Here is a 144,179-nt window from a genome sequence, read left to right on the forward strand (position 1 = left end):
ACACCTGAAGGCATTCCAAAATCTCCTAAGCAAAACAGTTTTGGTTCTATCATATGGAAAATGTAGTTTTGCGCAAGAAGAAGTTTATTTTCTAGGAATCACCATCTACAATGTATATATAAAGTTATAGGAGCATGATTTGTCATAAATAACCCATTTCTATTAATAAGCAGCTTAGTTCATTTCTATGATCACATAATGTGACTCACCCGTAGGATTACTCCTGGAAATGTAGCAATTATTGGTTGTCTGGACAACCAATGACAATAGATGGAGTGAAAATCCACCGGATGAAGTTTCTACGATTCTAGAGTATCAAAATAAAATATTAAGTAGTATTGTATGTTGAGTTTTTCTTAGGAAAAATGATCTTGGTGTCGACTTTTATTGCTGCGAAGGGCTGTTTTAACGAACATGTGACAATAACCATATAATTTTTTTGTGTGTTGTGGACAACAAAGTGGCAGTAATTAGGAAACAAACTCAAAGTATGAGTGTGGAGGTCAACTCGCTTACCAGCTAGTGTCACTCAGCTTCAATAATTTCTGGTGTGCTGAAATTGGATCAACATGAATGTCCCATATTTAGCTACCCTAACAAAGAAGATAAGGACATTACTTCAAAAGAATAGCCCCAAGAAATGGGAACACTCCCATAGCAAAACAATGGAATTAATCAAAATGATTTGTAGGCAATCACCTCCACTAAAACTTCCAAGAATCAATAAATTAATCCTCTACACCGATGCATCTCTTGAGGCATGGGAATCAGTTTTACGCGAAGCTACTAAAGAAAATAAAATACCGGTATGCAGGTTTTCCAGTGGTTTCTTTTCTTAGGCAGAACAAAATTACCCTTCTACACAACGAGAAATCCTTACGGCTAAACTCCGTATCAAGAAATTTTGGCTATTTCTATTAGGAGGAATTTTTATTCTTTGTATGGACCTCAATAATTTCTCGGGAGTTCTCACTTCCAAGAATGCCAATGAAGACAGACGCCTCATCCGATGGGCATCTTGGTTCGTACAATGAGACTACCAGTATGAACATATCAAAGGATCCAAGAATATCCTCGTTGATATTTTAAACCGTCTCATTCCCAGAGAAGAATGGAATAATATCATCAATGCATATGTGGCCAATCAAATTGAAGCTGAAAACCACACCCAAATAGACATCTCTCTGCCTGATGGATGCAAATTCTTCAAAAATAAAAAATATAAAAATCCAAAGGAGAAGCCGCCAGACCGAAGAAAATAAAGATCCCAACTTTCAATGACCCAACACATCGATCCATCTCAAGAAAAATGTGTGTGATAAGATTTTCCACTGTGACACCCACTAGTGTAAAGTGATACCCACTCATGAAAAGTGACATGCACTACCTTATCCACCAAGGTGTTACCTTGAGCCTCAAGCCAAGCATTCCCTATATAAAGGAGTCCACGCCTCATTGTAAATCCATCTTGGAATGAGTCTTGTCTCTCTCTCTCTCTCTCTCTCTCTCTCTCTCTCTCTCTCTCTCTCTCTCTCTCTCTCTCTCCTAACATCTCGAGACGAGTCCTCCCACATCATATAGTAAGCTTAGCCTATCCATTGTACAAAACTTTATTAATATAAGCTTTCTCCTTTGTAGAACGATCCACTGCACACTTATGTATTTACCATTTTCTTTACTAATATAAATACACTCCTTTCGCCTACAAATTCATCGTGTGCGTATCTTGGTAAGTCGAGATTTTTGTTGGCTTTGGTCCGGCGGTTTCTCCTTTCAACTTTTATATTTTTCTTTGTTAAAAAATGTGTTTCCTTTAGCTGGATATGTGTCTACTTGGATTAGGTTTGCAACTTGATTTTGGATGGCCACATTGGGTAGGTTGAATTCTTCAAGATAGATATTTGGCCATTCATGTGAAGATGGTATATTGGATTTGATGTAAGATGGCAGCAAAGCAATCCATTTCCTTCTATCTGAATTTGAAGTATCCCTTGTCAAATGTGATAGGCTGCAATCTGTCGAGAATATCATCGCCGATGATCATATCATAGCTTGGTTGAGAAGAGAGATAGGCAAAGATAGGTATTTTGGCTGCTCCAAGTAGTAGCCACAATTTAGCCCGATATTTTATTGGTTCTTCTGATTTGTTAGCACATTAAAAAAAGGGTTCTTCTAGCTTTTCCCAATAATTTTCAAGAACAAACCTTCCATTAAGGAGTGTCAAGCTGGCTCATGTATCCATGATAGCATTGAGGGAATTCTTAAATTTAGTATTCAAGATTATAGTAATGGAGACTCCTTTTAATGGTGAAAGATTATTATCTTCATTAATTGGTTCCTATATTTCATCCTTTGTGATATGATGATTTTTCAAAAACTTGGTTTGCAATCTTTGCAAGACATTGTCGATTTTCTTTAATTAGCTTTGTGTTATGACATACTCTGGATTGGATGTCATCGAATCTTCTAAAAGCCTGTTAAGTTTGGTAAGGACCACACTTGTATTGGTGGAGGTTTGTAATTGAGTGATCATTGGGTAGAACCTTTCTTCCTATGGTTGCTATTGCTTTGTGTAGATGATCCTTCTGGGATTTGATCTTGGGACTGCTCATCATCTATTATTTGAGTAAGGGCTTGAAGCTCTATAGGGTCATCAATCCATTGTTGAATCTATCTGTCGATAGGATTGATCCATGCTTTATTTACAATTTCAAAGTTAATTGTCTTGATTTGTTCAACATCCAATTGCTTAGTAGGGTTAGCTTCTTTAGAAATTTTTGAATCTGAATCAGAGTCTATATAGTTATATAGAACCTTCTCTAGTCATTATACTTTGATGCTCTTTGCATGGCCACATTGGTATTAATCCATTTGGCTTTATCCTCATCAGATTTTCTTTTGAGCGAGCATACTGGATCCAAAATGGTTTCTTCTTTCTTATAAGAATAGTGGATATAAGAGTTTACCTTTTACTTAGAAGTAAGAAATGGTAGATCTTCTGCAGGAATACCATCAACACTGATAGCTGGAGATTCTAGGATATTTTGTCTCTCTGCTTCACTTATTTCTTTGTGTGATGGAGGCATAATCTTTAGCTTGAGACTCTTTATATTTCTTGTTGGTTGAAGAGGTTGGATATGACTCTTCTTTTGTAGAGGTTCCACCAAGTACTGCAATATCTAACTTTGGTGCTAGGATATCTTTGTTGCCAATTTGGCATTCGTTGGCCATTTGGAACTTTGTGGATTCTTCGTTATTTAATGGTATTGGTGCACATATAGGAAAAGAACTTGCAAGATTTGTTGCTTGAACATAGTTTTTTGCCTTTGAATTTTATCAAAGGTAAAAGGGTTACCTTTTGGTGTAGTTGTACTAGTTGTTGGTGTAGTCGTACCTATTGTAGGCACATTTTTTGTTGAGGTTGTTGGTGCCGTTTTCGTTGTAGAGGTTAGGAGTTTGTTTCTTGTTGTAGGCAGTATTTCTCTTACTTCACCCCGCCGTAAAGAGTGAAGAGTGTGCTCTTTAACCTAGAGATATGCTTCCCATTTGAGCAATGCTTCTTGTTCGGCAAGATGTTTTTCTCTTTGTTAAAGCTCTTTTTCTTTTTGAAGTAGTGCATCATAAGAGAAAGGAATGGGTTGCTTGGATGTTGATGCCATGGCTGAGAGCTCTTCCTAATCTAAACTTGATGAAGAGGAGGATTCTCTTCTTGGTGGTAGATCATAGATAGATTTAGCTTTGACTTTTTCACTTGCCAGATTACTGATGAATCTACTATCAAAGAAAGGTTTACTTTATTTAACTTTAATTATCTTCCACTAGGGAATTTTGGAGGTCATTTGGAGGGCCTTTTAAGAACATACAATTTTTTGCCTTCTCTCTCTAGAAAATTGGTGTGGTAAAAAAAAAGGTGTCCTCATCAACTGTTGAAAAATTGTAGTTCAAAGTGGATTCTTTTGACAGAGTCAAAACGATCGTAATGATTGATGGAATGTCCCTTTCAATTATATTGAATGCACCTCATCATATAAGAGGGAAGTTTCTTCTCCATACGATGTATGCAGTAGGGACTAATGGCATTCTCCTCTTTCATTCCTTGATTTTTTTGAACTTTGTATTCATGGCTTCTTCATCCACCCCCTCAAACCTCCTCACTAAACAACATAAATATCATCGACACGTTGATTTGAATCCTGAAATGAGCTATGCAAGCGAAGTGAAACAAACACAATAGTAACACCCACCGAGAAAGAAAGACTCAAAGTAGAGTGAGAAAAACACATAGATTTATGGACAAATGACTCACTTTATCCTTTGAATCCTATGACCAATGCCTCCCCTGCATTTGCAAATACCAATACTATATTGACCTTTGCAAGTGACGGACATAATGGTTTACTTGGCTACTGCAAAGCTATAACTGGGAAATTTGAAATTTAGAAAAGCATGGTTCACCATCAAGCAAATGAGATTCTATGACTTTCTAATTTGCATTGTGAGGACCAAAAAATCCTTTTGCAGCGCACACAAGAAATACAAGCCTTGCAAGAAAAAGTGCGGAACTTACAAAGGAAAGATACAAGCTGAGGTGCTCGTGTGCAAAAGAAGAGACTACGGAATCTTGAAACCTTGAAGATTGGCTATGGCAGTCTCAAGAAAAGAATCCAATCATTGAGGTCAGGATTGTGAACCTTATAGTTTATTTCATTTATACATAGTTTTTTCCTTATGTGTATTATATTTTCTTTGTAGACATGCTATATATCCAAAAAAAGAAAACATAGATCCAAAGGCCACTGTAGAAAAGCTATTGAAGCCTTTGATAACAAGTGGTCTTGCAAAGGATATAATCCATGACAAAAAGTATAAGGTTTTGCAACGAGATGTTTTTGACCATTTTATTACAAAGAGTGTAGTGCCTGCCAATGAAATACAGGGCACACTTGACTCCCTTGGCGTGAGTAAGAGAGGGTACTCAGCTATTCAACAGTCTATCTCCTTCATTTTTGCAAAGAATGGAATAAAGTCTAAACTTCTACCAACAACAGCAAGTGTCTAGAAAGAGAGACTTCACCTCAACCATGCATATGCATACTTCATTGTGGATGTCCATTTCATATTGATGGTATTTATAGATCTCAATGAACAAGTGTAACCTACGACGAGTACAACAATATCTTCATGGACCTCACTTTGTTGCAAACAAGAATGGTTGAGTTCTATAATGTAACATTTGAAGAGACATATGGCGTTTGGCATTTATTTTTGAAGCTAGATGAGTGTGAGATTCTCAAAGACAAGAAGCTAGAACGAGTCACAATAACATTGATGAATAGGGCTTTTTCAAAATGCCCCTCTGACGAAACTTCATACTTTAGTGTTCAGTCAGAAACAAACATATGGTGGCTTGGTGCTTTTCAAGTATTCCATTTCCATTTTCTCTTCATCTCTGTGGTGAGCCCTATTTTGATATAATTTTAGATTTAATTTTACCTCTCATAAGGATTTAATCGTGAAGGTAAAGAAAGAAGACCATGAAATTTTATATTGGGTGTTCCATAAAACCCCTATCCCTGATATCATTGATAAACAAATGAATCAAGGAAAGGTGTTGGTTGTAGATGGGAGGGGAGACTTTCAAGTACAATGACATCTTGCAGGTGACGTTAAAACACTGAAGTGTATGTATAATTGTGGAATGGGTGCCATGGTAAAGTCTCCATGCTTGTATTCCATGGAGAATGCAAAGATGATGGACCCAAAATGGTGGAGAAAGGCTCCTACTCAACACAATCAGGATCCTAATTTCCACCCAATTCTGGATATTCCACTTGTCAATCTTTGCAAAATTGTGGAGAATTTGGTGTATCTATAAATTGGGTTTTCTTGGAAAATCAAGAACTCAAAAGAATAAAAGGTCGTGGTAGAGGCGCTTGAACTGGTTTTGTCAGAGATGGGTCTCCATGGGGGCAATATGAAAATCCAGCGGGACGAGAAAAGTTCAACCAATGATAAAGATGTACCTTGTAAACCATCTATTGGTGGGGTCGAGGCACACCATCTTTTATCTAAACCAACATGTGTGAAAGATAAGAAGCTAACCAAGCGTGGATATCAATCCACCTATGCCAACAAAATTTGAGTTTCAACAATGGAAAAATCTGCATATGGTAGTGAAGGGCCATGAACCCACAACTCGCAATGCCAAGGGTGAAGTGTGGCATTCCATCGATGTGTTATTTTAGATGTGTGACAAAGATGAGTGTTCACAAAATGATCTCAACAAGTTTAAGGAGAACCTTCAGCTATACTAAAGAAATTATTTAAGACAACATGGATTGAAACTCAGATTACTCATTACATGGTATTGTTGAAGCACCCTTTTAAATGAAAAGGGCTAAAAGGATGTTTAAAATGCTCAACAACTTGTTTTATTTGCAACACATCATTTTCAATCACTTACCATACTTCATTCAAAAGTATGGAATCCCAAGCATATGGAACACCCAAGGCTTGGAAAAGTCTCATTACATGGCCATGAATGCATATTTCAGACACACACAACATGGTGGATCTTGAGATAAGGCAAACAGTTTGAAAGAGTTGTTTCAGTGGTTTTATCGCAGAATCTTCACTAGCCTGCAACAAAAACATGTATTGACTGTTCGGCAACAGCACAAGTAATTAGGCATTTGCAACAAAAGAAAAGGAAACGAGTAGAGGTATTCAAAAACTTCAGATCTCGCGAAGGCCAAAGAAAGTGGAGAGAGAAAATGCAATATATTAACCATAGGTGGATCAAGAGAATTTGATTTTAGGTCACAACATGTACAAGAGATTCCTAATGAGTTAACATTATCCTGTACAAGACAAGTCTCTCAACTTGATGAAAGATAATGGATATCTTTTGGCACATTACCCTTGTATTGGATCATTTAGCTTTTGCTATAATCCAAGAGTTCATTTGGGTTTTGTTTCCCTAAAGTGAGTGCCATTGTTGTGTATGTGTAATAATAAACTGCACGACCACCAGTGTACCCCGACCAGACAGTATCCAAAACATTTTGTCGCAAAAACTTTGTCGATGAGGTTAACTTTGTATGCATTTTGTGGTAGCATTGGTCCACCTAGGAAATGTGAGAGCATCTTGAGGGCGAACGTTGCAATACTTCCCTCTTGGGACATTCCATTGTGAAAGGGTAGTATGGGTGTCTCACAGAGTCTGGCAAGGTATTGTGCTAGAGCTGCATCCCTTCCACGATACTCTCTTGTCCAACAACAAAGGAATTCATCCTTTTCAGTAATTCATGACTATACACAGAAGGATGAGTTAGAGAAAGACAGTGACAATGAGATTTTGGTTGGGGGGGGGGGCTTACCACGAAGCTCTCATCTTGTATATGTAAGTTATCCTTCCATAAGTCAACTGACCTCGTCAACCATTGTGCAGGATGCATAAACCAATCCTCTACTTCTTGATTACTTGATGGATCGAGGTTGTTTTTGATAAATTGGAAGTTAGCCTCATCTAGGAGTGTCTCTCTATGTTTTTTTGCCTTATCAAGGTAGGGTTTGAGGCACTCCAATGGGTTACTGGAGGTTTCCATTGCCTCGTCGTCACTACTGTCATTAGATACAAATCCATTCCTCTTCTTGAAATTTAAAGATCGTGGCAAAGTGCAAAGTCCTCTCTTAAAGATAATATACTTTGAATGTCATGGAGGAAAATGTATGATCTCTCACCAAATTTAAACTCTGGTAGTCCACGTAGTATAAATGTGGCTTGCTTCTCATTGAAGCCAGACACATCTAAAGGTAGTTTGATTTTAGATGTTTTAACTGAGAGTATTTTGCTTTGTCCCACCTCTTTAGCCTCCACCTCAAGATTAATATCCTCCTCAATCTCGGGCACCTCGTTGGATTCCATGTCCTGGACTCCTCTTGTTCATTGGGTGGTAGCCATAGATCCTCCCTAAGAAGGGACCCCATGTCATATAGTGACGAGTGCAGGCATGGCATGTTTCACACCCACCCTTCATGGACATGCACTTCTTGCTTATACCCATGGAGATCGCAATACACATGAGTGACACAGTGATGGCAGTAGACATGGTTGACTTGAGAGAAGATATGACAAAAAAAGAGACAATGAGAGATGACGTTAACCTCTGTCTATTGCTAAAATGGTAGAGAGAGAGAGAGAGAGAGAGAGAGAGAGAGAGAGAGAGAGAGAGAGAGAGAGAGAGAGAGAGGGAGATTGATTGTTTTCTGCATAGCAGCTAGTGATAAAAAATCGTAGAGATTGATAGCTATACCATTTGTGTCAGTGATGGCTCACAATTGTGTTGTTGATGGTGCTATATGAGTTTTTATATTGCTCTTGGCGAGGCTCCCCTTTGCACAACATACATCACCATTCGCTAGCTTTGGTACAACGTCCATCTCTATATTGTTTTTGCAACCTTTTCCCCTCTGCATGCCACTGTAGGGATTGGCCTTCTGTTCATTCCATGCTATCAAATATGCCTCTACTCCAAACAACACCTCACCTTGCTTGTGCATGGTAAACCAGGCACCTGCCAGCTCCAAAAAACCTAACGTGATGGTCATGTGAGGCTCAATTATTCGGTACTTTTTAGGATAACTAAGCCTTGTTCATGGTCACATGCATAACACTAAGCCAGGTCAGTTGTACTAGGCACATCGAAGCATTTGTAATTATGCCAGAAATGGCATAGTTGCAAAAGGCACCGGCTCAATTTTGTATGAAGGCGGACACACTCACATGAGTGCATAGCTAAGCTTTTGCTTATATGGTCACACACTTATATGGTCACACAAGAGGCTAAGCTTTTGCTTATATTGTCACACGCTACCAACCTAGCCGGCACAGTCCTTTACAATAAGGTGGTGGTCAAGCGAAGCTTAGTTTCCCATGCAAAGGAAGCCTTTGCTATGGTCACACACGAGGCTAAGCTTTTGCTTATGTGGTCAAGAAAGGCATAAGCATAAAAAGCATAGGCCTAGTAGCAAAAAAAAGGCATAGGCCTAGTAGCTGTGTATCCCAAGTCAAACTCTGCCCGATTGGGCCCCTACATATATTATGTTGCGGGTGTGTTGGGCATCTAGGTTTTCTCGACGTGCCCGTAGGGAAAATGCTAATTCTTGGGAAAAGCTGCATTGCCCGACAGGCTTTTTGTGGGTTTCCAGGTTGCTCTCAACCGGCCTGTTTGTGATCATGTAAAATGTCAATAAGACCTTGTGATCACACAATTTTTTTGTAATTATGTAAATATTAACTCCCTAAAGATGAACATATAGGGTACCTCTCTCCATTCCCTATGAAGGATCCTTTGAGAGTAGCAAAAAGAGAATTTAAGAATAGAAGGAACCCAAAGGATTCTTTGATTAACTTGCAATCTCGTTCGTGCATAGGACTCCATGAGGGTCTATAAATGATAGGCAGCTGATGGTACTTCTTGTATGACCATCTTGTGGAATCACAATCTTTTAAGTGCACCATGTCAACAAGAACCACCCTGCCCCTTTGGACCTCAAGCTCAAACCTGTCTCTTTCAGACTTGAGGAAATCACTATGCTGAGCTATAAGGTCATCAAGAATGAATGGGGCATTAAAGATAGAAGAGACATTGTCAAACATTTCAAAAGCTCCTGCAGATACTGCAAAATCAAACCGTCTTTCATCCACAACTGTAGGATCTTCAACACCGTCTACCCCTTCCTCCTTACATTTTGTAGCTTGCTCACTGGCAGAAGAAAGACCAATGTCTCTCTTTTTGGTGCTAGTCACTTGAAGCTTCAGGATTATAGGCACTTCTTCATGTTCTGATGCTTCTGAGTCATTGGGGGGTTCCTTAGTCCCCATAACATCCTCTCCAAGAAATATATCTTTGGCCTCCGCAAAGTCCACGTCTCTCTTTAAGGAGTCTCTCAGCAACTGAGGTGGTCTACCTTCTGCTTCCTGTTCACCAAAGACAATTTTTAAATTGACCCTCTGCCTCTTCATTCTGTGAGATCTTAATCCTAACAAAAACATAATACATGCACTAATAGGTAAGTATTGGGACTAAGAAGCTTCAGCAACATACCATAGACACACCAGCATTTGACTTTTTTATTAAATATTATAACAATTTTCTCAAAAATTGCAAGGTGTTGGTCTCTTGTTTGTCTCTCTCTCTCTCTCTCTCTCTCTCTCTCTCCATGTTGAAACATTGCCTTCCCCCCTACATGTTGAAACATTGAAAGACCTTGTAGATATAAGGTTTCTGAGACAATTCAAGAATACTCTGTTTTCTACCTCTCTTCATATGTATACCAAGAAAATGAGCCGCTTCTTCTAAATCCTTCATAGTAAAGGTTTTGCTCAACATTTTCCTTAATTGGGCAATCTCCTCAATTGACTTTCCTATAATTAGCATGTTTTCTATGTATAAGATGGGAATGAGCATTGAATGGTCACTCACTTTCTGTGTATATAAGCAGTGATCTTCTTGACTCCTTCCAAATCTTCGAGGCCTCATAAAAGCATCAAACTTTTGATATCATTTCTTTGAACCGTGCTTTAAATCATAAAGCACTTCCTTGAGTTTACATATAAGCTCCTTTCTTCTCAAAACCTTCAGGTTGCTTCATGTACACATCCTCTTCGAGATCCCCATGAAGAAAGGCAATGTTCACGTCCATTTGGATAAGCTCCATGTTCTCAATGGCTACGAGTTCAAGCATTGTATGCATTGTATTCATCTTGACTACAGACAAAGATTTCATCAAAATCAACTCTCTTCTAATGTGCTTGAATCTCTTAGCAACCAATTTTGCCTTGTACTTAGTCTTAGGACCTTTATTTTTTTCTTGTAAACCCATCTACAAGGTAAGGTCTACTTGCCTTTACTATGATTGTTTAGCCTACTCCCATTTGACCTTGGCATCTATATGCATGGCTTCAATGTAACAAGATGGCTCACCACAATCAGTCAGCATGAACTCTGACTGAAACAACTCAGATGGATGCGAGAATCTACGAGATTGTTTCAACGACTAACTATTGATCTTTGCTTTGTCAATTGGGTGTATCACTTGTCTTTTAAGTTTTTATTAATTCTAACGCGACGTCTTCGAATGTGACTTTTCTATACTCAACACCTTTGATAGATTTTTTGTGTATTACTAGTCTTCTAAGTTTGTCATTGTTGTTGGCCGAAGTGCAATCATTGATAGCTTTTACGTGACATCTAAGACCCTTGACACTAGTTGCTTCTTAGCTTCCCATCTCTCAAGTGAAACCATTCTCTCTAGTGGTTATCTAGAAGAGCCATTTTCATCCTCCTCTATGGTGATAATCTTAGAAAGCCCTTTGCAATCTGTCGAAGGCTGATTCATATTAGAGGGATTAGAGTCTTCATTCAAAGAGCTTTTCCTCGGTAGAAGATCTTGCCCTATCTTTTGGTTCATATCCTCGTAGAAAGGCTAAATTTTTTTCCTGTTGATCTCTCTTCACACGTGTGGCAATTTGTGACACATGCACAATCCCTTCCGTTCGATCACGAAAGTCTGCAATCTATACAAAGCAGCCATGATCCATGACATACGAAAACGTACCTCGGTAAACCGTCAACGGCTCAAGCTCTTGTGCTCAAACAACCCAAGAAAGGCTGAATCTGTTTACTTGCATTTTCGTTTCTCCTTGTCTGCAATCTTGCTTCTCCTGCAATATGTAGGTGATGCAAACACCTAGGTGCCATAGAAGCAGGTGCTGGAGTCTTGACTTCTCACCATCGCACAAAAGAGCGACCACTTGGTAGCCATTGGAGCTCACATTCATCCTGCTTCTATGCAAGGTTGAAACTTGAAACACCTACAACTCTATTTATAAAGCATATGCAAGAGGAGCACATGCAAGGGATCAAAAAAGCAGGCGCATGATAAGCCCTAACACCATTAATAGCCTCTAGCTATTGACAATCAACGTAGGCGATCGAGAAGAAAAAGGCTAAGGTGGTGATTGATCCATGTGGCCCACTCTTTTGGCAAAAGCACCTTAGGCTTACCAAGGAACAAAGGGGAGAGCAAGTTCATGCCATGTGAAATAGATAATCAAAGGACGTAGAAGACATTGAGAAAGGTAGGGATGCCTTAGCTACATGGAATTGGTATACAACACTTCTTGGTCGTCCTATGCCTCGACAATCCGGTACAAATCTTGAATTCTTATGTTCCATCATTACTCAACAAGTGCTCAAACTTGCACACTACAAGCATTCACGAAAATCTTTAGTTGTCTATGGAAACTGCATCGTCTATTGTTTCGACACAAAACTCATGCATAGCTTCAAGAAAAATGGTTAAGCTCATGATATCGACCAAGAAGAGTAGTGTTGGCAACTTCCATAAGATCAGTGAGGGTACCATCAATAATGCCTTTCTCTTGAACCCACATCCATGACTCGTCGTCAACTTTGAGATTAACACTCTATAGCTTTCGTTGTCATACTTCAGGTCAAAATGATGTATCACATAAATAAATGGATTGTATGTGCAAGTGTTCCCTAAATAAATATCAAAGTAAGTATGTGATTATGCATATTTTGCGAGTCATACAGCTTGAATGCACAAGTTTCGATAGCCTAAAAGATTTGTCTGCCAAAGCTGAAGGGGCATAACTTATAACCAGAGGTTACATTTGTTCCTCTTATCTGCAAGAAACAATCAATTGCATCTTCATAAACACATTCAAACAAGAGCGTGTTGTACGGAGGGAGAGAAACGAAGCTTGCTAGATGAAAAACATCTAGTAGGTAAACTAACAACAAAAACATCACAAGAGAGACAATCGTAGAGCATGATATGTTTGGTGAGGAAAAATATATAGTGATTGATTACAAGCTGCCTTTGTGGCAAGCCACATTGTTGTGCAACCTACACACCTTAGTTCAAAATAATTCCAACAGCCCTGCTAAGCAGCAGTTACCTGATGTGGAATTTAATTCGATTGTTCAGAGAATCAATTCGCGTGACTTATGATCAAAACCTTTGAATGCAAACCTGCATGATTTGCACATTGTAAAAGCTAAATCTTGTATGTATAATGAAGAAAGGCTATCGATCCTCAGTCATGCATATCAAAGAGAGGCTGAACTTCTAATGTGAGCATCATCAGCATTATTTTATGACAAATAATACACCAAGCTGTCTTTCTATGTGTAAGCCAAACCAAACCTATCGGGGCTATTTTGTCAAAGTTTTTTAAACAACCCAATTGTAAATTTCCATCCTGTGGCTCATCTGCTTCAAAGTTACAGAATTAATAGAAAAAATTATGTACGCTTGCAGAAGAATGATGAATGAAATTTACGCTTGCAGAAGAATAAATATCAGCATTCTCCTGCCTTGAGTTTCCTTCTCTCAACTCACTTTCGAGTTTTCATCTCCATTTTCCCCCAGATTCAGTTCTTTCATTTGCTGGTCCACACTCACAAAACCCGTCTCGGCAACAAACCTACAACAAGGCACATCAAGTTTACAACCAAGTAACGTACCCCAGACTACAAGGAAGTGCCAAATGCAAGGTAACTTGCTAGAACTGACAAGCTTACCAGCTTAGCAAAGCAAATAGTGTCCCCGCGAGACCAATCAAAAGAACAACATGTGTGAGAAGTACAAAACTGGTTGATCCCATCGCAACCCACAAAAGAGCAAACAGGGATATGGCTAGACCTAGCATTACTGCGTTCCACACCACCCAAGTCGGGGCCTGTCACATTAAAGACAAGACTACATTCTCAGCAAGTGACCATTGAGAACTTGAAGAGTAATAAGCAGATTTCCTTAGAAGTTAATGTGTTTATATATAGCTAGATGAATCCATGATAAGCCCGAATTCACCTTTACAGGAAAGTGCAAGATATAGACTCATGGTAGCCCATAAGACAATATAACATCAGCTCCATCGAGCATAGTATTGACTAAATACAATGACATCCTGCACCAGTGCCCAATAGTGGGTGTAGAAATAGTTTGTCACACGCGTGCGCATACACAAAAGACCATACATCAATACGAATCTCGGTATGGAAGGAGAAACAAGATTAAACATCTGCTCAATAAGACTGCATGACTAGTCATGATGTCCAAAATGCCGCACCTCACAAACACATGTCAAGGGATTGTTGGAGCCTGTCATCATCAGATGATTGCACCTCAGCCGCTTCATGTCAGAGTTGTATGGCTACTACAGCCATGCATAAGCACTTTAGCCTATTTTAAAACCTTTATGACTTTGGCCAATGTATTGGTTGGGCACCCTTTCATCAGTTGGGGAGGGCACCTATAGGGTATTTTAAATGGCCATCCAACTTATTGTGTCCAGCGGGACCCATATTTGGTCTAATTGCCATTTTTTGGCACCATCTAGATCTTTGCATCCCACATCATAAGTGACCCTTTGGGCTCATTTTGCATCGTATCTCATTATCAATCTTGAGTTCGAGTTAGGCTCAGGTTATTGCTCTAGCATTATTCAAGACTTGCCGAATAGATCTTTAAAAGCTCTCTTAGCGTGTTTATACGTCGTTTAAAATATACTCTTCTTAATACACTCTTCCTGTGTGCACACGCCTCTATGCCGTGTGTTGTGAGAGAGAATTAAGTAAAGGAAAAAGGGATAACCTTTGAAAATAAGCAACGGAAAAAGGTCACCTTTCCATCACCCAAGTATGGTTGATGGTTTGAGTCAAAACTTGTCAAACATCTTTCAAGTCGTCCCCTAGGATGTTACAATCCCAGAGACAGATACCAATTTCTTCACACCAAACAATCGACAGATAGAGGGGCAGCCACCACCGCAAAGCTCAGCTCATACTCACACTTGGAATACTCTCATTAACCAAGCATTGGAGCTAGGGAGATCGAGGCGCCGGCGACTAAGGAGAGGAGCTTCACAGCATCGACACAGACTGCAGCAGAGGATTCGAGCCATACTATCTCGGCATCTAGAGTACAGATGAGGATAGACTCATGACCCATTATATCACCCTCTTGTACTGGGCACCCATTGTATCAGTGATCACACATACCCCACATAGTTCCAGCTAGTAGCACTCGTAGATTCATTTTAGCATCTCTTTTTGGTACCCAAACATGGTATCAGATTCACCAGTTTGTAACGGTTTGGTCTCAAAGGTCATTTTGGCCATTTGAAGACGTTAATATATTGTTTCATCTCTCTCTCTCTCTCTCTCTCTCTCTCTCTCTCTCTCTCTCTCTCTCTACTTGTTGTTGTATGACGGCAAGGTGAGGCTGTAGGAGTTTCAGGTGCTCGACGACGCTCAGGTCAGGCAGCAAAAGCAAAACAGATGCTGACAATTTCGTGCTGGTTGCTAAGATGCGTTTCGCGCGCACAGGCCAGAGGCTTGGTGGCAGCTGCAGGTAGATAGAGCACTTAGGGTCCACGCCTGAGTCACGCCTGGACATTTAGGGTTCACACTGCTGTGTTTCGCCAGTGAAAAGCTCTCTCTCTCTCTCTCTCTCTCTCTCTCTCTCTCTCTCTGCCCCCAGCCCTCCCCCTCTCGTGCTCAAAACCCCCCCTCCCCCCCTAATACAAACTTGAACACCCCAAGTCAAGATTCTACCGCGACACAACAGAGATTCACTTCAAACTTATTCACAATTCACCATAAAGTCGACAAGGCCCGGAGTAGTTCCATGCCAAGAGGTATTGGCCCCAAAGACTGGCGCCCCTTTCAGTATTTATTTTTATATTAATCTTTGAGCAAAGCACAATGAGTCCATGGGTGCTCAGTCTCAGACTCTGCATCCAGATACCCTGAGAAGGCCCTTGGGCGTATTTATTCTTACAAGGAATGCCCAAAAGCAAAGCCCCAAAAGCAAAGCCTCAAAAGCTTTCAAACTCAAAAGCAACTGATCTCCAAAAGCTTTAAACTTAAGAGCAAAAGTTCCAAAAGCAACTGGTTCCCAAAATCTACCAACTAAGCAGTCAATGCAAATTACGGAAATTCCATACAACTGCCACGTCATCAGCCAGCCACGTCAGCTTGCTGCGATGCCTTTTCCTAGGCATCTGCCACGTCAGCGGAGTCACTCTGCTCCTTTGTCAACAGATGCCTTAGTCAGTGTCTGCTAAGACGGTTTATGGCCTCTGTCTGTTTTGCAGGCGTAATCGAGAGCGATTACAATGCTTTCAAGAGGGGGGTATGCCACAAAGTGATGACGTGTCTGCCCGAGAGCCGAAACCATGACTGTTGCTGAAAACCCTACATCTGCAAACCTTAACCCTAAAACTTGCAAACCCTAACAACAACAAAAACCCTAACCCTAAAAAGGGCAGCAAACAGATTTCCGTGATGATGACGATACAGAATCCCGTAAATTGCGGCGGATTTTGCCCTAGGCTGCTTGTTGCTCTACGCAAATTGCAAGGAAGAGAGAGAGAATACTTTGCTTTATTTTCCAAAAAGCTCAAGAGAATTGAGAGAGAAAAGAGTCATTGCTTTTATTTTAGGCTTTTGATTTGAAGCTTTTGGGGCTCTGCTTTTGGCAACCCTTGTAAACAATAAATAAGTGATGAGGGCTCCCACTCTGCAGAGCATATGGACACAGAGTCTGAGAGTGAGAACCCGATCCACTCTTGTACTTTGAACACTGATTAATACATAAAGAAATACCGAAAGGGGCACCAATCTTTGGGGCCAATATCTCTAGGTACGGAACTCCGCCGGGCCAGTGCAAATCTATTGTGAGCTGTGAACTGTTTTGAAGTGGTTATTTGGTACTGTTGTGATTGATTCTTGACTTGGAGTGTCCAAGTCTGTTACAACGAAAGCCTCAATGGTTGCCTCGGGCAAATCCACGTGCTGTCAGCGAGTCTTTACCCCTTTCGAAACATCAGTCGTGGGTGTGGCAATGCGTGCAAAATTCTCTATGTGCGAACTATATGCTTGACATAAACCAAGAAAAGAACGCACGTCATATGCAGTTTTGGGCAAATCCCAATTACGTACCTGTTCCACCTTCGCGGGATCTAGTTTGACGCCTTTTGCAGAAATGATATAACCCAGATCAGTAACCTCAGTGAGAAAAAAATCAGATTTCATAGCTGCAATGTACAGCTGACACTCATCCAAACGGATTAATACCCTTTCTACATCTTTTTCATGTTGTTTCCACAATGCAGAAAAAATAAGAATATCATCAAGAAAGATGAACACACATATACCAACCATATCGCCAAAACAACCTACCATGAGACGGTTAAATGTACCCACGGCACCTGTAACAGACTTGGACACTCCAAGTCAAGAATCAATCGCGACAGCACCAAATAACCACTTCAAACAATTCACAGATCACAATAGATTTGCACTGGCCCAGCGAAGTCCCGTGCCTAGAGATATTGGCCCCAAAGACTGGCGCCCCTTTCGGTATTTCTTTTTATATTAATCAATTCAAAGTACAAGAGAGTGGGTCGGGATTCACTCTCAGGCTTTGCGTCTAGATGCCCTGAGAAGTGAGGCCCTCACCACTAATTTAAAGGTTACAAGGGATGCCCAAAAGCAGAGCCCCAAAAGCTTCAAATCAAAAGCAACTGCTTTCTCTCTCTCTCTCACAGAGTCAAAACTTGAAAGCAAAAGCATGCTCTCTCTCTTTCTCATTGCGTAGAGAAAAAGCAAGATTTGTCATCGCTTATCATTTAAACAAAAAAAAAATCAGCCTCCACGATTTCCGGTAATTAGGGTTTTTGGCAAAAATTAGGGTTTGCAGGAACTTTAGGGTTTTTGGCAAAAATTAGGTTTCTGCTGTCCGTAGCCACGTCATCACTTTGTGACATACCCCCCTCTTGAAAGCATTGTAATCGACCGCGATTACGCCTGCAAAACCGACAAAAGCCATAAACCGTCTTAGCAGACACTAACTGTTAGTACCTACGTACTAGGAACACACTTCTAGCACATGTACAAAATCGACAGTCACATCACATGACATCACTAGACATCACAGGACATCACATGACATTCAACATTCATTCGGATCTTAGACCATGATTTATCGGCAATGTAGCTAGCAATCACATCTAGGTCCAATCGGGACCTCATCGATGTCCGATTGACTAACCCCTATTGCAACCATGTCTATTCGAGATCAATCACACCAAAATGCTGCAGTCATTTCGTCTATCAATTCCTGTACTCAAAAGAAGTCAAGAACAAATCAGTATCATTATCAGGAATTCCATTTCATAAAGTCATCCAGCAGAATACAGTCAGCTCTCAATATCCCTGAAGCTCAACGAGACATCAGTGACTTTAGTATCAAAATCAAGGCATTTGTTGACAAAGGAGCGGAGTAACTCCCCTCTTGTGCATCCCATTGCACCAGATCTTCGGCCAAGCTGAATTTCTGGGTTCCGTTTGGAGTAGACTATGCTAAACCAAAACATCGAGGTAAGTTTCACAATCCGAGGAGTATCTGCTAGGTCCTCCTTCTCCATCCACTTCGCATCAAATGCAGGAAAGTTCTTGGACTTAACCAAGAACCGCCTTCAGACTTTACCTTTAGTCTTCGTATCCTTATGTGCCAAATCTGTTCAGGAACAAGGATCTCCTCGTTTTCTTCCACTTCGGGTTGCTCATCAGGCACATCACCCTTAACAGGTTTCAAGATACTCACATGCAATGCATTGTGAATCCTCCAAGTATCTGGCAGTTTCAATTGGAAGGAGACATCATTTATCTTTTCAGTTATCTGAAAAGGTCTGTAGTATCGCATACTAAGCTTTGGAAAAAGCCTCTCCTTTCCCTTTTTCTTTCGTAGGCGTGCCTTGTCAAAACGTAAGAGCACCCAATCATCCTCCTTCAGTTTCAAGTCGCGACGATGGCGATCCGCTTTCTTTTTCTGTCGTTTTTGAGACTTCTGCAAAATCTCACGAACCTTGGCAAAAGCCGTATCCAAATCTCGCGAATATTCATCCGCTTCAAATATCTAATCTTTCGTGCTCACGAAGGATTGAACCTTCGCAGCACTTTCAACAATCTCAAATGGCGTCTTCCCCGTCGAAGAGTGTATCGTGTTATTGTAGGCAAATTCCACCAAAGGTAAGTTCTTTTCCCATTGAGTCTTCTGATCCAAGATATAAGACTTCAATAAATCTAAAACCACTTAATTGGCAATCTCAGATTGCCTGTCAGTCTGCAAGTGCAACGATGATGAGAACTGCAACCACGTGCCAATGTTCTCCCAAATTGCCTTCCAAAACAAACTCATAAATCTGGGGTCTCTGTCGGAGACAATCGTCTCAGACGTGCTGTGTAATCGGAAAATCATCGTGATCATTCTGTGTTCTCGGGAGATCAAAAATGAAATCCATTTCAATACTTTCCCACGGGCGGGTGGTTATGGGTAAAGGCTATAACAATCCCTGTGCCTTATGCCTGTCAAAGTTGACCTTCTGGCATACCGCGCACAACTCTTCCACATCCTTTTTGAGTCTCAACCAAAAGAAGTATCTCTCTACCCCCTTCATGGTGGTAGCAATGCCGCAGTGACCTGTAAAAGGTGGACAGTGGCATTCAGTTATAACCTTTTACCTCAATGGCTATGTAACGCACAACATAGTTTTTCTCATCAAGTAGCCTTCCCGAAGGGAGTATCCAGCTACTGTCTCCCCATCCCGTATCCGTGTGAAAATATCTGCAAAATCTGTATCTGTGGCATAATAATCAACCATATCCTCGAAGCTCCTATGATGTATTGCGGAAATAGGCAGAACCAACGGCTTCAGAGACAAAGCATCTGCCACCACATTCTTCTGTCCCTGCACATGGACAATCTGGAAGTGAAACTGTGACAAGATGTTCGGGCACCGCATCTGATTTTTTGGAAGCTGCTTCTGTGACAAGAAGTAGCGCAAACTCTAATGGTCTGTAAAGACAGTAAAATTCGCTCCGAGTAGGTAATGCCGCCACTGAGTAAGAGCATGGATAACTGCCAAAAGCTCTTTCTCATAAATCTGTGCTGTCATCTCCGGCCTAGAGAACAATCGGCTCTCGTAAGCAATGACATGGCCTTATTGCATTAAGACCGCACCCAAACTCTGTGGATCCCCACGAGAAAATGGACTCCTTTCTGTATCAAGTTATTGAAAGGGGAAGCAATCTCTGCAAACTTTCGAATGAACCGTCTTTAGTACGAACACAGTTCCAAGAAGCTTTCAACTTCATGGACATTCTTCAAATCGGGCCAATCACGGATGGTGTCTATCTTGGCTGGATCCATTTGCACTCCTGCTGCTGAGACAAAGTGTCCCAAAAAACAAATGTATCTCTGAAGCATATGATCTCTGTGTTCTGCTTCATTCTTGGAGAAAACAATGATATCATAAGAAAGTGCCAACAAATAGCATGTACTCTCAAAAAAAATCATGTCCATCATCCGGCTAAATGTCGCAAGAGCATTGGTTAAGCCAAAAGGCATCACCAAAAACTCAAATAATCCAAAAAGTAGTCTAGAAGGCTGTCTTGTAGACGTCTCCCGTCGCGATTCGGATCTGATGATATCCACTCTTCAGATCAATCCTGCTAAAGCACAAGGATCCCTGTAACCTGTCGAGTATATCATCGATCCTAGGAATCGGAAATCTATTCTTGATGGTGATTTCGTTGAGAGTGCTATAATCGATGCACATTCTCCAAGATCCGTCTTTCTTCAAATCCAACAACAGTGGAGAGCAATACGGTGAAGTACTATGCTGGACAAGACCCTTTTCCAAGAGGTCTTTCACTGGGTTCATAATCTTTTTATTCTGTACTCGGCTCACACAATAAGGTGGCCGGTTCGGTGGCGTGCTTCCAGGTATCAGGTCAATGGTATGATCTTCAGGCCCTCTGAAAAGCAATCGGCATGAGTGTGGAGAAAAAAAAATCTTGGCGTTCTTTTGATCAGGTCAAAACATATTCAACCTTTATCCATCGTTCAGTTCTCTCCCAGAAGAATGAGTAAAGAAATTGAAGTTCATCAAGTACAATCTCTGAGCCCTTCATATATCAAAGTCGCTTTCTCGGCCCGGTAGTCAACCACGGCGTAGTTCTTGTGGTACCAAGGGATCCTGAGTAGAACGTCACTCGCGTGCCCTGAACACCCCTGTCATTGCAAACGAAGTTTGCTAATGCTCGGTGTAATGGCAACATCCCATCCGGGTGCCAGTCGCGAACCACCTCCGCCTGTGGCGTCACTCTGTCGGACGTAATTCCAAATCGAGCCGCCAATTCCAAGGAGAAAGAAGGTGGCCTTGGCTCCTTCAAAAGAGCTTCCTGATCCTTCACTTTGCCCCAAAAACGGCAAAGTTTGTACTTTCAGTCATTTGATTCGGTGCAGGTCCCACGCCATGTGGTACCCGTTATGCTTTTCTATCTGCCTTTTCTGCCACGTTCCTCAGCTGCTCTCGAACTCTCAGGCTTGTCATCGTCTTTATCATTCTATTCTTTCTGTGCCTTTTTAGGGCACTTCGCGGAGATATGTCCATGCTCTCCGCATCCAAAGCACTTCCCCTCTCTAATGAAGCGAGCTCGCTCCTCAGGAGTAAGCTTGGGTCATGCATCCTTTTTCTCTGGGTTGCTCTTTTTCTTTCTACTTTCATTCCAAGAAGTTTGTTCGGCTCGTTGTGTCATGGCCTCATCTGTGGGGTAGGTCAGACTGCCAGAGTGAATGGCAAAGCCCCGCTTCGCATGACTCATCAACTCCTGAATAGAAGCTGACTTCTGTTCCAAGCAATGATCTCGGATCTTTGTAGGTAGACCCAAGGTAAACCGCTCAATCTGTTCTCTGAACGAGATCTTCTTGAATGAAGAGGCGGGTAGAAAAGAGCTCCAGTAACTTTCACAGTAAGCATTGGTTGTATCTTGCTTGGTCATCCGAAGATGGTTCCAAGCAGCTCGTACATCTCGTTCATATTCTTGCGTCAACCGAGAAGAAATAAAAAGCTTCTTAAATTTCAGCCATTTAACTGGCGAAGTCTTGTTTAAAAGAAGCGTGGACCACCAAGCACGAGCATTCCCCTTAAAGTAAGAGGTAGCTCTCCGAATCTTGGAGTGCTCTGAATAGAGTCCTGCGAAAGCGATGTCAAACTGCTGTATAAGAGACAAAGCCTTTGAAGCATCTGAGTATCCTGAAAAAGTATCAAACTTGATCGAGTGGCCACCTTCCTTAAACTCTCAAACTTTCTTGCTTTTATCGTCGAGAAAGTCATACTGGTTGGCTTTGTAAAAATTCTTCTTGTTCGCATAAAAGTTTCCGTCATCGGAATCTGAGTTGTCTGTATATGAGTCCTCAGTAGAACTGTTAGTCTCTGGGCGAGATTTAGCCTTCTTTGCCTTTTTCTTGCCCTTTCCGAAGCTTTGGTTTCTTGCTTCGCTTTCTACCTTTTCTGTCTTCTTCGCTCGAATCTGAAGAGCTAGAAGAACTGTCAGAAGAAGAAGAAGAAGAACTAGGTACTCCTTCAAATCGAACACGTTTCTTCTGTTTCTTTGCCTTGTCAAAAGTCGACTCACGACCCAAATATCCCGAGAAGTCAGTGCTTTTCTTCTGCTTTTTGCCGAGCTTTTTAGCTTTCTTTTGCGCGTCAAAAAGCTGAGCAATCTGTGCATCAACCACCTCTTGTAATTCCTTCTTTGAATACTGTTTGTAATCAGAAGGTTTCTTGAGAGCGGGTTTCAGAGGTGGTGTAGTGGTTTTCTGCCACTACGCATGCACTTCCTGAAAAGAAGTCTCGCTTATATATTTTGCCAATTTCGGATCCTTCGCAAAACTGAGCATCATCTTTGTTGCATCGCTGATCAATTGACGACGCTTCATCTCTCTTTGCTCCGCCTGAGTAGGCCAAGGCGGGCCATACTCTGTCGGAATCTTCGTTGTGATCCCTACCCGCACCTCAAGATGCAGAGGGAGTCGATTGATCCTTGCGTGAAGCCATAGGTGCCGCGGAAAAACATTTGGGGATCGGATTTCCCGTAGAAGAGAAATTGGCCGTGCTCTGATACCACTGTAACAGACTTGGACACTCCAAGTCAAGAATCAATCGCGACAACACCAAATAACCACTTCAAACAATTCACACATCACAATAGATTTGCACTGGCCCGGCGAAGTTCCGTGCCTAGAGATATTGGCCCCAAAGACTGGCGCCCCTTTCGGTATTTCTTTTTATATTAATCAATTCAAAGTACAAGAGAGTGGGTCGAGATTCACTCTCAGACTCTACGTCCAGATGCCCTGAGAAGTGAGGCCCTCACCACTAATTTAAAGGTTACAAGGGATGCCCAAAAGCAGAGCCCCAAATGCTTCAAATCAAAAGCAACTGCTCTCTCTCTCTCTCTCTCTCTCACAGAGAGTCAAAACTTGAAAGCAAAAGCATTCTCTCTCTCTTTCTCATTGCGTAGAGAAAAAGCAAGATTTGTCATCGCTCATCATTAAAAAAAAAAAATCAGCCTCCACGATTTTCGAAAATTAGGGTTTTTTGCAAAAATTAGGGTTTGCAAGAATTTTAGGGTTTCTAGCAAAAATTAGGGTTTCTGTTGTCCGTAGCCACGTCATCACTTTGTGACAGCACCTGTCAATCCAAAAGGCATGACGACATACTCCCATTGCCCTCGCTCTATGCGGAAAGCGGTCTTGAAGATGTCGCCTTTGAATACCCTTACCTGATGGTATCCACTCTTGAGATCGACCTTCCTGAAAACCTTTGCCCCATTGAGCCTATCGAGGATATACTCAATGCAAGGCATCGGAAACTTGTTCTTGACGGTCATCTTGTTCAATGTCCTGTAATCAACACACAAACGAGACGAACCATCTTTCTTGCGGACAAACAAAATAGAAGCAGCAAAAGGACTTACACTTGGATGTATGAATCCTCGGGCCACCAACTCCGTGAGTTGCCGCTCTAACTCTTCTACCTGAGTCTTGTTCAAATGGTAGGGAGCCTTACTGACAGGCTGTGCCCCCTCTGGGAGACAGGGTGGAAGATCATCCTACAAAAAAAGATGCTTAAACTTGGTAAACAAAGCTGAATACCTGTCTGGAGCCTAAATGCTCTGGGTAACTAGAGCGGCATAGATGAACGCCGCTTGTGCTCCTCGTCGTAATTCACGCTTTGCCTGCACATGAGAGATGAGAGGCAAAGAATGCAAACACTCCTCAACACGAATGATCATGGGAGAGTCACTTTTGGCATTTAATATGAAAGTATTGTCCTCCCAATCAATGTGAGGGTTATGCTCATGAAACCATCTAATGCCCAAAAGCATATCACATCTTGAAAGAGGAAACACGAAAAATTTCCTTCGGAAGGCAGCTTGTTGAGCTGAAAACAACACATCATGGCACTCTTGTGTGATGAGAGAGTCCATACTGAGAGCGAAGCCAGACACCTCCAGAGGAGATGTCTGTCACGTGACACATCCAACCCTATGTGTCTGTGGACAAGCTACAGCATGACCAGGGTTCAGTTGAGTCAAGTTAGTCTAAAATAGGAAGTGATCTGGCACTTTTGTGAGTCTGTTCGCAGACCGTGCATGACCAGACACTTAGATTAGATGCATATCCTCCGGTTCCACACAACATGATCATCAGCATTCCCATCAGAATTCATCAGGGGAATTTTCCAGTGCATTAAACCTATTTTTCCTATTTTTGACATTTTTCACTTATTTATTAAGTGACTTTTGTTGGGAACTAGGTAGGGCAATTTTGCTAAGATAATATATAAGCAAACGAGAGCTAGCACTTTCTGGCAGTAGAAGAAGGAGAGCATCAGGCACTCAGTGTAGCAGGCCTCTGGAGAACCTTCTCGGCAAGACGACTCCCCCTTCAACCTGGCGTTTTTGGAGCCTAAAACCAACGTTTTTGGAGCCTAAAGCCAGCGTTTCCAGCCCATTCCATCTGGCATTTTCAACCCTAGAGCATAGCGACTTCCACCAGCATCCCAATACCAGCATCATAGTGTTTTTGCAGCCCATGAACCTGCGTTTTTGCATCAGCCATTTCAGCCAGCAAAGAGACAGGGCAGCAGCGTTTTTACAGCAGCCATACTAGCGTTTTCAACAAGGAGTTTTCAGCAAGAAATTGACCAACAAGACAACGTTTTTGGACACCCATCAGCAACGAAAGAAGCCTGCAGTCAACGTTTTTCATAAGCTAGTAAGTCAGCACTTCAAGCATTCAATTTTCAGCCATAGTCTCGCCATCGTCGTCCACACCGTCGACATCGACATAGCAAGCATTTAGATTTGCATCAGTTGTAACAGACTTGGACACTCCAAGTCAAGAATCTACCGCGACAGCACCAAATAGCCACTTCAAAACAGTTCACAGTTCACAATTTATTTACACTGGCCCGACGAAGTTCCGTGCCAATAGATATTGGCCCCAAAGACTGGCGCCCCTTTCGGTATTTCTTTTTGTATTAATCTGAGTACAAAGTACAAGAGTGGTTGGGTCTCACTCTCAGACTCTGCATCCAGATGCCCTGCAGAGTAAGCACCCAAACCACTTATTTATTTGTTTACAAGGGATGCCAAAAGCAGAGCCCAAAAAGCTGAAAATCAAAAGCCTAAAAATAAAGCAAAGGCTCTTTCTCTCACAAGCTCTCTTGAGCCAATCAAAAATAAAGCAGAAGCTTCTCTCTCTCTCTCTCTCTCTCTCTCTCTCTCTCTCTCTCTCTCTCTCTCTCTCTCTCTTACTGCTGTCTTAAGGGCCGAAAATGATGACTTGTTCGGGGTTCCTGCTGAGGGTAAAAACGCTGATGTGCTTGCACCATAAAGCTGCGTCTTCAGGCTGATTTGTACCTGCTGAAAAAAACGCTAGCATATGCTGCGTTTTCCTTGCTGAAAACTGATGTAAAAAACGCTGAGTTTCTAGGTCAGAATCTGCGTTTTAATGGGCTGAACATCTGCTGCCAAAAACGCTACCATGGCTGAAATCACTGGGTTATGCTGCTGGTTTGCAATCCCAAAAACGCTGGTCCTTTGGGGCTGCTGCTGCAGGTCAAAAACGCTAAGGCCTGAGGCCTGGAGGTCGCGGGAAAACACCAAGGATGGGGCTGATCTATAAGGGACACAAGCGCCGGGAAGTGGAGGTTGTGGGCGATGACTGCAAAGAGGGAAAAACGCCAAAGATGGGGACTTGCCTGGCGAGGATGGGGATCCAAACGCTGGGGGGTACTGCTGAGAAGTTGCCTGTTGAGCGGGAAGCTCTTGCTGCCTCTTCTACCAGAAAGTGCTAACTTGGGTTTGCTTATATATTAACTTAGCAAAATTGCCCTACCTACAAAAGTTGGAAAGTCACTTAAAAATAATAAGTGAAAATAACCAAAAATAGGAAAATAGGCTAAATGCACTGGAGAATTCCCCTAACTGATGCTAATGGATTCTGATGGGAATTCCGATGATCATGCTGTGTGCAACCGGAGGATATGCATTTATGCTAAGTGACTGGGCATGCACGGTCTACGAATAGACTCACAAAAGTGCCAGATCACTGCTAATCTAGACTTGACTGAACTGACTGACCCCTGCTGTGGTGTAGCTTGTCCACGGACACATAGGGTTGGGATGTGTCACGTGACATCCCCTCCTTTTCAAAGTGAGGTACTGGTACCGAATTGTATGGCGTCGAGGGAGATCGCCAATAGCATTCGGAATCGTGGAAGGGACTCTTCGTCGGCCCACTCTGATGTGTGAGTCGTACGGTACTTGAACTTCATAAAGGTCTGCAACGCTTGCTTCTTTGGGCCGCGCCGAAAGCAACACAAAGTCTTTTGTGGCTCCTTCAATGCTTCAACTTCGTCTAGATGTTGACTATAATACAGGAAACCTTCACGAATGAAACACTCGAACCATGCGTGCATATCAATCATGCGAACACATAATACTTCCTGTAATGGTTCTTTGGACCAAGGCTTGAGAGCCAAAATCGCTTCTTCGGGATCTATCGAATCTTCTTGTGGGGGATCTGTGGACCTCGACTCGAAAGCCAAGATCAATTCTTTGTACTTGATATACTCGTCCAATCCAAAGAGAAAAGCCTCTTTGCGTTCATTGTAACAGACTTGGACACTCCAAGTCAAGAATCAACCGCGACAGCACCAAATAACCACTTCAAAACAATTCACAGATCACAATATATTTGCACTGGCCCGGCGGAGTTCCGTGCCTAGAGATATTGGCCCCAAAGACTGACGCCCCTTTCGGTATTTCTTTTTTTATTAATCAATCATCAAAGTACAAGAGAGCGGTAGGGTTTCACTCTCAGACTCTGCATCCAGATGCTCTGAGAAGTGAGGCCCTCACCACTAATTTAAAGGTTACAAGGGATGCCCAAAAGCAAAGCCCCAAAAGCTTCAAATCAAAAGCAATTGCTCTCTCTCTCTCTCACAGAGTCAAAACATGAAAGCAAAAGCATTCTCTCTCTCTTTCTCATTTAAGTAGAGAAAAAGCGAAATTTGCGTCGCTCATCATTTTCCAAATAAAAAAATTAAAAAAAAATCCGCCTCCGCGATTTCCAGAAATTAGGGTTTCTAGCAAAAATTAGGGTTTGCAAGAATTTTAGGATTTTTGGCAAAAATTAGGGTTTTTGCTGTCCGCCACGTCATCACTTTGTGACATACCCCCCTCTTGAAAGCATTGTAATCGACCGCGATTACGCCTGCAAAACCGACAAAAGCCATAAACCGTCTTAGCAGACACTAACTGTTAGTACCTACGTACTAGGAACACACATCTAGCACATGTACAAAATCGACAATCACATCACAGGACATCACCATACATCACATGACATTCAACATTCATTCGGATCTTAGACCATGATTTATCGGCAATGTAGCTAGCAATCACATCTAGGTCCAATCGGGACCTCAACGATGTCCGATTGTCTAACCCCTATTGCAACCATGTCTATTCGAGATCAATCAAACCAAAATGCTGTAGTCATTTCGGCTATCAATTCATGCAGTCACAAGAAGTCAAGAACAAATCAGTATCATAATCAGGAATTCCATTTCATAAAGTCATCCAGCAGAATACTGTCAGCTCTCAGTATCCCTGAAGCTCAAAGAGACATCAGTGACTTTAGTATCAAAATCGAGGCATCTGTTGACAAAGGAGTGGAGTGACTCCCCTCTTGTGCAGCCCAATGCACCAGATCTCCGGCCAAGCTGAATTCTGGGTTCCGTTTGGAGTAGACTATGCTAAACCAAAACATCGAGGTAAAGTTTCACAATCCGAGGAGTATTTGCTAGGTCCTCCTCCTCCATCCACTTCGCATCAAATGCAGGAAAGTTCTTGAACTTAACCAATAACCGCCTTCGGACTTTACCTTTCTTCGTATCATTATGTGCCAAAATCTGTTCAGGAACAAGGATCTCCTCGTTTTCTTCCACTTTGAGTTGCTCATCAGGCTCCCCATCATCAGGCACATCACCCTTAACAGGTTTCAAGAGACTCACATGCAATGCATTGTGAATCCTCCAAGTATCTGGCAGTTTCAATCGGAAGGAGACATCATTTATCTTGTCAGTAATCTGGAAAGGTCCGTAGTATCACATACTAAGCTTTGGAAAAAGCCTCTCCTTTCCCTTTTTCTTTCTTAGGCGTGCCTTCTCAAAAGTAAGAGCACCCAATCATCCTCCTTCAGTTTCCAGTCGCGACGATGGCGATCCGCTGCCTTTTTCTGTCGTTCTTGAGACTCCTGCAAAGTCTCACGAACCTTGGCAAAAGCCGTATCCAAATCTCGCGAATATTCATCCGCTTCAAATTTCTAATCTTTCGTGCTCAGGAAGGATGGAACCTTCACAGCAGGTTCAACAATCTCACATGGCGTCTTCCCCGTCAAAGAGTGTATCGTGTTATTGTAGGCAAATTCCACCAAAGGTAAGTTCTTTTCCCATTGAGTCTTCTGATGCGAGATACAAGACTTCAATAAATCTAAGATCACTGAATTGGCAATCTCAAATTGCCCGTCAGTCTGCAAGTGGAACGATGACAAGAATTGCAACCGCGTGCCAATGTTCTCCCAAATTGCCTTTCAAAACAAACTCATAAATCTAGGGTCTCTGTCGGAGACAATCGTCTCAGGCGTGCCATGTAATCGGAAAATCATCGTGATCATTCTGTATTCTCGGGAGATCAAAAAAAAATGAAATCCATTTCAATATTTTCCCAGGGGCGGGTGGGTATGGGTAAAGGCTGTAACAATCCCTATGCCTTATGCCTGTCAAACTTGACCTTCTGGCATACCAAGCAACTGCGCACAAACTCTTCCACATCCTTCTTCAGTCTCCGCCAAAAGAAATCTCTCTCTACCCCTTTCATGGTGGTAGCAATGCCGTGGTGACCCGTAAAAGGTGGACAGTGGCAATCAGTCATAACCTTTTCCCTCAACGGCTGTGTAACGCGCAACATAGTCTTTTTCATCAAGTAGCCTTCCCGAAGGGAGTATCCAGCTACTGTCTCCCCATCCCGTATCAGTGTGAAAATATCTGCAAAATCTGTATCTGTGGCATACTGATCGACCATATCCTCGAAGCTCCTATGATGTATCGCGGAAATAGGCAGAACCAACGGTTTTCGAGACAAAGCATCTGCCACCACATTCTTCTGTCCCTGCACATGGACAATCTGGAAGTGGAACTGTGACAAGATGTTCACCCACCGCATCTGCTTTTCCGAAAGCTGCTTCTGTGACAAGAAGTAGCGCAAACTCTGATGGTCTGTAAAGACAGTAAAATCCGCTCCGAGTAGGTAATGCCGCCACTAAGTAAGAGCGTGGATAACCGCCAAAAGCTCTTTCCCATAGATCTGTGCTGTCATCTCCGGCCTAGAGAACAAACGGCTCTCGTAAGCTATGACATGGCCTTCTTGCATCAAGACCGTACCCAGACTACGACCACAAGCATCACAATATACTTCAAATGACTTCTGCAAGTCCGGCAAAGTCAAAATAGGTCCCGTAGTCAATTTCTCTTTCAATGTCCGAAAGGCAGTCACCTCTGTGGGTCCCCACGAAAAAGGTACTCCTTTCTGTGTCAAGGTATGCAAAGGGGAAGCAACCTCTGCAAACTTTCGTATGAACCGCCTGTAGTACGAACACAGTCCCAAGAAGCTTCTAGCTTCATGGACATTCCTCAAATCGGGCCAATCACGGATAGTCTCTATCTTGGCCGGGTTCATTTGCACTCCTGCTGTTGACACAATGTGTCCCAAAAAATGTATCTCTGGTAGGAAAAATTCACTTTTCTTAGCATTAATCACTAATGTGTGATCTCGTAATGCCTGAGAGACTTGAAGCAGATGATCTCTATGTTCTGCCTCATTCTTGGAGAAAACAATGATGTCGTCAAAGAAAGTGCCAACAAATAGCCTGTACTCTCGAAAAATCCTATCCATCATCCGGTTAAATGTCGTAGGAGCATTGGTTAAGCCAAAAGGCATCACCAAAAACTCAAATAATCCAAAAAGTAGTCCAGAAGGCTGTCTTGTAGACGTCTCCCGTTGCGATTCGGATCTAATGATATCCACTCTTCAGATCAATCTTGCTAAAGCACAACCTGTCGAGTATATCATCGATCCTAGGAATCGGAAATCTGTTCTTGATGGTGATTTCGTTGAGAGTGCTATAATCGATGCACATTCTCCAAGATTCGTCTTTCTTCAAAACCAACAACACTGGAGAGCAATACGGTGAAGTACTAGGCTGGACAAGACCCTTTTCCAAGAGGTCTTTCACTGAGTTCATAATCTTTTCATTCTGTACTCGGCTCACACAATAAGGTGGCCGATTCGGTGGCGTGCTTCCAGATATCAGATCCATGGTATGATCTTCAGGCCCTCTCAAAAGCAATCGGCATGAGCGTGGAGAAAAAAATCTTGGCGTTCTTTTCTTCAGGTCAAAACATATTCAACTTTTATCCATCGTTCAGTTCTCCCAAAAGAATGAGTAAGAAAACTGAAGTTCATCAAGTACAATCTCTAAGCCCTTCATTTATCAAAGTCGCTTTCTCGGCCCGGTAGTCAACCACGGCGTAGTTCTTGTGGTACCAAGGGATCCCGAGTAGAACGTCACTCGCGTGCCCTGAACACCCCTGTCATTGCAAACGAAGTTTGCCAATGCTCGGTGTAATGGCAACATCCCATCCGGGTGCCAGTCGAACTACCTCCGCCTGTAGCGTCAGTCTGTCGGGCGTAGTTCCAAATCGAGCCGCCAATTCCAAGTGAAAAGAAGTTGGCCTCGGCTCCTTCAAAAGAGCTTCCTGATCCTTCACTTTGCCTCGAAAGCGGCAAAGTTTGTACTTTCATTCATTAGATTCGGTGCAGGTCCCACGCCATGTGGTACCAGTTCTGCTTTTCTATCTGCCTTTTCTGCCACATTCCTCAGCTGCTCTCGAACTCTCAGACCTGTCGTCGTCTTTATCATTCTGTTCTTTCTGTGCCTTATCAGGGCACTTTGCGGAAATATGTCCATGTTCCCCGCATCCAAAGCACTTCCCCTCTCTGATGAAGCGAGCTCTCTCCTCAGGAGTAAGCTTGGGTCATGCATCCTTTTTTTTCTCTGGGTTGCTCTTTTTCATTCTACTTTCATTCCCAGAAGTCTGTTCGGCTCGTTGTGTCATGGCCTCATCTGTGGGGTAGGTCAGACTGCCAGAGTGAATGGCAAAGCCCCGCTTCGCATGACTCATCAACTCCTGAATAGAAGCTGACTTCTCTTCCAAGCAGTGATCTCGAATCTCTGTAGGTAGACCCAAGGTAAACCGCTCAATCTGTTCTCTGAATGAGACCTTGAATGAAGAGGCGGGTAGAAAAGAGCTCCAGAATCTTTCACAATAAGCATTGATTGTATCTTTCTTGGTCATCCGAAGATGGTTCCAAGCAGCTCGTACATCTCGTTCATATTCTTGAGTCAACCAAGAAGAAATAAAAAGCCTCTTAAATTTCAGCCATTTAACTGGCGCAGTCTTGTTTAAAAGAAGCGTGGACCACCAAGTACGAGTATTCCCCTTAAAGTAAGAGGCAGCTCTCCAAATCTTGGAGTGCTCTGAATAGCGTCCTCCCGCGAAAGCGATGTCAAACTGCTGTATAAAAGACAAAGCCTTCGAAGCATCTGAGTATCTTGAAAAAGTACCAAACTTGATCGAGTGGCCACCTTCCTTAAACTCTCAAACTTTCTTGCTTTTATCTTCGAGAAAGTCATACTGGTTGGCTTTGTAAAAATTCTTCTTGTTCGCATAAAACTTTCCGTCATCGGAATCTGAGCTGTCTATAGACGAGTCCTCAGTAGAACTGTCAGTCTCTGGGCGAGATGTAGCCTTCTTTGCCTTTTTCTTGCCCTTTCCGAAGCTTTGTGTCTTGCTTCGCTTTTTGCTTTTTCTGTCTTCTTCGCTCTAATCCGAGGAGCTAGAAGAACTGTCAGAAGAAGAAGAAGAAGAACTAGGTAGGTCTTCAAACTTGACGCGCTTCTTCAATTTCTTTGCCTTGTCAAATGTCGACCGACGACCCAAATATCCCGGGAAGTCAGTGCCTTTCTTCTGCTTTTTGCCGTGGTTTTTGGCTTTCTTTTGCGTGTCAAAAAGCTGTGAGCAATCCGTGCATCAACCACGTTCTCCAGTTCCTTCTCCGTATATTTCTTAGAGGCAGAAGGTTTCTTGAGAGCGGGTTTCGGGAGTGGGTGTTGTGGTTCTCTGCCACTCCATCTGTACCTCTTGCAAAGAGGTCTGGTTCATATATTTTGCCATCTTCGGATCCTCGGCAAAATTGAGCATCATCTTTGTTGCATCGCCAATCAATTGACGACGCTCCATCTCTCTTTGCTCCGCCTGAGTAGGCCAAGGCGGCCCATGCTCTCTGTCTGAATCTTCGTTGTGATCCCAGCCCGCATCTCCAAATGCAAAGGGAGTCGACTGATCATTGCCTGAAGCCATAGGTGCCGCGGAAAAAAAATATCGGGGATCGGATTTCCCGTAGAAGAGAAATCGGTCGTGCTCTAATACCACTGTAACAAACTTGGACACTCCAAGTCAAGAATCAACCGCGACAGCACCAAATAACCACTTCAAAACAATTCACAGATCACAATAGATTTGCACTGGCACGGCGGAGTTCTGTGCCTAGAGATATTGGCCCCAAAGACTGGCGCCCCTTTCGGTATTTCTTTTTATATTAATCAATCATCAAAGTACAAGAGAGCGGTAGGGTTTCACTCTCAGACTCTGCATCCAGATGCTCTGAGAAGTGAGGCCCTCACCACTAATTTAAAGGTTACAAGGGATGCCCAAAAGCAGAGCCCCAAAAGCTTCAAATCAAAAGCAATTGCTCTCTCTCTCTCTCACAGAGAGTCAAAACATGAAAGCAAAAGCATTCTCTCTCTCTTTCTCATTTAAGTAGAGAAAAAGCGAAATTTGCGTCGCTCATCATTTTTCAAAAAAAAAAAAACCGCCTTCGCGATTTCCGGAAATTAGGGTTTCTGGCAAAAATTAGGGTTTGCAAGAATTTTAGGGTTTCTGGCAGAAATTAGGGTTTCTGCTGTCCGCCACATCATCACTTTGTGACATTCATCATCCGACATGCATAGTTGGGTACCTAGCTACAAAACACGATTAGAAAAAGACATAACCAGCATACCATTTTGCTTAAGAGCGCGCCAATCGTCCTTCAATCGTGCGAGGTACTGAGGTGGCATAAACTGCGCCTTGAGCTTGTCTTGGAAATGAGCCCAACTAAAAGGGAGGGGCGTGAAATCGTCGGCTGCCTCTAGGTGCGCGGCTAGCTGTGCCTCTCGCCATGCATGGTACCAATTGATGGCATCACCGGCAAGGTACATAGCTGTCGCAAAATAAGCATTAAATTGATGCAACCAAGAATGAATAACTATAGCATCTATCTTAACGTCATACTTACCGAAAGTCAACTTTTCTGTAACTAGATGGTTGGAATCCGCGTCGTGGCTTGCGCCACTTGACGAACTCCCACGATCTTTGGGTGGTTCGGTCTTCGAGGCTAGCAATTGGGAAATAAATTCTTGATTGCGAATCTCCCTTTGAGCTTCTCGCTCGGCGTCCCTTTCTGCTTTGCGTTCATTTCGTTCATCGCGCTCGCGTTCGAGAGCAAGTCGATTTTCTTCTTGTTGTGCGGCAAATCTTGCATTTCTTTCGTCGCGCTCGCGGTCCTTGGCTGCTTGGTCTGCGGCCATTCTTGCAATTCTGTCGTCGCGCTCACGGTCCTTGGCTGCTTTGTCTACGGCCATTCTTGCAATTCTGTCGTCGCGCTCACGGTCTTGAGCAAGGCGCTCGCGTTCTAAAGCAAGGCGCTTGTCTTCCTGTCTATCCATCATGGCCATCATCTGCTTGACCATTGCCTCCATAAGGTCTGGTGCACTTGGTGACGTAGATAGCGAAGGGGGAGGGTTGAAGAAATCATCTCCGGGTGGGGACGAGTCTTCGTCGCCTCTCTCATACTCATCACCTGTATGCGAAGTATCCATTCCGCTTAGGGTGACGACCATGCACTATGATCTTGGGGTCTTAAGCTCGCGAGGAACTTGGGTTCTTGAGGGTCTTGAGGTCCTTGAGGTCCTTGATTCGTGAGAATCTTGGGGTCTTGAAGTTCTTGAGATTCTTGAGTCTTGAGGATCTTGGGTTCTTGAGGTTTTCTTTCGCTTGCAAATCGCGTTGGAGAAGGATCTTCTCTTCACCCGAGTTCTACTCCTTTTGCGGGCGCACCCCTTGGCGGCCTTGCGCTCACACCAAGGTTGCTTTTTCCCACCTCACGTTGATTGGCTGGCCGCTAAGTGCACAGTCCGCTCTCAATGAGTGAAAAGAGACACAAGGGGAGGCTGGACAAGCCCTTCTTTCTTTGGATTCCTGTCACTCTTCAACAAAACATAATTGATTAGGAATCGCCACGCCCAAGTAAACTTGGGTTCGTGCGATCGCAACAAGCAAAAAAAATTCTTGTGGTTCTTTCCTTGAGTAATGCAGAACACTTCCAAAGCTTTGATACCAATGTTAGGTGCAGCGGAATGAATGTTGAATTTTCTCAAGATTAGTGATCTTTATTGCTCAAGGTTCCTTTTAGTTCTTGGGGAAAGATAGAGCTTTCCGTCTTGTGGAGAATGCTATGATCACGAACAAAGTGAGTGGATATTGTGCGTGCAAGTGAAATGAGATTGAGAGAAGGAGAGAGAAGAGATACGACACCCGAGAGGTTGTAAAACCCTCCTCCGAAGGCCCCACTCTCGTCGGCGAGAGTGGTCCAACTTTGATTGCACAAAGGTGTACAATGCGAATGCAATGGACTGATGCAATGGGACTATGCCGATGACGACGACAACGACTTAGGGCTGGAAAACTGTGGTCTTCTATCTGCTGAATTTCTTGGACTGTTTCGGGGCTGAAATGGATTGCTTTACTGCTGTCTTAAGGGCTGAAATGATGACTTGTTCGGGGTTCCTGCTGAGGGTAAAAACGCTGATGTGCTTGCACCATAAAGCTGCGTCTTCAGGCTGATTTGTACCTGCTGAAAAAAACGCTAGCATATGCTGCGTTTTCCTTGCTGAAAACTGATGTAAAAAACGTTGAGTTTCTAGGTCAGAATCTGCGTTTTAATGGGCTGAACATCTGCTGCCAAAAACGCTACCATGGCTGAAATCGCTGGGTTATGCTGCTGGTCTGCAATCCCAAAAACGCTGGTCCTTTGGGGCTGCTGCTGCAGGTCAAAAACGCTAAGGCCTGAGGCCTGGGGGTCGCGGGAAAACACCAAGGATGGGGCTGATCTGTAAGGGACACAAACGCCGGGAAGTGGAGGTTGTGGGCGATGACTGCAAAGAGGGAAAAACGCCAGAGACGGGGACTTGCCCGACGAGGATGGGGATCCAAACGCTGGGGGTGCTGGGGGGTACTCCTAAGAAGTTGCCTGTTGAGCGGGAAGCTCCTGTTGCCTCTTCTGCCAGAAAGTGCTAACTTGGATTTGCTTATATATTAACTTAGCAAAATTGCCCTACCTACTTTTGTTGGAAAGTCACTTAAAAATAATAAGTGAAAATAACCAAAAATAGGAAAATAGGCTAAATGCACTTGAAAATTCCCCTAACTGATGCTAATGGGAATTCATGAACCAGAGGATATGCATTTATGCTAAGTGGCTGGGCATGCACGGTCTACGAATAGACTCACAAAAGTGCCAGATCACTGCTAATCTAGACTTGACTAAACTGACTGAACCTTGCTGTGGTGTAGCTTGTCCACGGACACATAGGGTTGGGATGTGTCACGTGACACTCTCTCTCTCTCTCTCTCTCTCTCTCTCTCTCTCTCTCTCTCTCTCCATCCTTTGCGTAGGAAAAAGCAGGATCCAAAAACTGTCAAAAGCAAAACTGCCGCAGAAAATCAGCCTTCGCAAATTCCGCCGCAATATGCGGACGTCCGTACTGCTGCCACGTGTCATGCCCAAAATTAGGGTTAGGGTTTCTGCCAGCATTTAGGGTTTTTGTAAATTAGGATTATTGGCAAAAATTAGGATTTCTGCAAATTAAGGTTTCTGACAGCCACGTCATCACTTTGTGACATACCTCCCTCTTGACAGCATTATAATTGCCCTCGATTACGCCTGCAAAATAGACAGAGACCATAAACCGTCTTAGTAAACACTGACTGTTAGTACCTATGTACTAGGAACACACATCTAGCACATGTACCGATTGACAGTCACATCGCTAGACATCACATGACATACAACATTCATTCGGATCTTAGACCATGATTTATCGGCAATGTAGCTAGCAATCGCATCTAGATCCGATCGAAACCTCATCGATGCCCGATTGACTAACCCCTATTGCAACCATGTCTATTCGAGATCAATTAGACCAAAATGCTGCAGTCATTACGTCTATCAGTTCCTGCACTTAAAAACAAGTCAAGAACAAATCAGTTTTATATTCAGGAATTCCATTTCTTAAAGTCATACAACAGAATACTGTCAGCTCTGGCTACTGCTGCTCGCCCCCCCCTTGCTGCGCCATCGCTACCCTCTCCCCCCCCCCCCCCCCCCCCCCCCGCGCTGCTGCCCCCGCGCTAACCCTGCCCCCCCCCCCCCCCCCCCCCCCCCCCCCGCTGCCCCTGCGCGCTGCCGCCCGCCCGCTGCCCCCCCCTGCTTTCGCGCTGCCCCAAAGGCTGCCCGCTGCCCTCCTCTCGCGTTGCCATCCCCACCCCATCCCCCCGCTCGCTGCCGCTTGTGCACCCGCACATTACCTGGCTGCCCACTTCGCCCTCGCAGTCCCCCCATCCCCCCCCCGTCCTCTTTGCTCCCGAAGGTCTTCTGCACCTGGCTCGGCAACGCTTTCTCTTCGGACAAGTGCTTGGCGTACTCATTCGTAGATTTTCTTCACCGCCCGCTTCTTCGACTCAGCAGTAGACACAGATGGAGGCTCCAGCTCCACCTCAGAGGGACTCGCCTGAAGCCCCCTCGCCCGACCCCGCTGAGCCCACCATTCGACTTGCTCTTACGCCGGCAGAGCAAGCGAGCCTTGCCACAGAGGTAGAACGCTTGCAGGCGACTTCTGTCATCTGCAAGATTCTCGGTACTCGTCCCAGCAGAGGAGAGCTGCGAGACCTTCTCCAGGCCCGCCTCCTCGCAGAGATGGGCAAGATCTTGGATGTCCAGATTCTCGGACGGGGGTACTACCAGATTGAGTTCGAGACTTCCGAGATGGCCTCCAAGGTCATAGCTATGAGTCCATTGGCCATCCGAGCAGCACGCGCCCACTTTCGACAATGGCGACATGGTTTTGACCCGTCTTCGGATGTGCTAGTAGAGGAGGCGGACATCCCCATCTCAGTCTGCTTTCCGGGTTTACGGAGGGAGTACCTTCCACTTCTCTCCAGGATTGGCTCCGCCATCGGAACTGTCCTGGAGACACCTCGTACGGCAGCATCAGTAGCTGCCAAGGCAGCTGGCATCCCTTCAGTTCGAGTTTTGGTCAGAGATACCCACACGCTCCCGAAGGTCATCCTTCTGCCTCGGGTGAGTGGGGGTTGGTTTAGACAGAGTGTGGAGTACTCGGGTCTCCCGAACCAGTGTTTCATTTGCAGACAGATGGGCCACCTAGAGAAGGCCTGTCCACGGAGGAGACCACGACCCGCACCCCAGCCTCAGCCCCAGCCTGCCAAGGCTGGGCCGCAGCCACAGCCAGTGACACAGAGCACAGATTCAGTGCCACCCTCCGAGCCTGGGGCTCCAGCGGAGGAGGGGTGGCAGCAGGCCCGTGGCCGTCGACGCCAGGGGCCACAGCGACAGCTTGGCACTCAGAGTGGCCCCCAGGTGCCTACTCAGCAGCAGTGGGTTCCCACGGGGAACCGCTTTGGTCCTCTTGAGCAGGAGGAGCCCCCTACGCCAGCCTCCACCTCCGCTTCACCCTCGCCAGCCGCTCCGCCTTCTGATCTCCCCTCCTCCTCCTCATGCCCTCCCCCGCCCTCTGCTACCGCTCACTCCCCACCTCGCCCCCCCCATGTCTCTGCCGCCCCACCCCGCTTCTCCTCTCTCCCGCCCCCCCCCCAGCCCCTTCTCCCCCTCCTCCTGCTTCAGTACCACAGTCGGCTCAGGAGACTGGACCCTTGCCGGCGGCCAGGAGATCTCTTGGCAGCGCCTTCGCCACGAGTCGCCTAGCGAGAGAGGGTCAGCCCTTCATGCGGCCCCCACTGCAGATTCAGACATCTCCTCTTGCAGCTATCCCTCGTGGTTTGACGAGCTTTGACCTCCGACACCGCTGGGATTTCTTCGATTACGGGTTTACTCGTTTTCTTGGCGATTCCGCAGCAGACCACGAGGCAGCCTGCTTCAGAGTCCACGCTTTGTTCCTCGCCGCTAGGGGGACAGAGGCCTTGGACTCAGCAGTTGGTTTCTCCTTCCCCCTCTGTGGCAGGACTGAGACAGAGTGGTCCCTCGACTCAGTGGTGGGATGGTTGCATACACAGGTTCTCGAGTTCTCTCACCACATGGGAGAACTTGGCGTTACAGATTTGCTGCAGACTTTGTGGCCACTGGCCAAGTTTGCGGTGACACCCCCAGACTCAGCAGGATGTAGACACATTGTGGTGTACTTTTTTGCTGATACGCAGTGTTTGCCTTGCTATGTATTCATTCATGAGGACTCCTGGACAGAGGAGGTTGCTTTACGCACGGCTCGCTCTACTTGGGCTTGGACCAGGCACTCACTGCAGTCTCGCCTATCTAGAGGACGCTCGGATGCGGATTACTCCCCATCCAAGCCTGCTTCGAAGATAGCTCGTCTTGCTGCTGCGGCAGCATCTGTTCTCTCTCGCTCCCCATGAGGATCGTCTCGTGGAACGTGCAGGGACTCGGTGGGCCCCAGTTTCAACGACAGCGGGGCCGATTGCGTCAGGAGCTTCAGCGATGCCTTGTGGGAGGAGAGATTGATCTCCTTATGCTTCAGGAGCACCATTTGTCTGAGAGCCGCATTCGGCGATGTGGTCAGATTTTGCATGGACGCTATGATACCTTTTGGTCAGCTGCTTTTGGACCTGGAGGCATCCAGGGTGGGGTATGTATGACTATTGCGGACTCATTACAGCAGGCCATTGTGGGCAGAGGGATTATTGTACCAGGCAGGGCTCAGTGGATTACTATGCAGGTTCAGGGTAGCCTTGTGGGTTTCCTGAACATCTATGCGCCCAATGTGGCGAGTGCTCGTGCAGAGTTTTGGTCACAGATTGTTGAGTCTTTGCCACAGGTTGACCAGTGGTGTGTAGGAGGGGACTTCAACATGTTGGAGGACCCTCCTGACAGAATCGGAGGCAACCATGCTACTTTGCATGGAGTCGAGTTAGCAGCTTGGGAGAGGTTTTGTATGACGTTGAGGGTCTCGGATACATGGCAGCATTCTGGCTTTGTGAGGCCTCCAGAGAGTCTTGCCTTCTCTAGATCGGACCGCAGAGTGGGAGGAGTGAATCTATCGCGCATAGATCGCTTCTACACTAGTGACCACTTCAGTGACTTGGGGGGATCAGTGGGCATCCTGGCAGGGACATCCTTCTCGGACCATGCACCAGTGATCCTCACAGTGGCAGACAGGCAGAGGAGTGGGAGCACGATGCTTCGCATCCCAGAGCGGGTCTTGTTGGACTCAGCACTCAAAGAGAGGGTCGAGGCTCTATGGACAGAGGGCATGGACAGCCAGGCTCCACCTGCAGACAGAGTGGCCTCAGGCCTAGCTCAGCTCAGCCACTTCTTTCTCCAGGAGTCTTTGGCTCGACGGGTTGCAGCGAGAGAGGAGGAGCAGCGTCTCAGACAAGGCATTGCTTCACTACAGAGGATGCAGGAGCACCATCCAGACAGTCCATGGTTGGAGGAGCAGCTACAGCAGGCTCGTCAGGAGCTTGCTTGCACAGAGGAGAGGCGCCATGAGTTTGCCTTCCACCGACAGGCATCTCAGTGGACTCAGGTGGGTGACAGAGTGATAGGTGTTTTTTTTGAGACAATGGGACCTCGGCACTCGCATGCCAAGGTCAATCAGTTGAGGAGACCCGATGGGTCAGTTGTTTGCGAGCCAGAGGATATGCGTGCAGTTGCTATTGACTTTTACCGTGAGCTACTGTCGGCTGAGCCCGAGTCAGAGAGACAGGATGCATGCAGGGAGCAGGTTTGGGCACAGATGCCTTGTCTTGTGACTGAGGAGATGCGGCAGAGTCTTGAGTTACCTCTTCAGCTTGAGGAGCTGCACACGGCTCTTAGGGCCCTCCCTCGTGGTAGCTGTCCAGGTGAGGATGGGCTGACTTTCAGCTTCTTCTTGGAGTACTGGGACCTGCTTGGCCCAGATCTTTGTAGTGCCTTTCAGTACATTCTGCACACAGGAGTGATGCCGGATAGCATGAGTGAGGGCCTGATTTACCTCATTCCAAAGGAGGGTGGCTCCTTGGATGAGATTCGACAGTGGCCTCCCATCACCATTCTCAACTCAGCCTACAAAATTCTTGCCAAGGCTCTGAGTTTGAGGATTCAGCCACTTTTGGAGAGCCTTATACATGGGACTCAGACAGGTTTTGTCAAGGAACACAGTATCCTTGACAACATCTTCACTTTTTGGGAGGCTTCTGCCCTTGCACGGCTCCGTGGGGAGGACCTTGTGATTCTTCTTCTCGATTTTGAGAAGGCATACGACAGAGTTGACTGGGACTTTCTAGAGGGCACGCTACGCAGGATGGGCTTCTCAGAGGCTTGGATCAGAGGGGTGTCAGCTTTGTACAGACAGGCCCACAGTCAGGTGCTTTTGGCAGGAGGTAGGGGTGAGCGCTTCATGCTCACACGATCGGTCAGACAGGGTTGTCCTCTTGCCCCCTTTCTCTTTCTGTTCTATGCGGAGGCGATGAGCAGATTTTTGGTGTCACAGCAGGTTGGTTTGAGGGGCTTAGCACTCCCTATACGGGGAGATGAGCTTCTGGACGCTGAGTTTGCCGACGACTCAGCCTTGTACTTAGAGGGCCAGGAGGCCAATTTACACAGATGTGGGCAGGCTTTGGAGACCTTCTGCTATGCATCGGGCGCACTGATCGTCTGGAGAAAGACAGTGGCTTTCTCAGTTGGTAGTGCTCCTGTGCCAGATTGGATGCCAGGAGAGGGTTTCAGGTGGATTCCTCCAGGGACTGCAGTTCGGTACTTGGGTTGTCAGGTTGGTTTGGATTTGTCCCCCGAGCAGCAGATTGCTCCTCTTCTCCTGTCCATCAGGAGAAAGCTGTTACATTGGAGCTCAGCACGACTTTCGCTGGCTGGTAGAGTAGTAGTTGCCAACCAGGTGTTGTTGGCGACTATGTGGTACATCACTTCTTGCTAGATCTTCTCGAGTTCTTGCATCAGCCAGGTAGAGAGGCTGAACAGGAACTTCCTTTGGTCTGGTCGCGACACTCAGATTGCCCGAGCCAAGGTGACTTGGTCGGTCATCACACTTCCTTGTTCTCAGGGAGGGCTTGGGATCATTGATCCAGCACAGCAGAGCAGAGCCCTTCTTGGGAAGTTCGTCGTCAGAGGACTTCTTCCAAGCGAGGAGCCCTGGAAGGAGTTCTTGTTGCAGAGGCTTCGTGCCAGGGTGCCTCAAGCAGGAGGCCCTTGGCTACCTTCGACCAGATGGATCTTTACAGAGCTGCGCCGAGTTGGTTTGAGCAGGAGACTGGAGGACCGATTCGCTATGAGTTTGCTTCGGTCTTGGGAGCTATTGCGGCGTGGCCTAGAGCAGCGGCAGCCGACGTGCACGGAGGAGCGCCTACGGCAGCCCCTCGTCTGGAACCCCATGGTTAGCACTCAGAGAGGCCACTTGGTTGGGAGTAGGCCTCATGTTTCTCGGGGTCCCATGGCAGCAGGTCCAGCGCGCTCTCTAGGTGACTGGCTAGAGTTCACAGGTTTGTCAGAGGAGGTGCAGGTTGTCCAGCTACAGGGCATGAGAGGGGTTCAGAGCATGTGTCAGGACATCTCACCAGCTGATTGGCTCACGCCTCTCGAGCAAGTAGCACCCCGGTGGATGGGAGCCTTCACACGACTGGAGGTTCTCATTTCAGTCAGGGCTTGCTCAGAGACTGTCCCAGCCCTGTTCTTCGAGCTTCAGGGTGGGGGACGATTTCAGAGAGTTGCAGTAGAGGCCCCGCAGGTAGCAGAGTGTTGTTTCCAGAGGATCCGAGTTGTGGGCATCTGTGGGAGGACTTGCGTCATAGACCCTGACCCAACAGCTCTTGAGACAGGACACTGGAGGCTATGGGCTTGGGAGTGCTGTCCACTGGCACGAGTACAGTGGGATCCTGGTGAGTGGCTATGGAGGGACCCATTCTCTTCTGCAGACCGCCCAGGAGTCCCTTTCTTTCAGTACATTGTTCGGCTTGGACGTCATATACTTGCAGCACAGAGAGAGGCCCGCCCCGCTGCAGCACGTCATTGGCAGGAGGAGGGTCTCACAGTTGAGTTCTTGGCAGCTTTTTGGCAGAGGCTGTGGGACTCCAGACAGCCGAGGCGCGTCACCTTGTTCCAGTGGTTGGTTGCACACAGAGCCACAACAGTAGGGAGCTGGCTTGTACATAGTGGTCTCTCGGCCGCATGCACAGCCTGTGACCAGTTGGTGGAGAGTCAGCGACACTGTCTTTGGGACTGTCCCTCGGCCCAGCAGGTGTGGCTACGAGTTCTTCGGCTGATGCCTGCCCTCTCCACGGCTCGACAGTACACTTGGGGGGCGGCGGCTTGGTCCACCCTCACGGGCCCGACACTTCACTTTGAGCTATCTTCCACCAGCAGGATGATAGTGATACGAGGGGGTCGACCTACACTCCAGCCTGCTGCAGACCTTACTCCACAGGAGTGGAGCAGTGAGAGAGCGGAGTGTTGGGAGCTCATCAGCGGCCTAGCTCTCTGGTTCATCTGGCGGGCCCGTTGTTTCCGCATCTTTGAGGCTCGCCTTGTACCACCAGATGAGACTGTTCGTGACTTTTGGCTAGAGCTGATCCATACTCTCAGAGGACAGCTTGAGGGACTACAGGGCAGCTCCGACCGCATGCGAGAGCGCCGCGAGGCTTTCCTTCGTCTCTGGCGCCCTGGGCCGTTTTACTCCATGGTCCAGGGGGTGCTCAGATGGCACTACTGTCCACCTGTGTGGCTTTTCCCTCCTCCCATCTCTTGATTTAGCCCCATTGTATATATGCTGTTTTTTCATTGGGAGAGTCTCCCCATCATGTTTGTTGTAGCCCTCTCTTGCAGAGGTGGATGTAGCCCTATGGGCAACTTTCATTAACTAATAGAAGGATCTTTTTCTCGGAAAAAAAATAAATACTGTCAGCTCTCAGTATCCCTGAAGCTCAAAGAGACATCAGTGACTCTAGTATCAAAATCGAGGCATCTGTTGACAAAGGAGCGGAGTAACTCCCCTCTTGTGTATCCCATTGCACCAGATCTCCGGCCAAGTTGAATTCTGGGTTCCATTTGGAGTAGACTATGCTAAACCAAAAGCTTCAAGGTAAAGTTTCACAATCTGAGGAGTATCTGCTAGGTCCTCCTCCTCCATCCACTTCGCATCCAATGCAGGATAGTTCTTGAACTTAACCAAGAACCGCCTTCGGACTTTACCTTTATTCTTCGTATCCTTATGTGCCAAAATCTATTCAGGAACAAGGATCTCCTCATTTTCTTCCACTTCGGGTTGCTCATCAGGATCCCCATCATCAGGCACATCACCTATAAAAGGTTTCTAGAGACTCACATGGAATGCATTGTGAATCCTCCAAGTGTCAAGCAGTTTCAGTCGAAAAGAGACATCATTAATCTTTTCAGAGATCTGGAAAGGTCCGTAGTATCGCATACTAAGCTTTGGAAAAAGCCTCTCCTTTCCCTTCTTCTTCCTTAGGCGTGCCTTCTCAAAACGTAAGAGCACCCAATCATCCTCCTTCAATTTCAAATCGCGACGATGGCGATCCGCTGCCTTCTTCTGGCGTTCTTGAGATTTCTGCAAAGCCTCACGGACCTTGGCAAAAGCCGTGTCTAAGTCGCACGTATATTCATCAGCTTCAAAAATCTTATCTTTCGTGCTTAGGAAGGGTGGAACCTTTGCAGCACCTTCAACAATTTCAAATGCCGCCTTCCCCGTCGAAGAGTGTATCGTGTTATTGTAGGCAAATTTCACCAAAGGTAGATACTTTTCCCATTGAGTCTTCTGATCCGAGATATAAGACTTCAATAAATCTAAAACCATTGAATTGGCAATCTCAGATTGCCCGTCAGTCTGCGGGTGGAACGATGACAGGAACTGCAACCGCGTGCCAATGTTCTCCCAAATTGCCTTCCAAAACAAACTCGCAAATCTGGGATCTCTGTCGGAGACAATCGTCTCAGGCATGCCATGTAATCTGAAGATCTAGGCCACAAACAGTCTCGCTAAGTGATCCGGCTTGACTGTTTTCTTCACTGGACTGAAATGAGCCTGCTTGCTAAATCTGTCAATAACAATCCCGATTCCATTGTGACCACTCTGTGTTCTCAGGAGATCAAAAATGAGATCCATTGCAATACTTTCCAAGGGACGGGTGGGTATAGACAAAGGCTCTAACAATCCCTGTGCTTTATGCCTGTCAAATTTGACCTTCTGGGATACCAAGCAACTGCCCACAAATTCTTCCACATCCTTCTTGACTCTTGGCCAAAAGAAGTATCTCTCTACCCCTTTCATGGTGGTAGCAATGCCGCGGTGACCCATAAAAGGTGGACAGTGGCATTCAGTCATAACCTTTTCCCTCAACGGTTGTGTAACGCACAACATGGTTTTTCTCATCAAGTAGCCATTGTCACGAGGCGGGTACCACGTGCCAATAGAAAAGAACAGATTGAACAGACTTTTAGCACTTCAATAACAACTGAACTGAAAGAGAGAGAGAGACGACACGCGACACGGAGTGGCGGAATTCCACCCCAGAGAGTATTGGCCCAAACCTTGGCGCCCCTTTCGGTATTTCTTTATATTGCATCATCAAAGTACAAGCCGGTACTCCAGACTCTGCACCTTCTCCAGGAAGCATGCCAGAGAATGAGCCCTAGCTTCATATTGAAAGGCCCTTGGCCTGAAAAGCAATTTACATGAAAAGCTTTCAAAATCAAAAGCTTCTGGTCCAAAAAGCAGTTTACATGAAAAGCTTTCAAACTCAAAAGCTTCTGGCCAAAAAGCAATGCCAAAAGCTGCCAGCGTAAATCACGGAAATCCGTACAACCTGCCATGTCATCATGCCAACGCAATTTTCGGAAATCAGCCACGCTGTTGCAGTTTTAGGGTTAGGGTTTCCAGAATTAGGGTTTGCAGGTTTTAGGGTTAGGGTTTCCAGAATTAGGGTTTGCAGGTTTTAGGGTTAGGGTTAAGCTGCAAGCGCAATTTGCGGAAATCCGTACAGCCTGCCACGTCATCATGTCAGCGCAATTTTCGGAATTTGTCTGCTGCCTTCGGGTTAGGGTTAGGGTTAGGGTTTTTGGCAGAAATTAGGGTTGCAGGTTTTAGGGTTAGGGTTTCCAGAATTAGGGTTTCAGCAGTTACGGTTTTAGGCAGAAATTAGGGTTTGCAGGTTTTAGGGTTAGGATTTCCAGAATTAGGGTTTCAGCAGTTAGGGTTTCTGGCAGAAATTAGGGTTTGCAGGTTTTAGGGTTAGGGTTTCCAGAATTAGGGTTTCTGCAATTAGGGTTTTCAGAATTAGGGTTTCTGGCAGAAATTAGGGTTAGGGTTTTCTGCACTCGGGCAACCACGTCCTCACTCTCTGACACTTCTTCTACTGCTTGTTCTTCTTAGGGTTTAGGCCCCTCGGCCAGCATCTGTAAGTTGGCTCCATTCTTTAGGCTTTGACACGTCAGAATTACATCTCCCCTTCTTGAAAGAGAGTAATCGTCCGCGATTACAACATATCTGCAAAAAACCTTTAGTTATCTCAAAAATTTCCGAGGGACATTCCGAGGGACAATCAGTTTGCTCTTTTTATTAAGGAGTTAGCTTCTCCTTTCTGCTCTTTTGATCAAGGAGTTAGCTGCTCCTATCGACTGTTTTGATCAAGGAGTTAGCTTCTCCTTTCGGCTGTTTTGATCAAGGAGTTAGCTTCTCCTTTCTTCCAGATCGGAACTCTTGATATTCCGGCGTAGTAAAATTAGCCATCACACCCAAACCGTATACTGATCGTCCTCGGGTGTCTTGATGTACTAAAATTACATACCCAGGCAATCTCATCCAATTAGGAATATTCACTGTTTGGCACATCACAATGCAACACAAATGCTCACATATGCATGTTACAAGACATAGAAACATAAAGCCGCCCATGAACACTCCTCCCGCATAACCTAACAAGGTCCGGGCCGGGAGATATTCTACGACTCCCTCATCACTCCTCCCGCATAACCTAACAAGGTCCGGGCCGGGATATAGAGGCCTTTTACAACCAAACACCCCCCAAACCGCAGCCTGCGTCATTTGGAGGTGCTGAGAGTAACCACTGCTCAGACTTCTTAATACTCCTCCCGCATAACCATCCAGGTCCGGGCCGGGAGTCACAACAACAATTATTTTACAAGCATACAACCAAACACTCCCCAGGCATCGGCCTGCGTCGTTCGGAGGTTTAAACAATACCAAAACAGTATTTACCACTTCTCCACCCGGGAGTAAAATCACCAATCATTGAAACCAGTATCAAACCAGACTCAAACAATTCAAATCGGCACCAAAACAGGTTCAAAACAGATACCATCCATTTCAAACAAATTCCAAACAGGATCACCAAACAAGCTCAAACAGAACTCAAACTTAAAAAGCAATCTCGACATCAGTCGAGCTCGAAAAGTCGACTGACTTTCCATCTTGAAACCTGCACCAAAAATTAGGGTTAGGTTTCTTCCATAAGGTGGTAGCCGAGCACAGCATGGTCCATCAGCTCTTGGACAAACAGTGTTTCTTTGGCGGCGATGGTAGTCCCAAGATAGCAATCGCACTCGGTCTCCAAGTTCATCTGCTCGTGAAGAGACATCTATTGGGAGATGTCGAGAAACTTCAAGTTATAACCTGCTAGGGTTTCCATGGCAAGCATTTCAGGATACCCCACTCTGCCAGAAGTTGCACTCTGAAGGAAGATGTCAGAAACCATATAACTTCGGGCAAAAAATTTTCTTGAAAGCTTGCCAAGTACTTGGAGTATGCTGCTTGGTAGCTGTAGAAATCAACATCTGCATAGCACTGCTTCTAAGAAAAACAGTGACTTGAAACAAATCTGGATCCTTCTCTTGCAAGTGATCTTGATTGGCCTATGCCCTGTAAGACACTGCGGTGAAGACGGGAGCGCGCCCGATGCGCGATGAAGTAAGGGTGGGGGTGGCTAATAAGTCCGGGTTGGAGGGCGAAGATACCTCGAATCAAATTCCAATAGCTCTGTCTGCTCTTTTGTAGGACCGGTATGCTTTTAGAAAAGCACACGCCTGATGCTCTGATACCACTGTCACGAGGCGGGTACCACGTGCAAATAGAAAAGAACAGATTGAACAGACTTTTGGCACTTCAATAACAACTAAACTGAAAGAGAGAGAGAGACGACACGCGACACGGAGTGGCGGAATTCCACCCCAGAGAGTATTGGCCCCAAACCTTGGCGCCCCTTTCGGTATTTCTTTATAATGCATCATCGAAGTACAAGCCGGTACTCTAGACTCTGCACCTTCTCCAGGAAGCATGCCAGAGAATGAGCCCTAGCCTCATATTTAAAGGCCCTTGGTCTGAAAAGCAATTTACATGAAAAGCTTTCAAAATCAAAAGCTTCTGGTCCAAAAAGCAGTTTACATGAAAAGCTTTCAAACTCAAAAGCTTCTGGCCAAAAAGCAATGCCAAAAGCTGCCAGCGTAAATCACGGAAATCCGTACAGCCTGCCACGTCATCATGCCAGCGCAATTTTCGGAAATCAGCCACGCTGTTGCAGTTTTAGGGTTAGGGTTTCCAGAATTAGGGTTTGCAGGTTTTAGGGTTAGGGTTTTCAGAATTAGGGTTTGCAGGTTTCAGAATCAGGGTTTCTGGAATTAGGGTTTCAGCAGTTAGGGTTTTTGGCAGAAATTAGGGTTTTAGGGTTTCTGGCAGAAATTAAGGTTTAGGCCCCTATAAGTTGACTCCATTCTTTAGGCTTTGACACGTAAATTGCTTTTCAGGCCAAGGGCCTTTAAATATGAGGCTAGCGCTCATTCTCTGGCATGCTTCCTGGGGAAGGTGCAGAGTCTGGAGTACCGGCTTGTATTTTGATGATGCAATATAAAGAAATACCGAAAGGGGCGCCAAGGTTTGGGGCCAATACTCTCTGGGGTGGAATTCCGCCACTCCGTGTCGCATGTCGTCTCTCCCTCTCTCTCTCTCTCAGTTCAGTTGTTATTCAAGTGCTAAAAGTATGTTCAGTCTGTTCTTTTCTATTGGCACGTGGTGCCTGTCACCAGCGTGTGACTACTATCTATCCTTTTTGTTGATTTCTTTCTTATTATCTATTTACTTTCACTTTTTGGAAACACCCCTCGGGAAATCTAACTGCCCTGCATTGCATAGCTAGTGTGGAACTGTCCAGAGGGAGTCCAGGCCTGAGGGCAAGAGAGCACTAAGGTTGGACAAGGACTATGGTTAGCCAAGTGGGGTCATTGACTAGCCAAAGTGGAATCCTTTGCTACAGAGGCTACATTTCAATTCTGGATGCGGCCGCAGTGTAGAAAGAGGGTCGGATGACCTAGATAGATACAATGGCAGCATCTCCTAAAATTTAGGGAATTGCTATTTTGGGACCTGAAAATGTGTTGACGTCATTACCTCCGGAATGACAAAGGGAACATTTTCTTACTCTGCCGTGAAGTCAACTGGGCAACCGGTTGGGATATTTTTAGACGGCAACCCCGAAATGGGAAAATGCTTGTAAATGTGCCAAGTGGCACATTCTGGTGCAGTTTCTAATGCAAGAGAGAGTTGGCCCTGAATTTTAAGCTAGGAGAGGCTCATTTGCAGCTTTTGTCACAGGTTAAGAGCTATGGAGTGCTTGCTTTCCCTCTTATGCACAGTGCGGTGCCAGGAGTGATGCCTTGCACGCTACGCACTGCCCTCTCTCTCCCCTTTGGCAGTATGTTATGCCCCTCTAGTGGGCTCTTCATTTGACCAATGTACAGTTGTGTGGGTTCATGCGCGATTGCCGAGGCAAGAGCCTCTTGTACAGGTACTGGATTAGCTAGCGGCTAATCCCCCCGCAGGTACAGGTGAATTCGGAGAGGTTTCATGCCAGAAATCTCGTCCAATTCAAAGGGCAAGTAGCCCTACAGGTGCGGGAGCTCGAGGACTTGCTACGGATGCAACCGGCACGCGAAACGGAGCCCGAAACAGTGAATTACAGCCTGCTGTGTATTTTTGAAGGTTTAGGGTTTTGGCCCTAAACGGACCCTAATACCCCTAGGAGGTTGGGGGACGCAAGGGGACCGCTGTACAGGTGATCTAGCGCATTTTCAGGGCCAAAAACAGAGAATTCAGCATGCTGCAGATTCTCGCCAGGTTTTGCAAAGTGCCCGCATGCGTCGGGAAAGTCATTCAATGCGTGGGAATACTGGCTGTGATGGGTCCTAGTACAGTTATGCTGCCGAAATCAGGCCGGAACAGTTGAAATTCAGCCAAGTTTGTGCGGGGCAGCTTGTAGGGATCCACCACATTTATTCCCTCTATTAAAGAATAAAGAAATACCGAAAGGGGCGCCTAAGTTAGGGGCCAATCTGGTGTCGGTCTTCTCATACAGGTGCATTCTAGCATCTATATCCCATCCCCCTCTCTTGTGTCTTGAAAGTACAGGTAAAATAGACGACTAATAATGGGTGAAAGCTAAATCAAGGTTTAAATTAAAGTCTACCGCCCTTTTTGGATTGAACAGGCCGGTTTCATGGTTCCATCGACGGGATTAAATCACTTTTTCCCATAGAAGTGAGCCTTGGTCAGTTTTGGGCTTGAAGACACAGGGAATTGCAATTATGGCTGACAGACCAGATGATGTGACTGAAGAGGTTTCCTCTTCACAGGGTCAACAGACACATGAAGTGGGTGAGTCCTCAAGACCACCACAGACAAATGACGATATATTCAGGACCCAGTTGGCTAGTGCTGTAGCTATGTTCACACAAGTAATGCAGAACCCAAGGTTTTTAGCCTTTCTGCAACCTCCTGTTCCGTCTCAGCAAGTTGGGTCACTGGATCATATTCAAAAGCCTGTTAAGGCTCGAGCACAGGTGATTCATACCGCACAGTCAATGGAAACACCTGTACACTTGACGGAGAACATGCAGTCTCCACAACCTATGCCTAAGGTGCAAGAACAGGTGGCTGAGATGCCAGTCTTTCAAGCTGTACCACTTCAGCCTGCCCGCCACCTTTCAGCAGCCTATAGCTGGTTCTAATGGGCAGGGAAGCAACCTACAGGCTATGCAACAGGTCTTCCCACCACCTTCAGTACACCCTGGCTATTTTGGAGGTGGATCGGTATTCTAGAGCATGGCTGGTCATGCACCTGGAAATCACTTTTACACGCCAGGAACAGTGTTTGGGGGTGCTCAAACGATGATGCCTAACCCCATGTATGGTGTCACGGGCATGCTACCAGGGTTTGAGAGCACTCAGGGCCAATTTGGGATGCCACAGGCAAATTTTGGTATGGCTGGAATTACAAATCAGCAGCCAAATATGGCATTTTCAGGTCAAGTTAATAGCGGCCAAGGAACACAGATGAACCCTAATAGTGTTCCCATGTTTCAGTCACTTCCATATGACAATTTAACGCCTCTGGAGAGGCCAACTCCGTACAAAGAAGGTGGCAAAGGTGTGTCTTTCACGACCATTACAGGGTTTGATGACAGGAAGAAGGCTCTCTCATTCCTCCAACAGTTTGACAAGGCCTATGCAGGGGGAAACTTTACAGAGGCTTCAAAGGTCCGCAAAGCAGCCACTTTCTTGACAGGGAATGCGGGACAATGGTGGACAACTTTATTGCTTCAAGGGCAAGCTCCGTCCACATGGATTTACTTCAAGCAGATTTTTGCAGCAGCATGGTTATCTGATGACTTTGAAGCAGATGTCATGACAGAATGGCACCAGCTTAATGCTGCCACTTGCAAGAATCTGGATGATTACAATCGGAAGTTTTGGAAAGCTCTACTTCCAGTAACTTCCTATAGGTTTGTGCCATTGACAGAACAGATTGAAAAATACTGTTGTGGCCTACCCAAAGGATTGAGAAAATACTGCACGAAGACCAAAGTCACTACTTTGACGTAGCTCATCGAGGTAGCAAACATCGGCAATGGTTTGCTCAAGGGAGAAGATTGTGAATTTAACACTAGCGTCAAGGCAGGATGAGGCAAGAAAAATTCAGCCAAGAAGCACATTCCCAATGAGGCTCCGAAAGTGACTCAGGAGCCAGCCAACACAGGGAAAGATAAAGCTACGGCTGAATCAGAAAAGGGACCAGCGAAGAAATGGAAAAGACGTTTTCCTCGCAAGTCGGAAGAGCAAAAGAAGGTCCTGAGGTCAGAGAACAAATGCTTCATCTGTGAGCAGCCTGGCCACATTGCTTACAATTGTCCTACAAAGAAAAGGCCAGCTGATTCTAAAGACAAGGAAGACAAGAAAGGAAAGAAGCCCATGGCTGGTCTAGTGCCAGATATGGTGGGCGACAAGCCAAATTCAGATGCAAGTGAGCTTTGCAGAGCATGGGGAAAGGTTAGGGATCAAACAGTGCTTATCTTCTTTGATCCAGGTGCCAAAGCCAACTTTATTTCCCCAGAATTGTCTTCAAAGTTGGGAATCAGACCTGAAGAGATGGGGTATACAGCAGAGGCAGGTTTGGCATGTCCTGGCCATACAGAGGCTGTGACACCCATCATTGGAAAGTTGCGTCTACATATCCAGTCCTATGTAGATGCTGAAGAATTTTACATCATGCCACTGGACGGATGTGATGTGTTGTTAGGTATTCCTTGGTTGTTTCGTGTACAGGGAATCATGGATGCCTACAACAAAAAGATCACTGTACAGAGCAGGGGAAAGACTCACATTCTGGATGTAAAGCTTAAAGGGGAGTCTATTCCTACTGTATCAGCTTCTGCTATTACTTCTGTAATGAAAAAGCATCTTTCTGCATACTTGGTTTTTGCACGTGAAGTGTCAGATTGTGATGAATCAAATTTATCTATGCTAGATAAAGAAAGGTCAATGTTTTTACAACAGTATAGTGACTGTTTTTCCGATTCATTACCGTCTCAATTACCGCCAGAGAGACCCGAGGACCATGCGATAGATTTGGTGCCAGGCAGTAGCCCACCAAATAAGCCTCCGTACAGGGTTAGTGCGGCTCAGCAGAAAGAGATAAAGGGCCAAGTACAGGAGCTATTAGAAAAGGGGCTGATTCAGCCCAGTTCATCTCCATTCTGTTCTCCAGTGTTGTTGGTGCAGAAAAAGGATGGCTCATGGCGTATGTGCATCGACTACCGTGCATTGAACAAGAATACCATCAAGAATAGGTTCCCTATACCTAGAATTGATGATATTATGGACAAAATAGAAGGAGCAACTATGTTTAGCAAGATAGATCTAAAGAGTGGGTACCATCAGATCCGCATTAGATCAGAGGATGTGCACAAGACTGCTTTTAGAACGACGTTTGGCCTTTACGCATTTTTAGTGATGCCCTTTGGTCTCACAAATGCTCCTGCTACGTTCAATAGGATGATGGACAGAATTTTTCGTCCACACTAGCAGTTTGTTGGTACATTCTTTGATGACATGATAGTCTACTCAAAGAATGAAGAGGAGCATAGGCATCACTTGGCCATTGTGTTCAAAGAGCTACGCAGTCATAGGTTGCTCATCAATGCAAAGAAAAGTGAGTTTTTTTTGGAAGAGATTCACTTTCTGGGACACATTGTCTCAAAGGATGGTGTCAGAATGGATCCTGCAAAAGTTGAAGCGATCAAGTCATGGCCAAATTTGAAGACGGTGCATGATGTCCGAAGTTTCTTGGGACTGTGCTCCTATTACAGAAGGTTTATCCGAAATTTCGCTGAGATTGCTTCACCTTTACATGCTCTTCAAAAGAAAGCAGTCCCCTTTAGATGGACACAAAAAGAGATTTCAGCTTTTAATCTCTTAAAGGAAAAGATGACTTCAGATCCAGTCATTGTGTTGCCAGATCTTAGGAAGTCATTTGTGGTCCAGTGTGACGCCTGCGGTAGTAGCATTGGTGCAGTGCTAATGCAAGGTGGCAAGGTAGTAGCCTATGAGAGCAGAATTTTGCAAGGGCCAGAGATGACCATGCAGGTCTATGAGAAAGAGTTACTGGCTGTGATTCATGCGCTCTTAAGTTGGAAACAGTACCTGCTAGGTGCAGACTTTGTTGTCCAAACGGACCATCAGACCTTGCGATACTTCTTGACACAGACAAAGTTATCTGAGAAGCATATGCGATGGGCAAATATCTTGTCCATGTTCCATTTTCAGATTATGCATGTGGAAGGCAAGAAGAACGTTGTGGCTGATGCTTTGTCAAGGAAGCCACAAATTTCAGCTGTGTCGATTCCTTATCATCATGAACTTGATGATATGAGGGAACAGTATGCAAATGATGAAGATTTTGCAAGGGTCTTCGAGCAACTAATGGATGGACAACGTCATGAACACTATCTTCTTAAAGACGGGTTCATGATGATGCATGGCAGATTGTGTGTCACAAAGCCATTGCGACGCAAAGTTATGGAAGAGAGTCATGTCCCACCGTATGCAGGGCATCGTGGTATCGATGCTACAGTTAAAGCGGTTGAGACATTCTTCTATTGGCCTACATTGAGAAGGGATGTGGATGCCTTTGTGCGAGAATGCCTAATATGCCAAAAGGTCAAGTTTGACAGGCAAAAGGCACCAGGGTTATTGCAACCACTACCTATTCCAGATAAACCATGGGAAAGTATTGCTATGGATTTTATCTTTGATCTTCCGAGAACGCAGACAGGAAATGATGGTATTTGGACCATTATTTGCAGATTCAGCAAACAGGCTCATTTTATTCCTGTCAGGAAGAAGATAAAGCCAGATCAGATGGCACGCTTGTTTATGAGCAATATTTTCAAGTATCATGGCATGCCACAGTCGATTGTTAGCGGCCGTGATCCACGCATGACAAGTTTGTTCTGGAGAGGCTTGTTTGAGAATATGGGCACCACGCTCAAATTCTCTTCGTCATTTCATCCTCAAACAGATGGGCAATCAGAAGAGGCAAATTCTACTGTCCTAGATCTGCTGAAGTGCTATGTGTCAGAGCATAAAGGAAAGTGGGAGCAGTATTTGCCATTGGTGGAGTATGCATACAATAATACAGTGCATTCATCAACTGGCAAGGCACCCTTTGAGATAGTTGAAGGTGGCAAGAAAGTTCCTTCCATACTGCATACAAAGGACAAGATATTTGAAGCAGATAAGTATGTTCAGGACATGGATGAAATGTACAAGAAGGTCAAAGTGGCCTTAGAAAGGACTCAGGCAAAGCAAAAGAACGCAGCTGATCGTCACCGTCGTGAAGTGGTATATTCACTTGGTGATTGGGTGCTTTTACGCTTTGAAAAGGCAAGGTTAAAGAAGATGAAGGGCAAGGAAAGACTGTTTCCAAAGCTCAGCATGCGCTACTATGGGCCTTTTCAAGTGTGCGATATAATCAGTGATGTTGCATATAGGCTGAAATTGCCTGACAGTTGGAAGATTCACAAAGCGTTTCATGTGAGTCTTCTCAGACCCTATGTGGGTGATGTGCCAGAAGATATGCCAGCTGAAGATCAGCCGGAAGTCGAGGAACTTGACGAGATCTTGGTCCCTGAACAGATTTTGGCACACAAAGAAAGGAAAGTGAAAGGCAAGGTTGCTAGGCGTTACTTGGTAAAGTTCAGAAACTATCCACCAATGGATGCTAAGTGGATGGAAGAAGGTGAACTTGCAGAGTCACCAACTGTGTTATCACTTTACCTGGAAGCCTTCGATTTGCAACCTACCTTGACCCCTTGAGTTTCAAAGCTAAATGGATTGTCAGTGTGACAATGGCTTCTGAAACAAATGATGTACATGGTATTTAAAGTGAGCTCAAATCAAATACCTGTTACATGAATGTTAGAGCTGTACAGATTGTCAGTTTGGCAATTGCTCTTATGGAATGTCCAAAAGTTTGATTAGTGCTATAGAAGTGAGTATTTCTTGTCAGTTTGTCAAGGATACAGTGATTGCTTCTATTCAAGAGTACATGTGTAACTGCATTCTTAAACTGTCGGTTTGGGTATGCTGGAAAGTGTTACGGGATCCAACGTGTACTATAAGACAGTGGCAAAATGTGCAGCTACCATTTTGTCATTGGAAAGTTAGTGACTCAAAGCAATGGCAGAGTGCGCAGCTACCACTATGTCATTGGGACAGGGTTCACACGCAGGCAATACATGAGTCGACAAGGTGTTGAATACACCAGGGTTGACAATGAGCACGTATGTATCGTATATGTGTCGACAAGTGTTGAATACATCAGTGTTGACAGTGAGCATGTACGACATAGATGCAAACGAGGACGTTTGAGATTTCAAGAGGGGGGTATGTCACCAGCGTGTGACTACTATCTATCCTTTTTGTTGATTTCTTTCTTATTATCTATTTACTTTCACTTTTTGGAAACACCCCTCGGGAAATCTAACTGCCCTGCATTGCATAGCTAGTGTGGAACTGTCCGGAGGGAGTCGAGGCCTGAGGGCAAGAGAGCACTAAGGTTGGACAAGGACTATGGTTAGCCAAGTGGGGTCATTGACTAGCCAAAGTGGAATCCTTTGCTACAGAGGCTACATTTCAGTTCTGGATGCAGCCGCAGTGTACAAAGAGGGTCGGATGACCTAGATAGATACAATGGCAGCATCTCCTAAAATTTAGGGAACTGCTATTTTGGGACCTGAAAATGTGTTGACGTCATTACCTCCGGAATGACAAAGGGAACATTTTCTTACTCTGCCGTGAAGTCAACTGGGCAACCGGTTGGGATATTTTTAGACGGCAACCCCGAAACGGGAAAATGCTTGTAAATGTGCCAAGTGGCACATTCTGGTGCAGTTTCTAATGCAAGAGAGAGTTGGCCCTGAATTTTAAGCTAGGAGAGGCTCATTTGCAGCTTTTGTCACAAGTTAAGAGCTATGGAGTGCTTGCTTTCCCTCTTATGCACAGTGCGGTGCCAGGAGTGATGCCCTGCACGCTACGCACTGCCCTCTCTCCCCCCTTTGGCAGTATGTTATGCCCCTCTAGTGGGCTCTTCATTTGACCAATGTTCAGTTGTGTGGGTTCATGCGCGATTGCCGAGGCAAGAGCCTCTTGTACAGGTACTGGATTAGCTAGCGGCTAATCCCCCCGTAGGTACAGGTGAATTCAAAGAGGTTTCACGCCAGAAATCTCGTCCGATTCAAAGGGCAAGTAGCCCTACAGGTGCGGGAGCTCGAGGACTTGCTACGGATGCGACCGGCACGCGAAACGGAGCCCGAAACAGTGAATTACAGCCTGCTGTGTATTTTTGCAGGTTTAGGGTTTTGGCCCTAAACGGACCCTAATACCCCCAGGAGGTTCAGGGACGCAAGGGGACCGCTGTACATGTGATCTAGCGCATTTTCAGGGCCGAAAACAGAGAATTCAGCGTGCTGCAGATTCTCGCCAGGTTTTGCAAAGTGCCCGTATGCGTTGGGAAAGTCAGTCAATGCGTGGGAATACTGACTGTGATGGGTCCTAGCACAATTATGCTGCCGAAATCAGGCCGGAACAGTTGAAATTCAGCCAAGTTTGTGCGGGGCAGCTTGTAGGGATCCACCACATTTATTCCCTCTATTAAAGAATAAAGAAATACCGAAAGGGGCGCCTAAGTTAGGGGCCAATCTGGTGTCGGTCTTCTCATACAGGTGCATTCTAGCATCTATATCCCATCCCCCTCTCTTGTGTCTTGAAAGTACAGGTAAAATAGACGACTAATAATGGGTGAAAGCTAAATCAAGGTTTAAAGTAAAGTCTACCGCCCTTTTTGGATTGAACAGGCCGGTTTCAGTGCCCGCCTTGTGACAGTGGTATCAGAGCTGTCACGAGGCGGGTACCACGTGCCAATAGAAAAGAACAGATTGAACAGACTTTTAGCACTTCAATAACAACTGAACTGAAAGAGAGAGAGAGAGAGAGACGACACGCGACACGGAGTGGCGGAATTCCACCCCAGAGAGTATTGGCCCCAAACCTTGGCGCCCCTTTCGGTATTTCTTTATATTGCATCATCAAAGTACAAGCCGGTACTCCAGACTCTGCACCTTCTCCAGGAAGCATGCCAGAGAATGAGCCCTAGCCTCATATTTAAAGGCCCTTGGCCTGAAAAGCAATTTACATGAAAAGCTTTCAAAATCAAAAGCTTCTGGTCCAAAAAGCAGTTGACATGAAAAGCTTTCAAACTCAAAAGCTTCTGGCCAAAAAGCAATGCCAAAAGCTGTCAACGTAAATCACGGAAATCCGTACAGCCTGCCACGTCATCATGCCAACGCAATTTTCGGAAATCAGCCACGTTTTTGCAGTTTTAGGGTTAGGGTTTCCAGAATTAGGGTTTGCAGGTTTTAGGGTTAGGGTTTTCAGAATCAGGGTTTCTGGAATTAGGGTTTCAGCAGTTAGGGTTTTTGGCAGAAATTAGGGTTTTAGGGTTTCTGGCAAAAATTAAGGTTTAGGCCCCTATAAGTTGACTCCATTCTTTAGGCTTTGACACGTCAGCAGTTTGTTACATCTCCCCTTCTTGAAAGAGAGTAATCGTCCCCGATTACAACATATCTGCAAAACAACTCAAGTTAGCTCAAAAATTTCCGAGGGACATTCCGAGGGACAATCAGTTTGCTTTTTTTATTAAGGAGTTAGCTTCTCCTTTCTGCTCTTTTGATCAAGGAGTTAGCTGCTCCTATCGGCTGTTTTGATCAAGGAGTTAGCTTCTCCTTTCGTCCAGATCAGAACTCTTGATATTCCGGCGTAGTAAAATTAGCCATCACACCCAGACCGTACTGATCTTCCACGGGTGTCTTGATGCACTAAAATTACATACCCAGGCAATCTCATCCAATTAGGAATATTCAGTGGTTGGCACATCACAATGCAACACAAATGCTCACATATGAATGTTACAAGACATAGAAACATAAAGCTGCCGATGAACACTCCTCCCGCATAACCTAACAAGGTCCGGGCCGGGAGATATTCAACGACTCCCTCATCACTCCTCCCGCATAACCTAAAAAGGTCCCGGCCGGGAGATATAGAGGCCTTTTACAACCAAACGCCCCCCAGACCGCAGCCTGCGTCGTTTGGAGGTGCTGAGAGTAACCACTGCTCAGACTTCTTAATACTCCTCCCGCATAACCATCCAGGTCCGGGCCGAGAGTCACAACAACAATTATTTTACAAGCATACAACCAAACGCTCCCCAGGCATCGGCCTGCGTCGTTCCGAGGTTCAAACAATACCAAAACAGTATTTACCACTTCTCCACCCGGGAGTAAAATCACCAATCATTGAAACCAGTATCAAACCAGACTCAAACAATTCAAATCGGCACCAAAACAGGTTCAAAACAGATACCATCCATTTCAAACAAATTCCAAACAGGATCACCAAACAAGCTCAAACAGAACTCAAACTTAAAAAGCAATCTCGACATCAGTCGAGCTCGAAAAGTCGACTGACTTTCCATCTTGAAACCTGCACCAAAAATTAGCGTTAGGTTTCTTCCATAAGGTGGTAGCCGAGCACAGCATGATCCATCAGCTCTTGGACAAACAGTGTTTCTTTGGCGGCGATGGTAGTCCCAAGATAGCAATCGCACTCGGTCTCCAAGTTCATATGCTCGTGAAGAGACATCTACTGGGAGATGTCGAGAAACTTCAAGTTATAATCTGCTAGGGTTTCCATGGCAAGCATTTCAGGATACCCCACTCTGCCAGAAGTTGCACTCTGAAGGAAGATGTCAGAAACCATATAACTTCGGGCAAAAAAATTTCTTGAAAGCTTGCCAAGTACTTGGAGTATGCTGCTTGGTAGTTGTAGAAATCAACATCTGCATAGCACTGCTTTTGAGAAAAACAGTGACTTGAAACAAATCTGGATCCTTCTCTTGCAAGTGATCTTGATTGGCCTATGCCCTGTAAGACACTGCGGTGAAGACGGGAGCGCGCCCGATGCGCGATGAAGTAAGGGTGGGGGTGGCTAATAAGTCCGGGTTGGAGGGCGAAGATACCTCGAATCAAATTCCAATAGCTCTGTCTGCTCTTTTGTAGGACCGGTATGCTTTTAGAAAAGCACACGCCTGATGCTCTGATACCACTGTCACGAGGCGGGTACCACGTGCAAATAGAAAAGAACAGATTGAACAGACTTTTGGCACTTCAATAACAACTAAACTGAAAGAGAGAGAGAGACGACACGCGACACGGAGTGGCGGAATTCCACCCCAGAGAGTATTGGCCCCAAACCTTGGCGCCCCTTTCGATATTTCTTTATAATGCATCATCGAAGTACAAGCCGGTACTCCAGACTCTGCACCTTCTCCAGGAAGCATGCCAGAGAATGAGCCCTAGCCTCATATTTAAAGGCCCTCGGTCTGAAAAGCAATTTACATGAAAAGCTTTCAAAATCAAAAGCTTCTGGTCCAAAAAGCAGTTCACATGAAAAGCTTTCAAACTCAAAAGCTTCTGGCCAAAAAGCAATGCCAAAAGCTGCCAGCGTAAATCACGGAAATCCGTACAGCCTGCCACGTCATCATGCCAGCGCAATTTTCGGAAATCAGCCACGCTGTTGCAGTTTTAGGGTTAGGGTTTCCAGAATTAGGGTTTGCAGGTTTTAGGGTTAGGGTTTTCAGAATTAGGGTTTGCAGGTTTTAGGGTTAGGGTTTTCAGAATCAGGGTTTCTGGAATTAGGGTTTCAGCAGTTAGGGTTTTTGGCAGAAATTAGGGTTTTAGAGTTTCTGGCAGAAATTAAGGTTTAGGCCCCTATAAGTTGACTCCATTCTTTAGGCTTTGACACGTCAGCAGTTTGTTACAGCCATCCCGAATGGAATATCCCGCTACTGTCTCCCAATCCCATATCCGTGTGAAAACGTTTGCAAAATCTGTATCTGTGGCATACTGGTCGACCATATCCTCGAAGCTCCTATGATGTATCGCGGAAATAGCCAGAACTAACGGCTTCTGAGACAAAGCATCTACCACCACATTCTTCTGTCCCTGAACATGGACAATCTGGAAGTGAAACTGTGACAAGATGTTCGCCCACCGCATCTGCTTTTCCGATAGTTGCTTCTGTGACAAGAAGTAGCGCAAACTCTTATGGTCTGTAAAGACAGTAAAATCCGCTCCGAGTAGGTAATGTCGCCACTGAGTAAGAGCATGGATAACCGCCAAAAGCTCCTTCTCATAAATCTGTGCTATCATTTCCGGGCTTGAGAACAGTCGGCTCTCGTAAGCACTGACATGGCCTTCTTGCATTAAGACCGCACCCAGACTACGACCACAAGCATCACAATATACTTCAAATGACTTCTACAAGTCCGGCAAAGTCAAAACTGGTCCCGTAGTCAATTTCTCTTTCAATGTCTGAAAGGCAGTCACCTCTGTGGGTCCCCACGAGAACGGGATTCCTTTCTGTGTCAAGATATTCAAAGGGGAAGCAACCTCTGCAAACTTTCGAATGAACCGCCTGTAGTACGAACACAATCCCAAGAAGCTTCCAACTCCATGGACATTCTTCAAATCGGGCCGATCACGGATAGTCTCTATCTTGGCCGGATCCATTTGCACTCCCGCTGCTGCGACAATGTGTCCCAAAAAGTGTATCTCTGGTAGGAAAAATTCACTTTTCTTTGCATTAATCACTAACTTGTGATCTCGTAATGCCTAAAAGACCTGAAGCAGATGATCTCTATGTTCTGCCTCATTCTTGGAGAAGACAATGATATCGTCAAAGAAAGTGCCAACAAATAGCCTGTACTCTCCAAGAATCTTGTCCGTCATCCGATTAAAAGTCGCAAGAGCATTGCTTAAGCCAAAAGGCATCACCAAAAACTCAAATAATCCAAAAGTCGTCCGAAAAGCTGTCTTGTAGACGTCTCCCAGCGCAATTCTGATCTAATGATATCCACTCTTCAAATCAACCCTGCTAAAGCATGAGGATCCCTGTAATCTGTCGAGTATATCATCGATCCTAGTAATCGGAAATCTGTTCTTGATGGTGTTTTTCTTGAGAGCTATATAATCGATGCACATTCTCCAAGATCCGTCTTTCTTCAAAACCAACAACATTGGACAGCAATACGGTGAAGTACTAGTCTGGACAAGACCCTTTTCCAAGAGGTCTTTCACTTGGTTCATAATCTCTTCATTCTGTGCTCGGCTCACACGGTAAGGTGGCTGGTTCGGTGGTGTGCTTCCAGCTATCAGATCAATGGTATGATCTTCAGGACGAGCAAGTGGTAACTAGCCTGGTAGGCCCTCTGAGAAGCAATCGGCGTGAGGGTGGAGAAAATCTTGGCATTCTTTATCAAGTTTAGACATATTTGTCCTATCCTCATCACTCAACTCTTTCATAAAGATCGTATAAACAAACAGACTGGAGAAATGGCCAAAGTCGATACAATAGTTGATACAATAGGGACAGACTCGCCCTTCAGTTTAATGTCAAGTACAATGGTTCTGCCCTTCTCTGTGTCAATGTCGCTTTCCTCACCCGATAATCGACCACACGTTCTTGCGGTACCAGGGAATTCCCAAGAGAACATCACAACCTTCCAAAGGCATTATGTAAAAGTCCTCATGCCCCAAATACCCTTGACAATGCAACCAAAGTTTGCCAATGACAGGTGTAATGGCTACATCCCTGGTGGGTGCCGCTAGAACTGCCTCCGCAAGTGGTCCCATCCGATCGGGAGTGATCTTGAGCCGCGCCGCAATTCCGGTGAAATGAAGTTGGCCTTGGCTCCTCCATCAAAGAAGATCAAGGCCTCTTGGTCTTTCACTTTGCCCCAAGCTCGGCAAAGTTCTGTACTCTCATCCATGGTGTTGGGATCGGTACCCACACAATCTGGAACCAGTCCTGTTTTCATCTTGCCTTTTCTTCCACGTTCCTCAGCTGCTCTCGAACTCTCAGGCCTTTCGTCGTCCTTGTCAATCTGTTCTTTCTGTGCCTTTTCAGGGCACTTCGCGCAGATATGTCCATGTACCCCGCATCCAAAGCACTTCCCCTCCCTGATGAAGCGAGCTCTCTCCTGAGGAGTAAGCTTGGGTCGTGCATCCTTCTTTTCTGGGTTGCTCTTTCTCTTTCTACTTTCATTCACTGAAGTCTGTTCGGCTCGTTGTGTCATGACCTCATCGGTGGAGTAGGTCAGACTGCCAGAGTGAATGGCAAAACCCCGTTTCGCATGACTCATCAACTCCTGAATAGAAGCTGACTTCTGTTCCAAGCAGTGATCTCGGATCTCTGTAGGTAGACCCAAGGTAAACCGCTCAATCTGTACTCTGAACGAGATCTTCTTGAATGAAGAGGCGGGTAGAAAAGAGCTCCGGAATCTCTCACAATAAGCGTCCACTGTATCTTTCTTGGTCATCCGAAGATGGTTCCAAGCAGCTCATATATCACGTTCATACTCTTGAGTCAACCAAGAAGAAATAAAAAGCTTCTTAAATTTCACCCATTTAACTGGCGCTTTCTTGTTTAAAAGAATCGTGGACCACCAAGTTCGAACATTCCCCTTAAAGTAAGAGGCAACTCTCCGAATCTTAGAGTGCTCTGAGTAGCGTCCTCCCGCGAAAGCGATGTCAAACTATTGTATAAAAGACAAAGCCTTCGAAGCATCTCTATATCCTGAAAACATTTAATTGATTGTCCACCTTCCTTAAACTCTCGGACTTTCTTGCTTTTGTCTTCCAGAAAGTCATACTAGTTGGCTTTATAAAAATTCTTCTTGTTTGCATAAAAGTTGCCGTCGTCAGAGTTTGAACTGTCTGTAGACGAGTCCTCTGTAGAACTGTCATTCACTGGGCAAGATTTAGACTTCTTTGCCTTTTTCTTGCCCTTTCCGAAGCGTTGTTTCTTGCTTCGCTTTTTGCCTTTTCTGTCTTCTTCGCTCGAGTCAAAAGAGCTAGAAGGACTATCAAAAGAAGAAGAAGAAGAAGAATTGGGTACTTCTTCAAATCGAACACGCTTCTTCTCTTTCTTTGCCTTATCAAATGGCGACTAACTACCCAAATAACCCGGGGAGTCAGTGCCTTTCTTCTGCTTTTTGCCGTGCTGTTTAGCTTTGTTTTGCGCGTCAAAAAGCTGAGCAATCCGTGCATCAACCACCTCTTCTAATTCCTTCTCTAAATATTTCTTAAGAGCGGGTTTCGGGGGTGGTTCTGTGGTTTTCTGCCACTTGTGCACTTCCTGAAAAGAAGTCTCGCTCATATATTTTGCAAATTTTGGGTCCTTCGCAAAATTGAGCATCATCTTTGTTGCATCGCCGCTCAATTAACGACGCTCCATCTCTCGTCGCTCCGCCTGAGTAGGCCGAGGCGGGCCATACTCCTTGCCGGAATCTTCGTTGTGATCCCTTCCCGCATCTCCGGATGCAGAGGAAGTCGATTGATCCTTGCGTGAAGCCATAGGTGCCACTGAAAAAAAATTGGGATCGGATTTCCCGTAGAAGAGAAATTGACCGTGCTCTGATACCACTGTAACAGACCTAGACACTCCAAGTCAAGAATCTACCACGACAACACCAAATAACCACTTCAAAACAGTTCACAGTTACAATTGATTTACACTGGCCCTGCGGAGTTCCGTGCCTAGAGATATTGGCCCCAAAGACTGGCGCTCCTTTCGGTATTTCTTTTTGTATTAATCTGAGTTCAAAGTACAAGAGTGGTTAGGTCTCACTCTCAGACTCTATGTCCAGATGCCCTGCAGAGTGGGCATCCCAACCACTTATTTATTTGTTTACAAGGAAGGCTCTTTCTCTCACAAGCTCTCTTGAGCCAATAAAAAATAAAGCAGAAGCTTCTCTCTCTCTCTCTCTCTCTCTCTCTCTCTCTCTCTCTCTCTCTCTCTCTCTCTCTCTCTCTCTCTCTCTCATATCCTTTGCGTAGGAAAAAGCGGGATCAAAAAACTGTCAAAAGCAAAACTGCCACAAAAAATCAGCCTCCGCAAATTCCGCCACAATCTGCGGGCGTCCGTACTGCTACCACGTGTCATGCTCAAAATGAGGGTTAGGGTTTCTACAGATTAGGGTTTTTGGCAGCCACGTCATCACTTTGTGACATCAGCCATTGTACCAAATTGTGCAATCAATAGTAGACCACTCTCGCCATCGAGAGTGGGGCCCTTGGAGGAGGGGTTTACAACTCCCTGGTGTCGTATTCTCTTCTCTCTATCTCTCAGTCTCATGCACCTTCACGCACAGTGTCTATTCACTTTGTTTGTGATCACTTGCAGTCTCTCATTAAAGCACGGAAGGCTCTCCCTTCCCCAAGAACAAGGAACCTTGAGCATAGTTCGGAACACTCATCTTGAGCAAAGTTCAACATTCATTCCGCTGCACCTAACATTGGTATCAAAGCTTTGGCAGTGTTCTGTATCACTCAAGGAAAGAACCACAAGAACCATAGAATTTTTTTTGCTTGTTGAGGTCGCACGAACCCAAGTTTACTTGAGCGTGTCGATTCCTAATCGTGTTTTTGAAGAGTGATAGGAAACCCAAGAAAGAAGGGCTTGTCCAGCCTCCCCTTGTGCCTCTTTTCACTCATTAAGAGCGGACCGTGCACTTAGCAGCCATCCAATCGACGTGAGGTGGGAAAAAGCAACCTTGGTGTGAGCGCAAGGCCGCCAAGGGGTGCGCCCGCGGAAAAGAGACGAACTCGGGTGAAGAGAAGATCCTTCTCTAACACAGATTGCAAGCGAAAGAAGAACCTCAAGAACCCAAAAATCTCAAGACCCCCAAGAACCTCAAAGACCCCCAAAAACCCAAGACCCACAAGAACCCAAGTTCCTCGTGAACTTAAGAACCAAAGATCACAGTGTATGGTCATCACCCGAAGCGGAATGGATACTTCGCATGGAGGTGATGGGCATGAAAGTAGTGAAGAAGAATTTCCTCACCATGGAGGTTTTCCTGACCCTCCCCCTTCACCATCTACGCCAGGGATTGCACCAAATCCTATGGAGGCTTTGGTCAAGTCGATGATGGACATGATGGCACAACAACAAGAAGCGAATCGCATTGCGCTGGCACAACAAGAAGCGACTCGCATTACTTTGGAACGTGAGCACGATGCACGAAAAGAAAGAAAAGCACAAAGAAAGGAGGCAGTCGAAGAAAGACGAGCGGCCTTGGAGGCAGATCGTGAGGTTTAGAGAGACCTACGCACCCAAGAATTGGTTCGATAGGTTCTTGCCTCGAAGTCCGAACCAGCCAAAGATGTTGGTAGTTCCTCAAGTGGCGCAAGCCAAGATTCGGACTCCAACAACCCAGTCACAGAGAAGTTGACTTTCAGTAAGTATGATGGTAAGATGGACGCCACGGTTATTCATTCTTGGTTGCATCAATTTAATGCTTATTTTGCGACAACTAAGAAGACAGGAAACAACAAGTTTTTGACGACAGCTATGTACCTTGCCGGTGATGCCATCAATTAGTACCACGCATGGCAAGAGGCACAGTTAGCCGCGCACTTAGAGGAAGCCGACGAATTCGTGCCCCTTTTCTTCAATTGAGCTGATTTCCAAGACAAGCTCAAGGCGCGGTTTATGCCACCTCAGTATCTAACACGATTGAAGGACGATTGGCACGGTCTCAAGCAAAATGGTATGCCAGTTATGTCTTTCTCTAATCGTGTTTTGCAGCTCGGCACTCAATTAACCTAAGCTCACTCCAAATGAAAAGGTAGCAAAAGGAATTTTAGGAGGATACATCACGTCGGAAGAGCAAAGCACTTGTTCTAAGGAAGGTCGTTGTTTTCATTGTCACATTAAGGGTCACATAAAAAGAACATGTCCTAAGCTTGACTCTAATGAATCTAAAGAATCCACAGAACCCACTTCCTCTGTCAATGCAATAAATGACAACACGAGTGTGCCCCAAGTTTCTCGTGACCCTCCCATTGATGAGTCTCTCATTAAATGTTATGGTCATATGACGGGGCAGTGCTTTGTCATATTGTTTGACCCAGGCAGTATGCATGATGTGATTAGTCCCTCTCTTGTTGAGAAAGTCCGCCTAGAGGTTAGTCAGAAATCTCCTCTCGAGGTCTCTGGCTTCGCTCCAAGTATGGACTCTCTCATCACAAAAGAGTGCCTTGATGTGTTGTTTACAGTTCAATAAGTTGCTTTCCGTAGAAAATTCTTTCTCTCTCCTCTCTCAGGATGTGATGATTTTGGGCATTCGATGGTTAGCATAACCCTCTCATTGATTGGGCGGAATATACGTTCACTTTCAATGCCAAAAGTGACTCTCCCATTGTCATTCGTGGAGAGCAAGTTGGTCATTCTCCATCTCTCATTTCTAATGTGCAGGCGAAGATTGAAAGGATTCAGGAGAAGGAGACTCTCTCAGTCTCTTCTTTGCAGGATTTGCATGATGATAAGCATGAATTGCATGATAATGATGAGCATGATGATTTGGATGATAAGGACAAGCATGATGATTTGCATGATGATCAAGATGTCATTATTCACGAGCATGATGATTTGCAAGAAGAAACTGTGATTGTTCACAAGGGTGATGGTTTAGTTGATACTTTTTCTAGTGAAGCTAACCTCATTGCAGATTCGATCAATCAGAAAGAACCGATCTTGGCTTTTGAGTCGAGGTCTACAGAACCCCCTCAGAAAGAACCGATCTTGGCTCTCGCGCCTAGGTCCAGAGAACCCCCACAGGAACTATTATGTGTTCGAATGATTAGTCAGCAACAACCATTGTTCGAGTGTTTCATTCGTGATGCTTTCCTGTATTTTAATCACCGTCCTTATGTGATCCCTTTTCACAGGCATGACATATTGTTCGCTGAGCACGATTCACTCATGAATGAGTACGGATGTATGCGGATTATTCATGAAAAGCTGAAAAGTATGCACTCAAGGAAGTCACATTCCATGTCTCTTCCTTGGCACGACACAGTCGTAGAAAGAGCACAAGCAAGTATGAGCACCAAGCATGGGCATTTCCGTTGTGAATTGCCACAGTTGATTGATTTAGATCAGCAAGACAAGAGTCGATCTCATTGTTTGCGTGTGTGTGGTGAACGGTTTGGCACTCCGACTATTTGTTCATCTACATTGTATGCACACTCTTTTAGGAAGACAAGATTTTTTCCAGTCACTTTACATGGAATAGGCATGTTCATGTTTTTGTGTTGGAAGTGGTTTCAGGAATTGTCAGCCATGACGATTCTTGAAGAAGGAAGAAGCATGACTCTAGACGAAGTTGAAGCATTGAAGGAGCCACAAATGACTTTGTGTCGCTTTTGGCGCGGCTCAAAGAAGCAAGCTTTGCAGACCTTTATGAAGTTCAAGTATCGCACGAGCCACACGTCAGAGTGGGCCAGCGAAGAGTCCTTTCGAGGATTCCGGATGTTGTTGGTGATCTCCCTCGATGTCATACAGTTCGGTACCAGTACCTCACTTTGAAAAGGAGGGGATGTCACGTGACACATCCAAACCCTGTGTGTCCGTGGACAAGCTACAGCAGGACCAGGGTTCAATTCAGTCAAGTCAGTCTAGAATAGGAAGTGATCTGGCACTTTTGTGAGTCTATTCGCAGACCGTGCATGACTAGACACTTAGATTAGATGCATATCCTCCGGTTGCACACAGCATGATCATCAGCATTCCCATCAAAATTCATCAGAATCCATCAGTGCATTAAACCTATTTTCCTATTTTTGACATTTTTTACTTATTTATTGAGTGACTTTTGTTGGGAACTAGGTAGGGCAATTTTGCTATGCTAATATATAAGCAAACCAGAGCTAGCACTTTCTGGCAGAAGAAGAAGGAGAGCATCAGGCACTCAGTGCAGTAGACCTCTGGAGAACCTTCTCAGCAAGACGACTCTCCCTTCAACCTGGCGTTTTTAGAGCCTAAAACCAGCGTTTTCAGCCCCTTACAACCAGCGCTTTTGGAGCCTAAAGCCAGCGTTTTCAGCCCTAGAGCATAGCGACTTCCACCAGCATCCCAGTACCAGCATCATAGCGTTTTTGCAACCCATGAACCTGCGGTTTTGCATCAGCCATTTCAGCCAGCAAAGGGACAGGACAGTAGCGTTTTTACAGCAACCATACTAGCGTTTTCAACAAGGAGTTTTCAGCAAGAAATTGACCAGCAAGACAGCGTTTTCTGTAGCGTTTTTGGACAACCCATCAGCAACGGAAGAAGCCTGCAATCAGCGTTTTTCATAAGCTATTAAGTCAGCACTTCAAGCATTCAATTTTCAGCCATAGTCTCGTCATCGTCGTCCACACCGTCGACATCGACATAGCAAGCATTTAGATTTGCATCAGCCATTGTACAGACTACTATCGCGATCGAGAGTGGGGCCCTTGGAGGAGCGGTTTACAACTCCCTAGTGTCGTATTCTCTTCTCTCTCTATCTCTCAGTCTCATGCACCTTCACGCACAGTGTCTATTCACTTTGTTTGTGATCACTTGCACTCTCTCATTAAAGCACGGAAGGCTCTCCCTTCCCTAAGAACAAGGAACCTTGACCACAGTTCGGAACACTCATCTTGAGCAAAGTTCAACATTCATTCCGCTGCACCTTACAATGTCGGACTAACCTCTAGGCGGGCTCTCTCTACAAAAGAGGCACTAATCACATCATGCATACTACCTGGATCAAACAATATGACAAAACGTTGACCCTTCACATGACCGTAATACTTCATGAGAGACTCATCAATGTGTGTGTCAGAAACATGTGATGACGCAGATTGATTCATTAAAGTGCTTGTGGTAGCTATGGGTTCCTTGGGTTCTTTAGGTGGGGCTGTTTTAGGACAAGCCTTCTTAATGTGAACCTTGACGTAACATTGATAACATCTACCTTCCTTAGCATAAATCACTTGTTCTTCAGCCGTTATATATCCTCCTATAATTCCTTGTGCGGCTTTTTCATCCGGGGTTAGCTTAGGTTTTGCAGGTGCTTTAGCTTTATCCTTAAATTCAATTTGAGAGTTAGAGGACAATTGGCTAGAAGAGTTACCATTCTTACCATTTTTACCGCTCTTACCGTTCTGTGAGTTCTGAGAAGTCTGATTGGCACTTTGAGAAGTCTTGTTTTCCTTAGTTTTTCCTTTATTGTGCTTCATCTCCTGGGCGAGAGCAATCGCTACCGCCTTGTTGAGATCGACGGGATCGAAGACTTCCACATTAAACCTAATATAGTCGTCCAACCCGAAAATCAAACCCTCTTTGCGCTTCGCATCCGATTTGCGTAATTGGGTGCCAAGCTGCAAAACACGGTTAGAAAAAGATATGACTGGAGTACCATTTTGCTTGAGATTGCGCCAATCTTCCTTTAATTGCGCTAGGTACTGAGGTGGCAAGAACCGCGCCTTGAGCTTGTCTTGGAAATCGACCCAACTGAAAGAAAGGGGCACACCTATCTCGGCTTCCTCTAGGTGCACGGCCAATTGTTCCTCTTGCCACACTTGATACCAATTAATGGCATCACCGGCAAGATACATAGCTGCCGTCAAAACTTTGCTATTCCCTGTCTTCTTAGTTGTCGCAAAATAAGCATTAAATTGATACAACCAAGAATGAATAACATTAGCATCCATCTTACCGTCATACTTACTGAAAGTCAACTTCTCCGTGACGGGGTTGATGGAATCCGCTTCTCGATTACCTGATGATTCACCCACGTCCTTGAGTGGCTCGAGCTTCGAAGTGAGAACCTGTAAGACCAACTCTTGCATGCGTTGGTCTCTCTGCGCCTCACGTCTTTCTTCGGCCGCCAAGCGCGCTTGCTCACGCTCCATGGCTGCCCTTCTTTCATCGGTCGCCAAGCGCGCTTGCTCGTGCTCGCGGTCAACGGTGGCACAGTGCGCCTCCTGTTGTAACATCATATCCATCATTGACTTGACCAAAGCCTCCATCGGATTTCGTGCAAACCATGGCGTAGATGGGGAAGGGTATGAAAAACCTCCTAGTGGAAAAAATTCTTCTTCACCTCCTTCATGCTCATCACCTTCATGCAAAGTATCCATTCCGCTTCGAGTGATGACCACACACTGAGATCTTGGGTTCTGAAGTTCACGAGGAACTTGTGGTTCTTGGGGGTCTTGAGGTTCTTGAGGTTCTTCCTTTAGCTTGCAATCTGTGTTAGAAAAGGATCTTCTCTTACCCAAGCTCTTCTCTTTCTCGTGGACGCACCCCTTGGCGGCCTTGCGCTCACACCAAGGTTGCTTTTTCCCACCTCACATCGATTGGCCGGCCGCGAAGTGCACGGTCCGCTCTCAATGAGAGCAACAAGAGGAGTTTAGACAAGCCCTTCTTTCTTGGGTTTCCTGTCACTCTTCAAAAACACAACTAGGAATCGACACGCCCAAGAGGTCTTGGGTTACGTGCGACCGCAACAAGCCAAAAAAAAATATTGTGGTTCTTTCCTCGAGTGATACAGAACACTGCCAAAGCTCTCATACCAATGTAAGGTGCAACAGAAGTGATTGTTGAACTTTGCTCAAGATGAGTGCTCCGAACTGTGCTCAAGGGTTCCTTTTACTAATGGAAGGGAAAGCCTTCCGTTCCTTTAGTGAGAGAGTGCAAATGATCACAAACAAAGTGGGTAAACACTGTGCATGAAAGTACTGAGACTGAGAGATAGAGAGAGAAGAATACGACACCAGACAAGTTGTCAAACCCTCCTCCAAGGGCCCCTCTCTCGATTGCGAGAGAAGTCTATGCTATTGATTGCACAAATCTGTTACAAGATGCTAATGCAAGTTCTTGACGCTACAATGCAATGAGGTTCTAAGTCGGAGACGACGGCGACGACGAGGACGACGGCTGGCTGAAAATGCTAACTTCCTCCGGCTGGACAACGCTGCCTTTGTCTACTGAAACGCTGGACAGCAGGGGCTGAAATCACTGGTTTTGACCTGCTGAAAAATGTTGGACTGTCTGCTACAAAATGCTGGACAGCAGGGGCTGAAATCGCTGGTTTTGACCTGCTGAAAAACGTTGGACTGTCTGCTACAAAACGCTGATGTGGCAGGGCAGGAAACGCTGATTTGCTCGGGCAGAAAACGCTGATGCTTGCTTGCTGAAAACGCTGTCTACTGCAGGCTGAAAACGCTGGTGTGTAGCTGTTGAAAAACGCCAAGTTGTGGAGGTTCTTGCTTGAGAAGGGAGGTTGGAGAGCTTGCTGCAAGTGATTGCATGTGCTCTCCTTTCTTCTTCTGCTGCCACTAAGTGATTGCCAGTTTCCTTATATATTAACTTAGCAAAATTGCCCTACCCAGTTTCCCAACAAAGTCACTTATTAATAATAAGTGAAAAAATGGCTAAAATAGGGAAAATGGGTTCTGTGTCCTGTAAAATGCTCATGATGGCTACTAATTGTAATGCTGATGATCATGCTGTGTGCAACCAAAAGATATGCAACTACTCTAAGTGCTTGGACATGCACGATCTGCGAACAAACTCACAAAGGTGCCAAAACACTTCTTAAGACGACATGAACCCTTGACTTGAAGTAGGGTGTCCACATGAACATAGGGTTAGATGTGCACGTGACATTTCCCCCAAAGTTAACCCACTAAGGTTATTCACCCCTTATTTGATCCCTATTCCCGCCTCTAAGCTCATGAAGACCACTACCCAGCATTTGTGAAGGGATTCTAAACAGCGAAGGGTTCGTTCTTACGATTCTTCAAAACAAGATGCAACGAGGGAGGTCGTCCAAACCAATCAAGCCGACAAGCCTCTCCGTGCCCACCACGGGTGGACCCGACAGATCTTCTACGAGCGCAAATCCGAGAACTCAAAGAAGAAAACATGGAACTCAAGGTGCACCTTACGACCTTAGAGACCCGTCTCACCCTCTTACACTCACAACAGCAAGTCGACATCGACCATATTCTTGTCAAAGCAAAGGAAGTTTAGCACACCCTCACTGCAAGCGTGGCAAACCTTGCCACTCAAGTCAACGAAGCAACCGCCGCCGTCTCCACCAAGGTAGAAGAATGCATGCAAGAACGTCGCCGATGGGAAGAATTGGTGCTATCCCTCCACATCGGTGGCTTGCCCTCTATCTGGTGGGCGGAGAACGACGATTACACCTCGACCTTGGCCAAGCTCAACCAAGCCATTCATTCGAGCGAGTTTGATTCCAACACAATCGAGAAGGTCCATCATGACAACCGCACCAACCAAGGCACCCTTGTCTTCAAAAACAAAGAGGTGCACATAGCACTTCTACAGCAAGCTCGACTACTCAAGGGCACCAAAACTTGGATAAACGAGGCCTTGAAGCCCGCTCGACTCAAAGTCAAGAAACAAGAACTTCAAAAGGTGTGAGATGCTCGAGCAACACGTAAATGGGCCGTTTGTCAAGGCGGCAAGGCCATTATTGAAAAGTTTCGAGTTCCACAAACTCCCAGACCACCCTCCCCTACCCAATCTCCCCCCACTCCTAAGTGACAAATGTCGCAATATTGTTGTATCCGCATCTAGTCATGTTTCCAATGTATACTCTTGATAAGAAGCACCATGTATGTTTTCGTGGTCCCATAGGTCATATTTAACTTCCGAGGACTTTTTATTCTCTCTCTCTCTCTCTCTCTCTCTCTCTCTCTCTCTCTCTCTCTCTCTCATGTCGAAGGCTTTTGGTATGACCAAGTGTAGACCAATCTCTACTTTTATGTATCCCAAGCACAAGAAGTCCCTGCATGACCCCTCAGTTACATATATGACCCCTCAGATGTAGTTGAAGCTACGAAGTATAGTAAGCTAGTCGGTTCACTTATTTGGTTGTTAAACACCCGTTTTGAAGGTGTGACTTCTCAATTCATTCATGCACAAGACCTTTGGAGTAGGCTCTTTAGATATTGCGATATTTGAAGCAGTCAAGTCGTTGGGCATATGGTATATCACTAGAGGTACAAACTTCAGGATTACTCTTCAAGAATAGACTAATTCCGATTCGAGTGGAGATCCAGATAAACAACGGTTGACTACAGGTTACACCTTTTCATTTGTTTCAAGAGCGATTTCATGGAGCAGTAAGACGTAACCCACAATTGCCTTATCTTCCACAAAGGTAGAGTACCGTGTTGCTTGCAGTGCTACATGTGCGTCTGTTTAATTACAAAGGTTACTTTTGGTGATTGCTTTTTTGCACTCGACAACCACTATCTATTCCGACAACCAGAGGTGTATAGCTATCATAAAGAATCCGTTGTGTCATGCTTCGACCAAGCATATAGAGATGCAGTATCATTTTGTTCGAGAGAAGACCCTCGATGGTACTACATATCTTGAGCACTCTTCTATGTCAAATAACCTTGCTGACAACTTCACCAAACCTCTACCATAGGCGACATTATCCTTCATGCACACTCTGTCACAAAGTGATGACGTGGCGGATAGCAAAAACCCTAAAATTCTTGCAAACCCTAATTTTTGCCAAAAACCCTAATTTCCGAAAATCGCGGAGGTGGAAAAAAAAAAAGGGAAATTTTGAGCAACGCAAATCTCAACTTTTTGCTATGATTTGGGAGAAAGAGAGAGAAAAAGAGAACTTGCTTTTTACTGACTCTCATTGAGAGAGAGAGAGAGAGAATCTGCTTTCGCTTTCAAGCTTTTGGGGCTCTGCTTTTGGGCATCCCTTGTAATCTTTAAATTAGTGGTGAGGGCCTCACTTCTCAGAGCATCTGGACGCACAGTCTGAGAGTGAAACCCTAACAGCTCTCTTGTACTTTGATGATTGATTAATACAAAAAGAAATACCGAAAGGGACGCCAGTCTTTGGGGCCAATATCTCTAGGCACGGAACTCCGCCGGGCCAGTGCAAATCTATTGTGATCTGTGAATTGTTTGAAGTGGTTATTTGGTGCTGTCGTGATTGATTCTTGACTTGGAGTGTCCAAGTCTGTTACAGTACCCCCCTCTTGAAAGCATTGTAATCAACCGCGATTACGCCTGCAAAACTGACAAAAGCCATAAACCCTAATTTCCGAAAATCGCGGAGGTGGGAAAAAAAAAAGGTGACGCAAATCTCAGCTTTTTGCTATGATTTGGGAGAAAGAGAGAGAAAAAGAAAACTTGCTTTTTACTGACTCTCATTGAGAGAGAGAGAGAATCTGCTTTTGCTTTCAAGCTTTTGGGGCTCTGCTTTTGGGCATCCCTTGTAATCTTTAAATTAGTGGTGAGGGCCTCACTTCTCAGAGCATCTGGACGTAGAGTCTGAGAGTGAAACCCTAACCGCTCTCTTGTACTTTGATAATTGATTAATACAAAAAGAAATACCGAAAGAGGTGCCAGTCTTTGGGGCCCATATCTCTAGGCACGAAACTCCGCCGGGCCAGTGCAAATCTATTGTGATCTGTGAATTGTTTGAAGTGGTTATTTGGTGCTGTCGTGATTCATTCTTGACTTGGAGTGTCCAAGTCTGTTACACGCTCCCTTGGATTGGTTCCCCATCCAAGGGCTAAGAGGAGGTGTTAGTTTCATTCCCTGTGAGATGGTGGCTCCAGCATTTCCAAGAGTAAATTAGAAAGTGAGGCTATTTTGTGGCTATGCCTAACCGTACTTGAAGTAGGCATACCTTTTCCGACATTAAGAGCCGTGTATGTGTCCACCCAATAGGCTAGCATGAGGCAAGATCCCTCTTTTGAGGCTCTCTGGGGTCAAAGTCTCTAGTTTCTATCGTTTTAAGCCTTTTGCCAACTTATGATGACGGGGCATTAATGTGCCACCTTGGCACATTTATGCCATATGTGTGTTATAGACTAAGAGGATTTATTTTAGAGGGCGCCCCCACATTACTAGGTCACGGGCTGTTTTTAGCTGAGGCTGGTTACAAACCGCGTGCCCAAGCTTGGGCGCGCAGACGTGGAGGCTAGGCGGCGTTTGCTGATACGCAGGGCAGAAAGGGCAGAGGACAAGGTCTTGGACAGGCGATGCCCCCCTGCCCAAGCTCGGGCGGGGGTTGAGCTTTTGCCAGGTCAGCCAAAATCAGGCGGCGAACCAATGCGATGGACGCAGCTGCTGAAAATGATTTTGCTTTATGATAAAATAATGTAGCCAATGTGTAATGCATGCCCGCCCATCATCAAAACTGACGGGCCCCCGCATTGGCAGTGTGTATCCAGCCTGAGTGGGCATTGAGGGTGAGTCCCTACAGGGACCCCTTCCCCGCCCCCAACACTTTGTAGTATGTACACAATTGTTTGAGCAGATATAGAGCCAGCGTTTTGGGATCGCACAGTGCTCTCTCTCTCTCTCTCTCTCTCTCTCTCTCTCTCTCTCTCTCTCTCTCTCTCACACAACATTTCTCTCTCCTCGCTCTAGCATTTTCCTTTGCAATGCAGAGTTTTTCCCTCTCTCTATCGCCCTGCGATCTCACTCATCTCTCTCACCATTTTGGACTCTGCAACGTTTCCTTACAGGTGGTGATCTCCTTGGCTTGCCTAGACTGAGTACTAAGTGTTGTCCACATTCCGAGTCTCGATCAAGGAAAGCCACAGATTCTTGAACCTACCACGATGGAACTCCTTCGAATCAGCGGAGTTGTGCGCGCAGTTGAAGGCCTGATCCTCATCCAATTCACCTTTTCTTGCCTCTCTCTTTCCTACCCTCCCCCAAAGGTCAAGGGACTTTCCCTAGCAAAGAACCAAAAAACTAAGAAGTAGCACAACTAAGCAAGGAAGGGTGTTTTGGATTAGTATCAATGTGTCACGACAATTGCCTTGGAAAGGAGTTGGGAATCATGGCCTTACCTATTCCCGTGTGTGGTTCTTCACCAAAGAACCACGTGCAAAATGTGTCTACGCACAAAATGTATCGAGACACAAATGCGTACCCTCCCTTACAAAACACAGATCCATCATCCATGCGATAGGTGTTGTGCACAGGACACTGAGTTTCGCAGCCATGCATCGATATCTGGTGAAAACTGTGTGCGCGTTCTGTCCGTGTGTGTGTGTGTGTGTGTGTGTGTGTGTGTGGGGGGGGGGGGGGGGGGGGAGAGAGAGAGAGAGAGAGAGAGAGAGAGAGAGATACATTGAGGCCTGGGGCAAGGGTCCCGATAAGTAGCGCCTGTGTTGTAGCAACCCTCTTCTCCGTCGTCATAACTTGACGTCTGATTCTATTTACCAGCGAGCGGTACTAGAGCATGAGACTAGGCGTGCTTCGTAGCGCGTTGCTCTTCATTGATTGCGCGCAGAGCGAGAAAGAAAAAGAAGAAGAAGAAGAGTATTTTAACGTCGTAAGAAACTATCCCGAGAGACCTATAGAGTTGAACTCAAGACTTGTTTGTTAGAGGGAAATGGCATTTATATTCTATATATATATATATATATATATATATATATATATATATAAATAAAGAGAGAGAGAGAGAGATTCTATCTACTTATTCTATTTTATTGTATACATACATATCTAGTTCCGTATTCCTTAAATTAAATTCATTAATTTGGGAGATCCCCCTCATGATACTCGTTCACACCTAGAGGATCTACGGTCCTAGATTGTTGTTGATCGTGGATCGTTCAATCCATTTAGAAGAAAAATATGGATTGGGTGTGTTTGACCTCATGACCTCTCCATCATGGAATGATAGCACACACATTTTGTTATGCAAGAAAATGTAGCATGATATTAAGTAGTTTCGGCACGTTCGTGATCCTAGTTCACACCAAGTTCACACGACCAAAATGCAATGCACATACCTTGTAGAGTTCAGATTTAGTTCACAATGAGTTCACATTTGTCCGAGATTACACTTAGTTTACATCAAGTTCACATTCGAGATCAACGGTTGTGATCTTTAGAGACACGCGAAGTCGATTTTCAACCATAGATCCCCTCTAAAATTGAGGTGTCATTTAGTGACAAGGCCCTCTCTCCCCCTAAAACCAAAAAAGGCTTTTGAATGATTAGGCCTAGGCTCTGATTGTGAATAGAGCTAGATAAGGCCATCTAATAAGGGTGGTTGGGTGGAGATACATTGTACAATTCTTCTCTCTCTCTCTCTCTCTCTCTCTCTCTCTCTCTCTCTCTCTCTCTCTCTCTCTCTCTCAGTACAGAATTATCAGAGTTTTTGTTCTTCACACACATCCTCACATTCTTGTGGCTACTCCATATACATCTCTTCTTGCAAATCACCATGCAACAATGCATTTTTCACATCCATTTGGTGCAAAACCCAACCTTTTATGGTAGCCGTTGCAATAATGGTATGGGCACTGGGCATCTTAGCAATGGAGCTAAATTAATTGTCATAATCAAAGTCATCAGTGTGTGCATAATATTTTGTACCAATCTATTTTGTACCTATTCATCGAGCCATTTGCATTATGTTTCACCTTGTAAACCCATTTACTATCAAAGGTGACATTAGAAGATGCAATGAAGACAAGAACTGGCTCGTGATTTGGTGGACACCTCAACTCCAATCTAGAACACATACAATGCCACACACATGAAAAAGGCTCATGTGGAGACGAGATATCACTGAGGTAGAAAGAGATAGGACATCTGAGAGAGAGAGACAGAGAGAGAGAGAGAGAGAGAGAGAGAGAGAGAGAGAGAGATTTGGGAAAGGCTCTCCATGATGCTGATATCAAGCTACTCATACAAGTGACCAAGGGTGGTCTCGCATAGAACTGACATGCCCTGTCATAATAACTAATATCTAATTCTCCTAAATGATTTTCTCATGTTAAACTGATCATTTAATATGGGGAAGTACCAAGGGAGAAAAAGCTAGAATATTAGTTAAGCTGGCAGACCCCCCACAGTAGGGATCCAAAGGATGGAAAATAGGGATCCAAAGGGGGGGACATCTTCAAAAGAGCAATGTGTAACAATGGGCTTCAAAGACCCTAAGGTTCAGCCCATTAAGACTTCCAAAATGCTAAGGTTCCAAAATTCAAAGGTTGGTCAAATCTTAGGGAAATTGGATGCTTTGTGAGTGTACCAACAAAAAGTCTTTGCAAGCTCCTACATAGGAGGGGGCGAGCCCTTTTAGTAGGGGATGAGAGAGAAACACACACACACTCACAAGCTCCCTTTACACAAAGGGAATAGGGGACACATGTCAACTCCCTAGCCCAGTTGCCCACAAGGTGCACTCAAATCCTATTGGATGGCCATGGAGGTGGACCAATGAGAATTAGGCTAGAGTAGATCTAGTTTAATTCATTTAAAAACACTTGATAAAAGAACCAATAAGAATTAAGCTCTCTAGAAGACTATTGGACAATCTCCCAAGGGGTCCAATGAGCATTCAGCAGCCCAATGGCTTGCCTGATTCCTATTGGCCAGAAGACAAAGGGGTCCAATGAGAGATTAATTGATTTATTTAATTACCTAAAGCTCTCACAAAAGGGTAAAGGGGGACACATGTCACAAGGCTATCACTTATGCTTCTTAAACCCTATTGGCTAAGCTTGGAGAGGTCCGATGGGAAGCCACCAAGAGGATTTAGCAAGAGGGTTCGACCAAGAGGAGAGGGGGCTGATTTTTCAAAGGCATTATCACACACACACACACATTCACACAATCTCATGTGTAAAGCAAGAAGACTCTCTCTCTCTCCTTCTCAAGCTTTAATGGAAAGCTCATCATCTACTCCAAGCTTGTGAGAAGGGAGGCCTACACCAACAACTCTTGGCTTTGTGATGCAAATCCAACCAAGAGCCAAGCTTCATTGCATGCTTACCTCCTCTACAATGCTAATTACTAAGCTATGCTAAGCTATTATGAGTGATTATGTGAGGAGATATACTTCTTTCTCATAAGACTACTCCTTCCTCTCAATCTACTCTCATACCCCGCTAGCTCTCACCATCTTTGAAGGTGTGTGAGGTCTTGGGTTTGAGATCGTGAGGGAATTGATGTTGTGTTTTATAAGTGTTTGCTTAGTGCTTGAAGCTTCCATCTTCATTGCACTAGCTAGTTATTGAAGGAACACAAAGAATTGTATTGTAAAATGTCTCCCTTGATGGGGGAAACCTATAATACAAAGCCTTTTGGAAGGGGGACCGGCTCCATGTAAATCCGGTCCTCAACTGTTGTCAATTGCTTAATTTCTCTTTCTTTTGAAGTATTGTTCATGCCTATCTAACTAGGTGTTATGCCTTTTGTTGCTCTCTCTCCATCCAAGCGCTCTTGCTATCCTCATTAGGAATCTATTCTAATGAAATGCTCACTATGTTCATGTTATTTATTGCTACACACAAGTTACTAGGCCATTAAATGTTACATTGGTATCAGAGCACAAGGTTTCTCTTTTCTTGCTCAAGAAGGGAGGTCCTCAAGCTAGCTATAAATGGTTGTTATTATTAATTGCAATTGAGTAAGCAGAATAGGGATTTTTCAGCCTTGCAGTGCGCTTGCCTTTGTGCAGATAATGGGGCATCACCGTCGAGAGCTATGGTCTTAATAGTGGAGTCCTACGGGGCTTGCCTACTGCTTAACCACTATTGAGCTATTAGAAGCTTGACAAGAGCCGGTGTTGTTTTGGTGTTGAAAGACCCTCTCTTCTATTCCTTGCAATTAATGATATTCGAGCCACGGGTACAGTAGCTTGAGTGCTTTTCTAAAGGGGTAAAGAGGAGCAGCAACTAGGGCTTGACGTGCCAAAGTACACCTAAAATTATTACAGCTTAAAATTGTTAGAATGGCTGACAATAGTAAAGAGAGTGAAATTAATGTTGATATCTTTGATTTTGCTAATCAACAGGCTACTAATGATGCCGCTATGGTTGTTAATTACCTTGTTTCTAGGCTTCAACAAGCCATGGGCAACCCATCCCTCCAAATTGAAGTGCAACGGCAGCTACGCGCTCATGGTATTCTCCAAACTCCCCACCATGACGAGAGAGTACCTAGGAAGCCTCCTTGATGTTGGAACCTGAGGCTATGAAGCTATGGCGGTGTAGAAGAAGGCGAGAGAGAGAGAGAGAGAGAGAGAGAGAGAGAGAGAGAGAGAGAGAGAGAGAGACGACATAGCTGAGAAACAACTGCAAAAATAAAAGAACACGCTACCTTTTTTTTCCTTATGTGAAACTTCTACATATATAAGAGGCTTTTAGATAGCCATGCAAAAACAACTCAACTTCTAACTTAACTCTCCTCTGCATGCTCCAAGGGAGTTTCCCACAAATAGATGACCGACAAGGGCTTGAAAACACCCTCAAAACTTTGTGAGGCAGTTGCCAACACCTCGGCAGCATCTCAAAAGGCGTTGAAGGCTTGTGTGCAGTTTTTCGAGCATATCAAGATGCTATCTGTCCAGCTGTAGTAGATGCAGTCTCTCTTTTACTTGCATATCAAAATGCTGCTGCAAATCATTGAGCCACCGAGAATGCATTTCAAAATGCTACTATAATTTGGCAGTTTTTATTGCAATCCAACATAGTTTTGGTCAAACTTTTTGGCAGTTTTGCGAGCATATCAAAAGGCTGCCAGCCACATGGTCCCTTGTTAGTGTTTTTCACACACAAAGGGATTCTTGTTCGGCTCCGCAATTCAATATCGAACAAACCCCTGACTCGGAGCACAATTCAAACGACGTCAAATCAAAATCTATAAAGCTTCAAATATGGCTTCGAAGGTGGATAAATTCAACGGATCTGGTTTCCATACCTGGCAAATTAAAGTCAAAGGTTATCTGATGCGGAAAAATCTTTGGATTGTGGTCAAGCCTCTCGCAGCCGACGAATCCGGCACATCCGCTGCAGTTACAAGGGCACTATCTTCTGAGCTACAGAGGAAAGACGAACAAGCTTTTGGTATTATCCTAACCTCCTTAGAAGATGATTTCATTCATTATTTGGACGATGTCGATTCTTCAAGTGTTGCCTGTATAGAGTTAGAGAAGCTTTTCGGTGCCAAAGCTAAGTATTCAAAGATGAGTTTAAAAATGGAATTATATTCCATCCGCATGCGTGAAGATGAAAATATTGTAGCTTTAGCCAATAGACTGAAGAGTATTAGAACTCAACTTGTTTATGTCGAAGCTTCAGTACCAGAAGAAGATCTCATAGCCATTTTGTTAAAAAGTTTGACTGACAAATTTCATCAGATTGTTACTGTTTTAAAAGAGAAAGATCCGCTGCCCTCCTTGGATGGTATCATCAATTCATTGCAGGAAGAAGAACGTAGGGTACCTAGTACCAATTCTACTATTATTCCCAGGGCATATACAATCTCGAATGCTGTGTCACCCACCAGTTCTTCTAATACTTCCAGTGCATATGCAGTCACTAAATGTGCTGCTACAGCAGCTTCGTCTCGACCATTCAATGGAACCAGAACTTGTGCCATTTGTGGGTGCAACGATCATCAGACGAAAGACTGTTTCAAGAAGAATCCTTGTGTTCACTGTGGTAAAACAAATCATTCGTCAAATAAGTGCTTTCAAAAGGGTAAAACTCAAATTCATGTGGTTGAGGGAGACACTGAATCTCCAATATATTCAGTTGATGAGGAAATTTATTAGATCAACTCTTTTCATATTGTTTTTAGTCAAAATAAATTGTACGGGCTATAGACACTGCCACCCATGAGTGGTAAGACCTCCCAATTTATCAGTTTTTGTTCTCAAGTACCATTTTGTCCGCTCCTCATGAGGTTACTGGGTACACCTTAAACCCAAGGTTTGGCAGTGAACCAAAAACCTCCAATATTTTTGGTAGCTAAATATTTTGGCCTACACCCTATCTGTTCAAGGGGGGGTTACTGATCTAGCACTAGGTTATGGATAAACCAAAAATCCTTGGTTGTGAGAGAACCTAAAACTCACGGTTGACGAGTATATCAAAAACTCGAGGTATCATGAGAGGGTCTGTCTAGTTCGGGCTTGAGGGGGGGATTGTTGGTTTCAAGCCCTTGTCGGTCATCTATTTGTGGGAAACTCCCTTGGAACATGCAGAGGAGAGTTAAGTTAGAAGTTGAGTTGTTTTTGCATGGCTATCTAAAAGCCTCTTATATATGTAGAAGTTTCACATAAGGAAAAAAAGGGTAGCGTGTTCTTTTATTTTTGCAGTTGTTTCTCAGCTATGTCGTCTCTCTCTCTCTCGCCTTCTTCTACATCTCCATCTGCACCGCCATAGCTTCATAGCCTCAGGTTCCAACACTTGAGAGACGTCCAAAAGAGGCCTCTCTCCGATTCAAGAAGAAGAAGAAGATCCATACGAAGGGCTCAAAAATTTGCTTCTTGATGACGCATCTCCTTCCCAAAGGAGAACTCAAGAACCCCCCACCAAAGGAACGAGAAAGAAGTGAGTCTCCTGCCACCTCAATAGAGATAGCTCCACGAAGACGACGGGCAAAACGCTCTCCCATACCTCCTAAACGGAGAAGACCGTCGCACACTTCTTCGCACCATAATTCAAAGAGGGATGACAGAAAAAAAGAGAAGAAAAAGGCGAGAAAGAGGTCACCCTCTTCTCCGTCTTCTTCATCCTCTTCCTCTAATGATGAAAGTGATGGTGCAGACAAAGCGGATCAAGGCAAGAAAAAGGCGAGAAAGAGGTCACCCTCTTCTCCATCTTCCTCAAATTCTTCATCTTCTGAAGAAAGCGATGGTGCAACTTTTGAACCATCAAAAAGAAGAGGCCATAGGAAATCCTATGCCGCGTGGAAGAGGTCGTCCAAGCTCAAGGAGTTCAAAGAGGGAGGAAAGAGCATCTCTTTCCTTACCTATGATGGCACCTTTGGTGCTACAGACAAAGTCTTGGCTTTCATCCAACAATTCGATGCGGCGTTTGGAGATGAGGGCTTCCGGAGTCCTCTAAGCTACGCCATGTAGCTGTGCACTTTCAAAAGTCCGCCAGGCAATGGTGGTCTAGCATACGAGCAAACGGTGAAGCTCCACGAACATGGAAAGCTTTAAGAGCCTCCATCATGAAGCAGTTTTTGGCCACCGATGCCAAATTCAAAGTACTCACCGAATGGAGAAGCTTGAAACTCTCTTCCTATGAATCCATTCACAACTATGTAGACAAGTTTTGGGACTTACATCTTGAAGCCACTGTCTTCAAAAAGATGGATTTGGAGAGAAAAAACAACAATTTTGTGCAGGCTTAACTGAAGAAATGGCGGAGTATGTCAACTCCCAAAGGCCACGCATCATATTTGTGGTCATACACCATACCATGGTGGCTTCACGAATCAATTTCCAAATAGTGGCTAAGAGAAATCTTAAGCCCATGAAAAACAAGGGTTCCAATGAGCCTAAGGGGAAGGACAATGTCCAAAAGTCTCCTAAGGGCAATTACAATAATAACAAAGCTAAGGAGAAGGGAGTTTACAAAGGCAAAAAAAAACTCTCTCCTGAAGAGCTTGAGCGTTATCTCAAGGATAACCGTTGTTTCAAGTGCGGCGAGCAAGGGCATGCGTACCGCGCTTGCCCCCAAAAGAACACCCGCCATGAGCCTCCTAGAGCTACCTTGGTCGAAATCCAAGGAGAGGAAGCTCACCACAAAGGATCTCCTTTATGCCATGCTTGGGGAAAGTTAAGAGAACATGATGCTTTTATTCTCTTTGACCCTGGTTCTACTCACAATTTCATATCCACAGATTTGGTTACCAAGCTAGGCACCCAAGCCTATGAGATGGGAAATGTCCTACCCCTAGATGGTGCTTTCAAGGGGCAAGAAGCTTCAGTCACTCCCTTAAGTGGGAAATTGAGGCTCCATGTCCAAAGCTATGTGGACAAAGAGGACTTCTTTATCTCTCCTCTCAAGCATGAGGATGTAATCCTAGGGGCACCATGGTTTGATCGCATGGCTGCCAATGCTAAATTCCCTGAAGGAAAATCTACTTTAAGTACAGGGAAAAAGATATGTACATAGATGATAAAGACATGGATAACACCATACCAATTGTACATACGCAAGCTTTCAATAAGTCAATAGAGAGCTCTATTTCCGTTTACATGATTTTTATCAAAGATTCTCAAAATGAACCTAATGCTTTAGCAAAAGAAAATATAAACAATCACGAGGAACTAGAGTTCTCCAATTTTCTCAAGGGATTTCAAGATGTCTTTATTGACGACATCCCTTGTGAACTACCTCCTAGACGAGGCAATAATGACCATGCAATTGAACTTCTTTTAGGAAGTTCACCGCCTAATAAACCTCCTTATAGAGTTTCTGATCAAGCTCAACAAGAGGAGATTATGCGTCAAGTGCATGAGCTAGTTGAGAAGGGCATGGTTAGACCTAGCTCATCTCCATTTTTCTCACCCGTGTTTTTAGAGAAAAAGAAAGACGGCACATATCGTATGTGTGTTGACTATAGAGCACTAAATAGGATCACTATCAAAAATAGTTTTCCCGTTCCACGGGTAGAAGACCTATTTGATAAGCTACAAGGGTCAACCTACTTCAGTAGGATTGACCTAAAAAGTGTCTACCATCAAATAAGGATAGTCGATCAAGACATTGTAAAGACCGCATTTCACACTACGTTTGGTCTTTACGAATACATTGTCATGCCTTTTGGCTTGACCAATGCACCAGCCACATTCAACTGCTTGATGGAGAAGCTATTCAAGCCTCACTGAACCTTTACTGGAGTGTTCTTTGATGATATCATCATCTACTCTAATTCACTAAACGAACACAAGCAACACCTCCAGGTAATATTTCAAGTTTTAAGAGAGAATAAACTTTATGTTAATAAAAAGAAAATTACAAGAGATTCAGTATTTCGGTCACATTATCTCTCAAGTAGGCATCCAAATTGATCCATCAAAGCTAGAGGTACTAAAAGGATGGCCTAATCCAAGGAATCTTCATGAACTAAGAAGCTTTATAGGTATGTGTGCATATTATAGACGCTTCATAGAAAAGTTCTCACAAATGGCAAGACCATTACATGACCTAACAAAGAAAAACGTCTATCAAGGAGAACAATGCTTTCGAAAAGCTTAAAGAAAAGCTTCTCTCAACATGTGCTTACACTGCCGGATCTCTCAAAGCCATTTGAGGTCCAATGTGACGCTTGTGGTGATTGCCTTGGAGCTATTTTGCTCCAAGAAGGGCACGCCATAGCCTATGAAAGTCGAAGGCTCGACCCTGTTGAGCAAGATCTAGGCATATATGAAAAGGAACTCCTCACAGTTCTACATGCCTTAGCCCTTGCATTAGGTAAGAAAGAGGAACCATTTAGTTGACAAGATGGTTATGTTCTCTATGGCAATAGACTATGCGTTACTAACTCACTACGTGAGAAAGTAATGTATGAAGCTCATGCTCCTCCTTATGCGGGGCATAGAGGGATTCAGTCTACCCTAAAAGGGATTGAAACATATTTCTATTGGCCTACCATGAGAGCAAACATACAAGAGTATGTTTCTAAATGTGTGGTATGCCAAAAGATCAAGTTTGATAGAGGGAAGCAACTTGGTTTGCTTCAACCTTTGCCAATCCCTAATTCACCATGGGAGAGCATGTAATGTAAATGGCCTATGAACTTTGAGAGTAGCGGAATTAGGAAATTAGGTGAAGCATTTTTTAGAGATTACTTTGTTAGCATAGTGGGTGAACTTAATTGATGGTAGCAACATAAACATGGTACTTAGTTAAACTGGCATGAACAATACTTTTGCAAGAGAGAGTTTAGAGAACATGAAAATAGTTGAGGACCGGATTCATATGGAGCCGGTCCCCCCTCCAATAGGCATTTGTATTATAGTTTCTCCCATCAAGAGAGACTTGGTACAATACAATCTACAAGCATAACATAAACTTGTATAAAGCATTAACTATCCCAAGCCTCAGTCCCAAGGCCTCAAACACCTTCGGAGGTGGAAAGAGCTAGCGGGGAATGAGCGTAGGGAAGAGGAAGAAGAAACATTCCATAGGAGAAAGAAATAGTTCCTCACTTATCATTACTCTTCTTGCTAGCATACATAATAGCATAGTAATGGAGATGGAGAAGATGTCAAGCTTAAGCATTGAAGCATGGATCTTGGTTGGATTTGCATTCCATAGCCAAGAGTGTTGATGTAGGCTCTCACTTCTCACAAGCTTGGAGAAATAGGAGAAAGAAATAGTTCCTCACTTATCATTACTCTTCTTGCTAGCATACATAATAGCATAGTAATGGAGATGGAGAAGATGTCAAGCTTAAGCATTGAAGCATGGATCTTGGTTGGATTTGCATTCCATAGCCAAGAGTGTTGATGTAGGCTCTCACTTCTCACAAGCTTGGAGAAGGAGGTGGTGTTCCTTAACTTTCACCAAGTGAGAATGCCCTTCCAAATGAATGTGTGTGTGGAGTATATCCCCCTAGCACCCCCCCCCCCCCCCCCCCCCCGCCTTGCTTTGGGCGAGGGGTGACTTTTCTACATGCTGCAAGCTCATTGGACCCTCTCCCCCTCGCCAATAACATGCAGCATACAGTCAAGTACATGGGTAGTTTTTTGACAAGTGTCCTCCTTACCCCTTAGAGAGAGAGAGCTTGAAAATATCTAGATATTTGTTGGATGGAAGTAGAAGCTCATTGGACCCCTCTTTAGCCCAACCAATAGCATTCAAGCACACCATGTGGTTAAGTTTAGTGAGAGTCTGACATGTGTCTCATGTGCTATTTTAGAAAAGGGGTGCCCCTTGGGTGAGTGGAAGGTTAGGTCAAAGATTCCCCTAACTTTGGGACTTTTATGCATAGGAAGCTTCTCAAGCAACTTCCTCATTAAGTGTGTAGGGTCTCTTTTTGACTCAAGCATCTTACCCCCCATGCATAGGAAGCTTCTCAAGCAACTTCCTCATTAAGTATGACAAGTACCTCAAGTACCTTAGTCATCAAGCATGACAAGCACCTTAGGTGGAGTTCCCACCTCAAGCTCAGCCCTAGCTTGCCTAAGTTCAAAGGCAAGTTTAGGTCGGGTTCCCACCTCAAGCACAACCCTAGATTGCTTAAGATCAAAGACAAGTTTAGGTCGGGTTCCCACCTCAAGCTCAGCCCTAGCTTGCTTAAGGTCAAAGTACTTTTAACACTAACCATTGAGGTCTTTAATGAAGCTAACCCTAAGGTCTTTTAAGCTCCATTAGTTAACCTTGCTCTTTGATAGACCATCTCATTTGGGCCCCTTTACCATTGGCCCCGTGTTAAGATAGATCCGTAAGCACATGTCTATATTCTAACCCTTGTTCCCGTTTATTATCCCATATTAAATGACCAGTTTAATATGAGAAAATCATTTGGGTTGGTTAGATATTAGATATTTAATGACATTACCTCTCTCTTGAAATCATAGTGGTCCTCGACTATGAGGTAAAAGAGATAAAGTCATAGTCATTAGTCAATTTGTCTTAGCGAGTAGAGGATCCCTTTTTACCCTACGCCATCATTCTAAGATGGATGACTAATCCATTTGGTGCTTGGGAGATATAGTTGTTGCAAGCATGTCTACTCTTTAGTCCATTTCATCTTCCCAAGTAAAGTGACAAATTCTACATGGTGTTTGAGAGACGTCGTCATCCCAAACATGATTCTTAGTATGCATATTACTTAAATTTGTGCACAGTAAAGAGAGAATTAGTCTTATAAGACAAAACATTGATCATTAAAAGAAACATGTACATTTGCTTACTCTAATGTAGCATTGTAAGCGTGGACAAGGTTCATACTATCCTTAAGCTGGATTCCTTGCATCCAGCTAGCATCTTCAAAAGGATAATTTTTGAACTTAATAAGATACCGTCGGATAATCTTACCATGTCGTAGTACCTTGTCTTCATGCCGAAGGATAGCTTTGGTTGTAGTACCTCTTCTTGATCTTCGATTTTGGGAGGGTCTTCAATAATTGGTTCATTTGGATGCTCTCCTTTGTAGGGCTTGAGTAGGCTAACATGAAAAGAATTGTGTATGAGCCAATGGTTAGGCAACTTGAGTTGATAAGCAACCTCATTGGTTGGCTTCAAAATTTGAAAAGGACCATAGTATCTTTTTGCTAGCATAATACTTTCGATGGCCCGTAGGATTTTTGCATGTCGTTTGCCTCAATTGAGCCTTAGGAAACTTAAGTAAGACCCAATCATTTTCTTTGAACGTTAATGCCCTTCTGTGCTTGTCAGCAACAACTTTTTGCCTTAGTTGGGAGATGGATATAGCCTCCTTAATTTTTTGAAAAGATGTTTGCAGGTCACGGCTATCAGGTCACGGCTATACTCATCAGCAAAACGAAGATCTTCCCATGTACTTTAAGTAGCAAGGGACTTTTAGGTCTTTCCTCTATGATTTCAAAAGGTGCTTTTCCTGTAGAAGTATGGATAGTATTATTATACGCATACTGTACAAGAGGTAAGTACTTTTCCCGTAGAAGTATGAATAGTATTATTATACGCATACTCTACAAGAGGTAAGTACTTTTCCCATTGTGAGCGTTGATCTACTTTTGTAACATAGGTCTTTAGTAGATCAAGAACCGTAAGATTGGCTATCTCACTTTGGCCAAATTCAATCTTGTACCTAGATAACCTTTCTAGAAATTACTGGTCATTCTAGGATCTCTATCTGACACGATGGATGTTGGCAATCCATGGTGTTTGAAAATCTGTGATATGAAGAGAGTTTCCATTTGGTGTGCCTTAATAGTCTTCTTGACAGGGATAAAGTGTGCTTGCTTGCTAAACCTGTCGACTATTGTCCATATTCCCGTAGTCCCATGGATAGATTTTGGTCATCCAAAGATAAAATCCATGGATAGACTCTCCCATGGGGAATTAGGAATTGGCAGTGGCTGGAGTAATCCAGGTTGCTTCCCTCTATCATACTTGGTCTTTTGACATACTACACATTTTGAAACATACTCTTGTATGTCCACTTTCATGGTAGGCCAATAAAAGTATATCTCTACTCCTCGAAGTGTAGGTTGAATGCCTCTATGCCCCACATAGGGAGGAGCATGGGATTCATACATGACTTTCTCACGAAGGGAGTGGGTAACACATAGCCTATTGCCATGGAGAAGATAACCATCCTGCAAGGTGAATGGTTCCTTTTTCTTCCCCAAAGCAAGGGTTGACATTATGTCTTTAAAGTCAGGGTCAGTAGCATACTCATCTATCATAGAAGATAGATCATTGTGAGTTGCTATTGACACAGCATTAACTTTTGGTCGTCGTGAAAGTGCATGAGCCACTTGATTGTGCTTACCAGCAATGTGAGCAATGTGGAAATTAAATTTTGAAAGAAAATTTTCCCACCTCATTTGTTTGTCGGAAAGCTTTGTTTGCGTCATGAAGTACTTGAGACTTTGATGGTCTGCTTGTAAGATGAATGGAGTCCCCAATAGATAGTGCTTCCATGTGTCTAGGGCATGTAGAACAACTAACAACTCTTTCTCATAAATGCCTAATACCCATTCATCCGTGTTGAGCCTTAGGCTCTCATATGCTATGGCATGTCCTTCTTGAAGCAAGACTGCTCCAAGGCAATCACCACAAGCATCACATTGGACCTCAAATGGCTTTGAGAGATCCGGAAGCATAAGGACTGGTTGGGAGATAAGCTTCTCTTTGAGCTTGTCAAAAGCAATTTGCTCCTTAGCAGTTCATGAATACTTAACGTTTTTCTTTGTTAAGTCATGTAATGGTCCTCCTATTTGAGAGAACTTTGCTATGAAGGGTCTATAGTATGCACACATACCAATAAATCTTCTTAGCTCATGTAGATTCCTTGGATTAGGCCATGCTCCAACTTTGATGGATCCATACGGATACCATCTCGAGAGATAATATGACCTAAGTATTGAATCTCTTGAAGGAAAAAATCGCTTTTCTTTTGATTGAGAAAAAGCTTATTCTCCCTTAATGCTTGAAAAATCACTTGGAGATGTTGCTTGTGTTCCTCCAAGGAATTGGAGTAGATGATGATATCATCAAAGAACACTCTAGTGAATTTGCGGTAGGGTCTAAAAAATTTCTTCATTAATCGATTGAAAGTAGCTGGTGCATTAGTCAAGCCAACAGGCATGACTAGTTATTCATAAAGGCCAAACGTTGTACGAAACACGGTCTTTAGGATATCTTCATTCACTATCCTTATTTGATGGTAGCCACTTTTAAGGTCAATCCTACTGAAGTAGGTAGAGCCTTGTAGCTTATCAAACAGATCTTCTACCCGAGGTACGAGAAATTTGTTTTTGATAGTGATATGGTTTAGTGCGCGATAGTCCACACACATGCGGTATGTACCATCTTTCTTTTGCACTAAAAGGACTGGAGATCAAAAGTGAGAGGATCTAGGCCTCACCATTCCTTTGTCTACCAATTCTTGTACTTGCCTCATGATCTCCTCTTGTTGAGCTTGTGAAACTCAATAGGGAGGTTTGTTAGGCGGCGAGCTTCCTAATAGGAGCTCAATTTGATGGACATCATCCCCTCGTTTTGGAGGTAAGTCCATAGGGATATCATCAATGAACACATCTTGGAATCCTTTTAGAAAGTTAGACAAGTCTAACTCTTCTTGATTCCTACCATTCACCTTTGATGAAACATTCGGACCTTTTAGGAATTCTTTGACAAAAATCATGTACGCAAAAACTGAGCTTTTCATTGATTTATCAAGGGCAAGAGGATTTACAAGTGGTATAGTATGACCAGATGCATTAGCATCTATATACATATTATTTCCCCTGTAGGGTGAAGTAGATTCTCCTTTCAGGGAACTTCATGTTGGCAGCCATGCGGTGAACCATGGTATCCCTAGGATAGCATCCTCATGTTGGAGAGGAGAGATAAAGAAGTCTTCTTTGTCGACATAGCTTTGGACATGAAGCCTCAACTTCCCAATCAAGGGAGTAACGGAGGCTTGCTGTCCCTTGAAAGCGGCATCGGCAGTTACAGCATCTCCCATCTCAAAAGCTTGAATGCCCAACTTGGTGGCCAACTCCATTGATATGAAGTTGAGAGTAGAACATGGGTCAAACAAGATGAAGGCATCATGCTCCCTTACTTTTCCCCAAGCATAGGAGAGAGGTGATCCTTTGCAATGAGTATCCTCTTTTGGAGCTTCGATAGTGGAAGCTCTAGGAGTCTCACTGCAAACATTTCTTTTGGGGCAAGAACGATAGCCATGTCCTTGCTCCCCACACTTAAAACATTTGTGATCCTTGCGAAAAGTTTCAAGATCTTCAGGAGAGAGTTTATTTTTACCTTTGTAAACTCCTTTCTCCTTGGACCGATTGTTGTTCTTGTTGTTGGAATGGCCGTGGGAAAAATTTTGGCCATTAATTTTACTCTTTGCATCACTTTTGTCTTTATTTTCCATGGGTTTGACATTCCGTCTAACCCCTTGTTGGAAATTGATGCGTAAAGCAACCATGGTATGGTGGATTACTTCACTGATAGAGTCAGGCCGTTGAGAGTTGACATACTCGGCCATCTCTTCAGGTAATCCCGCACAAAATTGTTGTTTTTGCTCAACAAAGTCTATCTTTTGAAAGACAATAGCCTTGAGATGTAAATCCCAAAACTTGTCCACATATTTGTGGATAGACTCATGAGAGAGAAGCCTTAAACTCCGCCATTCAGTGAGCACTTTGTCCTTTACATCGCTTGCAAGGAATTGCTTCATGATGGAAACTCGTAGAGTTTTCCATGTCTTTGGGGCTTCGCCATTGCCACGAAGGCTAGCCCACCATTGACGAGCCGATTTTTGGAAGTGCATAGCTACATGGTGTAGCTTGGAGGACTCCATAAGCCCCTCGCCAAAGGCCGCATCAAATTGTTGGATGAAGGCCAATACTTTGTTGGTAGCACCAAAGGTGCCATCATAGGTGAGAAAAGAGATACTCTTTCCTCCCTCTTTGAACTTCTTGAGCTTTTGTGACCTTTGCCATGCACGGTAGCGACTGTTTATTAAAAACACAGGACTCCGCTAAGTGGTAACACGATGTATAGAGTCTGACACGTGTAAGATTTGCGATGTCCTCCCCTCTTATATTCTCTAGGAGAATAGCCATAGCTTTCATCGGTAGAGGAGGAGGTGAAGAAGAAGGAGAAGAGGGTGACTTCTTTCTTGCCCTTTTCTTCCTTGGTTTCCTCTCTTCCCTTTTGGAGTGACGAGGAGAAGGACTATGGGTTAACCATTTCCTCTTGGGAGGAGTTGGCGATCTTTTAGTCCGCCTTCTTTGTGGAGCCACATCTTCGGAGGAATTTAAGGATTCATTGCTTTCTTGATCTTTGGATTCCTCCTCTCATATGGGAGAGAGTCTTCTTTTGGGGGTCTCTTTAAGAGGCCTCGTAAGCTCTCTCTCCTCTTGGAGAGGAAAGGAAATCCCATAAGCACGAAGTTGTTGAGTAACTTTGGTTTGCAAAGTGGGGTTGTCCATAGCTTGTTGCAACCTAGTGACAAGATAATTAACAAACATGGGGGCATCATCATTGGCACCTTAATGTGCAAAATCAAAGTTATCAATGTTCATTCTACTCTCTTGGTTATTGTCATCCATGTAAATTAAACTTATATGTTATTACTTAGTGTATGCTTTGGCAATTCAAAACCTTAGTTGCTACTCCTCTTAGCCTTTGAAAATAGGCACTTAAGTATCTACACCTACAACTCAAATTGGTTAATTATAGAGAGTAGTGGAGTGAGTCTAACATAGCAAAGTTACTGAGGGATAGCTCCTTTCGAACTTCTTATGGCTCAATAATGGGAAAGCCATAGGCAAGTCTAAAAAGACTCCATTATTAAGACCAAAGCTCCCGAGGTGTGCACCATATCCCACATAGTGGGCTCAACAAAACCAATAATAGATCCCAGACCCACTTACCCTAATATAATTAACAAAAACAACCATTAATAGGCTACTTAAGGACCTCTCTTCTTAAGTAAGAAAAGAGAAACCAAATTCTCTGATACCAATGTAATGTAAATGGCCTATGAACTTTGAGAGTAGCGGAATTAGGAAATTAGGTGAAGCATTTTTGAGAGATTACTTTGTGAGCATAGCGGGTGAACTTAATTGATGGTAGCAACATAAACACGACACTTAGTTAACTTGGCATGAACAATACTTTTGCAAGAGAGAGAGTTTAGAGACCTTGACAATAGTTGAGGACCGAATTCATATGGAGCCGGTCCCCCCTTCAATAGGCATTTGTATCATAGTTTCTCCCATCAAGAGAGACTTGGTTCAATACAATTTTTATGTTCCTTGTGACCTACGTGATGTAGTGAAGATGGAAATCTTCATGCATCACAAGCATAATTAACTATCCCAAACCTCAATCCCAAGGCCTCAAACACCTTCGAAGGTGGAAAGAGCTAGCGGGGAATGAGGGTAGGGAAGAGGAAGAAGAAACATTCCATAGGAGAAAGAAATAGTTCCTCACTTATCATTACTCTTCTTGCTAGCATACATAATAGCATAGTAATGGAGATGGAGAAGATGACAAGCTTAAGCATTGAAGCATGGTGGTTGGATTTGCATTTCATATCCAAGAGTGTTGATGTAGGCTCTCACTTCTCGCAAGCTTGGAGAAGGAGGTGGTGTTCCTCAACTTTCACCAAGTGAGAATGCCCTTCCAAATGAGTGTGTGTGTGGAGTATATCCCCTAACACCCCCCCTCCTTGCTTTGGCGAGTGGTGAATTTTCTACATGCTGCAAGCTCATTGGACCCTCTTCCCTTAGCCAATCACATGTAGCATGCAGTCAAGTACATGGGTAGTCTTTTGACAAGTGTCCTCCTTACCCCTTAAAGAGAGAGAGCTTGAAAATATCTAGATATTTGTTGGATGGAAGTAGAAGCTCATTGGACCCCTCTTTAGACCAACCGATAGCATTCAAGAACACCATGTGGTTAAGTTTAGTGAGAGTCTGACATGTGTCTCATGTGTTGTTTTAGAAAAGGGGTGCCCCTTGGGTGAGTGGAAGGTTAGGTCAAAGATTCCCCTAACTTTGAGACTTTTATGCATAGGAAGCTTCTCAAGCAACTTTCTCATTAAGTGTGTAGGGTCTCTTTTTGACTCAAACATCTTTTCCCCCATGCATAGGAAGCTTCTCAAGCAACTTCCTCATTAAGTGTATAGGGTCTCTTTTTGACTCAAGCATCTTACCCCCCATGCATAGGAAGCTTCTCAAGCAACTTCCTCATTAAGTATGACAAGTACCTCAAGTACCTTAGTCATCAAGCATGACAAGCACCTTAGGTGGAGTTCCCATCTCAAGCTCAAGCCTAGCTTGCCTAAGGTCAAAGGCAAGTTAGGTCGGGTTCCCACCTCAAGCACAACCCTAGCTTGCTTAAGGTCAAAGACAAGTTTAGATCGGGTTCCCACCTCAAGCTCAGCCCTAGCTTTCTTAAGGTCAAAAGACTTTTAACACTAACCATTGGAGGTCTTTAATGAAGCTAACCCTAAGGTCTTTTAAGCTCCATTAGTTAACGTTTCTCTTTGAAAGACCATCTCATTTGGGCCCCTCTACCATTGGCCCCGTTTTGAGATAGATCCATAAGCACATGTCTATATTCTAACCCTTGTTCCCGTTTATTATCCCACATTAAATGATCAGTTTAATATGAGAAAATCATTTGGGTTGGTTGGATATTAGATATTTAATGACAGAGCATATCCATGGATTTTATCTTTGGATTGCCTAAGTCTATCCATGGGAATACGAGAATATGGATGATAGTAGATAGGTTCAACAAACAAGCTCATTTTATACCTGTCAAAAAGACTATCAAAGCCCATCAAATGGCAACCCTCTTTATATCTCAAATCTTCAAGAACCATGGCTTGCCAATGTCCATAGTGTCGGATAGAGATCCTAGAATGACCAATTGTTTTTGGAAGGGTCTCTTTGAGAATTTAGGGACAAAACTAAATTTCTCTTCAGCCTATCACCCGCAAATGGATGGGCAAAGTGAAATAGCTAACCTAACAATTCTTGATCTACTAAAAGCCTACGTAACGGAAGTAGATCAAAGGTCCCAATGGGAGAAGTACTTACCCTTAGTGGAGTATGTCTACGATAACATTGTACATACTTCCATGGGAAAAGTACCTTTCAAGGTAATTTAGGGAAGATAAAAAAGTCCCCTGCTACTTAAGGTACACGGGAATATCTTCACTGCAGATGAGTATAGCCAGGACCTATAAGAATCTTTCCAAAAGATTAAGGATGCTATCTCTATCTCACAGTAAAGGCAAAAGGGCTGCTGTTGGGGCTGCTACAGATAAGCACAGAAGAGCCCAAGTCTTTAAAGAAAATGATTGGGTCTTACTTAAAGTTCCCAAGGCTCGATTAAGGCAGACGACGGGCAAGAATCCTACGGGACACCAAAAGTACTATGCTAAGTTAGCAAAAAGGTATTATAGTCCCTTCCAGATTCTTCCACCAATCAATGAAATGGCCTATCAACTCAAGTTGCCCAACCATTGGCTCATACACAATGCTTTCCATGTGAGCCTACTAAAGCCTTACATAGGAGAGCCACCTCAAGAACCAACTATTGAAGACCCACCAAAGATCGAGGACCAAGAAGAGGTGCTGCAGCCCGAGTCCATTCTCCAACATGAAGATAAGGTATTAAGAGGCGGTAAGACTATCCGGCGGTATCTTATTAAGTTTAAGAATTATCCTTTTGAAGATGCTAGATGGATGCAAAGCATACAATAAAAGGATAACCTAAACCTTGTCAATGCTTACAATGCTTCGCTAGAGTAAGCAAATGTACAAATGTTTAAAATGAACAAAGTTTTTGTCTTATAAGAGTCTCTTTCTCTTTATTGTGCACAAATGTTAAGTAGTATGCATGCTTAGAATCAAGTTTGTGGAGACGACGTCTTCCAAACACCAAGTAGAGCTTGTCACTCTACTATGGAAGATTGATAGGAATAATGTGCAGACATGATTGCGACAGCTTAGGCTCTCAAGCACCAAATGGATTAGTCATCCATTCTAGAATGATGTCGTAGGGTAAGATAGGTATCCTCTACCCGCTAGGAAAAGGAATAATGAATGGGCTTTATTTTCTCTACCCCATAGTCGAGGACAACTATGATTTCAAGAGAAATGTAATGTCATAATAACTTATTTCTAATTCTCCTAAATGATTTTCTCATGTTAAACTGATCATTTAATATGGGGAAGTCCCAAGAGAGAGAAAAAGCTAGAATATTGGTTAAGCTGGCAAACTGGCCAAAGTAGGGATCCAAAGGAGGGAAAATAGGGATCCAAAGGGGGAGCCATTTGCAAAAGAGCAACGTGCAACAATGGGGTTTAAAGACCCTAAGGTTCAGCCCATTAAGTCTTCCAAAATGCTAAGGTTCCAAAATTCAAAGGTTGTGTCCAATGGTCAAATCTTAGGGAAATTGGATGCTTTGTGAGTGTGCCAACAAAAAGTCTTTGCAAGCTCCTACATAGGAGGGGGCGAGCCCTTTTAGTAGGGGATGAGAGAGAAACACACACACACACACACACACACACACACACACACAGGCTCCCTTTACACAAAGGGAATAGGGGACACATGTCAGCTCCCTAGCCCAGTTGCCCACAAGGTGCACTCAAATCCTATTGGATGGCCATGGAGGTGGACCAATGAGAATTAGGCTAGATTAAATCTAGTTTAATTCATTTAAAAACACTTGATAAAAGAACCAATAAGAATTAAGCTCTCTAGAAGACTAATGGACAGTCTCCCAAGGGGTCCAATGAGCATTCAACAGCCCAATGGCTAGAAGACAAAGGGGTCCAATGAGAGATTAATTGATATATTTAATTACCTAAAGCTCTCACAAAAGGGGAAAGGGGGACACATGTCACAAGGCTATCACTTATTCTTCTTAAACCCTATTGGCTAAGCTTGGAGAGGTCCAATGGGAAGCCATCAAGAGGATTTAGCAAGAGGGGTCGACCAAGAGAGAGAGGGGGCTGATTTTTCAAAGGAATTATCACACACACACTCACACACTCTCATGTGTGAAGCAAGAAGACTCTCTCTCTCCTTCTCAAGCTTTAATGGAAAGCTCATCATCTACTCCAACCTTGTGATAAGGGAGGCCTACACCAACAACTCTTGGCTTTGTGATGAAAATCCAACCAAGAGCCAAGCTTCAATGCATGCTCATCTCCTCTATCATTTTAATTACTAAGCTATTATGAGTGATTATGTGAGGAGATATACTTCTTTCTTGTAAGACTACTCCTTCTTCCTCTCAATCTACTCTCATACCCCGCTAGCTCTCACCATCTTCGAAGGTGTGAGGTCTTGGGTCTGAGACCGTGAGGGAATTGATGTTGTGTTTTATAAATGTTTGCTTAGTGCTTGCAGCTTTCATCTTCATTGCACTAGCTAGTTATTGAAGGAACACAAAGAATTGTATTGTAAAATGTCTCCCTTGATGGGGGAAACCTATAATACAAAGCCTTTTGGATGGGGGATCGGGTCCATGTAAATCCGGTCCTCAAATGTTGTCAATAGCTTAATTTCTCTCTCTTTTGAAGTATTGTTTATGCCTATCTAACTAGGTGTTATGATTTTTGTTGCTCTCTCCATGCAAGCACTCTTGCTATGCTCATTAGGAATCTATTCTAATGAAATGTTCACTATGTTCATGTTATTTTCCGCTACACACAAGTTACTAGGCCATTAAATGTTACATGCGCAATGGATAGACTCAAGGTACACAAAAGCGTCGAGTGCTACTGATATTGCCAACTTCTCCTGCACATGAGACTAATGACACGGTCTCCACATGGGCTGCCCTAGCCTCCTGAGAAAGTGAGGCTCTAGCGGGATGTCCTCCTAGCAAGAGAATTGATATGAAGGGAGATGGACGTGCCTCATGGAAAGGGTGCCATCTAGAGAGCATCGAACATCGCCACTCCGTAGCCTCATGGAAAGGGTGCCATCTAGAGGGCATTGGACTTCTCCACTCCATAGTTTGCACCCCGGATGTGGTGCTCTGCATCATGATAATCATCGTCTCCATCCAAGTGCTCTAAGAAGAAAAATGCAAGCAGAAATCCCCCTTGATACGCAACATCTACTTGGTAGTGTTGCCCTCTTGTTGGGGATGTAAAACACTATGGCTGAATGCTCGATTGCATAGAGTCATGATTTTGTAGACATGATTGGAAAATACACAAAAGATGCAGATGCACTCTCACATTGGCCTAGGGTCAATGATGTCTCTATTGCATACAGTCATGACCTTGCAAGCATGATTGAAAAATACACAAAAGATGGAGACCATATAACTATTATGGATGACATAGAGGATGACAAGACCCATGAGCCTTTCTTACCAAACAATTTTTATTGCAAACATGATTGGCAAGTATACAAAAGATATAGACTATGTAACTATTATGGCTGACCTAGAGAAATGACAAGACCCATAAACGTGTTAACCTCAAAAATGGATTTTTTATTGCATGGTTCATGATTATTCATAACATAGAATCTTTGTAAGAAGGTTATGTATGAATTATAGGCACCTCCTTCAAGCCAAAACCCATTAATAGAAACCTATCATAGTTGCCCCTATGCAACATGACATTCAAGACTATGTAGAGGAATGTATAGTTTGTTAGAAGATCAAGTATGATAGACGTAAGGCCCCAAGATTTTTGCAACCTTTGCCAGTGCTAGAAGATCCCTCGGAGAGTATTTATGCTAGAGATCCAAGTGTGATGTCTCTTTTGGAGGGGGTTATTGGCACGCACATTTATTTAATTTCATGATATCACCCTCAAACAGATGGCCAAAGTGATATAAAATATTTGACTATTCTTGATCTTTCCTCCACCTATCTTCAACTGCATCAAAAGAAATTTGTAGCTGACGAAAATGTGTGTGGAATTAAGATCAAGTATGATAGACGTAAGGCCCCAAGATTTTTGCAACCTTTGCCAGTGCTAGAAGATCCCTCGGAGAGTATTTATGCTAGAGATCCAAGTGTGATGTCTCTTTTGGAGGGGGTTATTGGCACGCACATTTATTTAATTTCATGATATCACCCTCAAACAGATGGCCAAAGTGATATAAAATATTTGACTATTCTTGATCTTTCCTCCACCTATCTGCAACTGCATCAAAAGAAATTTGTAGCTGACGAAAATGTGTGTGGCATTAAGATGGCTTTTCAAAAAACCAAAAAAGTTATCCAGCCATCACAAGAAAAGAAAAAAATAGCTTGTTGATAAGCATAGAAGACCTTTAGAGTTTCAAGGAGGATGGGTTTGCTTAAATTATGTATTTCAAAAGACAAGAAAGGACTGGTAAGTCAAACCCATAGGACATCAAAAGTTCTATGTTAAACTCAATAAGAGGACTTATGGTCCATTTCAAAATTTAAAAAGAATCAATGATACAATAGCTTATAAACTCAAGTTTCTTGAACATTGGTGTTGGGGTGGTAAAGCCCAATGTGTGATGGGTTGGTGGTCAACAATATGGTCAAGCTGCTCCTTGCAGAGGCCAAGGTGATGGAGTGTGGGCAAGGAGCTGTCTCATAGGCCGAGCATATACTGGGTAGTGATTGGGGAGCTCCACTGAGAGTGCATCTTGGAGTGGGCAGCCTAGGATGGAGCCTCAATAGCCGAGAGGCTAACAGAGGGGCCAGGCAACAGAAGCCTTATGGAGCTTGCAGGGAAGGTGGTGATGATAGTGGGAGCGGACCTGCAACAACTTGCAAGCATCTCTACCATCGTGAGGTGTTAAAGCTTCTCTCTCTCTCCCCTCGCCCTCCCCCCCCGACTCTTAGACTATTGGGTCCGAAGCAGTCTCTCTCTCTCTCTCTCTCTCTCTCAAGCTCAATCTGGGATATGTCGACACGTGGTAGGGCTCCCCCTCTCCGCCATAGAATATTTATAGATTATAGATACTAATATGCCCTCCCTTGTGATTCATGAATGTCCCTGAATGTAGTTAAAACATATTTTCACATTAAACAATCAAACAATACAAAGAAAGGCCAACAACAATTTTCATCCACCATGGTTTCTTTCTTGAGCGTTTCTGAGCCAAGTTGTGGTCTTTTCAAAACAAGACTCACCTTTTGCAAAGCTTTTTCAGTTTCCCTTTTCTCCCACCCATCAAACACTTTTACTCATCAGTTTGCGCTCGTACTCACAACAAGCTTCCTTAGGGTTCGTCAATCTACGCTATTAAACCAGGTCTAATTTGTGTATAGAGGATCAATCACTGGTTGCACTTGGCTCTCAGCAGATGAGGCTATATGCTTGATCCAGATGAGATTTTTATATTTTGATGCAGAAACGCTCAATTGCCATCTGACTTTTTGGACAATGTGACGCATTGCTGGTGACATGTGTTTTCTTATCTTGGACAGAGTAATTTGGCTACAAACCTTTGCTACATAGAAGATTATTGATATAAAATTCTTGTTTTGTCAAGTTTTAACCAGACAAAGCATATTTGAGACAAATGCAAATGAAAAGCCAACCTATCTTTCTCAAAAATGGTTAAACAGGCCATGAGAGTTCCAGAGATGGTTTGCTTTGAGAAAATTAGCTCTTCTTAGACACAGCTAGAAGAGACTGCACAAATCAAAGGGCAATATTACCATCCCCACCACCTTTTTCACCTCACGCGTCATCCCATGTGGTTGGCTCCATCCACAACCTCTACACCACCACCTCGTACATCCTCTCCACCTTTTAGCAATATGGCTTGGCTGACACCCACTTCACTAATTACCAAGTCCTACTCTCCTACCCCCTCTCCCGCTCCCTCTCCATCTCCCTACCCAACGGCACCTCCCTCTACACCGCCCTTTTGCAGGAGTCAGTCGACCCTACACAAGAAGTCCATGATGCATACTCCCCTTATCATCATTAGAATTAGATGCTACAAACTCCAATGCAGTTTTGTAGTGCCGCCCAGATGCCCTCTCTCTCTCTCTCTCTCTCTCTCTCTCTCTCTATAGAATCCCAAGAGAACTCATAGATCTATCTGTCGAGTCCTGAACTCAAGACGTCCTACTGAAAAGCGAAGCATGATAACCCACCTACTCTTAACCCTTTTTCCCCTTAGAAAGTCAAAAATCTTCTCATGTATGTGGACGTAATAACATTTACAGATGCAGTTCAATATGTGCACATCAATAAAAAAAGAAGCTTAATCGGACAGTTAACACAACTGTGTATTGTCAGAAGAAAATTGCAAGGTCCTTATAATAACAAAACTGGTTCAAACCAAGAAAATGGCTCATTCCAAAGAGTGCTATCATGAAGTTGTGGCTGAAGGATGGCCACTTAGCAAGTATGATCCATCTACACCATTTGTAGCAACACAACCTAATACAACAAAAAAACTTACAAAGTTGAGCTGTTAAATCTCATGGGATCCTCCGGACATGTATCGATTGGAGCATGTTCAATTGGCTGGATGGAGCTATATAAGAAACAACAATAATAAGATCGCCTGCTTTCACCATGCCTTGAGCCTTCAATAAAGAGAAGGTGAGTCTTAGGTTCACTTCCATGTCTTTTGAAAAATCAAGACGGAGGGGATTAGGCGCCAACGAAGGTTCAAATTGATACGGACATCCTTGGAGTCTGTAAATGCAAAAATTGAACAATCTGGCACGTTCCTTGATAATCGTGACTCCATGCGACCACATGTGGTGCACACAAAGATAGCATCGGCTTCAAGCTTGTTTGCCATCAAAGCCCCAGCCACTGTGCGGGAAAAATGTGTCTCAGCTTAATATTGTGCCGTTTCCAATTTCAAAAATGGCGGTTGAGGGCAAGGGGAAGAGGAGAAATTCCACCCTAAAATAGAGAAAAATAGTGTAAAAACCCAAAAAATACCCCTAATCTTCTAAAATTTCCTCTTGGCAAACTCAAGGAAAGGAAATTTGTATGTTTGGAAAAATGATTTTTCCTGAACACTGGCCCCAACATTACAAATCTGTTCTGAAATCTGGTCAGGCAGAGAGGTTGCTAGTTGTCCTCTCTCTCTCTCTCTCTCTCTCTCTCTCTCTCTCCCCTTAAACCAACAGGGGCCTTCACAAATTTTTAATAATGTTGAGCTTACCTTTTTAAGATTCGTATTCATGGGCAAGACACCACTCATGCTTATCTAGGCTCCACAATCAGAGCAAAGGTCTTCTTCAAAAAAGAAGTGTAGCATCGCCTCTGTTGTGCCCAATTTCCACTCAAGCTTCTCTTCCAGATCCTCTAATTCCAAGACCATGCTCACACGGCTTGTGGAGTCTTCCATTGAGCCTCTTCCTTCCCCAACTTCACGTTCTTTGAATTGGTGTTGATGAATCATTAGAAGATTTTGAGGTCATTTGGAGGGTCTTCAAAGAAATTCTATTTCTCTCTCTAGATTTTTTTTAAAAAAAATGTCTTTGCACTTATTGAGTACGTCCAAAAGGACAACTAGATACTCTGAAAATTAGGCCTAACTTTTCAGTATTCCTTGAAAATGGTCACCTTTTCATTAAATGCAAGTATCTTTTTCATGAGGTCGACACCGCTCATTCAATATGGCTTACATCATCACTAAAATGAGAAAAAAATCACAAAATTGTTAACTAGTGTCAAAATTTGAAGATTTTGACATCGCCAATGCGTTCGAAATGCCCAAAAACCTAAAAATCGAATGTCTACTTGCCCTTTTTTGACACCCGGAGAGGGAGAAATTGCCAAAAAACGTTTTTGACAAACGATGCACCAGATTCTAACACTAGTTGAAAGTTTTGTGATTTTTTCTCATTTCAATGATGATGCAAGCCATATTGAATGAGCAATGCCGACCTCGTGGAAAAGACACTCGCGTTTAATGAAAAGGTAATCGTTTTCAAGGACTGTTTGAACACTGAATGCGCGGGTGATGCCTTTTTTAAAGTTTTGTTAATATCAGGCTTTTTTTCTACGTAATAGTGGCTCTTCTCTCATTGGAGGAGCTCTTTTTTCTCTCTCTACTAAAAGGCCCTCCAAAAGACCTCCGAAATTTCCTAATGTGTCACCGCCATTTCTCACGTGTCGTGTGTCAATTCTAGATAAATTAGCATATAACAAAGAAGAAGATTATAGAAGAAGCAGGAAGCAAAAGCAGAAGTGGAAATTCGTTTATCCTTATGTTCGCTTGTCATAGTAATCTTAAGATAATAGAAGGGCCGGGTATAAGAATTTATAGTAGGGACTTATGTATAGAGAGTAGAAGAAGAGAAGAATTGGCAATATATTTCTTCAAATTGAAAAAAATTTAGGTAGAATAAGAGTAATGGTAGAGACTCACAATAGAAATTAGAAAAGAAAGGAGAATCGAAATGGAAATTTTCTCACTTTTTCATCCACCCATCATAGTAAACGGTCCCAAATTAGTAGCATAGATATAGAAAATTATAATAGATGTTCTCTATCTAGAGAATTTAGCTAGAGAAGAGAAGTTTCAAGGGATATAAGAAGAAAGAGAGAAAAATTAATGATGTCAGAACATTTCGAGTGTGTACAAGATGAATTTAGAGTCGGTGGAAGAGAAGTTCCAAGATTTTTGTATCAAAGACTACTTCACTCTGACAAAAGAAGCTTTTAAGAGGTTATTAGAAGTAGATGAAGAAGTGCAATTGTTGAAGAAAAAGAAGAAGTGGAGGACGATTTTTTTTCTCTCTCGCGTAGGAACCATCTCCAAGAGATTTATTATCCTTTTTTGACAAGGGTGACTTTTGGTTTAATTACATGGAAGCAGAAGAACAATCACGATTGGCTATGATTCTTTTGCTACCTCTTTTCTCAAGATGCTCTACCTTGTTAAACCATCTGACCTCTCATGGAGTGGTCTTCCTCTCCTAACCCCGTCGCCTCTCGTTTGTGGAGGTGCAGCTCGCGATAGCCACACAAGAAGCACAAGAAGTTTTGGACAAATTCTTACAATAATTCCCACATTGTGACTTACCTCAACATCATGAGCTTCTGTGAGGGAGGCACCGCATGAAGGGGATCGGGGAGCACCACAGACGGAGAGTGAGAGAGAGAGAAGGAGACACACACGATGTGGGTGGGGAGACTCCAAAGAGTGAGCAGCCCCCTATACACTTATGCTATGTATAAGGTATACAAGTCAGTGGGCGCCCAGACTCTGGGCGGCCGGGCAAGGCACAGGCGCCTATACCCCAACAACCTCCCACTTAAAGGCGACTGTGCCTTTAAGCAAGAGAACCTAGTCTAAAGACTACAAAAGGCGAGAGAAAACCGCTCTCAACCGATGCCCACTGGCTTACTGTGATCGTGTGCATCCGGCTGTCCTGCTCCTGTGTAAGTCCATACACCACCAGACGTACCGCACACGTACTGCAAGTATGTACACAATACCTGCATATCTCCCTCGTGCACTATGCCATCATCAGTCAACAAATGACTGACAACCCCAACTGCAAATGCTCCCATTGCAGCTGCGATATCCGGTCTCAAGATCAGCATCTCATACATGAGACCACCGAATGCCGATGCAATGCTAGCGGGCCCTGCTAGCTCTATGGAGCATGCATCAACATATATATCCCTGGCAATAGGCATCTCTGACTGACAAGGCGCGTCAGCCACATGCATCTCCTGACTGTCCTCAAAAGACGCATCAACCTGTCGTGCAACCTCAGAGCAAACCAGCTGCTCTAGGTGTCTGCTGGAAGACATATCCTGCACAACTATATCCCCATGCTCACTGTCGAGCATAGAAAGGAATGACTGCATAATCGCTGACATCTCAGCCTCCTCTGCAATCACCCACTACAAACATGACCACTCAATCTGCTGTGACTCACTAGAGCTCTCATGCTCTAACTCCGTATGCATAGACTCTTGCACAACGTTCTCCTGTCGTGACTCACTAGAGCAAGACCGCTCTACCTGTCTATCCTGCATAGAAGTATCTCGTACAACTGACTCTCTGCTTTGCTCAGTCACTAGCAAAGCATGCATGTCTGACTCTGTCACCTCTCTGTGTGACTGCTCAAGTCGTGCCTCAACTGTGTGCACAACGAGCTCACTACTCTGCACTCCATGCAAAGCATCCTGCAACCCATAAGCAAAAGAGACTCGCCTGCTCTCTCGCTGTCTACATGGCTGCATGATCACAGAGACAACACCGTCTCTCGTGTGATCCACATGCAATGGGTAACGTGTACCACTCCTGGCACCTCTCGCAATCACTAGCGAACCCAAATGCATCACAAAATCTCGCTCTCGTAGCGAAATCTGACATCCACAATCTCTAAGCTGACCAATCGAGATCAAACTCACTGTCAAATCTGGTACATAGCGCACATGTCGTAACAAGTAAGATGCACCACTCGGTAATGACAGTCTCACATCTCCTGCACCTGCTATTGCATGCACCGATCCATCGGTCAAACGTACACTGCCAAGCATCCCGCTAGAATAGCTACAAAACCATGCACGATGCGGCGTGACATGAAACATAGCATCTGCGTCTAGCAACCACTGCAAAGGGAGTGCACTATCCACATGTATAGCATCTCGTGCATAGCTCGAGGTAAAAGTGACATCCCCGTCACTAGTATACTCTGACACTACATCTGCATCAACTGTCAAAGCAACTGAGTCCATGGCATCACTACATACATCTCTGAGACTGCCATGTCTCCTACGATGTCGCATACGACGAAAACAGCGCCGTCTAAAGTGTCCAGAATGACCACAATACCAACATGTCACCTGTCGGCGTGCTCGTGAATGTACATGTCTCACACAAGTCTGTGATGACTCAGATCTATCATACATATCATGTAATCTGCGCCAAAGTGCTCTCGTAGTAGTCTCATACATAACAAGAGCATATACAGATTCTGCAAGGTGCAAAGAGAGCGTAGATAGTGCCATCTCCTCTAGCTCCTGCCACTGATCGTCAGACATGTTTGAAGGTCTACCTACATCACCACTCAATGGTCGATGCAACCCTCGCTGTGTCAATGCATCAAGCATACACTCTCTCCATGCCGCAAAGTCTGACCCATCAAACACGCGCATCTGTGAGAGGTCACAATCTGATCGATCACCTGTCTCTGCCATGAGCACAATGTAGCAAACTAGAAAGCAAAACCACCTCACCAACAACACCTGGAAACTGTCTACCAATATGGCCAGAAACACAATGTAAAACCTGTGAGACACACTTCAAAATAGAGCTCCCGCAATGTCAATACAAGCCTCGCCTGCTCTAGTATCACACTGCAATCTGTGAGCTAATCACCAAGCCCACACTGTGCGGTATCGATGCATACACACGCACAAATCTCCCACCTGCAGAGAACACCGCACGCAAATGCTGAGTGCAACCCGCAATCTCTATCTAGATCGCATAAATGGTGCGCATAAAACTCCTGGGAAAATTTCGCCAAAGTTTCGTCAGTAAAATGGCCACAAAATCAGTAACCAAACTGACTGCACGCTAAAAACCATGAGCAACCAAAGCGCATCAAATCACACTCCAAATGCATGCACCAATCTCCACATTTTGCATACATCATTGCAAACACCTGCAAATCTAGTACACAAATATCTGCTCTACCTGTGACTGCCAAAAAACATGCTCGAGGCATACATTGCCGAGCTCAAAATGTAATCACATTAGTCTCCCTGAGCATCAAACCACATAAGGCATACATCGTATCCTCCCACCTGTGAGGAAACTTGCAGCAAATATCACTCTCACATCTGAGAGCAAGCCATGTGTGAAATCCTCGACACACAATAAACAACTGCTGCTGCAGAAAATTCAGCGTTCAGAATTTTAAAATTCTGATATGACGAGCGCGTCCGGAGCATGCCAAAACCCCAAGGTAGACTCCTAGATCACATGTATCCGAGTCCGAGTGTGCAAAATATGCCAAAAACACTGTTTTCGGCCCAAAAACGCAGCAAAAACTTGCTACTGCTGCAGAAATTTCAGAGGTCAAAATCAGCTCAAATGGACATCACCATTGCGTCTAGAGCGTGCCAAAACCCCAGGTTACACCTTAACCTTGCATAAATCGCATTCCGTATGCAAAAGTTATGCAAAAAACACTGTTTTTGGGGCCCGAAAAATGACCTGCGGAAATGAAAATCTGCATTCTTCCTGCAAGTATGGCTGCAAATAACCATACACACTTGCAATACACTCTTCCCTCAACCTTGGAAATTCCCCTCAAGCTTCCATGAGCACAGATCTGGTGTTTGCTCACCGATCTCAAGCTTCCACCGAAAGCGAGCTCACCATAGCCGAAAGCTCACTTCTCTGCAGCACTCCATCTGTCGTGAAGCCAAAGCTCTGATACCAATTGAAGAGGATCGGGGAGCACCACAGACGGAGAGTGAGAGAGAGAAAGAGACACACGACACACAGATATGGGTGGGGAGACTCCAAAGAGTGAGCAGCCCCCTATACACTTATGCTATGTATAAGGTATACAAGTCAGTGGGTGCCCAGACTCTGGGCGGCCGGGCAAGGCACAAACGCCTATACCCCAACACCGCATACCTAGCTAGGTACAATTGGGGGCAGGGGACCACCGGCCCGATGGGGGCCCCGGTGGTCCCTTGCCCCCAATCGTACCTAGCTACGTATGCGATGCCTCTCGAGCAGAAGCTCATGATGCTATGCATTGTATGAAAAACAGTGAAAAAGACTCCGTTTCCCTACATGAGAAAACTTCTAAATGCCTAGCTAGGTATGCGATGCCTCTTCTGCTATCGTACCTAGCTAGGTATGCGATGCCTCTCGAGCAGAAGCTCATGATGTTATGCATTGTATGAAAAACAGTGAAAAAGACTCCGTTTTCCTACATGAGAAAACTTCTAAATGCCTAGCTAGGTACGATTGGGGGTAGGGGACCGCCGGCCCGGTGGGGGGGCCGTTGGTCCCTTGCCCCCAATCGTACCTAGCTAGGTATGCGATGCCTCTCGAGCAGAAGCTCATGATGTTATGCATTGTATGAAAAACAGTGAAAAGGACTCCGTTTTACTACATGAGAAAACTTCTAAATGTTCTTGTGAAGCTCTCTCTCTCTCTCTCTCTCTCTCTCTCTCTCTCTCTCCATAGCGGCCAACTACTCTCTCACCTACAGCCGTTGAACGCAGCAGAGAATCCAGACACAGTACCACATACCAAGCCCATCTCGCTCTCACTCCCTAATATCCAACGTGAACCACCATGCAGACGTGAGGGGGCATCACGATGAGCTATTTCCAATCGATCCCTCTCCAGTGGTCATAGCAGTGGCCATCACCGACAAGATAACAGGCCATCGTATCTAAAATACCTACCACTGCATGTTAGAGGTTTCTGCACGCCCCACACAATCACCAACCAAAGATCTGCAGTAGCAGCCACAGTCCAACCACTCTCTCTCTCTCTCTCTCTCTCTCTCTCTCTCGTTAGGGATGCAAACAATGACGAGTATATTATTCTATTGCCGTAAATGGTGCAAGCCATCTCTACGATTCAGCATCCTTCCATTGCGTTCCTTCTATTAATCTACAAAGAAATTAAATGGTTCTATTTTAGACCTTTGCGGCGAGGTCAAGGCCATGGAAGCTTTCAATCTTCTGAACATGATGAATGTTAAGGAATCCACATGTAAGCTAGATACCTCCTTCAAGGTCTTGGACTCTCTGGTTATTTCTAGCGACATGTTGCATGCTTTCCTGCTCCTCCAATTACAAATGAAAGTCGAGTTCCCTTTGAAATAGGAGTTGTACGTCTCCATGCTCGGATTGCTTTGCAAGGGTGGCTCATTGACAATGCTTGCCAATCTCTTGGGATATGCGCCTGATGCGAGGGTTGCCAATGATCTTGTCAATGAATTCTGCAAGGTTTTCTATGCAGAGCAGGGTTGATGCTCTAGGCATGCAAGCTGCTTGGATGATATTGTCAACGTAGGGCTCATCCTTGATGTGTATACATATAGCATTATGATGTGCACCCTCTGTAAAGCCAATAAATTTGATGAAGCATATAAACTACTAAAAGCTATGCTGAATAAAAAATGTGAGCCTGATGTGGTTTGTTATAGTACTGTGCTGCATGGGTATCACAAGTGGACAAATTCTCACAATATTTCCCACATTGTGACTTACCTCAACATCATGAGCCTCTGTGAGGGAGGCGCCGCATACCTAGCTAGGTACGATTGGGGGACAGGGGACCGTCGGCCCGGTGGGGGGGGTGGGGGTCCCCTGCCCCCAATTGTATCTAGCTAGGTATGCGGTGCCTCTCGAGCAGAAGCTCATGATGTTATGCATTGTATGAAAAACACTGAGAAAAACTCCATTTTCCTACATGAGGAAATTTCTAAATCTTCTTGTGTATGTGTGTTTGGGAAAACAAGAATCAACTATGAAGATAGTGGATGAGATGCGTCAAAATGATTGCTCGTCAGAGGTGGTGAAATATAGCTCTGTTATCAACATGTTCTCTAAGGTTGGAGATACGACCAAAGCTTACAAAATTTGGGGTCAAATGAGGGCAAGTTACTGTGTTCCCGACAAAATCTCCTACACAGCTTTGCGAGATGGTTTTTGCCATTGAAATAAGGCAAAGGAATGCTTGAAGCTGGTATTGGAGATTTTGAAGAAGAGGCTTATGTCTATTGTGCCCTTCCAAAGGAAGTAGTATAGACGCCCTTTGTTGAACTGCTAGAAATCCAAGCCATTATTGGTGTTGCAAACGAGCGAGCCTATAATTTATAACCTTGCACAACATAGTCTGCAAAGCCATATATATATATATATTAATGCCCCAAACCCATGCAAGAAGATCCCATCAACACGACTTAGACACTTATTACCAAAAGAAAAGTAATATAAGAGATGATCATCTCCTCAATGACATTCCTTCCTTTTGTCCCCATTTGGTACAAATGGTGTTAATTTGGAGATCCCTCCCAATGAGCCAATCTCTTAACCGCTCTTTCTTCCCCTTCAATGCATGTGAAGTTTTTTCATCTCCCTTACCCCCGCCCCCCCTTCTCTCTCTCTCTCTCTCTCTCTCTCTCTCTCTCTCTCTCTCTCTCTCTCTCTCTCTCTCTCTCTCTCTCTCTCTCTCTCTCTCTCTCTCTCCCCCCCCCCCCCCCCCCCCCCCCGCGGCCCCCTTACAGAATCTTGACGGTTCATTTTAGAGAGTTGTAATGACACAATCTGCACCAACCTTGTGAGTGACATATCACAGACGATCTTCATAGTTTAGAAATTACTACGTATAGTGAAAGAAGGATGATTTTTGTAAACATCCACATTTTGTGGTCAAAACTTCCGTCACAAACTGACATATCAACTGGTCAAGGCAACCCCTATACTAACCAAATTTTAGTTATGCTTTGAGATACTACCCACACAAGTTCTAGGGGCATGCGTCACTATACATAATCAGATTTTTAGAAGCTTAAACTCTCTAACCATTACAATATCTGCGACATGCTAGGTATCTACCATTGGTGTGTATTTTCAATAGCCTTAAAAATTCTACACATGGTTGAATTCTCTTAGTTGGTTCTAATACTTTCATACCGTGGAGTATAAACATCGTGAATAATGATAATTTGCTAGGGTAAAGTCTTCCCTCCTCTCAAGATCAGGCCTTAATATACTACAAATTATGACTGTATCAGGATTCTGATCAGATATACTTGTAACTACCAACACCCGAACTGATTGCTATCTCGATTATTAGAATGCCGATACAACTATGTAAGCAATTATCTACTGTAAACAAGAAATTTCTCCCTCATCACTATTTGCACAAGCCATTAGCTCAATAGTGTATGTTTATACCCATTAGCAGTAGTGATGCAATGTAATTAGATTTTCACTTTGATTGCTCTATGATTATCTTTAATGTTGTATCATATGGTATAATGTGTAACATTTAATGGCCTAATAACTTATGTGTAGCGGAAATTAGCATGAACATAGTGGGCATTTCATTAGAATAGATTCCTAATGAGAATTACAAGAGTGCTTGGGTGGAGAGAGCAACAAAAAGCATAACACCTAGTTAGATAGCATCGACAATACTTTCAAAAGAGAGAGAAATTAAGCTATTGACAACAGTTGAGGACCGGATTTGCATGGAGCCGGTCCCCCCTCCAAAAGGCTTTGTATTATGGTTTCTCCCATCAAGAGAGACATTGTACAATACAATTCTTTGTGTTCCTTCAAGACTAGCTAGTGCAATGAAGATGGAAGCTTCATGCACTAAGCAAAACACTTAATCAAACACAACTTGAATTAGCCCCGTTCTCAGACCCAAGACCTCACACACCTTCGAAGATGGTGAGAGCTAGCAGGGTATGAGAGTAGATTGAGGGAAGAAGGAGTATCTTACGAGAAAGATGTACATCTCCTCACATAATCACTCATATTAGCATAGCTTAGCTTAGTAATTAGCTTGGTAGAGAAGATGAGCATGCATGGAAGCTTGGCTCTTGGTTGGATTTGCATCCACATGCCAAGAGAGTGTTGATGTAGGCTTCTATCTCACAAGCTTGGAGTAGGTGATGAGTTCTCCATTAAAGCTTGGGAAGAGATAGTGTATTCTTTCTTCACACATGAGCTTGTGTGAGTGTGTGTGTGATAATGCCTTGCAAAAATCAGCCCCCTGTCTCTCTTGGGCGAGCCCTCTTGCTAATTGCTCTTGCTGAAGCCTCATTGGCACTCCCCAAGTCAAGCCAATTACAATTAAGCAGCATAAGTGATAGCCTTCTGACATGTGTCCCCCTTTCCCCTTTTGTGAGAGCTTTAGGTAATTAAATAATTAAACTAAACTCTCATTGGACCCCCTTGCAGCATAAGTGATAGCCTTCTGACATGTGTCCCCCTTTTCCCTTTTGTGAGAGCTTTAGGTAATTAAATAATTAAACTAAACTCTCATTGGACCCCCTTGCCTCCTGGCCAATAGGAATCAGGCAAGCCATGGGGCTCCTGAATGCTCATTGGACCCCTTGGGAGACTGCCCAATAGTCTTCTAGGAGACTTAATTCTCATTGGTTTCTTTTATTAAATGTTTTTAAATGAATTAAACTAGATTTACTCTAGCTTAATTCTCATTGGTCCACTTCAAGGGTCATCCAATAGAAATTGGGCACACCTTGTGGGCATCTGGCCTAGGGAGCTGACATGTGTCCCTCATTCCCTTTGTGTAAAGGGAGCCTGTGTGTGTGTGTGTGTGTGTGTGTGTGTGTGTGTGTGTGTGTGTGTGTGTGTGTGGCTTTCTTTCTCATCCCCTACCTTTAGGGCTCGCCCCCTCCCATGTAGGGATGTGCAAAGACTTTTAGGGCACACACAAAGCATCCAATTTTCCCTAGGGTTGACCTTTGGACAAAACCTTAGCATTTTGGAAGTCTTAATGGGCTGAACCTTAGGGTCTTTTTAGCCCATTATTGAACATGGATCTTTTGCAGATGGCCCCCCCTTTGGATCCCTATTTTCCCTCCTTTGGATCCCTACTGTGGCCGGTCTGCTAGCTTAACCAATATTCTAGCTTTTTCTCCCCTGGCCTTCCCCACATTAAATGATCAGTTTAATATGAGAAAATCATTTAGGAGAATTAGATATTGATTATTATGACATTACCTCTCTCTTGAAATCATAGTCGTCCTCGACTATGGTGTAGAGAAGATAAAAGCATGTTCATGAGTCCTTTTCTTAGCGGGTAGAGGATCCCTATGTTACCCTACGACATCATTCCACAATGGATGACTAGTCCATTTGGCGCTTGAGAGCCTGAGGCTGCCGCAAGCATGTCTGCACATTAGTCCTATCAGTCTTCCATAGTAGAGTGACAAGCTCTACTTGGTGTTTGGGAGACGTCGTCTCCGCAAACTTGATCTAAGCATGCATACTACTTCATTTTTGTGCACAAATAAAGAAAAAGAGAGTCTTATAAGACAAAAACTTTGTTCATTTTTAACATTTTGTACATTTGCTTACTCTTGGGAAGCATTGTAAGCATTGACAAGGTTTAGGTTATCCTTTAATTGTATGCCTTGCATCCATCTAGCATCTTCAAAATGATAATTCTTAAACTTAATAAGATATCCTCGGATAGTCTTACCGCCTCTTAATACCTTGTCTTCATGTCGGAGAATGGACTCAAGCTGCAGCACCTCTTCTTGGTCCTCGATCTCCGGTGGGTCTTCAATAGTTGGTTCTTGAGGTGGCTCTCCTTTGTAAGGCTTTAATAGGCTCACATGAAAAGCATTGTGTATGAGCCAATGATTGGGCAACTTGAGTTGATAGGCCATCTCATTGATTGGCCTAAGAATCTAGAAGGGACCATAGTACCTTTTTGCTAGTTTAGCATAGTACTTTTGGTGGCCCGTAGGATTCTTGCCCGTCGTGTGCCTTAATCGAGGCTTGGGAAACTTTAACAAGACCCAATCGTTTTCTTTAAAGGCTTGGGCTCTTCTGTGCTTGTCAGCAGCAGCCTTTTGCCTTTGCTGTGAGATAGAGATAGCATCTTTAATCTTTTGAAAAGATTCTTGTAGGTCTCGGCTATACTCATCTGCAGCGAAGATCTTCCCATGTACCTTAAGTAGCAAGGGACTTTTTGATCTTCCCTCAATTACCTCGAAAGGTGCTTTTCCCGTGGAAGTATGTATAGTGTTATTGTAAGCATACTCCACTAAGGGTAAGTACTTCTCCCATTGGGATCTTTGATCTACTTCCGTTACATAGGATTTTAGTAGATCGAGAATTGTTAGGTTAGCTATTTCACTTTGGCCATCCGTTTGTGGATGATAGGCCGAAGAGAAGTTTAGCCTTGTTCCTAAGATCTCAAAGAGACCCTTCCAGAAATTACTGGTCATTCTAGGATCTCTATCCGACACTATGGACATTGGCAAGCCATGGTATTTGAAAATTTGTGAAATGAAGAGGGTTGCCATTTGATGGGCTTTGATAGTCTTTTTGACAGGTATAAAATGAGCTTGTTTACTGAACCTGTCTACTATCGTCCATATTCCCGTATTCCCATGGATAGACTTAGGCAATCTAAAGATAAAATCCATGGATATGCTCTCCCATGGTGAATTAGGGATTGGCAAGGGTTGAAGCAATCCAAGTTGCTTCCCTCTATCAAATTTTGTCTTTTGACATACCACACATTTGGAAACATACTCTTGTATGTTCACTTTCATGGTAGGCCAATAGAAATATGTTTCAATTCCCTTTAAGGTAGACTGAATCCCTCTATGCCCCGCATACGGGGGAGCATGAGATTCATACATTACTTTCTCACGTAGTGAGTTAGTAACGCATAGTCTATTGCCATAGAGAAGATAACCATCTTGTAAAGTAAACGGTTCTTCTTTCTTCCCTAATGCAAGGGATGAAATCACATCTCTAAAATCGGGATCAATAGCATACTCATCTATCATTGAAGATAGATCATTGTGAGTTGCTATGGAAACCGCATTCACTCTCGATCGTCTTGAGAGTGCATCGGCTACTTGATTATGCTTGCCAGCAATGTGAGCAATATGAAAATGAAATTGCGAAAGGAAATTTGCCCACCTCATTTGTTTGTCGGAGAGCTTGGTCTGCGTCATGAAGTACTTAAGACTTTGGTGATCCGTTCGCAGAATGAAAGGAGTCCCCAATAAATAGTGCTTCCATGAGTCTAAGGCATGTAGAACTACAAGGAGTTCCTTTTCGTATAATATGCCTAGAGCTTGCTCAACAGGGTCGAGCCTTCGACTCTCATAGCCTATGGCGTGCCCTTCTTGGAGCAAAACAGCTCCAAGGCAATCACCACAAGCATCGCATTGGACCTCAAATGGTTTTGAGAGATCCGGTAGTGTAAGCATAGGTTGAGAGATACGCTTTTCTCCTAGCTTTTTGAAAGCATTGTTCTCCTTAGCAGACCATGTATACCTAACGCTTTTCTTTGTTAGGTCATGTAATGGTCCCGCAATTTGTGAGAACTTTTCTATGAAGCATCTATAGTATGCACACATACCTATGAAGCTTCTTAGTTCATGAAGATTCCTTGGTTTAGGCCATCCTTTTTTTACCTCTAACTTGGATGGATCCATTTGGATGCCATCTTGAGAGATAATGTGACCTAAATACTGAATCTCTTGTAAGAAAGATTCACTTTTCTTTCGATTAACGTAAAGTTTATTCTCTCTTAAAACTTGAAATATTACCTGGAGGTGTTGCTTGTGTTCCTCCAACGAATTAGAGTAGATGATAATATCATCAAAGAACACTCCAGTGAAGGTTCGATGTGGCCTGAACAGCTTCTCCATCAAGCGGTTGAATGTGGCTGGTACATTGGTCAAGCCAAAAGGCATGACAATGTATTCGTAAAGACCAAATGTAGTACGAAATGTGGTCTTTACAATGTCTTGATCAACTATCCTTATTTGATGATAGCCACTTTTTAGGTCAATCCTACTGAAGTAGGTCGATCCTTGTAGCTTATCAAATAGGTCTTCTACCCGTGGAACGGGAAACCTATTCTTGATAGTGATCCTATTTAGTGCTCTATAGTCGACACACATACGATATGTGCCGTCTTTCTTTTGCACTAATAGCACAGGTGAGCAAAATGGAGATGAGCTTGGCCTAACCATACCCTTCTCAACTAACTCATGCACTTGCCGCATAATCTCCTCTTGTTGAGCTTGAGAAACTCTATAAGGAGGTTTATTAGGCGGTGAACTTCCTGGAAGAAGTTCAATTGCATGGTCATCATTACCTCGTTTAGGAGGTAGCTCACAAGGGATGTCGTCAATAAAAACATCTTGAAACCCCTTGAGAAAATTGGATAACTCTAATTCCTTTTGGTTGCTTTTATTTTCTTTTATTAAAGCATTAGGTTCATTTTGAGAATCTTTAACAAAAATCATGTACACGGAAATAGAGCTCTTTATTGACTTATTGAAAGCTGGTGTATGTACAATGGGGATGGTGTTACCCATTTCCTTAGCATCTATATACTTGTCTTTTTCCCTGAACTTAAAGGAGATTCTCCTTTCAGGAAATTTAACATCGGCAGCCAGGCGGTCAAACCATGGTGCCCCTAGGATTACATCCTCATGCTTGAGAGGAGAGATAAAGAAGTCCTCTTTGTCCACATAGCCTTGGACATGAAGCCTCAATTTCCCAATTAAGGGAGTGACTGAAGCTTCTTGCCCCTTGAAGGCACTGTCTGTGGGTAGGACATCTCCCATCTCGTAGGATTGTATTCCTAGCTTGGTGGCCAACTCTATAGATATAAAATTGTGAGTAGAACCAGGGTCAAAGAGAATAAAAGCATCATGTTCTCTTACCTTTCCCCAAGCATGGCATAGAGGAGATCCTTTGTGGTGAGTTTGGTGAGTCTCCTCCTCTTGGATTTCAACCAAGGAAGCTCTAGGAGGATCTTGGCGGTTGTTCTTTTGGGGACAAGCGCGGTACGCATGCCCTTGTTCGCCGCACTTGAAACACCGGTTATCCTTACGATAACGCTCAAGCTCTTCAGGAGAGAGTTTATTCTTACCTTTGTAAACTCCCTTCTCTTTAGCTTTGTTGGAGTTGCCCTTAGGAGACTTTTGGACATTGTCCTTCCCCTTAGGCTCATTGGAACCCTTGTTTTCCGGGGGTTTATTATTTCTTTTTGCCCCTGTTTGGAAATTGATTCGAGAGGCGACCATAGTGTGGTGTATTACCGCTGATATGGTGCGTGGCCTTTGGGAGTTGACATACTCCGCCATTTCTTCGGTTAAGCCCGCACAAAATTGTTGCTTTTGCTCTCCAAAATCCAACCTTTTGAAGACAGTGGCTTTGAGTTGTAGGTCCCAAAACTTGTCTACATATTTGTGGATGGATTCATTGGGAGAGAGCTTTAAGCTTCGCCATTCGGTGTATACTTTGTCTTTGGCATCGGTGGCCAAAAATTGCTTCATAATGGAAGCTCTTAAAGCCTTCCATGTTCGTGGAGCTTCACCGTTGGCTTGTAGGCTAGACCACCATTGTCTGGCGGACTTTTGAAAGTGCATAGCTACATGGCGTAGCTTAGAGGACTCTGTGAAGCCCTCATCTCCAAACGCCGCATCGAATTGTTGGATAAAGGCCAAGACTTTGTTCGTAGCACCAAAGGTACCATCATAGGTAAGGAAAGAGATGCTCTTTCCTCCCTCTTTGAATTTCTTCAACTTGGACGACCTCTTCCATGCGGCATAGGATTTCCTATGGCCTCTTCTTTTTGATGGTTCAAAGGTTGCACCATCACTTTCTTCAGAAGGTGAAGAATTTGAAGAAGGTGGAGAAGAGGGTGACCTCTTTCTCACCTTTTTCTTGTCTTGATCTTTGTCGTCTTTACCATAGCTTTCATAAGAGGAAGAGGATGAAGAAGATGGAGAAGAGGGTGTCCTCTTTCTCGCCTTTTTCTTCTCTTGCTTTTTATCATCCCTCTTTGAATTATGGCGTGGAGAAGAGTGTGATGGTCTTCTCCGCTTTGGTGGTGATGGAGAGCGTTTAGCCCGCCGTCTTCGTGGAGCCATCTCCGCCGAAGTGGCGGGAGACTCGCTTCTTTCTCGTTCCTTCGGTGGAGGCTCTTGAGTTCTCCTTTGGGAAGGAGATGCATCATCAAGAAGTAAATTCTTGAGCCCTTCATATGGATTCTCTTCTTCTTCCCAAATCGGAGAGAGACCTCTTTTGGTAGTCTCACAAGGAGGCTTCCTAGGTGTTCTCTCGTCATGGTGATGAGCTTGGAGAATCCCGTGAGCACAGAGCTGCCGTTGCACTTCACTTTGGAGAGATGGATTGCCCATGGCTTCTTGAAGCCTAGAAACAAGATAGTTAACAAGCATTGAAGCATCATTAGTAGCTTGCTCATGAGCAAAATCAAAGTTATCAACATTAATTTCACTCTCTTTACTATTGTCAGCCATTCTAACAACTTTTAGGTGTAAACTTTTTAGGTGTACTTTGGCACTTCAAGCCCTAGTTGCTACCCCTTTAGAAAAAGCACTCAAGCTACTGTACCCGCGGCTCGAATACCATTAATTGCAAGAAATAGAAGAGAGGGTCTTTCGACACCAAAACAGCACCGGCTCCTGTCAAGCTTCTAATAGCTCAATAGTGGTTAAGCCGTAGGCAAGCCCCGTAGGACTCCACTATTAAGACCATAGCTCTCGACGGTGATGCCCCATTAACTGCACAAAGGCAGGCGCACTGCAAGGCAGAAAAATCCCTATTCTACTTACTCACAGGCAATTAATAATACCAACCATTTGTAGATAGCTTGAGGACCTCCCTTCTTGAGCAAGAAAAGAGAAACCTTGTGCTCTGATACCAATGTAACATTTAATGGCCTAATAACTTATGTGTACCGGAAATTAGCATGAACATAGTGGGCATTTCATTAGAATAGATTCCTAATGAGAATTACAAGAGTGCTTGGGTGGAGAGAGCAACAAAAAGCATAACACCTAGTTAGATAGCATCGACAATACTTTCAAAAGAGAGAGAAATTAAGCTATTGACAACAGTTGAGGACCGGATTTACATGGAGCCGGTCCCCCCTCCAAAAGGCTTTGTATTATGGTTTCTCCCATCAAGAGAGACATTGTACGATACAATTCTTTGTGTTCCTTCATGACTAGCTAGTGCAATGAAGATGGAAGCTTCATGCACTAAGCAAAACACTTAATCAAACACAACTTGAATTATCCCCGTTCTCAGACCCAAGACCTCACACACCTTCGAAGATGGTGAGAGCTAGCAGGGTATGAGAGTAGATTGAGAGGAAGAAGGAGTATCTTACGAGAAAGATGTACATCTCCTCACATAATCACTCATATTAGCATAGCTTAGCTTAGTAATTAGCTTGGTAGAGAAGATGAGCATGCATGGAAGCTTGGCTCTTGTTTGGATTTGCATCCACATGTGTTAACCCTCACGGCTCACGGACACCCCATCACCTACGATGGACGTGTATTATATATTTGGTAGAGTCAGGTATCGGGCTTGTCGGACCAATAGGAAAAGGGTAAGAGTGATCGCCGATGAGAGGCGCACTCTAACTGGGACATTCAAGGGATTAGTTGGCTAAGCATGGGCGCCCAAGTGTGAATGGGGTGAGCTCATATAAAAGCCAACTAAACCTAAAATTCACTCATTCTCTCATTTGTGCAATAGAAGAGTGCTCTTGCTCCATCTCCATCTCCATCTTCTTCTTCTTCACCTCCTGTGTGTGTGTGTGTGTGTGTGTGTGTGTGTGTGTGTGTGTGTGTGAGAGAGAGAGAGAGAGAGAGAGAGAGAGAGAGAGAGAGAGAGAGAGAGCGATCGAGCATTGCGGCGGCACGACGGCGGTGAAGCGGTTGAGCGCGACATAGCGGCGTCTCCTTTTTCTTCGCGGCGAGGAATCCTTCACGGCAGGAGCATAGAGTGGTGAGTGACACACCATTGCCCTCTTTTGAGCTTACTAGTTAAGCTAGTTGTGTGCTTGGAGCCGTCTATGGCTCGCACACGGTGTAACGGCAAGTCCCTTGCTTCGACAGTGCGGCAAGGAGCGCACATTTTTGGCGCCGCTGTCGGGGAATCGCCCTGCACTAAGCCCAAGAGGCACTTTGTGCTTCTCCTATGAGTTGTTTGTAGTAGGAAAGAAGAGGAAGAGGAAGAGGAATGAGTTGTTTTTCTGTAAGTTGTTAATTTCTGTGTTGTCTGCAAGTTCTTTGATTTCTGCATAATGTTGTGTTTTCTGTTTGCACACAGTCTTTGCACAATTAGTAGACGTTAGCTTGTTTGCAGTGAATGAATAAGTAGGTAGGCAGTTAGCAATTTCTGTTTGCACACAGTCTGTACACAGTTTTCTGTCAAGGTTTGGCTGCACACAGTGTTTGCACAGCAAGGTAGTGAGAGAGGAAGTAGGTGGACAATTAGCTCACTGTCAGTAAGCAGTTAACAGATTAGTCAGTGGTTAGCAGCACTGTTAGTAAGTAGATAAGGTAGTGAGCTGTTGATTGGCAGGTTAGGTAGGTGACAGTGTGTGTGGCCAAGAAAGGGTCACCGAAACTGCGCGCGGTTATCGCCTTAAAAAAAAAAAAAAAAAAACCGAAAATATTTAAGCGTGAGTGATTGGGGGGCTACACTAAAATTTTGATCGGTATCGGGATCACAGGCCCAGGCCCAGGCCCAGGACCAGGCCTTAGTCCTCAGTCTTATGATATATACTAGACTCACTCTTATATATATACCCTACCCCCTCAAGAGGGAATGAGAGCATGTGGGGCAAGTCCTCCACTCTCCTCCCTTCTCTTCCCACTTGCACCCTTAGACTTTCTAATTTGGGCCTAGTTCCCTACTAGAAATTGACGGTTTTAGGGATTCCGAGGGCATAAAGTGACCAAATGGAGGGCTGTAAAGCACGGCACGTCCCTCTGACCGAGACGCTCGTTTTGAGCTATCATACGTTCTATTCTATAGCTGGGTCAAAAAAAAGGACAAAAAAAAAAGACTTGGGTTGCAAAACACCCAAAAATACTAGGTGAGCAGCCTTCACGGGCACTCACTGACACTTCTAGGGGATCCAAGTCATATGAACCTACGCTCTGGATGAGTGTTAGAGCATGAGCATATTGGTAGTGCCTCCATTTACGCGGGCACCCATTATTCCTCCACCCTAGGTTCTGGACCTTCGGCCGGGACGGCCGGGACTCAAGGTAGCGCGACCCAAGATCCTCATATCGCGTCTAGTGATTCTTCCTCTGACTACGAAGTCATGGAGGGGTATCCTACACCAAACCCTGATAGTTCAAGTCAAGACATGCATGCCATGGGCCCACGGCTCGGGTCCAGCGTGTTTAGCCGCTTAAAAGAGACCCTTAGTAGAGCTACTCGCTCCGAACATGCGGTCAATGAAATAAATGAAGGGAGTGGGGAAGTAAATTCGTCATTCATATCTAAAATAGACCCTATGCTTCTTGAGAGTGTGCATGTGAATGTTCCATCCACTGCACCTCTTGATCCTTTAGGACTATCTCCCTCTGAGGTTTTACTACCCGATGGTAGGAGTCTTGCCGAAGTACAAGAGATCGAACGCTATATGCAAGCAACAAGGGAGAGGGAAATTGAGAACCTACGAAGGCTAGAACAAAGTCGAGCCCTGAAAGCAAAGGCTCCTATGACAACAATCATGCCAGCCGAGCAACCGAGTGCTCCCAAGGTAGCAGTCACGGAGGGGCAAGCTATGGGGAGCAATAATGCTTCCACTTCAACGGAAACCTCCAGCACGCCAGGCCTAGATGGGATATTCCTAAACGAAAATTGGGAGTATGACCTACAAGCAGAAGCTTTAACTGATCGGTACACAGGACACACCTATCATGTGGGTTGGTTAGATGTTCTACAATCCACATCGGGTGCTACTAGCATAGATGAGCAACAACAGAAAGTGTGTGATGTCCTCCATAGGATTGTCGAGTTAGAAAGACAGAACACAGGGATCAACATGCCTTCAACATGCCTAATGATATTCTTGGATACAGGAAAGGCCAACCAACCAACCCTGTCACAAATGGAGACTCCCTTAGTGAGCCCCATTGATCCTCCATATGTTGTTTCGCCAGGAGCCTCAGTACAATCTGAGCCCACAAGTGGCAGCTTTACCTTCCCAGATCTAGCTCATCTTTCTCTTAATGACACTACGGCTACCATGCATATCCCAGTGGTGAGCATGACAAGAAGTACACCATGGAGTTCATTTGTTAACACTGCGCCGATGCCTAGTAGCACAGTGCCCCCAACTATACCTACATGTATGTATCAATCATGTGCACCTGTCGTACCTCAGCCTCATGTAGCTCCTACACCTCCGATTATTCCAAGAGCTTACAATCCACAATGGCATTATCCAAGCTCTTATACAAGTGGAGCCATGCCATTTAATAATAACATGCCATATCAGGCACCCCCTATGCCTAGGGCCACGCCTGTAAACTTTGGACCACCGTCTGGTACACCACCATACGAAATATGGGACCCAAGAGCCGCGCGTATGCCAAGGCCAAGGCCAACTCCCATCTCACATGTGGTTCTAGGAGCACATACACCCATTATACCTGCTCAAATAGGAGATTTGGCAGCATTTGCTCAAACTATCGGTCGCTCTATTGCGGAAAACATGCGTAGTGCACCTGATAGAGAGCCTAGGAGCAAGGCAGTTCAAGTAGCTAAGCTCACACAAAAATTCAGTGGAGACGGAGATGCTAGAAAGCATATGGAAGTCTTTGAACATGTGTGCGATTCCTTGGAAGAGCACAATGAGCTACATAAGTGTAAGGCTTTGAGTTTGACCCTAAGCGGAAAGGCTGGAGATTGGTATAGAACCTTAAGAGTAGAAGAGAAAACGATCTACTCTACTCTTAGGAGATTGTTCTTAAAAGAATACATACGAGAGGGAGTACTTTGGGGTGTAGCCTCTCAGCTCCAGAAAGCCCAACGAGAAGAAGGTGAATCCGTGAGAGACTTCATTAGTCGCCTAAAGAATTTGAATTCTCGATGCAATCCAAACGAGCGATTCAACAACAACCAATTGCTCGATAGATTCATTATGGGACTACGACATGAAAGTATATATAATGGCCTAGTCATTAGAGGTATCACTACTTGGGAAGCAGTCACCATGAATGCAATCCAATTGGAGGATCATTTAATGATTGCAGGAGAAAGAGTGTCTGCCGAGCCGAAGTCTAGTAGCTCGCAAGCATCAGGGCATGAGCCAATGAAGATAAAGCCAATCGTGAAAGAGCAAACGATATCTGAGATTACTTTGGCAGATCTCACAAAGGCCATCCAAGAAAGCCTTAGGGGTAATCGTGCTCCACAAAACACTCATATGTATCCAAGAAGGGAGCAACAATGGTGCTCAATTTGCTTGGGCCCACATACTACGAGTGAATGCCCTACTTTCAGAGTAAAGTTTAACGGGACTTGTAACGCGTGTGGTAGGTATGGCCATCAAGCGAAGGATTGCCTAATGCTTAAACGCATCATGGAAAATAGACCGCCTATAGCTTGGGCAGACTCACCTCGAGTTCCTGCATTGATGCCTACCCCACCCATGGAGCAACAGTTGCCATTACAGCACATGGTCCCTAGAACCCAAAATGTGGTCCAAACCACACCGTTGCCACCTCCAGTGCTAGGAATGCAACCCCCTCATCCAAGAGTTACACCTATGAACCAAATAGGTTGCGAGTCATCTAGTACTTATGTAGATTGCGAAGTAGACATAGACTCTAGTATCACCTATGGAGTCAACATGCTTGAGGAGTGTCCCATGTACTATATGGAAGACCATTGGGGACAAGTCAAACCGGTATATCAAGCTACTGCGCTAGCAGCAAGAGGCCAAAACATTAATAGTTTTGCCAGGAGACCACCTCTTTAGTGCTACGAATGTGGTGGACCACATCGAGTAGCCGAGTGCCCCATTAGAATGCAAAAGAATGCTGCACTAATGCAAACAAGTCAAGGGAGTGCATTGGCAATGCCAATACTCACTTGTAATCGTTGTGGCATAGATCATTTGATCGCACAGTGTCCTAACAATCCAAACGCACTGAAAATCACACCATTGAACATAATAGAGATTGTTGATGGGACACCACCAACTATAAACATAGCACCAGTGAATGCACTCACATGGTCGATGCTCCAAAAGCAAAATTACATCCTCGAAGAGAGAGATGCTGCATCCATTGGCCGAGCGAGAAAGAAGAAAACACGAAGAAAGAAATCCCTTAATGCTTCTAGCTCAAAACCTAGTTCAAAGACTAACATAGGGATAAGAGAGGATCCCGTGTATATGAATGACCCTGAGGATGACTCACATTCGATAGAGACCACGGAGACCAAAACTGTTACTACAAAGGAAAAAGCTAGTGAGGAGGATCACGAGAGGGAATTACGACGAACACCAAAAGAGTATTCAAAGTTAAACTACCCAGTTGCGAACCCCCAAGATAAGCCACGAGAGACAAAAAATGAGGATTGCAAGAGAAATATTGGAACCTATCCAAACCCAACAGTGGAAATTGAACGAGTCCAACAACTGAGGGGTTTGGTGGAAGAAACTCAACGAACATTAGAACCTGAACCCAAACATATCCAGATGTCGGACACAGTGTTTTCCACACAAGTTCAACCTCACAAGAACTACAGGCCATTAGCTATACCCAGTATCATTCGGGAAGAGAGTGAGGGTAGGACATCTGAAAGTGGACACACACCTTTCCTACTAGAGAGAATGTTTGGTGAGGGAATACCTGACCCCCTTGAGGAAGTGGAGATTCCATCTTCACCATTCTCTTGTCACGGTCCTACGTCCCACAAGATGCCATTAAATGTTGCCAAATTGATGGATTTCATGTCTTCAAAAGTTAGAACCACCATCATGTCCAAACTATATAAAGACCCCGAGCTAGTCTCAGCTCTTCGAGCCTTCCTCAATGGAGAATTACAGGCCGGATTACCACAGTTTGCACATATGAACAAACCTGACTCGGTAATGAATGATGAGGAACATTTAGCACCACCATCTGACCTAGCGGGACATGAATCTGTAATTGAAGTACCCGTTAACAAGTTGGGGCAATACTTTGAAGGTGATGAATCTAATGCTACTCTACCAATCACTACTAAAGGATTAACTGTAAAGGGGGTCCTTGACGGTGGTGCGGGAGTCAGCATGGTGACAAAGAGTTGTTGGGAGTCTATGGGGCGACCTCACCTTGAAGCCACAAGCGTAGTGGTAAAAATGGCTAATGGATCTATTGTTACGCCTATTGGAATGCTAAAGGATCTCAGAATCAAGGTCTTGGGACACAAGGTAAGGCAAACTTTCATTGTTATGGATTTTTCCGAGCATCCTATGTCATTTGAGATGATCTTAGGGCGTCCATTCATGAGGGAAGCAAAAATGGTGCATGACTGGTCCAAAAACCACGTCTACGTACAGTTCCAAGACTCTGTCATTCGAGTTGATCTTTTAAGTGGTCGAACGCATCCTCTAGGAAATAAATTCATCATTGATAATCGATCAGACACAACAATTCACTTAGCTCCATTACAGTATTGTTACACGTGTAATGAAGACACGGATATTGGGGAGAACTCTCCTTATATGGATATCCTACCCGGAATGGCTGAGTCAGACAATGTCGATTGGGTACACCTAGCGGCAACTATAGATACATGGGGAGCTAGAGGAACAACCTGGGTAACACCAGATGGGGAAGAGATACCACACATTGCACCAGTAAACATGTTAAGTGTAGCGCATGTAACATCCGATGATAAGAAAGAGGCACACCTACCTGAGAGTGAAACCGATGATTCCTCAAAGGCTTCAGGCCAATACACATCAGAAACGGAATCTCAGGGAGAAATGGATTCAGAACCTAAGGAAACATCGAGTGAGCCAAGTATAGAAACTGAACACTCAAGGTCTAGTACGACCATCTATGGTAATTTATATGAGAGTGAAGAAGATACAAGCGAAGACCTATCAAGCGAGTCGAGTTCAAACATTTACCAAAATCAAAACCTTAACAAGAAACAAAGGTCATATAAGAGACGGCGATATCGAGCAAATGTGAGAGCTAGGATAAACAAGGAAAGATCTACTGCAGAATGGCTTAGCTATCTAGGGGCATGTGATGCTCATCGAAAGCTAGTAGACAATTGGGGTGAACATCTCCAGAGTGTCATGTGGTGCAGCCCGCGACCCATTGACCTCGCTCAATTGGAGGTTACAGAGCCGAAATTGAGTCGAACTATAAGAAGACGTCAAAACCGAGAGTTAGCACAACAACAAAAGGAGGCAGAACTAAAAGAAAGGTCTCCGTCAGGACAAGAGCCTGTTGACTTACATACGGCTCTTGAACATTTTAAATCTTATACCACGGGGGAGCGAAAGGTTGTGTATGCCAAGGCCCAACGAATACCTACCAATGAAATCAGTGGAGTCTGTGATGGTCCAGCGGTAGTTAAAGAGATAGAATTAGTAGAACCAGGTGAGGAGTCTAAACCAGTCTTTATTGCTCAAGACCTTACCGAAACTGAAGAGGCTGTACTCAAGGAGCTCCTCAAGGAATACAAGGATATCTTTGCTTGGACATATCATGACATGAAGGGCGTTCCACCTTTTGTGGTGCAACATACAATTCCCATGATCAACACTGCTAAACCCGTCCAGCAACAACCCTATCCAATGAATCCTAAGTACGCCAAAATTGTACAAGAGGAGATTGAAAAACTCATCCAATGTGGATTCATATACCCTATTGAGCACTCAGAATGGGTTTCTCCAATAGTCATTGTGCCAAAAAAGAATGGGAAACTAAGAGTGTGCGTGGACCTCAAGAAAGTTAATGCAGCCACTAGGAGAGATCATTATCCCTTGCCATATTCAGAACATGTGCTTGAAAGAGTTGCTGGCAAGGAAGCTTATAGCTTTTTAGATGAGTACTCTGGTTACAATCAAATCACAATTGCATTAGAGGACCAAGCTAAAACTGCTTTTATCGCAGAGTTTGGAGTGTTTGCATTTCGTGTTATGGCTTTTGGCTTAACGAATGCCCCTGCTACATTCCAACGATTAATAAACACTGCGTTTAAAGAATTTCTAAGGGAGTTTTGTGAAGCTTTCCTAGACCACCTTTGTGTTTATTCTTCTTGGGAGAAGCATTTGTTATATCTACGAAAAATATTTGAAAGGTGCAGATTTTATCGCATCTCATTGAACCCTTTCAAATGCCAATTTTGGGTTAAGCATGGAGTCATTCTAGGGCATATAGTGTCCAAGAACGGGATATCCACAGATGAGAGTAAGATTAAGGCCATTGCCGATTTGCCACCACCTACTAACTATAAAGGAGTTCAAAGATTTATGGGCCATGTTGGTTATTATAGAAGGTTTATTTTAAACTTTGTCGAGATAGCGCGTCCATTGTACAAGCTTCTTATCGAGTTTCACTGGACGGAAGAATGTCATCAATCTTATGAGTTATTAAAGAAGGCCCTAACAAGTGCTCCAATCCTGCGAACACCTGATTGGAATGTACCTTTTCATGTGCATATTGATGCATCAAATTTTGCTATTGGGTGTGTTCTAACTCAACCAGGAGAACATAAATTGGACTACCCTATTAGCTTTGCAAGTCGCCAATTAAATGATGCTGAGATGAACTACACTACTACAGAGCGCGAAGGTCTAACTATGATTTACGCAGTAAAGAAATTTCGCTATTACCTTCTTGCTACCAAGTTTGTGTTTTATGTTGATCATCAAGCATTGCTATATTTGGTAAACAAGCCGTGTTCCACAGGTCGAATTACAGGATGGTTGTTAATTCTTCTTGAGTTTGACTTCACCGTTGTTGTGAGGCCTGGGAGGAAACATGTCATGGCGGATCATTTATCTCGTATCCCTAATGGCGAAGCTCCTACGGGGGTTGATGATGAATTGCCTGATACTCCTTTGTTCATTGTTGAGACAATGCCTGAATGGAGTGAAAAGATTGTTAACTTCTTAGTTAATGGTTTTCCACCCAAAGAACTGTGAAAAGATATAGCTCAAAAATTAATCAAGGAATGCGAACCCTATTGCTTACTGGCTGGAACTCTCTATAAGAGAGGAAAAGATGATGTTCTTAGACGCTGTGCCCGCGAGGATGAGTATTTATATATTCTACAAGAGGCACACATGGGCGTAGCTAGTGGTCACTTTTCAGGAAACTTGACTGCCCGAAAGATCTTACAGTCAGGCTATTGGTGGCCCACTCTGTTTAAGGATGCATCACTTTTTGCAAAGGGATGTGATGAATGCCAACGCTTCAAGAAGCCACAAAGAAGTTATAGGATGCCTCTACATCCCATCAAGGTAACCCAACCATTTGAAAAGTGGGGCTTAGACTTTGTAGGACCGATTAGTCCGACTGCACGTAACACGCAATCACGATATATCATTGTCGCTACCGACTATGTAACCAAATGGGCTGAAGCAAAAGCAACACGAAAGGCGGATGCAAAAACAACAGCTAAGTTCCTCTTTGAGAACATTATCACACGTTTTGGATGCCCCTTTGAACTTGTGAGTGACAATGGAACTCATTTTATAAATGAAGTAATAAAAGAACTCACATCAAACTTCATGATATCTCACCACAAGTCTACACCCTATTATCCCCAAGCAAATGGCCAAGCTGAGAGTACCAACAAAACACTCATCTCCATTTTGACAAAGACAGTCGAGGCTCATCGCACTGATTGGGACCTAAAGCTTACATCAGCTTTATGGGCTTATCGTACTGCGTATAAAGTTGCTATTAATTGCACACCGTTTAAGATGGTGTATGGCCAAGAAGCAGTTATGCCATGGGAGTTTGTCATTCCTAGTCTTCGAGTAGCTTCTCAAGAAAGGCTAGATGAAGAAAGGCAATTAGCTGTGCGAAATGCTCTAGTGGAGAAGGATAGGAGAAAGAAGTGGTTTGATAGCCATTTAAAGGATAAAGACATCAAGGTTGGAGATAAAGTTCTTATGTGCGGGGTACGTAATGAAAAGAAGAAATTGAAATACGCTGGTAAGGGACCATATCGAGTGTGTGAAATTACTCTGCAGGGTACCATTCGTGTGGAGACTCTAGATGGAGTTGAAACCATTGGATTCCTTAATGGGAGTAAATTCAAAAGATATTATGATCCTCTAAGCCAGGAAGAGTTGCAAGCCATCCATCAAAAGAAGGCTACCAAGGAACAAGCAGAGCTTAAAAAAATCCAAGCAAGAGTTGAGGCCCGAGAACGACAACAACGTCTTAGACGCCAACGAGAGGCTAATCTGGGAATCACGCAAGCATTTTTCGAGGACACAGATGACGACTCATTAGAATCTGAGCCACCCCTACGATACCCAATTGAGCTAAATAGCCCCTATTGGAAAGTACTATACAATGCCTTATTAGATACGGGAGCTAAACACAATTTGTTATCCTATGGAGTTTGGTGTCAATTAGGGAAACCGACCCTATCCCCGAGTACGATGCAAGTCAAGGGCATTAATAAAAAGAAAACTGCTATTCTTGGAGTCCTTCAGACCCCTGTTGTCTATGACAATGGAAGCATAGTGCAGAGGTTTCTAGTCATGCCTGCAGGAGCTATGGAAGGCAAGGTAAACCTAGGACGCATGTGGATGTTGACCACCAAATGCACTATTGATTGGGATACTGGTAGTGTCACGACACGACCACCGACTCTTACCCCTATCATTCAAGCAAAGTCACCTACGTTGCAAACTCTAGCAAAGTTGAAGGATAGCCAACATTCCCAAGCCAAGGTGGTTAACTCGTCTTTGTCGGCTACCCATGAATCTAGCACTTCAACACTTGTAGTTGCAGCAAGCAGTAATATTGCAAGTACTCAACCTGCACGACCTAAGAGTACATATCAATGGGTCCCCAAGGCCTTACTTCCAACTACCTCAACCCTCCCATCCATTCCAAGAAAAAATTTCCCGGGAAAACCAAGAGCGCGCCCTACGAGAGTCAAAACCAAATCACGATGGATTCCAAAACAACTATTAGAAGCCCAAGGCTACTATGATGGAAATGAGCAAATTTGGGTACCTAAACGTAAAATGTGTCCTTCCCTATCGACAACAAACCCATATGAGTCAAACAGTGTAACGCTAAAGCCAATGGCAGACCGTGGGAAGGGAAAGATCACAAAATGCTACACACCTAGTCCAGAGCTAGTTTGGGCTCCAAGGCAAAACCAATTTATTCCACCTAGCTCAGGAAGGGGGGAGTTGCATGAAGCTTCTAGCTCCTCATGTAATACATCCATAGAGGTAAAAGCTTCTACACAGCCTCCATCTATAGTAGTGGACCTCCATGAAGCTACAAAAGAATCCACACCTCCCAGTGTTCAAGAATCACCTGATGAACCACTTCAAGTTCGATCCTGGGAGAGTACCTTACCAGCCTTGCAACTTGACGAGGCACCTAGGGTAATAGAAAACTACTAGCAAAAATCCTCACCTATTACCAACTGGAACAATTGGTTTCAAAGGGTGACGACATCATTTCAAACGGTATGATCTACCCAAGGAAGGGGGGAGTGTTTGTGGACATCCATCATTCACTTGCTTCCCTCTCAACCTTTCTCCCTGATCTCTTAATCTCCGATCTTAGGGAATGTATATATAAAGCCTTATACTCACAAAAACAAGATAAAAAAGTAAAACAACAAGAGCCATAACACAAATCATAAAAATAAATTATGCACAAGAACACGACCCTTGTAATATTTGCACTCTAACCATCATCTATTTGCGTGTACAGATATGGCTAGTACGCTAGAGTCATCCACTCCTGCCTTGGGTGAGAGGTACCCTCGTTACTTTTCACAAATATTTCACATGGTCTTTCCAGTGCTTGCATGTGAATGGGATTTGATAGGTACGCTAGCATGTGAGAGGAATTTTGAGGAGTTAGAATGGCTGATACGTCTCTTGACCACGTCTGATCCATACTTAGTAGAGAGCGTTTCTCCCATTGCACAAGCCTACCCTTTTGACCAAGATGACTATAGGCATCTAGTGACCTTCTTAGTAAACATGGGCACCTATGATGAAGAAGAAAATTTACACGACTACACGGATGGCACATATGGTCTCATGGATGATGACTTTGTCTATCTCGACGACGAGGATAGGGGTTTAGCCTTAGGGTTTCCCCTCAACCTCTACAATATCCTATTCCCTTGACTTTCTAGGGGGAGTGCAAATAATTAGGATAGGGTTCCTTATGTTTTTTGTTGTGTTCAATAAGTGTTGGTACCTTTTTCCACTAATGTGCCTCCTGGAGGTATTCCTTTTGTTTCCTAGTGTGTACAGGAGCGTGTTCCTATTGGTAGGATTTGGACCTTCATGGAATCTTTATCTCGACTCACTCTTCAAATCAAGCGCGACCATCGACACAAACAGGTGTTTCTTCTCCATTAGCATTGCCCCTTATCTTTTTTGCATCTATGATTGTCAGCTTTAATTGTGATTGGTAGCTTAATATTCACCGCATTTGCTTAGTATCAAACATTTAATTCAATGTAATTTTTTGTCATAATCACTTGTCTAGGTTTAAAAATCAAGCAGTCCGACAAACTAGTTTGACCAAGTTAGGTGTTAGAAATCTTCTCTTAATACCATGGGGAATGCCTTCCTAATAATTAATGGTTACTTAGGTTCTTAATCCGATTTAGGCAGCATTGTGTGAAATGTACTAGGACTTTCTAGTGGGCTTGACCCTATTGACCTTTAGCTTAAGTATTATAAAGGGAGTTTACTAATATGATGAGCCCGGGGAGGTGTATCAGTGTTATATGACCCCCCAAAGTTACAAAATTAAAATGCTGAAAATGAACAAACAAAAAATCAAAGTGCCACACTGTAAAATCTTAAGCTGGAAGAGAAATCTCAGCTTGATTTGGTACTTCACTCACATGTATTGCCTATGGTACTAGAGCCCTAGAGGTTCCCAGTATGGGCGCTTTTACTTGAAAAGCAAAAAACCCAAGGCATACAAAATAAGCACACACATCAAAATTGAATCACTGTGAAAAGACTTTGGGGGGTCAAAGAAAAAGTAATCAGTCAGGCGATGATTTCATGAGAAATTCCTTTTATGGTAGCTTAACTACAAGGTCTTCTAGATATAGCCTCTAGTCAGCCCTCGAACATGAATACTTGGCTCTCGCGATTAAACAACTTAATTGACCACAGAAAATTAAGAAGCTTACCCATGGTATTAATATTCGATCTCTAGTGCCTTTCGACCGTCAAATTAGCGACCCCAGACTTGTTTAATTTTTTACCTTTACATCTGTTTATGCATTTGATTACATTGCAATTTAATGTTCATTGCTGACAAATTGTTTGAAATTCTTTTACCAATCAATTTGTCTACCTAAAACTGCATATGCTTTTTAATCACTTATGAAAATGCAATTACTGTGCCAATGTTGTTTGATTTTGTAGTGATTGAAGAAGGCTAAGGACATTCATCTCAAATGCTCTTCCACCTCGACGAACGAGCTTCAACTCACTAGCTTCCGAGGACGGAATCTACATCAGCAAGGGGGGCATGTTAACCCTCACGGCTCACGGACACCCCATCACCTACGACGTACATGTATTATGTATTTGGTAGAGTCAGGTACCGGGCTTGTCGGACCAATAGGAAAAGGGTAAGAGTGATCGCCGATGAGAGGCGCACTCTAACTGGGACATTCAAGGGATTAGTTGGCTAAGCATGGGCACCCAAGTGTGAATGGGGTGAGCTCATATAAAAGCCAACTAAACCTAAAATTCACTCATTCTCTCATTTGTGCAATAGAAGAGTGCTCTTGCTCCATCTCCATCTCCATCTTCTTCTTCTTCACCTCCTTGTGTGTGTGTATGTGAGAGAGAGAGAGAACGCGATCGAGCATTGCGGCGGCACGACGGCAGTGAAGCGGTTGAGCACGACGTAGCGGCGTCTCCTTCTTCTTCGCGGCGAGGAATCCTCCACGGCAGGAGCATAGAGCGGTGAGTGACACACCATTGCCCTCTTTTGAGCTTACTAGTTAAGCTAGTTTTGTGCTTGGAGCCGTCTATGGCTCGCACACGGTGTAACGGCAAGTCCCTTGCTTCGACAGTGCGGCAAGGAGCGCACAACATGCCAAGAGAGTGTTGATGTAGGCTTCTATCTCACAAGCTTGGAGTAGGTGATGAGTTCTCCATTAAAGCTTGGGAAGAGATAGTGTATTCTTTCTTCACACATGAGCTTGTGTGAGTGTGTGTGTGATAATGCCTTGCAAAAATCAGCCCCCTCTCTCTCTCTCTTGGGCGAGCCCTCTTGCTAATTGCTCTTGCTGAAGCCTCATTGGCCCTCCCCATGTCAAGCCAATTACAATTAAGCAGCATAAGTGATAGCCTTCTGACATGTGTCCCCCTTTCCCCTTTTGTGAGAGCTTTAGGTAATTAAATAATTAAACTAAACTCTCATTGGACCCCCTTGCCTCCTGGCCAATAGGAATCAGGCAAGCCATGGGGCTCCTGAATGCTCATTGGACCCCTTGGGAGACTGCCCAATAGTCTTCTAGGAGACTTAATTCTCATTGGTTTCTTTTATTAAATGTTTTTAAATTAATTAAACTAGATTTACTCTAGCTTAATTCTCATTGGTCCACTTCAAGGGTCATCCAATAGAAATTGGGCATACCTTGTGGGCATCTGGCCTAGGGAGCTGACATGTGTCCCTCATTCCCTTTGTGTAAAGGGAGCCTGTGTGTGTGTGTGTGTGTGGCTTTCTCTCTCATACCCTACCTTTAGGGCTCGCCCCCCCTTTGGATCCCTAATGTGGCCGGTCTGCTAGCTTAACCAATACTCTAGCTTTTTCTCCCCTGGCCTTCCCCACATTAAATGATCAGTTTAATATGAGAAAATCATTTAGGAGAATTAGATATTGATTATTATGACATAATGGTAGTGAAATTGTTGTTGCATATTATTTGATATTGCTTCATTTATTTGCTTCTATATGACATCCCTGCTATTGTTTTAATACTCATTAATAGATGGTTAAGGTTAATGGTTATGAATATAAGGTCATGTACTGGGAATGGAATTTCTTTTAAATTTTATTTTGATAGTCGTTTAAATAAAATAACCATGATTACTTTTTCATTTGGATCTATTATTTGACCTTCATACTACTTTCACTCAACACTGATCTCTATTGGCTACCCTCCCTACCTTGCAAACAACTTTGCATATTTATAGCTCAAAATATTTGACCACTTTTTTATATATATTAATATTATTATTATTTTCTAGCACAAATAACCCCAACTTTTCACGAATTTTTTCATTAAAAAATTTTAAAGTGTTATTGTATATAGTGTATGGTTAGATTGTTACAAAAATTAACAAGAAATCATCTTTACTAGATCTTTGTCTTTGAGAGACACTTTTGTAGATAAAGCTAAACACAATGCTATCATGTCAAAGAACCTCTAGGTATGAAATTTCTCAATGCATTTTGATAATACACATCTAGCAAGATCATTTCAATTATACCTATTGAGGAAGCTCTCTCTATGTATCTTTAGACCCAAATGCCAAATACAATGCTATCATGTCAGAGAACCTCTAGGTATGAAGTTTCTCAATGCATTTTGATAATACACATCTAGCATTAAGATCATTTCAATTATATCTTCTGAGTAAGATCTCTCTATGTATCTTTAGACCCTAGTGCTTATTCTACTTCCTTTCTTATCTTAAGATCTCCAAATTTTCCACCACTTTTTACAACATCTTCTTGTACGACAATCCCCGAGTTTAGTATATTTGTTTCTATACATTCATGCTCATTTATTTATTTTTTTTAAAGTGACTCTTTATAGATAGATCTATATGGCTACACAACAAAAAAATTTGCAACAAGCAAGAATACCGCCAGGACACTTTTAGAAGATATGGCTCTTTTAATTGTCTACATTCTGTTATAAAGCAATTATCTCTAGCGTCATGGCTTGTACCTGCATTGATTGGAGCTTCTACCAAGATGATTTGTCAACTGGGAGATAAGAATTTTCAGGTCAAAGAGCAAACAGCTCTAATCACCATGATCGCCCAAATGGAATTGGAGCTGATCTCTTTAGATAGCTGATTCCAGTGTTAGAATTTAAAGCTAATGGTAGGTCGTCAGTTCAGTTAGGGAAACTGGAATAGAGAACTAAGACTGAACTGAAATAGTTAACTGAATTAAAATAGTACACTGAGATGATAGACATATTGAATAATTGAAAAGTATTTGCAGATTCAGATTAATGGTTCAAGGACAATCAGTACAATGTGTAATGAGTCTGGGCTCAAATGATTACAGTCGTGATGATTAGAGAGTGAAGCTAGAAGAGTAACTTGGGAATATTTGGAACTAAAACCGAAAGATAAATAGCTAGGCCAAGAGCTACGAAGTACAAGAAGCAAGAACCCCAATTACAATGTAATGGGTCCTATTTATAGCTTTCAACGAGTTACTGTAATAACTGCCATGGTAATTACTGATGTATGACTGATCCACTGTTTGGATTTCCAAGAGATAGTTCCTGCCTACTAGGAATGTCATCGCCTTCTACACCCGCTCACTGTCTAGTGTCACCATCACGAGCTTCACAAGCTGGTGCCACCCCACCCATCCATTTTGGAGAGAGAGAGAGAGAGAGAGAGAGAGAGAGAGAGAGAGAGAGAGAGAGAGAGAGAGAGAGAGAGAGAGAGAGAGAGAGAGAGAGAGAGAGAGAGAGAGAGATTTTATTATCATCCTTGGAGGTCAAATATGACCTATGGGACAAAATTTACCTGTGATATAGTATGTGTATGGATGATGAGTGACTCTTGATGCTCCAAAATTGTGGTGATGAGAGTCGCAATGGAGAGCCCATACTGTGGATGGGAGAGGAAAGTGTGTAGGTCTAAGTCATGGCTGAAAATGTGAGAGAAGCAAGTTCAGATGTGACCAAAAGCTGAGCACTCTAGTAATGTGTGGTACTCAGACTCTCGAACTTGCAACGAGCATAATGTGCACAGTTGATTTGACTCTTCTCCATTTCCCCAACACCCTGTCTCGCATCGAAGGAAATGGGAGCTAAGCCAAATGGTTGTGATAGTGCATATCGCCAACAAGGGGATAGATCAAGCATGTAAGTGTGAGTACGATTTCCTCCTTTAGCGAAGAACATATTTTTTTTAGTTAGGGGCAATATGGGTGGTGTAAAGTATGAAGCATGACCCACTGGATTTCTCACCAAGCCGTAATACATTGGTGCTATAGAAAATCTTAATTCACTTGGGAGTCACTTTTGAAGCATCATGTAGCAAGTGTAATGCATCCCATCTTCCAAATTACTTCTTTATGCCTTGCATCCATCACGTGCTCAAGATCTTGCTTTTAATGTGTTTTGAACTTTTTTGCTTGCTTCCCATGCATTGTAGGAAATCAACGTGTGGGGCTTTGAAGCATCTTTATCATGTACTCCACAACCCTTTCCATGCCATAACCTCAATTGGAAGAGATTCCAACTCAAGAAGTAGGAGCATATACGGTGTTTGTGTCTTAACTTGGAGAAAGTTTGTAAGAAAACTCTTTTGGACTTTCTCAAACTCTTTCCAAGTAGACTTTGAGATGCTCCCGCCCCACACTTCAACTCCATAAACAAGAACCAGTGTCACCAATGCATCAAAAAGGTAATTCTCTTTCCTGCTTCCAAATGACGCATTCATACCACTTGTGATTGGATGGAACCTCAAGGCCAAGGTACTTAAAGCTCTTAATAACTTCAAGTGTCTCATTGTTGTACACAATGCATGGCTTCTCCTTATGGTTGGTTTTCACAAACGCATAACCTTTGTTTTGGATTCATTCACAATCAGCCCACTATGCAAGCAAAAGTTCTCAAGGACAACCATAAGCTTTTGTGCATCTTCTAAAGTGTGTGCTAGAAGCACTACATCATCCGCATACAACAAAAGCATGATTACCGCATTGCAAATAGTGACCTCTTCAATGCCTTCTTCTTGCATAAAGTCAAGTACCATTTGTTTCAATTGATCGATGCATAGACCAAAGAGAGTTGGTGACAACGGACATCCTTGTTTAGCCCCAATAGTGCTTATAACTTTTTTTGAAATTCCTCTTCCATCAAAATTTGATGCACTTATAGAAAATGACACATGGACTTTATGTGATTTTACTCCTGTCAAAAAGGCCATTAGTATGAATTGGGTTTCCAAGTTGAAACGCAAGCCAAATGGTAAGATTGATAGCCATAAGGCTCGACTTGTGGCAAAGGGTTATGCACAACAAATAGGCATAGATTATGAAGAGACTGGTGCTCCCATTTGTTGTATGAATACTGTGATTTTTCTATGTACATTGGCAGCTAATTTTGGTTGGAATGTACATCAGTCAGACATTGTTACTGCTGTCTTGAATGGTGACATATTTGAGAATTGACAAATCATTTCTCATAGATTCGAGAAACCGCAAGCATAAACTCAGTTGGCACTTCGAGTTCTTCCATCCTTCTCCACAAATTATTACGTGGAATCATATCAAAGACTTTCTTAAGGTCCACAAAACAACAATAAAATTGATTTCCTTTCAATCAACTTTGCTCCATGAATACACAAAGAGTGACAAGATGATCAATGGTGCTATGGCATCGACAAAAACCCACTTGTCCCTTTGCACCCAATCACTCAATTTCATCTCCATTATGCACCCAAACAACTTTTCCATAAGAGGGCCCAGTCATTATAGTCTGGTAGTTGTTTACATTCTTTACATCCCCTCCTTTATGCAAAGGCTTAACCCAATTAGTACTCCAATCATAAGGCATACCATGTTGAAGTGCAAGGTTGAACATATCACACATCCACTCATGGGTAAAATCTCCTGTCCATTTGATCACCTCCGGCCTGATACCTTGAAGATCTCCCGCTTTCCGAGTGGCCAACTTTTCAAGCCCATTGCATATATCCTCAATAGTAAAAAAAGAGGGCATACATTGGAGTGAACCATAAAATGGTATTTTCTCAGCATTTTCTTCCTCATATAATTGCCTACAATGTGTGTACATATCCACAAGACTCAAGTTACCAAAATTCTCAACCCGCTTGTCTTGGACTTGGACTTGAAAAAGTTGTTGCTTTACTTTCCATCTTCTTCTCTTCTTTTGAATCAATGCCTTTTATGTATGCAAATGAATTTGATAGTTGTCTTTTTCCATAGTTGCATCAAGCTTTATCAAGGACTTTTGAGCATCTTGACATTCTTTATCAAACCACCTTTTGTGTGATTTATCTTTGTTGATACCATGGAGATGCTTTATGGAAAAGAATTCTTCCGCACAAGAACAAATGACTTTCTTGAAAGATTCCCATTTAGTTTCCAATGGTGCGTCATATTGAAGCTTTGTAATCCATAACTTTTGCTCAACCATTTCAATGTACATTGGTCCCTGTTTGAAATCCATACATACTGATGATTTCTCTTCCCTTTGACTGAGATTATTATGCTTAGTTGCTTCTTCACATGAAAGGTCAATACATAAGGTACAATTTTGTTTACGGTCTCTTCTTGCAACGATACCAAGTATGCCATGATCATGGTTTTTGATGTTGTTGGTTGTTTACTTGTGTTTCTATCTCCACACTTAGGAGATTTTGGATCGTTTTCCACAATGATTATAGACCTTGTTGAAGAAGAAGAAACCTTGCGAGTGACGGAAGACATTGTATGTAAAATAAGAGATGAGAGGAAACTTTCTTGAACCTGTTCGCTTCAAAAATGATGCTACAAAAACACCTTCCATAACTCCAATTTTTTTCCCCTCTACATCAATGTGTAGAGGACATGGTGCTCTTCAATTGAGGCTATAGATCACCCTAATTGAAGTTCAGATGAAGAAGTTATGATCAAAAGAGTGAACTATTGTCTAATAGGTCAAAAAATGGCTGCACTAGGGGGGGGGAGAGAGAGAGAGAGAGAGAGAGAGAGAGAGAGAGAGAGAGAGAGAGAGAGAGAGAGGAGCATCTCCCATAGGTGGTACCTCCCACAAGCCTTATTAGAGCAGGGAGATGCCTCACAAAGATCACAGATAGAGAGACATGATTCACACAATCCCTCACAATGAATGGTCAACAGAGACAGAGATAGACCCTGACCACAACAGTCCATATTTTTTTGTCCAAGCTTAAAATGAACAAGTTGGCTCACTAAATCACGTCCTCTTAAATGCATCTACTCCTCACAAACAACATAAAGAAATATCCCATGGTAAATCCCGCCTGCGAGCTACAACAATGAGACCCACAACCCATAGAGTAAGACCCATAAAGAGAGAGAGAGAGAGAGAGAGAGAGAGAGAGAGAGAGAGAGAGAGAGAGATTTTATTATCGTCCTCGGAGGTCAAATATGACCTATGGGACCAAAGTTACATGTGATGTAGTATTTGTATGGCTGATGAGTGACTCTCGATGCTGCAAAATTGTGGTGGTGAGAGTCACAATGGAGAGCCCACACTTTGGCTGGGAGAGGAAAGTGTGTAGGTCTAAGTTATGGCTGAAAATGTGAGAGAAGCAAGTTTGGATGTGACCAAAAGCTGAGTACTCTAGTAGTGTGTGGTACTCAGACTCTCGAACTTGCAATGAGCATAATGTGCACAATCGATTTGACTCTTCTCCATTGCCCCAATGCCCTATCTCGCATCGAAGGAAATGGGAGCTAAGCCGAATGGCTGCGATAGTCCATATCGCCGATAAGGGGATAGGCTCAAGCATATAATTGTGAGTATGGTTTCCTCTTTCAACGAAGAACATGGTTTTGTAGTTGGGGGCAATATGGGTGGTGTAATGTATGAAGCGTGACCCATAGGATTTCTCGCAAGCCGTAATACATTGGCGTTGTAGAAAAGCTTCATTCACTTGGGAGTCAATTGAAGCATCATGTACCAAGTGTAATGCATCCCATCTCCCAAACCACTTCTTTATGTCTTGCATCCATCCCGTGATCAAGATTTTGCTTTTATGCGTCTTTTGAACTTTTTGGCTTGCTTCCCATGAAATTGTAGGAAGTCGATGTGAGGGGTTTTGACACATCTTATCATGTACTCCACAACCCTTTCCATGCCCATAACCTCAATTGGAAGACATCCCGACTCAAGAAGTAGGAGCATATATAGTGTTTGTGTCTTCACTTGGAGAAAGTTTGTGAGAAAAAGCTTTTGGATATTCTCAAACTCTTTCCAAGTAGACTTTGCGATGCTCCCGCCCCACACTTCAACTCCATAAAGAAAAACCGGTGTTACCAATGTATCAAAAGATACTTCTTGAGAACCCAACACTTGTGCATGGGAAAAGAAATTTCCCGCATTACACATGTTCTTAAATGCATAATATGCTCTCTTTCCCACTTCCAAACGACGCATAGAACATTCATGCCACTTATAATTGGACGGAACCTCAAGGCCAAGGTACTTAAAGCTCTCAACAACTCGAAGGGTCTCATTGTTGTACACAATGCATGGCTTCTCCTTATGGTTGGTTTTCACAAGCATAACCTTTGTCTTGGATTCGTTCACAATCAGCCCACTATGCAAGCAAAAGTTCTCAAGGACAACCATAAGCTTTTGTGCATCTTCTAAAGTGTGTGCTAGAAGCACTACATCATCCGCATACAACAAAAGCATGATTACCGCATTGCAAATAGTGACCTCTTCAATGCCTTTTTCTTGCATAAAGTCAAGTACCATTTGTTCCAATTGATCGATGCATAGACCAAAGAGAGTTGGTGACAACGGACATCCTTGTTTAACCCCAATAGTGCTTACAAATTTTTTTGAAATTTCTCTTCCAATGTGCAATTGACAAATCACCTTCTCATAGATTCGAGAAACCACAAGGATAAACTCACTTGGCACTTGGAGTTCTTCCATTCTTCTCCACAAATTGTTACGTAGAATCATATCAAAGGCTTTCTTAAAGTCCACAAAACAACAATATAATCGATTGCCTTTCAACCGACTTTCCTCCATGAGAACACGAAGAGTGACAAGATGATCAACGGTGCTATGGCATCGACAAAAACCCGCTTGTCCCTTTGCACGCTTGTCATTATCTTCAGCCCAATCACTCAATTTCATCTCCATTATGCACAAAAACAAATTTTCCATAGGAGACCCAATCATTATAGTCTGGTAGTTGTTTACATTCTTTACATCCCCTCCTTTATGCAAAGGCTTAACCCAATTAGTACTCCAATTCTAAGGCATACCATGTTGAAGTGCAAGGTTTAACATATCACACATCCACTCATGGGTAAAATATTCCATCCATTTGATCATCTCCGACTTGATACCTTGAAGATCTCCCACTTTGCGAGTGGCCAACTTTTCAAGCCCATCGTATACATCTTCAATAGTAAAAAAAGAAGACATACATGGGAGTGAAACATAAAATGGTATTTTTTCAGCATTTTCTTGCTCATATTATTGCCTACAATGCGTGTACATATCCACAAGACTCAAGTTACCAAAATTCTCAAACCGCTTGTCCCTCAAGTTTCTCCAAAATCTTCCACATGTATGTGCCTTTTCTTGGACTTGAAGAAGTTGTTGCTTTACTTCCCATCTTCTTCTCTTCTTTTGAATCAATGCCTTGTATGTATGCAAACAACTTTGATAGTTGCCTTTGTCCATAGTATCGTCAAGATTTATCAAGGACTTTCGAGCATCTTGACATTCTTTATCTAACCACCTTTTGCGCGATCTATCTTTGTTGATACCATGGAGATGCTTTATAGCAAAGAATTCTTTGGCACAAGAACAAATAACTTTCTTGAAAGCTTCCCATTTAGTTTCCAATGGTGCATCATATTGAAGCTTCTTCATCCATAAATTTTGCTCAACCATTTCAATGTACATTGGTGCCCGTTTGAAATCCATACATAGTGATAATTTCTCTTTTCTTTGGCTGAGATTATCATGCTTAGTTGCTTCTCCACATGAAAGGTCAATACATAAGGTGCAATGGTCGGATTCCGGGGTCCATTATCCAAACATAAAACTCTTTGTGCGATACATGATGGCTTTGGAGAGTAGCATATAGTCAATCACACTATCCCCATTATGTCTCCTACATGTAAGTCCATTGGTTTCACTCCACAAAGATACACCATTGGAAATGAGTATACCCGTGCTATTACACGTGTAAAAGTAACTTTCCATAGTGATCCGACTCTTTTTCGTCCATTGAAGAACGATCATACAAGTCAACTTCCTCCAACTCCCTTGAAATGTATGGCATATCAAATTGTTGAGTATCATGTTGCAATGTTTTTGTGCGAGTATTCATATCCCCAAATACAATAACATCACCTTCACCTTTGAAATAAGTAATGTCCTCTTCTAAATCAAAAAATGGCTCATCTCTATTCATGCAAGCATAAAAGGGAGAATCATGATGAGGAATGTAGCAACCGGCTACAAAAATGGGTGCTCTTTTTGGTGTCAGAATTCTCAACCATACATAACGTTTGTACTTGTTATCTTTGACAATTGATACAAAATCTTCCAATCCTTTCTTAACCATACATACTACCCCTCCTTTTCCTCTTTGTTGCTTAAGATTCTTTAACCACATCAATGAATGTACATTGTAATTCTCCAAGCTATTAATCCTTTATGTATCATGCTCTCAAGTTTCAACAAGAAGTACAACATTGGCTTTGCTTGTTAGTTCATCAATGCCAACCTCCATATTCCATGGGTATCCACTACAATTCCAAAAGCATATTTTCAATTGTAACTCGGTCTCATAGGTCACGCATCCCTATTTGCTCGAGGGACTTGTCTCCTCCTTGGGCACATTTTCTTCATGAGAGATCTCCTTTTTTTTCTGATTATTTTTCTCATATGCCTTGCGATGCATATTTTGTTGCTTAATAGTACGATCTTCACATACAAAACATTTTGTATCCCTCAAATAGATCCGAATATTATCAAGGATAATCTTTTGCTTGGTCTCATCCGGCATGGTGCATACAATTGGCCGTTCTCCCAAGCGAGGAGCTCCTTGCTTCCCCACTCTATGTGCTCCATAGACCATAACTCCGGTCATGCCAAAGTGGGTCTTGAAGAAATCTTCAATAACAATGTCAAGAGAGGAGGTGTCTCTAGCTTCTCTTCGAGAATTCCACAAATAACAATGTTCTTGGAACGTCGCTCCCGTTCCTTCAACTCCTCCACATCCACATTCTCAACATTCTTTGTTTGAGCCATATCTTGCATGAGTGAAGAATTAGCAACCGCATTGCTACCACATACATCAACCCAAGACTTGTTTGTGCATACATTTTTCATGTTGCATATATCCCGGCTCATGGTGTCAAATTTCTCCTCTTTCAATACATGGTCATGCTCTACTTTGCTCATCCGCTCCTTCAAAGCATTCAAGTTCACAAGAGAGCGTTTACATTCCTTGATTTCCTCTTCAAGTTGCATCAAACATGTTGTTTGCATCTCAAGTGTCCTCTTGAGATTCTCATTAATCTCAACCACAAGTACCCTTAGTGTGCCATTCTCCATTGAAAGTGCTCGTAAGCCTTCGTCTTGTTTGTTTACGGTCTCTTGCAATGATACCAAGTATGCCATGATCATGGTTTTTGATGTCGTTGGTTGGGTGGTTGTGTTGCTATCTCCA

General features: G+C 43.8%; 1 protein-coding gene and 1 pseudogene across 1 annotated transcript; one reads left to right on the top strand and one right to left on the bottom strand.

The window, feature by feature from the left end:
- Positions 1-13,154: 13,154 nt before the first annotated feature.
- Positions 13,155-77,121, bottom strand: LOC147446588 (uncharacterized). Its single transcript, XM_086526256.1, has 3 exons — positions 76,948-77,121; positions 13,617-13,774; positions 13,155-13,519 (listed from the first exon to the last, which is right to left on the bottom strand). The coding sequence occupies exons 1-3, from the start codon at positions 77,014-77,016 to the stop codon at positions 13,426-13,428; spliced, it is 321 nt and encodes a 106-aa protein (XP_086382382.1). The 5' UTR covers positions 77,017-77,121; the 3' UTR covers positions 13,155-13,425.
- A 32,196-nt stretch (positions 77,122-109,317) lies between these two features.
- Positions 109,318-110,510, top strand: LOC147446589 (pentatricopeptide repeat-containing protein At5g27110-like; annotated as a pseudogene).
- The last annotated feature ends 33,669 nt before the right edge of the window (positions 110,511-144,179 follow it).

This window comes from Adiantum capillus-veneris, chromosome 12 (assembly GCF_014529385.1).
Source record: "Adiantum capillus-veneris isolate H3 chromosome 12, ASM1452938v2, whole genome shotgun sequence".
Lineage (NCBI taxonomy): Eukaryota > Viridiplantae > Streptophyta > Polypodiopsida > Polypodiales > Pteridaceae > Adiantum > Adiantum capillus-veneris.

Bases quoted from the DNA above. Each gene is read 5' to 3' on its own strand.
- LOC147446588 (XM_086526256.1), bottom strand. From the start codon at position 77,016: ATGACGACGGAGAAGAGGGTTGCTACAACACAGGCGCTACTTATCGGG. The intron at 13,775-76,947 runs GTATCTCTCTCT...TTAATGTGACAG, and splicing joins CCCTTGCCCCAGGCCTCAAT to GCCCCGACTTGGGTGGTGTG. The intron at 13,520-13,616 runs GTAAGCTTGTCA...GCCTTGTTGTAG, and splicing joins CTATTTGCTTTGCTAAGCTG to GTTTGTTGCCGAGACGGGTT.